A 101,066-nucleotide genomic window follows, 5' to 3' on the forward strand; every position below is an offset into this window, starting at 1 on the left:
GGGATAGGGTGAGACTAGCTGGAATCAAAGGAGGGGAGGAAATCAAGGAATATCGAGTTGGTGCAATCTGTAGGAATTGTTAACGGGATGGATGTGGGAGGGGGAAGTGAGAAATGGGGAGGAGTCATGATTAGATATGCCCAGGGTTCTGGGGTGAGTGCGGGAGGGATGGTGAGCTGACTCAGAAGACCAGGATAACTATACCTCGGGGAATCCAGTGATGGTTGCAAAAGGCATCTGGTATTGTCCTTCTACCACTGTCTTAAAAGGGATTCTAAAGGGATTTTCTTTCCCTTGTTCCTCCAGCCCTACACTTGCATTACTGGCCTAAGTGGATACTCACCAGCTGGCCGTGTCCATCATTACAGCCAAGTCTGAGAATTCCTGATTATACTTAGAGTCAGTGGAGCTGCTGACACAAACAGTCATTAGCAGACGACCCTTTTGGAACAAACTATGCTTTAAAATGTAAACTGGAGGGGCATTTTCCTCGTGTTGTCCAGAAAGAACTTTCTGCTGCCTGAGCCTGGATTAATCATGAGAGAGCTTGTCAACATTCCACTGGTACATATTCTTACTTTGGTTGCCTTCAGCGGGACTGAGAAACTTCCAAAAGGTTGGTTTGAGCAATCTTGTCTTCTCTTGCCTTATCATAGTTCTGAGGTGCATGCGTGTGTTCCGATCATGGCTGATTCATATTATGGCATGCTTGGGTTTTACTTGGTGAAGTAGGGGTGCAGTATATGGAGAGGGAGAAAACTGTATAAATAAGCAATTGATTGATGGTCTCCATTCTACTGCTATCCCTCCCCTGCTTAAGTTCTGCAATAAAAAGTTCAGCCATTCAGTGCATGTGGAGCCCTCACTTATAGGGGAAACATTAGCAGGTAGACTGCAAGTTATCGAGGTCAGTTTGTTTATGTGTATGTCAAACTTCAGGGTGGTCTAAATGGATGATGAAAACCTTTTCACATCAGGTTTGCCAGGAATATAATCAACCGCACTCCCAGACATCCAGAGTGTTTGCTTCTGAACAAAAATCATTTCCATTTTCAGTTTCAGCTTTGCAAAACTCTTAATCAATATTTTAGTTCCTCCCACATTGGAATTAGAGAAAGACGCACACAAGTGCCTGTAAGATAAAAGCCTGAAGAACAATGGGTTCTCAATAACTTAGAGGCTGGAGCCATGATTTGGTTTGGCAAGAGACTGTGAAAGGTTTTTTTCAGAGCCTTTGGAATGTACCGGAAATAACACCACCTCAGGGGAAAGGAAAGCAACTTAAGAAACTGACAAGCACCTGTTGCAGTAGCAAGAATGTCCACAGTTTCTGGCCAGCGTGTTATGAAACTGAGACTAGGGTATTTCAAATCAGGAAGAAAGATAGGAAAATAGGTGACTTGTGAAGTGACTGGGGGCTTCATTGAAATCTTTTTACAAAGACACGAGAAAGCAGATTGAATGATATTACAGAATTTTCAAATTAAATGTATTACAGTAGAGTAAACAAAGGTTCTGTGATTTATGACACACTCAAATGAATTATTTTCCCTTCATATTACTTTACCAAAGAACTGAACAGGTTTGTATTGTATAGATAAGTGAAGGTAATATATTGTATGTAGATGGGAAACATAGCTTAGACTTTGTGGTTCATTAGAATCTCTGGAAGCACAAGGTCAAAATTCACATGCTAACAAGATACAGCTTTCTTCACAAACAGTCGGATTTCATAGACTTATGTTGTTTTGTTGCTTTCTTTTTCTATTTTACGTGAGTAGAACGGTATCTTCAAATGTATTTAAATGTCTAATTGTCAACTAATACTTTAAGGTAGCTCCAGATAAAAGAGAATCTAGATCTTTCCAAATAGCTAATAATAGCCAGAAAGACTGAACATTGGCTTCAGATTATTTTAATACTTCCTGATCATACAACGGATGTCCGGAAAGGCAGCACCTGGATGTTTGGACTTATGGATTGTTATAAATTTATTTGTGCTATTCTAAACCATGAAGTTACATAAAAATGACATGGTTAAATGCTAAAATTTACTGAAATCCAGTCTTACAAGGAGCAGGACAATTGATTTTCTGGTTCAAATTAGAATCTCGTGCACGAAGAAAAACCAAACCCAACCTCCTAATTTATATTCTAGAAAGAGAAGATTTGTAGCTTCCAAACTTTACAGGTGAAGCACACTATGTTTATTTTGAAAACTTCAAAAACGGTGGCATAAATGTAACAAAGCCAAAACCCCGACTTCTAAATAAAATAGCCAGATTGTTACCCCAACCTTGTTTATTTGTTCATAATTTATTTACTGCTTTAATTAGACTGTAAAATCAAAAAATTAAAACAATATTTTTGCCTAGCCTACTCAAAGAGAGTATTTGAGTATTATTGTAAAATCTAAATTAATATGGGTTTAACACCAGCCTTAGCCAAAACACCAGGCCTGGAAGAGCAAACATTCATTAACTACACTTACCAGTTCTGAGAATAAACATTATCATGAAAACACAATCCTTAAAATTTTAAATGTTGAAGTACATGGAATATATTGGTACAAAAAAACACATTAATATGCGATTATTTTAATACTACTGAAAGTAATGAAATTGTTCTACACAAAATATCTCTAGTTGTTTTCTCTATTCTTGGCAGAAGGCAATAATGGGAAGAGGCTTTTTAGATGGTATACCTTTTTCCTAAGTCCTTTATCGTGAATGAATCAAGGCGTCTGCAGCATAATATATCACAAAATAAACTGACACAATTAAAATACTGCAAGAGTATTCCGTGGGTTCTTTTCCAACCATCGGCATGGGATTTCCTCAATAAAATTAATAACCAACTTTGTAGAATTAATAGTTTATTGTTATAGTTTTAATTTAATTGATATTCCTAATATTCAAAGACAAAGGGAAAAGTCACTATCTTTCTGAATCATTTCAACTAGTAATACTTTCAATCATGAGCTCAGTATCAAACCATAAGGAGGAAAATTTTATAAACTGTCATGTATGAAAATAGTCAACCTTTCATTGAACATTCTCCTTAACCACATTCTTCAATAATATTTAACGCTTTATCAGGGAGTATTAAGTGTATAGTGGGATTTTCTGGAGGAGTATAGGAGTTCATGTAAGCAGCCCTGAATTTGTTAACATGCTACGCACAAAGAACTCCCGTCCAAATTCCAGTTTTAAAATTACCCCATAACTACCATACCTAGAAGTTCTTGAGTCTCAAGTGATTTAACCTGAGGCATATTTTAGTAACTTCTTCTTCTAAATCATATGTCTACAGGGATAGAATTCACAAATTCGACATATGACTAAGTCAGATCAGGCACAGCTGTCATTGAAATCCAGGACACCAAGTCCTGGATGAATGTTTTATACTAACGTATATTGAAAGAGTAACTCATTCCACGTTTGCGGAAACACAGTTGCTTTAAATATTATTGACCTTAAAGAACAGAAAAAGAGCAGAAATGGCAAGATTTCTACCATATTTCGAAAGGTGAAGTAGGCAACTTCTCAGTGAAATAGGACGTGAGATTATTGGGGGAAAGTGACAAGTAAGGGATGACTAAGAGGACCTGAAGGAAATGGTTCCATTCAGGAAGATGAGAGAAGTGGATCCGAGAATGTAGAAGGACCATATGTCCATGCTGAGGACCCGCTGGGGCTGGAGACTGCATGCCCATCATGGTCCTGATCCACTGTTGTTTCACTTTACCCAACAATACTTTATGAACATATGAGCAGTGAAGACAGCTGGTTGGATTAGTTCAAGATTGGTACTTTCCAGGGTCAGTGCAGCTAAAGGACTAGAGAGTAAGGGAGCTGAGATTATATGGCAACATACCATGTCGTCTAGGTCAAATAATGAAGAAAGTGAAACAAGGATATTGCAGGCCTGGAAGAGAATGCTACAATCGAGTTCCTTTTCTAGTCCCCAATGCCTTTCTGTGTGTCTTTAGGGAAAGCATGTAGTCACTGTAAGCCTCAGTTTTCTCCTAAAATGAAGGACCTACCAGTGCTCAACTTATAACGTTATGTACTATGCTAAGGATTGTCAATGATTGGTGGCATGATCACTTCTGGGGAATGAGCATATTTTAGATGAGTCCCTATGAAATCATCTCTTAATCCCAAAGGAATGCCCCCCAGGAGAGGTCATTTCAGAAATTCTAACAGGCTGACCCAGAATTTCTACCTGCCTGTCCCCAGTGTCATTCCCAAAGGCAAGGACCAAGAGTGTGTTCTGTGACAAAGAATTAATGATACGGTATTAATAAGTGAGATAACAATAATTATTGAGATGATCAATGAACCTTACAAGTTCCAAAGACATCATAAGAAAAAATAACTTATGTTTGATTACATCACCAGCAGAATAAATGTGTCAGTTTCTAAGATATGCCAAATGATGAGCAATACTGAACATCCTCTTTCTTTGGGGGATTTGAAAAATTTCCGACACCAAAGTGTTTTGTCATACCGACAAAACAATACTGTATTCATGATGTTAGAAAAGCATGAATATGTTCCAAGTCTGAGCTTTAATTTTACTAGAACAGAAAGGAGCAAATACACCTGACTTCTTTGTTTATTCAGTCATTTGGTTATGTCAGTCAGCAGCTGGTCACTCAGAAGTTGGTATGTCAATGGCCATGTGCTAGAGCCCATAAAAGGGTAATATCATATCCTTCTCAGCAGCTAGTATTCAAGTTAAGTTACTCTTTGGGTACAGAAAAGCATTGTGTTTATTTTCATGTATTTGTTGTTCATGTGGTCCTTGGATTGAGGGAAGAAATAGTGTCCTAGTTTAAACAGGCCCTGGCTGAGATGAAAGCTGGATAGTAGAATGAAAGCAAACAGGAGACGGTCTGCTGAGTCAACAAATATCATTAAATACAACTATGTGATCGTGCCAGTAAAAATCTGAAAGCAGATTTGTTTGGATAATTTTGGAATATGGGCAAAGTGGACTTAACTGACTATACTCTGCCTATAGATATTGATATTGATATTGATGTCAATCATGTTTTTTCCCTTTCTGTGAGTAAGTAGTACCACACTGAAGACATGGTATAGCTTAGAGTTAAAAGATAGGTACTTTCAATCAAATTTAACTTTGAAGTTCAGTTCTATCACTTCCTGCTTTTGTTTTGTTGAGACAAGTTTTTGAACAATTCGTCGCCTTCATTCCTCATCTGCCAGTGGGAATAATAAAAGTATCTGCCTTTTCGTTGGTTGTGATAAATAAATGAGATCATGAATGAAAAGTATAATGCATGGCTGATAGCAGGTTTTTAATCAGTTTTAGATGCTAAAATTATTAAACACAGAATCAAATCTCACATAAAACTGTCATGCCACTGAACATTAAGGGAAGCTGTTCTTAGTAAGAGCTCATGTATTTCTCCATGTCTAAGTTTATCAAGACATTCTAAGATTTACTTCTTTGATCTTAACTGATCTCAACAGAGTTTGTGTTGCCTCGTTGGAAAGATAATATTATGTCTGTTAACTCTGTCACTTCTGCATCTGTATGTTGAATGAGAAGAAACTGATGAATAAAGTTTGGGGTTTTGGGTAAAAATAATTCACAGCCATTAAGAATGATATTGAAAACACAAAATATACAAAAGTGTAAAAGAGAAAATCACCCACACTTCCAGGACTGTTAACATATTGATATATTTTCTTCCATTTTTTTCTACATATCCTAAAAAAAGATATCATAATAAAATTGTTTATGCAATTCTGCTCCCTGCCACTAAAGTATGAGCATATTTTATATCATCAATATCTTCAAACTACCATTTGCAGTGACTGTGTAAATAGTATCCTGTTTAGATAACAGTTGCTAATATATGTTGAACATTTGCCTCTCTGAGGAAAAAAGGCCCTGATATGTTACATTTGTTGACTGCTGTAGTATAAATGCTCCAGTCACAGCCAATACCCAGGTACCAAGAAACACTAAGTTGGGAGGAGATGTATAGTAGCACACCTACAATTTCTACAGACAAGAGATGTAAATAACCACAAGAACATAGATAATAGTAAAATATAGAAAAATAATTAGAAAGTGATAAATGTTGAGTATTATTACTTTGTTTTTAACATAATTTATCTAATCAAATTTATATAATTTAGTTTTTAATAATGGCTCTATTCCATTATCTTGTTAAATTTCTGAAAAATTAACACTTGACTCTTGCAAGCCAGTGCAAGCCAGCTCCAGTAGACCACAGCTAGAAGACAAAGCTGTGTGCCTAACTCTTCTTCCACTTTCATACAATTAGTACAATTTAGTACAATTAATCTATTTTTGTGCAGTGAAATTCATCTATATGCCTTTCCATTTGGGGATTATTTCCTTGGGATAGACTCCTAGAAGTATTATTGGTAATTTGCAGGTAATACAGAAACCGGGAGAACAGCTGAACAGTTCAGGTTTCTGTCTCTAAATTATAGAATCAAATAACACGGAGTGTTCCATATGGACCATGGACAATGTTAAATGCATTATGTATATTCACTTACTTAATCCTCATGGCAAGCCTATGCGGTGGTTTTATTATCTCCGTCTACAGCTGAAGGTACCAAGGTAACTAGTTAAGTGAGTCAGTGGAGCTGAGAAGGAAGTGATAGAGCAGGGATTTGAATTCAGGTCCTGTGCTAGAGCCTCTTACCGTCTAGTTCCTCAACAGGCAATGAAAACATTGGGGAAAATTGTTTTTAAACAGGAATTGTTAAGATTGCTTTCTCTTTTCACTTTGACTTCCCTTCAGTGACACTTCCCTTCAAGCTGATTGGTGTTAGGGAGGCAACAGACATTTTATATTAATAATTTTATATATTTTTTCTTAAAAAGGACACCTAAATTATACAACTTTGGACTTCACAAAACCTGGATCTGCCTCTACCCATATATAATAAATCGAAGTCCAACTCTCCTGAGAGCCTTCTCTTTTGATTCTCAAATGCCTACTTTAGAAGTAGCAACAAAATCCTCTGCACAAAATTTTTCCTTCCTTTTGGCAAATTTCTACTGTGGGGAAATGTCATTCTCATTCAGGTATGTGGTGGCCTCTGCCTACTTACAGAAGAGTTAGTCAACAGTATTGTAGAATGCTCTCGTTTGATTTCTCCTCTCCTTTCAGCCCCTGTCATCACCACTCCTCTTGAGACAGTGGATGCCTTAGTTGAAGAAGTGGCTACTTTCATGTGTGCAGTGGAATCCTATCCTCAGCCTGAAATTTCCTGGACCAGAAATAAAATTCTCATTAAGTAAGTATTCTGCCTTTTTCCAGCAAGAATGCCCAAGGCTGCCTTGTGATTTATCTTTGTCATAAATGTAATCACAGCTCTGGCAGTACTAAAGTTCACCTTCTAGAATATATAAAATGCAAATTTCCTCATTTTATAAATGTAAGATCTGAACTTCAGTGAGGTTAAGAGAATTGCCCAACATAAAGTGATTTAACTGATATGGGGAAGTCAGGATTATTTCATGGATCCCAGATTAGGACCTAGAAGAAGTTTCACAGTAATTAGGAAACACCATGATATCCTAATTCTGGGGATACATGTTCCAGGACACTCTGGGGAGTTAATAGGGAGCAGCCTCATTTCCTATACTTCTAATATCCCAATCAAGTGATGCATGTGGTCTAGGAATCTGACCTCTAGGTGACCATGACTTTTTCTTTTGAAAGTCAGAAAGGACTCTTGATGTATATAGTGAGGTAGCCTCTCAAACAGATAAAATTTCTACTTGGCACATAAAGGTTAGGCTATCCTTTCCCCATTACAATAGCTATCTGATCAAAAATACTCTAAAAATCTGTAACAAAGGGAACCACTGGCTTTCTAGCAGGCCACATAGCTTGCGTTAGGACTAGAGCATTTAACTCCTCCACACACTGGAACTTGAATTCCACATCCATGAACTTGGATGGGGAAAAATTACATCTTTGTTTTCAATAAGCTCCAATTGAAATTTATCATTTCCTTCTATTATATATGTTGTAATGTGGGAAACTACCCTGGGCTGCAGAAGCCTTCAGGTACTCTACCAGGCAAGCTATCCCAGAAGTCCTGGAATAGGAAGGCTCACAGAACAAATTAAGGCGCTTGAAATACAGTTTATTAAATCAATTTAAAATACATAGATAGAGAAAGGAATGCAAACTACCAGAGGGTTTCTATAGGTGTGCTCTCTGTTCGCGATGTTTGTGTTTGGCTGAAGGCTTCCCTAAGCCATGTGGCTGACAGGGTCTTGGTGCTCTGGCCTGCTGTGCTGAGTTCAGGACATTGGACCACCAGAGACCTCCAGGCCCCATGTAATATCAATCGGCGAGAGGTCTCCCAGAGATCTCTGTCTCAATGCTAAGACCCAGATCCACCCAACGGCCAGCAAGCTCCAGTCTGGATACCCCATGCCAAACAACTAGCAAGACAGGAACACAAGCACACCCATTAGCAGGGAGGCTGCCTAAAATCACACTAAGTTAATGACACCCCAAAACACACCATCGGATGCAGCCCTGCCCACCAGAAAGACAAGATCGAGCCCCACCCACCAGAACACAGGCACCAGTCCCCTCCACCAGGAAGCCTACCCAAGCCACTGAACCAACCTTAACGACTGGGGGCAGACACCAAAAACAACGGGAGCTACGAACCTGCAGGCTGTGAAAAGGAAACCCCAAACACAGTAAGTTAAGCAAAATGAGAAGACAGAGAAATATGCAGCAGATGAAGGAGCAAGGTAAAACCCACCAGACCAAACAAATGCAGAGGAAATAGGCAGTCTACATGAAAAAGAATTCAGAGTAATGACACTAAAGATGATCCAAAATCTTGGAAATAGAATGGAGAAAATACAAGAAACGTTTAACAGGGACCTAGAAGAACTAAAGAGCAAACAAACAATGAAGAACAACACAATAAATGAAATTAAAAATTCTCTAGAAGGAATCAGTAGCAGAATAACTGAAGCAGAAGAACGGATAAGTGACCTGGAAGATAAAATAGTGGAAATAACTACTGCAGAGCAAAATAAAGAAAAAAAGAATAAGAAGAACTGAGGACAGTCACAGAGACCTCTGGGACAACATTAAATGCTCCAACATTCAAATGACAGGGTCCCAGAAGAAGAAGAGAAAAAGAAAGGGTCTGAGAAAATATTTGAAGAAACTGTAGTTGAAAACTTCCCTAACATGGGAAAGGAAATAGTCAATCAAGTCCAGGAAGCACAGAGAGTCCCATACAGGATAAATCCAAGGAGAAACATGCCAAGACACATGTTAATCAAACTATCAAAAAGTAAATACAAATAAAAAATATTAAAAGCAGCAAGGGAAAAGCAACAAATAACATAAAGGGAATACACATAACGTTAACAGCTGACCTTTCAGCAGAAACTCTGCAAGCCAGAAGGGAGTGGCAGGACATATTTAAAGTGATGGAAGGGCAAAACGTACAACCAAGATTACTCTAACCATCAAGGATCTCATTCAGATTTGACGGAGAAATTAAAACTTTTACAGACAAGTAAAAGCTAAGAGAATTCAGGACCAGCAAACCAGCTTTACAACACATGCTAAAGGAACTTCTCTAGGCAGGAAACACAAGAGAAGGAAAAGACCTAGAAAAACAAACCCAAAACAGTTAAGAAAATGGTAATAGGAACACATATATTGAAAATTACCTTAAATGTAAACGGATTAAATGCTCCAACCAAAAGACAAAGACTGGCTGAATGGATACAAAAACAAGAGCTGTTATATGCTGTCTACAAGAGACCCACTTCAGACCTAGGGGCACATACAGACTGAAAGTGAGGGGATGGAAAAAGATATTCCATGCAAATGCCAATCAAAAGAAAGCTGGAGTAGCAATTCTCATATCAGACAATATAGACTTTAAAATAAAGACTTTTACAAGAGACAAAGAAGGACACTACAGAATGATCAAGGCATCAATCCAAGGAGAAGATATAACAATTGCAAATATTTATGCACCCAACATAGGAGCACCTCAATACATAAGGCAAATGCTAACAGCCATAAAAGGGGAAATCAACAGTAACAGAATCATAGTAGGGGACTTTAACACCCCACTTTCACCAATGGACAGATCATCCAAAATGAAAATGAATAAGGAAACACAAGCTTTAAATGACACATTAAATAAGATGGACTTAATTGATTTTTATAGGACATTCCATACAAAAACAACAGAATACACTTTCTTCTCAAGTGCTCATGGAACATTCTCCAGGATAGACCATATCTTGGGTCACAAATCAAGCCTTGGTAAATTTAAGAAAATTGAAATCATATCAAGTATCTTTTCTGACGACAATGCTGTGAGACTGGATATCATTCACAGGAAAAAAACTGTAAAAAATACAAACACATGGAGGCTAAAAAATACACTACTAAATAACCAAGAGATCACTGAAGAAATCAAAGAGGAAATAAAAAAATACCTAGAAACAAATGACAATGAAAACACGACGATCCAAAACCTATGGGATGCAGCAAAAGCAGTTCTAAGAGGGAAGTTTATAGCAATACAATCCTCCCTCAAGAAACTAGAAACATCTCAAATAAACAACCTCACCTTACACCTAAAGCAATTAGAGAAAGAAGAACAAAAAAACCCCAAAGTTAGCAGAAGGAAAGAAATCATAAAGATGAGATCAGAAATAAATGAAAAAGAAATGAAGGAACCAATAGCAAAGATCAATAAAACTAAAAGCTGGTTCTTTGAGAAGATAAACAAAATTGATAAACCACTAGCCAGATTCATCAAGAAAAAAAAGGGAGAAGACTCAAATCAACAGAATTAGAAATGAAAAAGGAGAAGTAACAACTGACACTGCAGAAATACAAAGGATCATGAGAGATTACTATAAGCAACTATATGCCAATAAAATGGAAAACCTAAAAGAAATGGACAAATTCTTAGCAAAGCACAACCTTCCAATACTGAACCAGGAAGAAATAGAAAATATAAACAGACCAATCACAAGCACTGAAATTGAAACTGTGATTAAAAATCTTCCAACACACAAAAGCCCAGGACCAGATGGCTTCAGAGGCGAATTCCATCAAACATTTAGAGAAGAGCTAACACCTATCCTTCTCAAACTCTTCCAAAATATAGCAGAGGGAGGAACACTCCCAAACTCATTCTACAAGGCCACCATCACCCTAATACCAAAACAAGACAAAGATGTCACAAAAAAAGAAAACTACAGGCCAATATCACTGATGAACATAGATGCAAAAATCCTCAACAAAATACTAGCAAACAGAATCCAACAGCACATTAAAAGGATCATACACATGATCAAGTGGGGTTTATCCCAGGAATGCAAGGATTCTTCAATATACGCAAATCAATCAATGTGATACACCATATTAACAAACTGAAGGATAAAAACCATATGATCATCTCAATAGATGCAGAAGAAGCTTTTGACAAAACTCAACACCTATTTATGACAAAAAACCCTCCAGAACGTAGGCATAGAGGGAACTTACCTCAACCTAATAAAGGCCATATATGACAAGCCCACAGCCAACATCATTCTCAGTGGTGAAAAACTGAAACCATTTCCTCTAAGATCAGGAACAAGACAAGGTTGCCCTCTCTCACCACTATTATTCAACATAGTTTTGGAAGTTTTAGCCACAGCAATCAGAAGATAAAGAAATAAAAGGAATCCACATCGGAAAAGAAGTAGAGCTGTCACTGTTTACAGATGACATGATACTATACATAGAGAATCCTAAAGATGCTACCAGAAAACTGCTAGAGCTAATCAATGAATTTGGTAAAATAGCAGTATACAAAATTAATGCACAGAAATCTCTTGCATTCTTATACACTAATGATGAAAATATGAAAGAGAAATTAAAGAAACACTCCCATTTACCATTGCAGCAAAAAGAATAAAATACCTAGGAATAAACCTACCTAAGGAGACAAAAGACCTGTATGCAGAAAACTATAAAACACCGATGAAAGAAATTAAAGATGATACAAACAGATGGAGAGATATACCATGTTCTTGGATTGGAGGAATCAGCATTGTGAAAATGACTATGCTACCCAAAGCAATCTACAGATCCAATGCAACCTCTGTCAAACTACCAATGGCATTTTTCACAGAACTAGAACAAAAAATTTCACAATTTGTATGGAGACACAAAAGACCCCGAATAGCCAAAGCAACCTTGAGAACGAAAAATGGAGCTGGGGGAATCAGGCTCCCTGACTTCAGACTATACTACAGAGCTACAGTAATCAAGACAGTATGGTACTGGCACAAAAACAGAAATATAGATCAATGGAACAGGATAGAAAGCCCAGAGATAAACCCACGCACATATGGTCACCTTATCTTTGATAAAGGAGGCAAGCATATACAGTGGAGAAAAGACAGCCTCTTCAATATGTGGTGCTGGGGAAACTGGACAGCTACATGTAAAAGAATGAAATTAGAACACTCCCTAACACCATGCACAAAAATAAACTCAAAATGGATTGAAGACCTAAATGTAAGGCCAGACACTGTAAAACTCTTAGAGGAAAACATAGGAAGAACACTCTTTGACATAAATCACAGCAAGAACATTTTTACCCACCTCCTAGAGAAATGGAAATAAAAACAAAAATAAACAAATGGGACCTAATGAAACTTAAAAGATTTTGCACAGCAAAGGAAACCATAAACAAGATGAAAAGACAACCTTCAGAATGGTAGAAAATATTTGCAAACGAAGCAACTAACAAAGGATTAATCTCCAAAATATACAAGCAGCTCATGCAGTTCAGTATCAATAAAACAAACAACCCAATCCAAAAATGGGCAGAAGACCTAAATAGACATTTCTCCAAAGAAGATATACAGCTTGCCAACAAACACATGAAAGGATGCTCAACATCACTAATCATTAGAGAAATGCAAATGAAAACTACAATGAGGTATCACCTCACACCAGTCAGAATGGCCATCATCAAAAAATCTACAAACAATAAATGCTGGAGAGGGTGTGGAGAAAAGGGAACCTTCTTGCACTGTTGGTGGGAATGTAAATTGATACAGATACTATGGAGAACAGTATGGAGGTTCCTTAAAAAACTAAAAATAGAACTACCATATGACCCAGCAATCCCACTACTGGGCATATACCCTGAGAAAACCACAATTCAAAAAGAGTCATGTACCAATGTTCATTGCAGCACTATTTATAATAGCTAGGACATAGAAGCACCCTAAGTGTCCATCGACAGATGAATGGATAAAGAAGATGTGGCACATATATACAATGGAATATTACTCAGCCATAAAAAGAAATGAAATTGAGTTATTTGTAGTGAGGTGGATGGACCTAGTGTCTGTCATACAGAGTGAAGTAAGTCAGAAAGAGAAAAACAAATACCATGTGCTAACACATATATATGGAATCTAAAAAAAAAAAAGAAAAATGGTTCTGATGAACCTAGGGAAAGGACAGGAATAAAGACACAGATGTAGAGAATGGACTTGAGGACACGGGGAGGGGGGAGGGTAAGCTGGGACGAAGTGAGAGAGTGGCATTGACATATATACACCACCAAATGTAAAATAGGTAGCTAGTGGGAAGCAACTGTATCACACGGGGAGATCAGCTCGCTGCTTTGTGTCCACCTAGAGGGGTGGGATAGGGAGGGTGGGGGGGAGATGCAAGAGGGAGGGGATATGGGGATATATGTATACATATAGCTGATTCACTTTGTTATACAGCAGAAACTAAGAAAACATTGGAAAGCAATTTTACTCCAATAAAGATGTTAAAAAAAATAAAATACATAGATAGAAACAAGGGGAAAGAAATAGAACAAGTTAATATACTTAGGAATCTTGGTTTACTTAATGTTTATATGTCTAGTCACTCTTCCCTGTGCCTCAGATGTCCCCACTGTGGTGTTCTTACAAGAAACAGAGTTGAGGTTGAGCAAGGGCCCACAGGTGGCGGGTTCCTTAAGCCAATTATATATATTTGCCCTGTTGGAGGGATGCAGGGATAAATATACCTGGCCGGAGCTTGCCAATTAGCCTGCTCAACAGCCATGGATTTTAACTGTGTTTCCTGGATACAGCTCATGGGACCATAATGGGGCCATACTGCATATCACCAGTGGGTGGTTGTTTTCAAGGTGACAAACTTGTCAGTCTAGAGGTGGCAGAATTATGAACTTGTCTTTCCATCTCTTCCTACCATAAATAACGCTCTTCTTTGTTCCATCACATTTTTAATTTATTCCATCTATCTTTAGTAGTTTGCAATTTTATTTACTACCTATATTCAACACAATTTATCAATTCTGCCTATATTTCGTAAGTCAGTAGCTTACTTTTTATCTCTACTTACAAGTCATTTTACCAATATCTCATAAGTTATTAGCTTTACAATTTATATGCGTAACATTTTTTATGAGTTTTATCCATCTTATGTCTTTGTCTTCTATAATAAAATTGACTATTCCTAAACAATACAGGAAAACCTCATTTAATATACATCATGAATAACAGTGGTAATAAAGTACCTGTGACACTATTACAGTAGAAGTTATAAATAGTTTTATATTACATTACAACATGATGTAATATATTATTGTTGCTTATATACTGAGATATTATTTATATTCTTCTCTACTTTGAAATTATAATAGTTGTTAGATAGCATTCAGTATTCAAAAGTCAATATTCAAAGACTACTCTCCCCATCATCATCTTTTAACTTGTCCAAGAAGGAAGTTTGTTGCCTACATTGTCAAATAGCTTTGAAAAATATTGCCCTATAATCCTCTCATGTGTTTATCTCCCAATATTATAAGTAGATGAAGAAATGGACAACCAATGAGTTTTTTTCAAATCATGCAAAGAAAATCAACATTATAAGTCTGGTTCAGGAAACCATAAATATTCTAACTTGGCTTATAATACTATGAATAAAATTACTTTTAATAAATTTAAATCTTCCCTTTATTGTATGGCAAAAATATGTTACAAATAAATAAGAAATAAATGGAGCAACAGGTTCAGAGAGTTGTTAGTCAAAGGATATGTGAAATAGGAGGAAATTATGTTTTGAAAATACAACTGAGTGCTTCTTGAGGAATAATGAATAACTTTACACAGGAGATACTTGACAAGCACTACCTCAGCTAGGTGATAAAGGTCAGTATCAATAGTGAGAAATTATATTGATAGTAGTACCCTTGTTATGATGTGATGAAATGGCACTCTACCTTTGTGATCTTCCTCCCAAAAGCTATAAACCCAATTTAATCATGATAAAAGCATATGACATACCTTGAATGTAAATGGATTAAATGCTCCCACCAAAAGACACAGGCTGGCTGAATGGATACAAAAACAAGACCCATATATATGCTGTCTACAAAAGACCCACTTCAGACCTAGAGACACATACAGACTGAAAGTGAGGGGATGGAAAAAGATATTCCATGCAAATGGAAATCAAAAGAAAGCTGGAGTAGCAATTCTCATATCAGACAAAATAGACTTTAAAATAAAGAATATTACAAGAGACAAAGAAGGACGCTATATAATGATCAAGGGATCGATCCAAGAGGAAGGTATAACAATTGTAAATATTTATGCACCCAACATAAGAGCACCTCAATACATAAGGCAAATACTAACAGCCATAAAAGGGGAAATCGACAGCAACACAATCATAGTAGGGGACTTTAACACCCCACTTTCACCAATGGACAGATCATCCAAAATGAAAATAAATAAGGAAACACAAGCTTTAAATGATACATTAAACAAGATGGACTTAATTGATATTTATAGGACATTCCACCTAAAAACAACAGAATACACATTTTTCTCAAGTGCTCATGGAACATTCTCCAGGATAGATCATATCTTGGGTCACAAATCAAGCCTTGGTAAATTTAAGAAAATTGAAATCGTATCAAGTATCTTTTCCGACCACAACGCTATGAGACTAGATATCAATTACAGGAAAAGATCTGTAAAAAATACAAACACATGGAGGCTACACAATACACTACTTAATAACGAAGTGATCACTGAAGAAATCAAAGGGGAAATCAAAAAATACCTAGAAACAAATGACAATGGAGATACGACGACCCAAAACCTATGGGACGCAGCAAAAGCAGTGCTAAGAGGGAAGTTTATAGCAATACAAGCCTACCTCAAGAAACAGGAAACATCTCGAATAAACAACCTAACCTTGCACCTAAAGCAATTAGAGAAAGAAGAACAAAAAAACCCCAAAGCCAGCAGAAGGAAAGAAATCATAAAGATCAGGTCAGAAATAAATGAAAAAGAAATGAAGGAAACAATAGCAAAAATCAATGAAACTAAAAGCTGGTTCTTTGAGAAGATAAACAAAATTGATAAACCATTAGCCAGATTCATCAAGAGAAAAAGGGAGAAGACTCAAATCAATAGAATTAGAAATGAAAAAGGAGAAGTAACCACTGACACTGCAGAAATACGAAAGATCATGAGAGATTACTACAAGCAACTCTATGCCAATAAAATGGACAACCTGGAAGAAATGGACAGATTCTTAGAAATGCACAAACTGCTGAGACTGAACCAGGAAGAAATAGAAAATATGAACAGACCAATCACAAGCACTGAAATTGAAACTGTGATTAAAAACCTTCCAACAAACAAAAGCCCAGGACCAGATGGCTTCACAGGTGAATTCTATCAAACATTTAGAGAAGAGCTAACACCTATCCTTCTCAAACTCTTCCAAAATATTGCAGAGGGAGGAACACTCCCAAACTCATTCTACGAGGCCACCATCACCCTGATACCAAAACCAGACAAAGATGTCACAAAGAAAGAAAACTACAGGCCAATATCACTGATGAACATAGATGCAAAAATCCTCAACAAAATACTAGCAAACAGAATCCAACAGCACATTAAAAGGATCATACACCATGATCAAGTGGGGTTTATCCCAGGAATGCAAGGATTCTTCAATATACGCAAATCAATCAATGTGATACACCATATTAACAAATTGAAGGAGAAAAACCATATGATCATCTCAATAGATGCAGAGAAAGCTTTCGACAAAATTCAACACCCATTTATGATAAAAGCCCTGCAGAAAGTAGGCATAGAGGGAACTTTCCTCAACATAATAAAGGCCATATATGACAAACCCACAGCCAACATTGTCCTCAATGGTGAAAAACTGAAACCATTTCCACTAAGATCAGGAACAAGACAAGGTTGCCCACTCTCACCACTATTATTCAACATAGTTTTGGAAGTGTTAGCCACAGCAATCAGAGAAGACAAAGAAATAAAAGGAATCCAAATCGGAAAAGAAGAAGTAAAGCTGTCACTATTTGCAGATGACATGATACTATACATAGAGAATCCTAAAGATGCTACCAGAAAACTCCTAGAACTAATCAACGAATTTGGTAAAGTAGCAGGATACAAAATTAATGCACAGAAATCTCTTGCATTTCTATACACTAATGACGAAAAATCTGAAAGTGAAATTAAGAAAACACTCCCGTTTACCATTGCAACAAAAAGAATAAAATATCTAGGAATAAACCTACCTAAGGAGACAAAAGATCTGTATGCAGAAAATTATAAGACACTGATGAAAGAAATTAAAGATGATACAAATAGATGGAGAGATATACCATGTTCCTGGATTGGAAGAATCAACATTGTGAAAATGACTCTACTACCCAAAGCAATCTACAGATTCAATGCAATCCCTATCAAACTACCACTGGCATTTTTCACAGAACTAGAACAAAAAATTTCACAATTTGTATGGAAACACAAAAGACCCCGAATAGCCAAAGCAATCTTGAGAACGAAAAATGGAGCTGGGGGAATCAGGCTCCCTGACTTCAGACTATATTACAAAGCTACAGTAATCAAGACAGTTTGGTACTGGCACAAAAACAGAAATATAGATCAATGTAACAGGATAGAAAGCCCAGAGATAAACCCACGCACATATGGTCACCTTATCTTTGATAAAGGAGGCAAGCATATACAGTGGAGAAAAGACAGCCTCTTCAATAAGTGGTGCTGGGAAAATTGGACAGATACATGTAAAAGTATGAAATTAGAACACTCCCTGACACCATGCACAAAAATAAACTCAAAATGGATTAAAGACCTAAGTGTAAGGCCAGACACTATCAAACTCTTAGAGGAAAACATAGGCAGGACACTCTATGACATACATCACAGCAAGATTCTTTTTGACCCAGCTCCCAGAGAAATGGAAATAAGAATGCAAATAAACAAATGGGACCTAATGAAACTTAAAAGCTTTTGCACAGCAAAGGAAACCATAAACAAGACCAAAAGACAACCATCAGAATGGGAGAAAATATTTGCAAATGAAGCAACTGACAAAGGATTAATCTCCAAGATTTACAAGCAGCTCATGCAGCTCAATAACAAAAAAACGAACAACCCAATCCAAAAATGGGCAGAAGACCTAAATAGACATTTCTCCAAAGAAGATATACAGATTGCCAACAGACACATGAAAGAATGCTCAACATCATCAATCACTAGAGAAATGCAAATCAAAACTACAATGAGATATCATCTCACACCAGTCAGAATGGCCTTCATCAAAAAATCTAGAAACAATAAATGCTGGAGAGGGTGTGGAGGAAAGGGGACACTCTTGCACTGTTGGTGGGAATGTAAATTGATACAGCCACTATGGAGAACAGTATGGAGGTTCCTTAAAAAACTACAAATAGAACTACCATACGACCCAGCAATCCCACTACTGGGCATATACCCTGAGAAAACTAGAGTTCAAAAAGAGTCATGTACGAAAATGTTCATTGCAGCTCTATTTACAATAGACAAGACATGGAAGCAACCTAAATGTCCATCGACAGATGAATGGATAAAGAAGATGTGGCACATATATACAATGGAATATTACTCAGCCATAAAAAGAAATGAAATGGAGGTATTTATAATGAGGTGGATGGAGTTGGAGTCTGTCATACAGAGTGAAGTAAGTCAGAAAGAGAAAAACAAATACAGTATGCTAACACATATATACGGAATCTAAGGAAAAAAAAAAAAAGGCCATGAAGAACCTAGTGGCAAGACGGGAATAAAGACACAGACCTACTAGAGAATGGACTTGAGGATATGGGGAGGGGGTGGGGTGAGATGTGACAGGGTGAGAGAGTGTCATGGACATATATACACTACCAAATGTAAAATAGATAGCTAGTGGGAAGCAGCCGCATAGCACAGGGAGATCAGCTCTGTGCTTTGTGACCACCTAGAGGGGTGGGATGGGGAGGGTGGGAGGGAGGGAGATGCAAGAGGGAAGAGATATGGGAACATATTGTATATGTATAACTGATTCACTTGGTTATAAAGCAGAAGCTAACACACCATTGTAAGGCAATTATACTTCAATAAAGATGTTTATAAAAAAAAAAAAAAAGCATATGACAAATTCCAATAGAGGAGCATCCTACAAAATATTTGACCAGTACTCTTCAAAACTGCCAAGTCATCAAAAGCAAGGAAAGTCATAGAAAATGTCAAAGCTAGAAGGAGGCTAAGGAAATGAGACAAATAAATTAAATGTAGTATCCTGGAAGAGATTATGCAACAGAAAAAGACATTAGGTAAAACCAAAACAAATCTGAATAAACTATGACTTTAGTTAATAATGTATCAATGGTGATTCATTACCTGTAACAAATGTACCATACTTATCTAAGATGTGGGAAACTGGATGTAGGGGGTATATGTGAATTCTCTATACTACCTTTCTAATTTTTCTATAAATCTAAAACAGTTCTGAAAAATTTCTCTTTGACATAAATCATAGCAATATGTTTTTGAATTTGTCTCCTAAGGCAAAAGAAATAAAAGCAAAAATAAACAAATAGGACCTAATTAAACTTGAAAGCTTTTGCACAGCAAGGGAAAACACCAACGAAACCAAAAGACAACTTACAGAATGGGAGAAAATATTTGCGAATGATATGACCAGTAAGGGGTTAATCTCCAAAATATATAAACAGCTCATACAACTCAGTATCAAAAAAACACAAACAACCCAATCAAAAAATGGGTAAAAGGCCTGAATAGACATCCTTCCAAAGAAGACATACAGATGACCAACAGGCACATAAAAAGATGCTCAACATCACTAATTATTAGAGGAAAACAACAATAAGATATCACCTTACACCAGTCGGCTATCATCAAAAAGTCTACAAATAACAAATATTGGAGAGGATGTGCAGAAAATGAAACCCTTGTACACTACTGGTGGGAATGTAAGTGGTGTGGCCTCTATGTAAAACAGTACGGAGGCTCCTCAAAAAGCTAAAAATAGAAGTATTATATGATCCAGCAATTCCACTCTGGGGTATATATCCAGAAAAAATGACAACACTAATTTGAAAAGATATATGCATCCCAAATTCATAGCAGTACTATTTACAATAGCCAAGATATGGAAGCAACCCATGTGTCCATAACAGATGAATGGGTAAAGAAGATGTGGTATATATTTAGAATGGAATCTTAGCCATAAAAAAGAATGAAATTCTGCCATTTGCAGCAGCATATATGGACTTAGAGAATATTATGCTTAGTGAAATAAGTCAGATGGGGAACAACAAATACTGTATGATACCACCTACATATGGAATCTAAAAATTAATACAAACAAATGTATATGCAAAACAGAAACAGATTCACATAGAAAACAAACTAGTGGTTACCAAAGGGGAGAGGGATAGGGGAGGGGCAAATTAGGCTTATGGGATTAAGAGATACATACTACTATGTAGAAAATAGATGAGCAACAAGAATATATTGTATAGCACAGGGAATCATAGCCATTATCTTGTAATAACTTTTAAGGGAGTATAATCTGTAAAAATACTGAATCACTATGCTGTGTACACCTGAAACTAATATAATATTGTAAATCAAGTATACTTCAATAAAAAAGAAGAACAATTTATATTTTGAAAGTTATAAATACTTGTGCCCCTCACAATCCAAAAGCAATTTATGTACTTGAATTAAGCAGCAGTGATACAACAGATTATAAATCTTGGAAGTTTATATTTCACAGAGTGGCTGGACTCTTGGTCCACAAGCACATCTGTAAGATATTCCAATATTCATATTTTCCATGAAACCTTATACATAGCAAAAAACAAAAACAAAGCAAAAATTACATGAGAGTGAATATCATGGCTATCCTCAGTTATTTTGTGATTTAATGAACTACCCAATGATTATATTATCCTTAGTCACATTAGACCAAAAATTACTACATCCCTTTTTTCCTCTTTAAGATCAGTGTGTGATGGGAGCCACCCATTGAATTAGAAAAATCAAAAATCCATTCCCTTTACAGTTTTTGTTTTCATGTCGTGTTAGTTTTTTCCATTTCTACTGTAACAAATTACTGCACACTTCGTGGCTTGAAACAACACAAATTTATTGCGCACTTCATGGCTTGAAACAACACAAATTTATTATCTCCCAGTTTCGGAGTTCAGAAGTCTGAAATAGGGCTCTTTGGGCGAAAATCCAGGTGTTGGCGGGGCTGCATGCTTTCTGGAGGCTCCAGAGGAAAGTCTGATTTCTTGCCTTCCCTAGCTTCTCGGAGCTGCCTGTGCTCCTTGGCCCCTTCCTGCATTTTGAAAGCCAGCAGCTGTGTCACCCCATACTCGGCCTCCACCGTCACATCTCATCCTCTGATCCTCCTGCTTTCCTCTTCCATCTTTTAAGGACCCTAATGATTACACTGGGTCCCTCTGGATAATCCAGGATACTCTATTTTAAGATCCTTGACATCTGCAAAATCCCTTTTGCCATGTAAGGTAACATATTCATCACAGGTTCTGGGGATTCAGACATGGATCTTTGCTGGGGGTGGGATGCTTTACTCTGCCTAATATACAGATTTAGCATAAAGAATATTTGGTCATAAAACTCACTTTTAGGTTGACGCTTCCTCTCAGATTTCTTTCTTTTGTCCTAATTCCCTTCTCAACATTCACGTTGCATGTCATTTAGTGAGATAATATATGTAAAACCTGTATTTTTACAGTTTGAACCTTTTTTGCTTCCTTATGTATCCCAAGGAACTAGAACTGTGCCTGGCCCTTGTTAGGCACTCAACAAACATTTGATTAATGAATGAACAAATAGTTAAGTGGTAGTTACTTCTATAAATATTTAACTCTTTCTTTTTTTTCCATTTTTAAAAACTGAGGTATAGTTGATTTACAATGTATTAGTTTCAGGTGTACAGCAAAGAGATTCGGTTCATATATACATACACACACATGCTCTTTTTCAGATTCTTTTCCCTTATAGGTTATTATAAGATATTGAATATATTCCCCTGTGCTATACAGCAGGTCCTTGCTGTTTATCTGTTTTATATACAGTAGTGAGTATCTGTTTATCCCTTTCTGCTAGTTGCACCTATGTGTGTGTGTGTGTGCTTTCATTATCTAGCTGCTACTTCCCAGTAAATATGGGACAGAACTCATATCTTGGGTAATGATATACTTTCCTAAATAAATTTTATGTTTGGTCTCATCAATAGACATCACCTTTTGAAGTTATTTTTGAAGAACTCAGCACTGCTTTGATTATTGGAGCCTACGAAAGATTAGAATATAATGTTAGCTTTCAATTCCCAAATAAGCTTATTCTATTATTCAGAACTCAATCGAATTTCCTCTTACCTTTAGTCTACTTCCTCCATTGGTAAGTCATCTGTTTGATCATTTAATCATAGCCAAAAAAATCACAGATGGGGCCCTAACCTGCCATAATCCTCTGCGACCCACAGGCTCTTTGACACCCGGTACAGTATTCGGGAGAACGGTCAGCTCCTCACCATCCTGAGCGTGGAAGACAGCGATGACGGCATTTACTGCTGCATAGCCAACAATGGCGTGGGAGGAGCTGCCGAGAGTTGTGGAGCTCTGCAAGTGAAGATGAGTGAGTAGGAAAGAGAATCATCCATTGATTTCAAAGCTGACTTGGTACATTTTGAAGCAGGCAGTAAATAGAGCCTCCCGCATACCTGTATGTTCAGGCAGCCAGACAAGTTCAAGTTCAAATCACAACCTTGAGACAGTTCCACACCCCTTATTCCTGCCATCAACCACCATCCTACAGGCAAGCCTCATTGTTCTCTACCATCTCCCATTTTCATGCCTTTATATGTCTCTTTATTTGTGCCACCCTAACATCTTTCACCAGGAACTTCCCTTTAGAATCTTTACCCCATACCTTCAAAACAGTTTCATTACAACCAAACACCCTTTTAATCTAAAACCTCTTTGCAGACACTTCTTCTACCCTTTTGCCTTGTTTCAAACTTGATCTTCTTGAGCGACTTTTCAAACTTGAGTGACTTTTCTGCTGAAAGGGAGGCTATTTCTTCCCCACTTCATGTCAACAAGGCTAGCATGTACTGATGTTTCATTGTGGCTTTTAAGCCATTATATTTTGTATTCCTGTGCAAAACCTTTCCTCTCATGAGGGCTTTTGCCATTTTGACATTCTCTCTAACTCTGTTCATCAAGTCAGCTACTCACTTCTAGGTCCTCTCCCATATTTCTCAAAGATTTTGATTCCAGATTTATTAAATTTCTATCCATTCCTACTCCTGCCATTATCCTAAGGGATTTCAACAGCCATGATTCAGAGCCACTGTTCACTTCATCCTATAGCTCCTTGACCTTCACAAGTCCAGTGATGTTTGCCTTAACTCTGTATCAGTCTACCCAATCTATGACCTCGTCACCCCCAGGAAATGGACTGTATTTCAAATCTTAAACCCCAGTAGGTCACATCCTGAACATGGACATTTCTATTTCCAGCTCTGTCCGATGAGGAAAGTAGTTTCCCACACTCATGATTTGCCTCCAAACAGAAAGCATAAACTCCATCTGTCTCTTTCTCAGCTAAGAACAGAGTCTAGCTCTCTCACACCCTTCCTCCCACTCCATACCGTCACCATCATGGTCATGTTCTCCTGCCCTTAACTCCATTGGGGAGGTCTCTGTTCCATCGACCCCCAATGGGCACTTCATTCAATTCTCTCTTCACTTAGTTCTCTCTCCTACCTAGCGTGGCATCATCACGCAGCCCTTACCAGCATCCTCAAATCTCATGACCCCCTGTGCTATAGCACCTGCTGCCTGCAAACTCTCAACCTTGTAATGAAGTAACCTTTATTTTCTCCTCTCTGACGTCACACTACTGATGGGAAAAATCACAGAAACATGCATATTGGCACCATACAAAGCACGGTGGAATCCAGTTCCACCCGGAATGTTTATTATGAGTTTTTGTTGTTGATTTTATCACTATTTCTTACATCTTTTATCTTTTGGTTTTATTGTTATTGTTTTGCTGGAGGAAGTTGTTTACTGCTTCTTTTCAGTGTGAGCACGTGAGATGTATTTTCTGAATGTTTGTGTGGCTGAAAGTCTTTATTTTGCACTCCAATTTTTTCTCCTCATATTTCCTACATATCTGTCTTGATATTCTACTTTCTAGGAGATTTATTTGGCTTTTCCTTCTATATCATGAATTTGGTCTTCAGTATGACCATTCTGCTATTCTGACCTTATATTCTGTACTTTGATCTTAAAAACCCGTATTTTTAATTTCTAGGTATTATTTTTTCTCTGACTGATTTTTTTCATAGCCAACTGTATGTGTATGATGCAATATTCACTCATCTAAGGATACTATTAATGCATTTTTTAAAAAGCATTTTCTTCTTTCACCTGCTTTATTTCTGTTTTCTTCAGGCTAAGTTTTGATTTTATTTTGATTCTCTTTCTTCATGTTCATGGTTGTTCTCACATGTCTCTTAATCTTTTATGTTTGATCACACTTATAAATGCTGTCTGAGATTAACTATAATAGGTATGTAGTGGGGCTAGTGGGACATCGTGGGAAAGCTGATCTGGGGGTTCTGAGGGTAAATAGGTTGGGATGTACCCACAAGCAGGCTTTCTTTCAGCATGTGGGGCAGTAAGAACACCAAGTAAGGAAGTTGGGATGTTCTCTTTTGCTGAAGAATGAAGGTGTGATTCCAAAGACAGAGTACATTTAAGTACTTCACTACTTTGTGGTACTACTTTTCCTTTGAATACTGCTCATACTTTTCTGGCACTAAATGTTCTTGATTTTGGTTCTATCCTAAATCCTCTTTTTTTCTTCTCTCCTCTTCTTTTCTCCACTCTCTCCTTAGGAAAGCTCACCCATTCAGGTGGGTATACACTGGTGTGGCCATCCCAACTGTTAAAATTTTGGAATGCTTCCACACTGCTTGCTAAAGAGCTGTTTCATGAGACCCTCAAGGTCCCCACTCCCATCGCTACTCCAACTACCCTCAGATCTCCTTGGGGAGTTCCCTCCCCCAGATTCCTTATGGTCCAACAACTAAGGGTTCAGTCTTGGCATAGCAGGACACTTCCAGCATCCCACTTCAACAAGATGACCAGTTCTGATTAGTCAGGGCTCATGGCTCCACCTGAATCATGCTCCCTTAGGGTGGGGAATCCATGACTCCACATCAACACTCAGTTCATTCCTAGTTTTCTTTATATTCAATTGCCTGCAAAGGTTCTCCTGACCTCTCACCAACAGATGACAAAGACATTTCATTGAGAAGACAGGAGTTATTTGCTTTAAGCAAAGGTTTTCTGCCTAAGACATTATCTGTGACAAACTCAGGTTTGCCACAGGGATCAGTTCAGGGGGCCCAATGGAAGGAATGAATAATACTCTCTTTGACTATATCACAGGTGTATCAACTCCTAAGCTAAGCTTTTGCCAATAGCTGTATGACTACTCAACTCACAATTGAGGTGCCTAGTCATTATCTAAATGTAGGTATTCACTGTCATTGATGAGAATGAGCACTGTATGCTTTAGATAGCAGACAAAGTGACAATGTTGATATTTTCCTATAACATGTTTAAAGCCTGTCTTTGCCACACTGCAGGATCATACCACCTCTAAATGGCAATAAATGGCTAGATTAAAAATCAATAGACCATGCAGTCTTTGCAAATATCACTTATAACCACCACCAAACCATGTCCCTCCAACACACACACACACACACACACACACAATTGAAGTAGAAGGGCAAAAATCCTTATTTCCTGCTCTTCTATGTCAAAGTAACAAATTGATTATGGCACATGACCTGAAAGAAATAAAATGCATCTATTTCTCAGTAGTCTCTCCTGCAAAGACAGTCTTCTGTTTTGTATCTGTAACATGAGATTCCTTAGGAAATAAATGTAGTTTTCATTATTTTATGAATGTTCCAAATAGTAAAATAACTGGCATCCTGAACTTGTCAATACTTCTATGCATTAGATTTAATAATGTCTTCCTCTGAAAGCTCAATATTGGAGAATAAAAATTAACTGACATAAACTATTTCTTCTGAAAAAATTAATCTAGGAGTGTTTCACAGAGCAGTATACACAAGTTGGCTTTGCAGAGTAGAGTTACTCTGAATTGTATTACAGAGTTTCTCTGATTACAAATATAGTAACATTTGATTTATTTTCTAGAGGATAAATGTATCTAATTTTTAATCATCAAACTTAATAGTCAAATTAAGATGGAAGCCAAAGGGAACGTAGGTCATAACTCAGAATTATACAAATAAAACTTATATCAAAACTTTACTTTCATATGTTTTCATGTCTGTTGCTATGAATTATGTAATATTGAATTGTTATGGTATCAGTTTATTTTAATCAACTTTTTATTAACTATTTTTAAAGTGAAGAATACTATGATAATTTTAAACTCCTAATATGTTTTATGAACTGGTTTTTCAAATAAGATAAAACAGAGATAACCTAAATTTTCAAAAATGATTTCTGTTTGATAGCCACTAAAAACATGTCTTAGCATTTGGCGAATTCTGTATTATAATAAGCCTAAGAATATTTTTAATGTATATTTATAATTAAACATAAACTGAGAAACTCTAAGTTTAATAAAGCCATATTGCTTTTTAATTTTTAACCTTCATTTCCCTTTAGAACCTAAAATAACTCGCCCTCCCATAAACGTAAAAATAATAGAAGGATTAAAGGCAGTTCTACCATGTACTACAATGGGCAATCCCAAACCATCAGTGTCGTGGATCAAGGGGGACAGTGCTCTCAGGGTAAGTGATTGTTATGTTAAAACATGTATATACAACACATTTTCAAATACAACAATCCTTTGCAAACTCAGTCGCACACTTATAAACTTAGTATAAACTTTTTTCCACGTACAACATTTAACCAAACTTTAATATTTCTGTTCCCATATATGCAAATTGTAAGGCATTCCAGTTGGGGCTGAGTAGGGGAAAAAAGAGATAGGAACAAGTAGCGTTAAGGATGATAAAGGAGGCAAAGCAGAGCAAAGCTATAGTCTTTTTGTTGGTTGGTATTTGAATCATTTATTTTTCAACTTTGAATCTTTGAGACTCAAGAGATTTTAAAAATGGAACTAAGCTCCAAGCTTTAGACCTGACAAATAGTTTCTGGGAGGAGAGAGAGAAATAAGGTTTGGAAGAAAAGGAATGAGAACATTCTGGAGTGAAGTTAGAGCATCAAGACTCAAGACTGGTGAACAAACCACCTTGACAACAACCTCAATCACATAGTCAAACTTGAAATGCATTATTCACATGCTTATTTTGTACTGCTTTGTATCTTATACCTACATTTATTGATAAATTACTATACTGCATCACCATCGTCTCTTTCCATCCTTGTATAAGCTACTAACTGTGAACTCAGTGAGGTCAAAGACATTATGTTTTTCATATTACTGTACTCAGAGTATTCCATGGGGAATACATAGGTGTTGATATATGTCAATTAATTGAAATAAAACATAATATCAATTAGCTTTGTTTTATTTAAAATAAAACAAATAATTTTCATTTTTTTATGGTAATCTATATAATTCTCTGTCTTTTCTTTTGTTATAAATATTTTCTACAATAAAAGCAGGGGTGGCTCTATATATACTACTGAATTTAGAGTCCCCAGAGAGAAGATAGATGTAACATTTTAACGATAAAGACCAATTTTTGTATTATCTGTAGAATTTTCCAACTTTTCAAAGGACATATATTCCCCTAAGGATACCATATAGGCAGTAAGCATGGCTGTTAAAAGCAATGCCTTTAATCAAACAGACCTGGATGTGACTGTTTTAGATATCAGATAAACTCCTAAAATAAGGCTTGTTGATGTAGGACATCCGATAAGCCTTGGGGTCCTCATATAATGAAAGAAAATAAAAATAACTACATCTTATGGCATTGTTATTAAAATTAATTTTGGTAATCTTATACTATCTCATTTATTATTGTATGTTACCCATAATAAATGCCAAATAAATGTTAAAATAATATTTTTGATAAGATTGATAGTGATGACGAGATGAAATATAGCAAATGTGTCCTTGACAGACCCATGGCCATTTTTAATTCATGTCCCTATCCCTGGCAGGAAAACTCCCGCACTGCGGTTCTTGAATCTGGGAGTTTAAGGATTCATAATGTGCAAAAGGAAGATGCAGGAAATTATCGATGTGTGGCAAAAAACAGCCTCGGGACGGCATATTCCAAGTTGGCGAAGCTGGAAGTTGAGGGTAAGGAGCTGCGTTCCTTCCCATTACAGTGCTAGCAGAGGGCCTCACGCTCTACTGTGAAGGCTGTATTTCAGCCTGCAAAACAGAGAGGCAGTAGGTAGTTCATTTCCCTCATTTATTCCAGATATTAGACCGTGAGGTCAACACTCAAAAAATTGAAAAGAGAAAAAAAAAAAGTTCCTTTGTATAACAGGTCATATTCCATCTATAGCACATCAATTAACCAAAACCGACTAAAGTCACTATAATACTAAAACAATAGGATACCATTTTAGAACGTCTTCTTGGCTTGGACAATTCTCCCTTGTTTATAAATTTGAAGATATTCATTTTATCTTTTTTCAGCATAAAAGACGTGTCTTAAAAATGTATCAAAAAGAAAAGAAAAAAAGTAACCTGTTTCCAATTGTATTGCCACAAAGGGTTGAGAAAAATATAATACTGGCTCAAAATGTATAACCCCAAATGGTCCTACTTCTATGAGTTACATTGTCAAAATATTTTCCGTTTTTTAAAGTGTTCCTTTAAAGTCAATTAATCCAACAACTGGTTGTGAAATATCTTCACTGAGAAATCAGAATCCAGATCGAGCTAGGGATTCTATCCATTTGGTCCTCAGCTCCTTCTTGACCTAAAATTATAACATATTTTGCTTAAAAATAGAAACTACCAGCATGCCTATACAAGGTGAGTAAACTGAGTGCAAAACTCGTCCCAGCTCCTCCTGTTACAGGCCTTAGAATTAAACTCTCTGGCTCTCAGTTTTCTTATCTGCAAAGTGGGGTTTGTTGTGAGTATTCAATGAGATAAGTTACTGGTAGTATTTAGCAGAGTGTCTGACCCTTTGTAAAACTCAGCAAATGTTTACTATAAGAATTATCACTTCCTTTTCTGCTTTTCTGTTATCTGATTGATAAAGTGATTATCACACACTGGCACAAATTATAGTTCAGCTGGGGAAGACTTCACAGTTTCCCCATAGCTTACTTTGATGTCACCCTTCTCTTAGGCCAAAATCGACCCTTTCCTACATTTCTTCCTTCTCAATCATACAGTTTTCTATTAGCTCCTTTAAGATTATCTTTATTTCCTAGCTAGACCTTCTTCTCACAGCTTTAATGATCTCATTTCAATTAACTGTTCATGGAAAGGAATGAGGTTGGAGGGAATAGTGGTTGTCAGATGTAAAAAGAATATATTTTTAGCACAGCTGCTAGAATTTAATATGTTTTAAATTATCAGTGCTACTTAAAGCTCAGAATGCAACAACCACCTGATGTAACTTATTGAGTGAAAATTAACTAAACATACAAACACATTCAGTCCCACTTTCAGACACAGTGAATGTCTGCCTAGATCCAGTGTTTCCTTGAACTATATGTGGAAGGATACAGAACCAATGTTATCCATTTGTGTACAATATCATAAATATTTTCCTCTTCAAGGTATGAAATACGAGCCCACTGAATTATAACATCAAATACTGATTGTTTAGGTTACTGTCTTCAAAGATATTGAAACCATTTGCTTTAGCTTTGGCCTAGAGAAAATTATCACAGGTCTCATTAGTTGGAGTTCAATTACACAGTTTGGTCTTGCCTTGCCATTTAGTTTTGTATCATGCCTATCAGTAAAACTGAACACTCTCCTTTCTTCCAAACACTGAAAAGATCATGTTCATTGTGTTAATAATTAATATATGCTAGAGATTTTATTAAAATTGCTAGTACTGAGAGCTCATAATATCATTTAAAGTTACTCTACCGGTAGGTAAGATGCTCATTTTAGCACGCATGTCTATTTCTACTCCATTCTAATCCTTATTAGTCAATATACACGAAAATATGTGACATGCTTAGCACAGCTGCTGGTATATAATATGCATTTAGTAAATGGTATCAACTATAATTATTGCTATTAGAACATAAATTTTGCCGCAAATCTGCTTTGGCTATTGAAGCTCTGAAAAATTGGCTTCCACCTAAAGAAATAGTTGAGGCATGTCCACAAGATATAATGCAAACATGACCTATTTTAAAGGAAGGGCCAATTCAACCAACAACTCAGAGCAGGTGAAAAAGCAACTAAGAAGTCACTGGAAGAATCCCAATGTGCCTTCAAATGCCTGCTGTCTTGGCAATGGTGAGGGCTAAAGATGAAGCTGGCCATGATCAGTTAGGACAGATGAGCATTTGCTATGTATTATATCGGTAACTCTGCAGATTAGTTTGAGCAAATCAGAATAAAAGCCCTGTAAGTGCTATTTGATGTGGGGCTACACTGAGGGCAAATAGGTATGTCAGGGAAAGATACGGTTTGTCTGCCATTGTGAGCTTCTAATGAGGTTAAGCATGCCAGGTTATGGATTTAGTACAGTGTGTTTGCTAAATCTTAGCAGCCATAACAAACATGAAAGAAACACCCTTGGACACAGAAGTAAAGCTAGCTCTCTTTCTAGATTGCCATCCTCAGGCCGCCGGGTCTCTGGAATGGCAATGTAAAGATATTCTACCCTGCCGCCTTGCCTTAAAAGATTCAAACAGTGGCATGCAAAATTACTGATGGAACCATCTAACTCAACCATGACCAAACATGGATGTTTTTCGAAAAGGATGAGCAATGGGATGGCTAACATTTTAAAATCCTAAATGCTTTACATGTATTATTTTATTTTAATTTTCACTAACAGTCACTGAGGAAGGGCCTATAGTTGTACCATTTTAGGAAACCCAGGAACACAGAGGATAACTAATTCACTCAAGGCTGCACAGATAGAGGCACCTAAGAAATGGGGTAACACTGAATACTGTCTGTTCTATTAAAAAACGAGAGAATCATGTGTGACATTGTCAAGAGTAGTGTCAGAATGGGGATGGGGAAGAAGCCAGAATTCTGTGAATGAAGGAGAACAAGAACTGAAAGAAAGAGAGACAGTGTATGTAGACAATTTTTTCCGATAAATTTGGCAGAGAAAAGGGATGAGTCAAAAAAGTTAGCAGTAGTTGGAGGCATCTTTGGCACATAGGAAGTGTGGTTTTGCACGATTTCTCTTTTTAAAAGATTGAAATGTTTACGAAAAAACATGGACAGTGTTAAAATATTAACGAGAAGGAACCCAGAGAGAAGGAAAATTTGAATATACAGGAGAAAGGTGGAATATTCAAGGGACTGTGGTGCTTGGGAAGGCAAAAGAGATGTATTCAGCAATAAACTTTATATAGGGGGTGACCGCATGTCCCAGTTTGCCCAGGACAGTTCTGGTTTACACCTGTTGTCCTGGAATAATTATTAATAGAGTCCTTCTTTTACTTTCAAAAATATCCCAGCTTCAGTGGTCAATTATATGATTACTTAGACAGGAAGAAGAAACTTCCTTCCTTGTAATAGGAAGAAGGAGAAAAGAGGTGTATGCCAGTATAAATGAGTTCATAAGTTGGGCAGATGGAATTTGAGAAAGCTCTGTTCTGATGGGCTCTATTTCCTCTAGGAAGTAGGAAGTAAGGTTATCTTCTGAAAATATGTCTGTAAAGGGGGGCAGAGGGATGAAGAGAGTGGAAAGGTTTTAAAATAGCTGTGGGGAATGGGGGAGATGACTCACAGGGAAACCAGGCTTGCTGGGCAACACTCAGATTTTAGCAGAGAAGAGTACTATAAATACAGAGTGGCATCAATTTGCTTCATTGCAGGTTTTCCCACAGGGTTGCTCAGCAGTACAGGTATAAGTTGGAATAAGTAGAAAGCCAAATCCAAAGGCAAGATATAAGCATTGGAGTTTTGCCAGGAAAGAAAAGAGGGCAAAGGATTTGTGAATATTGTAAGAGAATGCTTGAAATGATGACTCATGGAATCTTTATGTACTAAATACACAAACCTGGGATTAAACACTTAGAACTCCAGCAACACGGCCAACAAGATAATATGAAAATCTTCCTACTACAAACAGCCAGAAATGCCGGGTTAGTTGTATAATTCATAAGGAAAAAAATGTAAATATTCAGAAGTCAGGAATGAATAGAAATTGGAAAAGCAGAGCAGTAAGATCATGAGCTGGTTGGGAATTGTCCTCCACGTAATGAGACAAGTGCCCATTTCTATAATGTAGAAGATTGGTTTTAAGACTCTTAAAGGGAAAAAGTCAAGGTCTTGGGTCCCCGTGAAGTGGAAGTTAGCTCTGATACCCTGTATAAAGCTGAGAACCACTGAAGTGAAAAGATAGGCCAGAAAAATTCTACCCGTTGGCATAGAAAGACAACACAGAGGCTTGTCTTTCTCTTCATAAGAAGAAAAAACAAGTGTTCTTATGAATGAATAGCCAACACTCAGGACTGTATCTCAATTAGATTTGGTTTTGAATTCATGCTACCAGCACAGCCAGTCTGGGAATCCCCAGTTGGAGAAATTAACATAAAAATTAGTCCCAGGTCTTCCAAAAAAGACATAGAGATGGCCAACAGGCACATGAAAAGATGCTCAATATTGCTAATTAATAGAGAAATGCAAATCAAAACCAAAATGAGGTATCACTTCATACTGGTCAGAATGTCTATTATCAGAAAGTCTACAAATAATAAATTAGAGAGGGTGTGGAGAAAAGGGAACCCTCCTACACTGTTGGTGGGAATGTAAATTGATACAGCCACTATGGAAGATAGTATGAAGGTTCCTTAAAAAACTAAAAATAGAGCTACCATATGATCCAGCAATCCCATTCCTGGGCATATATCCAGAAAAATGAAAACTCTAATTCAAAAAGACGCATGCACCCCAATGCAGCACTATTTACAATAGCCAAGACATGGAAACAACCCAAGTGCCCATAAACAAATGACTGGCTTAAGAAGATGTGGTATATATAAAACGGAACATTACCTGGCTATAAAAAAAGTGAAATATTGTCATTTGCAGCAACATGCATGGGCCTAGATGATATTGTACTTAGTGAAGTAAATCATTCAGAGAAAGACAAATATGTGGAAAGACATGTGGAATCTAAAAAATAATACAAATCAGTCTACATACACAACAGAAACAGATTCACAGACACAGAAAACAAACTTATGGTTACCAAAAAGGAGAGGGAGAGAGGGAGGGACAAATTAGGAATATGGGATTAACAGATACAAAAAAATACATAAAATAGATAAGCAACAAAGATTCACTGTATAGCACAGGGAATTATATTCAATATCTTGTAATAACCTGTAATGAAATATAATCTGAAAAAAAACTGAATCACTTTGCTGTACACCTGAAACTAATACAATATTGTAAATAAACCATACTTTAAAAGAAAAAAATTTTAAATTAGTCCCTGGTCAAAAATTTAACAACAAAAAAGCTGAAAAAAGAAACACCTTACACAGGTTACATAGGGTTTTCATAGGTAAAGCCACACTGAGGATGAGTTCACAATACAAAATTATTGCATCCACAGGAAACAACCTGCCTTGAGTGAGAATTAGCTGACACAATATACAAAGTGATTTAAACCCCAGGAAATTCGATTAACAACACAATATAATAGATAACTCTAAAATAAATATGTTTAAACTAAAGACACAAAAGGAGGAACAACAAAAAAGTAAAATACATTAGGAAGAAGAAAGGCAGTTCCGATAAAGAATTAGATATAATTTTAACAAATGAAAAATATAATGGTTAAAATTAAAATTCAGTTGTTGAATAATGGTATATTAGAGATAAAGAGATAATTCACACATTAGAAGTCAGCTCTTCAGAATTAAGAATTCAGTGCAGAGAGATGGGAAAGATGAAATTGAATTTAAGAAATAATTAAGGATAAAAAAAGAAATAATTAAGGATGTAAATTATAGAAAGAGAGAATAGAGAAATGTAAAAGAAGCTGTACTCAAAAGCATGATGCCTGAGAACTTGCCAAAATTGATGAAAACTTAAATCTTCAAGTATGAGATGTACACCAAGTCCCAATAGTAAAAATAAAGAGCAGATATAGAAATACTTGCACACCCAGACACAGTATAATGAACCAAATACATAACGAACCAAACACAAAAAGGTGATGTTAATTATTAAAGAAAAGACAGATTACTTACAAGGAACATCAATTAGAATAACAACAATAGACAGGGTGTGGGAAACCAGCACTTGCAATTATTCTTATAATTTGGTGTAGCCTAGTGGATATGTTTTTGGTTTTTTGTTTTTAATAACCATCAAACTTTAAAATGTGCATAGATTTGTCTCAATAATTTAACTTCTAAAAATTTATCTAAGGGAATTATTTACAGAAGTATATACTCAAGATTATCACAAAGTTGTTTATAATAGTAAATTTTTAAAAATAATTTAAATTTGCATCAATAGGAGACTGACATAATATGTGATGAAATTCTGTGTGACCATTAAAAAGGATGAGATTGATCTATATGTATTAATTTCTAAGACTTTCCACCATATATGTGACTTGGGTCTGTTTCCTGTCTGAATCTCATTTTCCTCATCTCTAAAATAGGGGTAAAAATAGGACCTACCTCTTAGGTTTTTGCAATGATTACATGAGTTAATACTGGCACACAGTAAGCACGATATAATTATTTGCTGTTTTTATTAGTAATTTAATTAATACTTATATAGTGCTTACCATGTGCAAGGCACTATCCTATTTCTTTAGAAATATTAACCCATTAGAAATATTAATGTGTTCATAAGTGAAAAAGTAAGTTAAAGAACAGTATGTTATATATTATACACTGGAGTATAAATGCCAAATTGTTAATAGTCATCATCTCTGCATATAGAATTACATGTGGGGGTTGGTAACCTTCCATCATATACTTTATATAGCTTTATACTTTCTGAACTTTTATAAAGAGACCTTTATAATGAGGAGCAATTAATGCTTGTATTTATGCTTTGGAAAAAATGACTCCTTCCAAATATTATACTATTTTAATCAAGTGACATCAACCTTTCTGTTCATTGGTTTCACATATTATTTTTGTAGTTCTGTTGCTCCATTCTGCTCTAGAACAAACTCAGGGATGGGAAAAGTTTTGTCAAAGGCAATCGATCCCTATGTTGATTAGATATTCACAACTCTTGCCTATTGGCTGAAGAACGTTCAGGGTGGGATCATGATAAACAGAACACGGGAGCTGCCATTTCCTTAGGGAGGGAATTAACCCATAAAGACAGTAAGTTGAGGAAGTAAGGGAGCCACTTAGATGGAGTGGGAAGTGAAAAGGTTCAGAGAGTGGCAGCTACTGGTGAATTCTCTTCTCGTTTGACTCTTCTTTCTTGATTATGGGCAGAAACCTGGAATTTATGATTCTGTAGTGGCTTGGAGGATCCAAACTAAAATTCCATATGGGTTCTGATTTCTCAGTGACTATTTTCTACACTTGGTTAGGTGTTATTGACTCATAAAGTAACATAACAGTAAGTTCACATAGAAAAGTGAAGCACTTCTGGGTGAGAACTATATAGCTATACTGATTTGCCATTGGCAGGGAAATCTCCGGTTTCCCAAATTCCATAGTCACCTGGAATGCAGAAAAGAGCTGTCAATCTCACAACTGTGGAGGCTCTCCCTCTGGAAATGTTAACCCCTGTCTCAGGTACCTCTGTGACAGTGGGCTTTAGGATAGGCCTCATGGCAGGATAAATGAGGGCCAGATAAATCTGTATGTCATCTTTCATAGAAAATTTCATTTTCTAAATGTTCATTTTTAAATATTTTACCATATTTGGAGTGAATCTCAGTCACTGGTTTTTTACAACAAGCATTGGCTAATTTTTTGTTTCTTTATTATGCATTTTAATATATCTGAAATTGAGATTTGTCTTACCCAGCTTAAAGGCAATCATACCTTGTTTGTGGCTTCTGCCCCCTAGCTACGATGGTTCCTTAGCTGTCTCCAGATATGAGAATGAATATACAATTATAAAATAAAGATAAATCAATCATATTGGCTCAGAAAGATTTCCTTATATTTAACTAGAAATGTTCCTTCTGTTTGAGATCATTTCTTTTAATTAGTTCCTCACAGAGGTAAAAACATCATTTTCAGCAGCATAATTCTATGTAGTCTCCCCTCCCCCCGCTGGCCCTGAACAATGATACTTGCTGCATTAGTTTTGTTTGGTTGAAAAGAGACAAAGTGACTTCTCAGGGACCTATGGAAGGAATTCTCTTCTAAGTCAAGGGACAGCGTTGTCTCTTTCTCCAATCTACTTCACGTTCTACCTTAGGCATGGGCGCATCCAAAGAATGATCCCTACTGTTTCTCCTATGTGTCTTTAACTGAAACAGTTTTCTCCTGAGTACTCCAAAGTACTCAGTACTCCAGAGTACTCAGTGGCAGGGCGATACCACCATGGAGTGTGATGATCTGAGTGGTAGAGCTGAAGTTTCCAAGGAGAGGCTGCCATCAGGAGAGGCTTTGAATGACCTCTGAAGTACCAGATTCTTATTTTACTTTTCCAATTTTGATGAGAGGGATATTCTCCCTTAAAAAATGTTTCATAAACACTACACCACAGAAATTAAACACTTCTAATACGATAATGTAATTATTCTTTTTATAGCCAGAAAGAACATTGTTCTGAGTTTTTTAATCATTGGAAAGGATCCATTAAAAAAAACTACAAATATCTAATTTTCTTATATTTCCCTTATATTCTTACATATTTCCCTTATGCTTCCCTTATATCCTTTGCCTTAGTTATTAATGAAATGATTTATTTATTTGGAGCTGAGGGTGGATCTTATACATTCTGTGAATATCACATTCAGAGGAATCCTGCTTTGTGTATAGAAACTGGTTGAGTGTAGAATCCTTGAGACCCAAATTAAAATAGATGGATGTTGGAATGGATTGGGCTCCCTGCTAATTGCATTTTCTATTATTGCCTTGTTTCCTCTTGGAGCTTTAAGCCATTAAGGAAAAGATTAGGCAGAAGAGAGGCTAGAACCAAGGGTTCTCAGTCAGCGATCACCAGTGGGAAGAGGTGGCTTGGCATCAGTATAAAGCTGCAAATGAGAGCCCTAGAAGCAGACCAAGAAGAGAACAGAACCCTTCTACATACAGGGTTATAGTAGGCTCCTCTAATGTTTAAACAACTCCTTATTTGCAGGGGGCCTCAAAAATAGACCCATGCCTCCACACTTGCGAGAGGCATTTTGGGGAGTGAGGAGGAGTGAAGGTGAGCCATTTGGCAAACTTAATCGGCTCCAGAGCAAGAGTTTCCCAACACTGAACAGGGCACTTTATTGCTGTCAGTCCCTTTCTCTGCAATCTGAAAAGCTTCACCATGAATCCTTAGGGATGACCTGGTTTATTGGAGGCTTTTGTTGCTGTTGTTGAAGATTTTTGGCAAACATATGCAGTATATAAGATAAGTAGAATTCTAAAAGACCAAAACAAATACACACATAGGATGTCCCAGAGGCAAACGGCAAGAGATCTCACTCTAAGAGATCAGGACTGTTTTAAAAAATGTTAGACTTCTGGCTGTCTTCTTTCCTAGAGATCAGACTTCCTTACTGCATCTAGAAATGTTTACATACATTTGATTTGCTTTTTCCTTTGTTTATGCTGCAGCTCTTAATATGACAAATGCCACAGAGAGAGGTATTTAAACCCCCAACGTGTGCTGTGCTCTCAGTGATTGCAGACTTAATAAAATTTGCAGTGGCCCTGTTCCCGGCATCAATTCTACCTGTTTGATGCCACTAACAGCTTTGATTTGCTGTCATGAGTACACTGTGTATTTAAAAACCAAAGAAAAGAAACAGGCATAAACCTTTGATAACCCAGGGGGCTATCATGGGGAAAATTAAATCTGCATGATTCATAGGGTGCATGCTCTAAAAGAAGGGTTTGACCCATTGATTTCAACTTTAGGGGAGATTATGCTGCATTCTCATCTAGAAAGTTCTGTAGTGCTTTTGAGAAACAATGGTAAAGTGGTCCTTTAGTTGAAGAGTTGTCAGTAAAGTTCTCTAAGGACAAAAAAAAAGTTATATAATGATTATGCACTGAACATATAATACTTCAAGGTGAAGAACAGTTAGGCCCTCTTTAATCGCTTTTAAGAAAAGAAAATGTGCTTCAAAGATTTGTCTTCAATTATTTAAGATAATCAAATTGATATAATGTTGACATTATATCGTTTGAAATGAAAAGTTATTGGGACCTAAAATATGCACCCTCTAATTGGAGTAAGCTTTTATTTTCATTGTTTAGGTAGTAAAATGAGATGTACAAGTTCAAACATACATTCACCAAAAAAAGGAAAAATTCTTTCTCTTTAATGCATTAATTCATCCAACAAAGATTCCTTGAGCAATACACCAGGTGCTATATGAGACAGAGAAGACCATGTCATCACTGGGCTTAATTTCAAAATGCAGCTATTTTGAATCATGCAAAGGTATCACAGAAAGCTATCAGAACTCTATGGCAATATGGAATTCAAATAGTACATTCACCTGTTTCCTTCAGAGATCAAATATGTGACTTTCAAATTTTAATTAGTATATTTATTTCTACCAATGATAAACTATACAAGGCATAATTTTTGGAAGGAACTTAATGTACTGGCTAATAACATGGCCTCTAGATTTTTGAGAAAACTGCCTGGGCTCCAGAGACTAGAGTCAACTGCTTAAGTTCAAACCATGGCTCCACCACTTACTACTTATGTTAACTTCAGGTGGGTTACTTCGTTTCTTAGTGCCTCAGTTTCCCTACCTGTAAAATAAGGTGAATAATACTTCCTATCTCATAAGTTGTAAAAGGATAAACCTCAATACCATGTTTAAAGCTCTTAGAAGAGTGCTTGGAACAGAGAAATCACTCAAATAATAGTTATCAATGTTAGTTCTAGGACTAAAGTAACTTCAGTACAACGACAGCCATGACTTAAGCAACTGGAAAGACGTGTACAGCTCTTTACTCCACGTGTCATCTTTATCCTTTAGGTAGAAGCAATAAAGTTCAATGCAAAAACTAAATTTTTATTTAGAATAGAGTTGATGTTTTATTAACTTTGGTTCTATCAGAAGAGTAACCATCGACTTTAAAATCTGAAATGAGCCCTAGACGTTATAGCTCAATCCCTTAGTCTTCAGATAAGGAAACTTGAGACCAGGAAAATGATTACTTTGCCTAAGTTATCCAAGAGCTTGGATGTCTTAACCCCTAGACCAGGACATCTTTCATTACCCCATTCTTGAGTCTTTTCTTTTTCTATGTTTATGTTACATAGATCAGTACTCTGCCACTTACTAGTTACGTGAGGTTGGATAATTTACTTAATCTCTGCAAGTCTATTTCCCCTTTGTGAAATGGGGGCAATATGACTTGGAACATAGAGTTCTTAAAAGGGGCTGAGATAGCATATATACAGTGTCTACATGGTAGCTCTTTGATAAATACTGGCTGTTGTTGGTATTGTTGTCTGTTTTTTACATTGTTACGAAGCTCGATGACTTCTATCCAGAGAATATTGCTGGTTAGGCTTCTCAAATTTCATAAATAGAATGTCAGCATTGCCAACTGCTCCTCTTGCTTCCAAAGAACATAAATCTACCCTCAATCAGCAATGCTTCGTCCCTGCATTCTTGGTACCTGTTAGAGATTATAACTTTGGTTTGGCCCCATTGTGACAAGTGATATAAGGATGCTTATCTAAGGAGCTGTATGAAGATGTGCCTTTACCGGCAAACTAGAAATGGGCTGTTTAGAATCAAACTGTCCCCCCAAAAAAGTATAAAAACAGGAAAGTCGAGGCAACCTTAGTGCATACCCCAAGCTTACGTCATATTTTATTCACTACAGAAATAGCTGTTTGCCAAAAATCTTGTTGAAAATATTGATCATTCCATCACTCACCGCTCTGCAAAACATCTTAAGTGAGAAATTGCTTTAAAAATTTAGTGCCTGGGAAGAAAACAATGGTCTCTCTTGAGACCATTTTGCTCTCCTTCCTGTAGTGAGAACTGCGTACTTTATTTTCTTTTACTTAATTTTTTGCCCGAGCTTGCATGTATCTCAGAATTCAGTTTGAAGCTTAGTCATAGTATCCGTTACTCTAAACCAACAAGAGGTCTCCTTTTCTTAAAACGAATGTGTTGTTATTTCATTTAATTTACTGTCACATCATGGATTATACTCACTTCAAAATTCTCTATGAAAAGAGATGGAAATAACAAAGCTGATAGACTAATGGAACTCTTCCTCCAAGGTAGTGGTTTCCAAGCATCAGTGCCCAACAGATCTTATTTAAAGGCATAGCTCTAGGTTGCATTCCCCAGGGATTCAGATCTGATGCATCTCTGTTAAGGCCTTTTAACAATCTCCCAAATGATCCTTACATAGGTAGTCTATGAACTACACTTTGAGAAACATTGATTTAAGGATTTCTACCTGGAATATCTTTATTCCAGATGAAGCTTAAAAATTTAAGAAGAAACTTAGCTTATTCACCATTAGTATTAGGATAGCTTCAAATTTATTCATTTGTTGAGTGCCTACTATATTCCAAGTAGTGAAGTAAGTCCAAGGTTACAGAGATATATAAGACATGGTTCATTTCTTGAAAAGTTTTCAAATTTAGTGAGGAAGGTGAACATGCAAACAAGTAATTACAGTAATTAAAGTTCAATATATTTGCAATGATAGAAGTTTGGGCAGGATACATGCACAGGACAGGGGAGACAGTGAAAGGTCAGAGAAAGCTTCAGAGAGGTGAGATCCCACAGGGCTTTGATGGATGAATGGCAGCTCATGGTACAGATCATATCTCAGTGAGGGAGGGGAAAAGGCAGATTTATCATGCTAGCACAGGCACACTGACCCCTAACCAGGGAGTCAAAGATGGACTAAAGAGTTTGGGATAGTATCTATTGGAGGTGCTATGAAGACCAGAAGGAGCTGCAATTTGACTCACAAGCTATTTGAGTTTACAGTCTATGCTATCTTTCTTGGGCATAATTTTAAAATGGGTGTATATCTACCATCTCATCAGCATGGGACCCTACAGTTTGGAGGCCTATCTATGGTCCTATTGGAACATCCAGAATCCCATCTCAAAGGCTACAGAAATGTTCCCGAGCCAAGCCACTTTAGACAACCAGGATATTACAGTGTCACTTAAGATTAAGGTTGTGACTCCTGTTTCTTTTCCCAGCTAGAATTTCTGTTCAGCTAAAAAATAAATAAATAATTTGAAAATGCTGGTTCTTATTAAACTTCAGCTTCTTTGACTACTGTCAGAGCTCAGGTATCTTCCTTTTCATGCGATTAGGTCAAAATGTCATTTAAAAGTAAACGAAGATTTTGATAAATATACTGTAGTTATATACAGTGTTAACATTGGAGGAAACTGAGTGAAGAGTACCTGGGAACTTTTGTACGCTTCCTTTACAGCTCTTCTGTAAATCTAAAATGATTCCCAAATAAAAACCTTTTGAAAGCGTAAACTAATAACGACTTCCGTCCTCATCATCAAGCTGTTTAGCATCTCCTCCCATTAAAACCAGAAGATAATTTTTTTAAGAATGAAAAAAGTGAATCAGAACCGAAATTCAACTTTTGACTTACGGTTAAACTTGTAATGTATTTTCAGAACCATTTTAACAAAAATATTCCTAATAGTTGCTGTAGCTACATCGAGGACTGAAGTCAAAACAAGTTAACTTTGTGTGGCTCTTGTCTGATTTCCTTGGTAAACATGTCTTACTCACAGTCATTATTCACCATCCATATTTACAAGCTAGGAAAATGTTATTATCTCAAAGGCCACAGAAATGTTCCCAGCCCAAGCCACTTTAGAGAATTGAGATGTCACAGAGGCAGGCCAGCCTGACTTGGAGGAGAGAGTCACAGTTTGTGAGGGTACCATGTATGTTTTTCTAAAGTAACTTGCGCTCCCATCCCTTCAGAGATGGGGCCACAGTGGATAAACCTCTTTATGCATTGCTCTGCTTCAAAGGGGACAGAAATGTAAACAGTGGCGGCACACCAGGATCGGGTTTCTTTGCTTTAGCCACCAAGAAGTCAGGAGAGGAAAACCAGGTATTTACTTAGGTTTATCATCACTATTGTCAGGTTTTCTTTTAATGACTGGAAAACAAAAGAAGAATCTGTTCAGAAACAAAGTACCACAGAGCCTCACTGTGATTTCTTTTCAACCACTCCTGAGCCATTTTGTTTAAGTATAAAATTAAAAATTAAAATGACCTTTTTTGTTCTTTGTGGTGGTTGTCTGCTAACAGGAATCTCTGACTCAATAATTCTTAAAATACAATGCTATATGAGACACATGTAGCCTATTTAAGAATGGAGTCAAATCATCTAATATTGATTAGCACCTATGTTTTAATAATAGGGCCTGAAGAATGGATTTCTCTTTCTAGAGTGATTCTTCTCGGATAATTGAGGAATGGATTTAAGCACAGGCTTTTAACACCTACAGAAAGGCTATTCAACATGATCAATATCTGGGATGCAGCCAGCTAAGGCAGACTGAAATTTAAAAACAAGATAAAATAAAATAACCTTCTACCTCTGAAGTCAGTTGGAAGAACAGCTTTCATCAGTCAGGGCGATACCATAGAGATAGAAATAGCAAGCAAGCAAGCAAGAAAGAGCTAGAAGACATGGCTTCAAAATTAGCCTTCAGTACCTTCTAGCTGTGTCTTAGTTGCTGTATTAACTGGTTTGTACAAATCATTTCACTTCATCTTCTTCATAATTCTATGAGCTGGGAGTCGATACCTACATTTTCTGCGTGAAGAGGCTGAAGTTCACAGAAGTTGAGCAATACCACAGATCAAACAGCTAATAAGCAGTAGAGTGAGGACTCAAACCCAGATCCACTTGCCTGGTTTGTTTTAAGGGTATTATATATAACTGTAAGGAAACAATTCTAGTAATATGATTTTGATTTCCCAATTTCCGAGTATGTCCTTAGAAAAAGCCCTAGAATGGTTTTCTTAGAGTACCAGAGATTTCCTTAAGATATTGCCTAAGAAGAAAATTATAAATGATGCCATCCTACAAAGAGCAAAGAATGTGCTATTTCAGCCTCCATTGAGACTTCAACTCTAGATAGCCAAATTCCTATTATCTTCTTGGCTTTCCTCACTTTTACAGTCAAAAGAATGGAAACCATCTCACAGGTCTGCCTGTTCTCTCCTCTGGTTTCATTTCTTTCTTTCTACAAGATCTACATGACCTGTATTATTTTACTAAATATATTCCTTTTATTTCTGCCAGCCAGAGAACCTTGATGGCTTTCCCTCCTTCCATATAACAATACATTTCCCCTCCAAACTTCTTCTCCCATCAACTAATATGGTGAACTGAGTAGGAAAAACTTAATTGACCTTAGAATCAAATCATATTTACTCACTCTCACACACACACACACATATTCAAATTGGGGAGATAGACCTTAATAAAAGCAAATATAGAAATGAGTATTGGGTATTCAGGACTTTCAGTGGAACAAATGACCTGTTTTATTATATGAATGCAAATAAAAACTTATGCAAATTTAGATTCATAGAGGTAGAATATTTAGAAAGAGTCTTGCTATTCCTTGAATTTGTGAGACTCTAGGTATATGTTAGTTTTAGTTCCTGGTACCACAAGATAAGAGGATAAATTACGAAAAGAGGGAAAGATAAGAGGTGGTTCAAAAGTGAGCAGTCAGGATGGTAAACTGGGGCTAGCAAGCTTGGAAAAATGAAAATATTTGATGGATTTTTTTTTTTTCATTTTTGTCCAGTGGCTAGAAGTAGGAACTAGGTCTTGGCGGGGGGGTGATTATAAGGAGACTGATTTTAGTTTGATTTAGAATATATGTGTATATATTTTAAAAACATAGTTGTTTAAAATGGGTTGATATGATAATGCTGAGTTCCTCATAAACCAAAGTATTCAAGAAAATGATGGATATCCTCTTTAACTTGGATGTTGATTTTATCTCAGATTATTCCAATATGAGAAGTCTCAGATTCTCTGTTCTAAATGTCCTACTGAACAATCCCAAGAAAGCAGAGATGGAAAATGAATCACTATCCAACTCTTTTTTAAAGAATTTCCTTCTTCTACAAGAGACTGTGCTGGACTTTAGGGGAAAAAAGATGGCAAAAGCAAAGTATGCTATGCTATTCCCTCCTCTACCCCCTACTCCCCACCCCCCAAAGATTACAAATCACATTGGAAGACAAGACTGATGCAGTACACATAAGGCAATTAAACGAAAATTTAACAATTAAGTGGGAATAAAGACCATGAAACAGAATATGTAAAAATTGATAAGAGGTAAAGCAATCAGTTTAGAAGACAAGAGGGATCGTGGTAGGCTAGGCAAGCAGGATACACGGAAAAACTAGGACTACAGTTTGGCCTTGAAATAACAATGTCATACACTGAATGCGTGTACTCAACCTTAAATAGTTTGCAGGTATTCTTGCATATTTGTCTCTAATTTAAAGTAACCTCAATTGTATGTGCATGTGTGTGAATGTGAATGTGTATATTAACACATAAGCATATGTAAATATGTATATATAAAGATGCATATTTGCATTTGTGTGTAGAAAAAAATTTTGAGAGTCTATATATGAAAGTATAATTTCTGGTGGAACTTCCAGACCTCCTCCTAGGAAAATGGCAAATCTTAGACATTCTTTCATCTTCCGAGTTGGTTCTACATATCTGCAGTGGAGGAAATGGGTGCATTAGTTCAAAACTGCTTCCAATTCCAAACAAATCAAGTAAAATGAACAATAATAACAATAGTAACAACACGGTGAAAGATGGCAAAGGAAAATCAGCATTGCCCTCAGAGTCTACTTTAAAATACAGCCCAGTAAAAGATCACTGGTGTAAAATTAAAAGGAGACTGAGGATTTACCTGTACTTGCTCTAGAATCCTAGTGAGAGTAGTGTAAGAGATGAGTAAATAAAGTTCTCAAAACTTACTAAGACCCTTCAACTTTAGTGGAACAAAATTTTGGAGGTATAGCAGCCAGGTAATAAAGACACTTAATATTCCCAGAGAAGTCCCTTGCCCATCTCAGGCACTCATAAATAGTTATTTGGCTGGTGAAAAAAAAAAAAAAAGGTTTTTTTCTAAGCTTAGAAATAAGCACAATTGTGCTGACGAACTAGAAAGACATGCCCAGCCCAAAGGCATTCAAATATAATTTTTCAGGTCCAATCTGGTCCAACTATGGACCTTTATTTATTTCTTCTGATTAAGGTCTGTGTGGCAAACAGGGAATCTCTGCAGTTTTCAAGTGTCCAGATGACCAGTTTTTAGCATGGGAAAAAACTCATTTTTAGCCAACATGACCTTGATACTTAAAAAAATAAAATGAGAATGTGCCACGGACTTGATTGGTGGAGGTAGGGAAAGGTCAGAGTAAAATCTAACTGGGAAATTATATGTTCACTTAAATTTAAGAGTATTGGGTATTAAGTACCAAAATGAGGCCTTCTCACTGTGATGCTAGGTTAGAACAGAAGATTTGGTGTCTGAAAGTTGGAGTGGCATTTCTGGCTCTGCATCTGCAGCAAATCTGTGAGCCTCAGATTCCTTGTCTGGAAAATGGGCTGAATAATATCAATCATGTACAATCACAGAGATATGGTGAGGGTTAAGTGAGATAATGTACAATGTGTGTGAAAGTCTCCATAATCTGTAAAGAATTATACCAATGTATTCTTATCATTAAAAGTAGTTAACAAGAGCATTGCCATTTTATACTAAAAACAAATATTGTACTTGGCTTATCACTAATTCAAAGAAAGGTCTATTCTAACTATACCCCAATAAAATTAAAATATTTTTTAAAAAACAAAGAAAGGTCTAAATTGACATGAAAAAATAAATCTTCATGATAGAAAAATAGAGCTTCATGTGGGCTCTACATCTGATATGGTTGTATTAAACATTTTGGAACAATTAATTTGGTGGTTGTCTCTTTTCTAGGATTTTTAAAATTCTAAAAATTCTCAATTCCGTATACCCAATTTAGATATTTTTATATTTTTCTTTGTAGCTTGCTTTACTGGTTTTTTTCCTGAAAGAGAATGACTTGCTCCTCTCTGCTCTCTGAGCAGCCTCTGGGAATTGATACAGAGGAGAGAATCTCTGTTGGTTGTAGGCTCTGTTCTGCAGACACCCCCTAATCCTCTGTTTACCACAACATGAGTCTATTACCATAGAAATGATAGCTGAGATCCCAGATTCAACATCACTGACTTCACAGCAGGGCCTCGTAAGCGGAGAAGCCCCGCTGACAAGGAGAAGCACAATCACTACTACTATTATCAGAAGAGTAGACAGTCTGTGGCCTTGAAAGAAAGGGTAATTGTCAACATCGCAATAAAAATGCATGAATGAGCTGTGTTGTTGGGATATGCTGTAGCTCATTTTCTGTGTAACACTGCCTGACTAAAAGTAATGATTTGAAATTTTATGTCATTTAGTAGTTTGCTTTTAAAAGGTCAGCAGTTTCACTTGATTGCATTTGTCTCTCATTGAGATACGAAACAAGCAGATTCTAATTCATCTTTACAGTGCTGTTTCTGTGCTCAAAGATTTCCCTTTTCATGATGCGTTGTTTTTCTTTGTGTTTGTTTGTTTGTCTTGTTTCTATTAATAGAAGAGAGTGAACCTGAGCAAGATACTAAAGGTATTTTTTTTGCTTTCTGCACTGCTTCTTTTTAAATGTATGGTTCGATTCCATTGTTTATTTCTCTGACCTTGTAAACAACTCTGAGTGCCATGATTTTGTAAGGAAATAACCAACGATGTACGGGGAATATTAATTCAGCATTTAACAGTGTTATTAGATGGGCTGCCTTATTACATAATACAGTTATTGAGCATTTACTTTTATTAAGAAAAGTTTGAATCAACAGAAATGTTTAAACTTTGTACCCCAAACTCTGAAAATGCAAACAAAATGAAATGACGTAAATCAGCATGAGAATATAAATCTCACATAGATTGGAATAGAAAGATCCTCTGACCAAAAGCCTTGGGGGGACAGGAGGTGAGGGTGTCGCAATCTTTGGAGACTTGTAAAAATGTCAAGGTGCCAGCCTAGGTTTTTACTGTCATTACTTGAAGTGGACAAGGATTATGCAACTGCTCCAAACCAAACCAAATCAATCAAACTGTTCTAATCTAACTTTTGTATATTTTGGATGAAATTCACAAGTTCTCATATAATACAGTTTGGCTCTAGGAATAAACCCTAGGGTGGTATTCTTTGAAACAGCACCTCCTTATCTTAGTATTTCAAATAAGGTATCCGAGATGTCTTCCTATTTCTAAATATCAGGCTGCTTATAACTAAATTTAGATAAAATTATTTCACCTGCTCCTGTGTGGTTTTGGGGGGGTTTGTTTATTTGTTTTTTAGTTTTTGTTTTTGCTTGTTTTCAATTTACTCCTGTCAGTGCTGGTTTGAATCAAGTAGCCTCAAAGACCTCTTTAAGAGAAGCTAGAAAATTAGAAAGAAGGAAAAGAACGAAAGAAAAAATTCATGCAAACTTCTTGTGTCCTTTGAAATAATTGCTCAGAAATAGAATTTATAAGGGACTTCAGTATTCTTCTGGTCCTACTCGCTTACCAAGAAAAGAGAGGCAATTCATCTCAAGCCAAACTGCTTATTAATTTCAGGATTTAACTTGGGTCCCCCACCTGTTAGGCTTTCCATTACCCCACCAGGGAAATTTCAGAGTGTATAATGGCCCTACTTCCTTATTACAAATTCAGATTACCCCTTAAAATGACAACCAATAATAAACTTTTATATCTGAAAGTGCTTTGAAAAATGGAACGAGAAAGATGGGGCGGTGGGGGGGGGGGAAGGAGGGAGGGAAGGAAGGAAAAGAAAAGAAACAGAGAGAGAAAGGAAATGGGAATACAATACGGTTATATTATACAGAACTTTGGAATCACTGGCTGCTTAAGTCCAATTTTGGATACAGGATTCTCAACCTGCAGTTAGTATTGTAAACTTACCCCAGAGAAAGTAAAGCCCAAAACTCAGGACTAGATACCATGAGAGAAAACCCAGGGATAAATAGATTGCCCGTGTCTATTTTACATGTTGCAGATGAACAATAACGTGCTTGCCCGTAGGAAAGCAAGTCAGAAACAGCTCACAGTGAATTGGAGAATGATGGATAAAACTATTTGTAGAAAGAAGAGTTGGATAATTTTTTTCTTTAAAAATCCACATCAAAACAATTGTAAACATTTTCCAAATTACTCAGTAATGTCATGCCCCTTCTATTAAACAGCTTGTTTATGCAACAAAAACACTTTTATATTGTCTTTCATGCAAATAAAAGGTAAAATAGGGATATTCAAGGGACATTTATTTGAAATTAAACCTATCACATTACTTTTAAAATGGATGACTTAGAACGAATTTTCAGTTTGTGGCTACTGCTAAAACAATGGGAGTTTATTATTGAACTATGATTAAGTTTATTATTACAGGTATACTGTTATCCATGGGGCAGTCTGGCATTTATTTTTAATGGCAACTGGCTTTATTGTTTTTAATGTTTGATAAATGTGGTGAAATTTCCTTCTCCATCCCTTCACCTTTTATGCTTGGAACTGGTAACAAATACTGATGGGTATAAAAATATTAGCTTTATTGCTGATAAAGCTGGATTGAAAAATAAAGCTTCCTCTCCCTTCATCCAAGAATTAGAGTCAAGTGATCTACTGATTCCTCCCCACACCTCCACCTTTCACCTGGAGTCGTAGGATGGAGAAGTCCTGACCTGGAGAACGTACCTACTGCATATTACCCCATACCCTTCTTGTTTGCTGGGTAGCTGGCAGAAAGATGGCCCAGAGAGGATTGAGATACTCATCATATATACAAGCACTTTTCCCCAATCTCACCAATCAGAGGAGTCACTCATTCACTCATTCAACAAATATCTATTGAGTGCCTACCATGTACCATGCAGGGCTCTGGATCGATTGATCAATGAACCGACCAATGATCTGTCTATCTATCAATCAGCTTGTGTTAATGAACAAAGCAAGCTTTGCCCTTCTGATGCTTACATTCCAGGAGAAGAGACAGCCAAACAACAAACAAACAAATCAATACTTATGACATGGTGTGAGGGGGATGTGTCGAGAAAGCATTATGAGAAGACATCTGAGTCAAAACCCAAAAGACATTTGCAACCTTCTTTGAGGGAGGGAAACTGGCAGGAAAGGTGTAAGCTATCTTTCAATACTGAAAAAAGAGTCAAGTTTCTATTTTATCTTTTGGCAAGAATGTGGGAGGGCAGGAGAGACCAGCTTCCCTTTATTTCCTGGCCTTTTTTTTTTTTCTCTTAACCCATCAGACTTTACAATGAAACCCATGATCAGCCAAGGGTATATCTGCCCCCTTGGAGCAGGAGACCAGCAGGTTGTCAGCACGACCCTACATTCATGAAGCCACCTGCAATGCCAATGGTGCTCCTTTCTGTACCCTCCTGTGCCCCACTGGACCTCCCAGAAGGTTCTGATATGGGACAGAGCAGCACATTAATTAAATTAACTCCAAGGCTACGTTGACCTCTAGAACAATGATGGACTCTGTTTTAGTTACCATCGCACATAATTCTTAACTGTGTTGTGCAATATGGATCATCAGAGGTTTTGCAATGAGCCCAAATGATATTCCAAATAATGTAACGCCAGCCAAAAGAAGAGAAAAAGCCATAAATTACAAAATAAATAAATAAATAAACAAACCCTCCCTTATTATTAAATTCCAGGAAGAATTTAAAGTCCCCAAATGAAAATTCTTGCCTTTGTAAAGTAAAGCAGAAAAAAACAATCTAGATTTCATAGTTTTCCAGTTTCTTATGCTTCTCATCTTCAGCCAGAAGGCTCTCATTCAGGTTTAAGGGCACACTGACTATTGTCATCTTCAGCAGCTGCTGTCTACACTTTTCCAGCATTCATGGAATTGAATTAAACCCACTCTCAATCTTTCAAGGATCCTGCTTTTTTTCCCAGATTCTCGAAGGCAGTGGGACCCATAAAATGATCATTGCAGTAGACTCAAATTCAAAAAATTCTGGACACACAAGTATAGCCCCAACTCCTACAAGAGTTATTTCAGCCAAATGATGAATGTGGACTCAATTATGTTGTGCAATCTAGGTCTCCATTATTGTTGCCAGAAAACATCAGAAGGAAAAGAATCCCTGGGTGTACCCTCGCTCGGATGCCAGTCACTCTGTGTTAGTTGTCAAGGGTCCACAACCTGTGAACTTAGACTAAGTTGGGAGAAATCTCCTATCAGGTGTTCAGATGGGGTACCATGTTTGTCGCTCTGGAAGAAATGTACACTGCCTCCTAGCTGGCTTGTCTTCTTGAGAAATTTAGACTTTCCAATGGGGACAGCCTCTGTCTTCTAGTCTTGATTGACACTTCCTTCGGACCCATCCAGCATTTTGCAACTTTTTAATTTTCCATTTCACCTTGGAGCCTTGTTTTTCTGGAACGCCAACAGAGGTGCAGCCTTCACCCCTATTTTAAGAAGGCAGTTTTAGCTCTCACCGCCAGGCTCTCAGGACTGACTCCATAATTTGTGGACCAGGTGCAAATGCCAGTGAGGGCCCCTAGTTCAAAAACCACTTATAATTTCAAGGCACAGGCAGCAGAAAAATAAACGAAGCATGGGGCCCTCTAAGCATGGTGCCCTGGGGGACTACACAGGTCACTCGCTCTTGGAGCTGACCCTGCTGACCACCATAATGACTGCTATTCCTCTTGCTATGGAATTTTTCAGGTTATAACTATTGCCTGCTAGGGAAAATTTTCCCTGAGTCCCACATTTTGTTTCAATTTGGAATCATCCCCCACAGAGCTCTGATCTAAAACGGTTGTGGTTATTTCTGAACTCTTAGGACTGACATCTCTGATAAATGTTTTTCCTCAGAACCTTACCCTTCTTCAGGTTTTAGGTTTTCTAGTACCTTATGCTATTTCAATGGCAAAAGAGGTATGTGTCCCATTGCATGTTTCTCTGGAGCTGTAGAGTAGGCTCTACTGCAATTTTTAAACTTTTTAATGTTAAAACTTTTCAATCTTACAAAAAAGTAGGTACAGTAATATATTAATAGTAAACTCCCATGTTCCCATCACCCAACAGCAACAATGATCAATAGTCTACCATTTTTGTTTTACCTAACCCAGTACCATTTTATTGCTGCTGGTTTATTTTAAAGCAAATCCCAGACATGAATTCAATCAGTCCATGTGTACTTTAAGGCTTTTTAACGCAGTCACATTACCATTTTCATTACCCCATCCATCCCCAGTTAGCACTAATTTCTTAATACCATTTACTACCAGGACAGTGCAATTTTTATTTGATTGTCTCAAAAAACTTCTTTTTACATCTGATTTGTTGCATAAGAATCCAAATGAGAATTCACACATTACATTTAGGGCTATGCCTCTTAAGTCTTTCTCAATCTATAATAGTTCCCTCTTTTTCTTTTTTCCCCCCAATGTTATTTATTTGGTGAGGAAACAAAATAACTTGCCCTGTTCAATTGTCTATATTTGGGATATGATTGAATTGTATCCTTATAATGTTGTTTAACATGTTCCTCAATCCTCTATTCTTTTGTATATTGGTAATTAGACCCCAGGACTTACTTCAAATCAGTCTCAATTTTGTGTTTATTTGGGGCAGGGGGGAAAATTCAGCTTCCTTTTAAACATTAAATCCACTTTTTTTTTTTTTTCACACTTTTGCCTTGAAGTTGGCACCTTCCTTCCTTTTTCTTTCTCCTGGCTTTAGGGTCCAACATGTGTATTTCTAGCATGCTCTTCTAGATTCCACCTCTTAGAGTCCTCAATATCAAAAAATAGAAAGGTGAGCTTAGTGATGTTGAGCATTCTTTCATGTGTTTGTTGGCAATCTGTATATCTTTAGAGAAATGTATATTTAGGTCAGAAATGCAAATGAAAACCACAGTGAGGTATCACCTCACACTAGTCAGGATGGCCATCATCAAAAAATCTACAAACAATAAATGCTGGAGAGAGTGTGGAGAAAAGGGAACCCTCTTGCACTGTTGGTGGGAATGTAAATTAATACAGCCACTATGGAGAACAGTATGGAGGTTCCTTAAAAAACTAAAAATAGAACTACCATATGACCCAGCAATCCCACTACTGGGCATATACCCTGAGAAAACCATAATTCAAAAAGACACATGCACCCCAATGTTCATTGCAGCACTATTTACAATAGCCAGGACATGGAAGCACCCTAAGTGTCCATCGACAGATGAATGGATAAAGAAGATGTGGCACATATATACAATGGAATATTACTCAGCCATAAAAGGAAACGAAATTGAGCTATTTGTAGTGAGGTGGATGGACCTAGAGTCTGTCATACAGAGTGAAGTAAGTCAGGAAGAGAAAAACTAATACCGTATGCTAACACATATATAAGGAATCCAAAAAAAAAATGATTCTGATGAACCTAGGGGCAGGACAGGAATAAAGACACAGATGTAGAAAACGGACTTGAGGACAGGGGGAGGGGAAAGGGTAAGCTGGGACGAAGTGAGAGAGTAGCATCGACATATATACACCACCAAATGTAAAATAGATAGCTAGTGGGAAGCAGCCGCATAGCACAGGGAGATCAGCTTGGTGCTCTGTGACCACCTAGAGGGGTGGGATAGGGAGGGTGGGAGGGAGACGCAAGAGGGAGGGGATATGGGGATATATGTATACGTATAGCTGATTCACTTTGTTATACAGCAGAAACTAACACAACAGTGTAAAGCAATTATACTCCAATAAAGATGTTTAAAAAAAAGAAGATGATCAATAGATCGTGGGCGTTCGATTCTTGTGGTTAAGGACAAAATTTATATTTTCCTCAAATTTATAATGTTCTAAAACATGATCAGAAAATACAAGGTCCAATTGCCATCTCTCTCTAAAAAAAAAAGAAAGGTGAGTTCATCTGAACCTGCAAATCTGGAATTAGAACTTGCAAAAAGCAAACAACTGTCAAACAAATCATATCCTCCTATATCTCCTTGAATTATGTAACCCTTTTAAAAAGGTATTCAGAAATCAGACTAACTTCTAATACAGCTGAATTTGATCTAGCCTTGGTCTGTACATCTCCTGTCTAATATATACTATCTCTTCTGTACTTTCCTTTCGAATACAGACTCCACAAATTTCACAGTTTTAGAAGAACTAAGCATCAAAGCCTGGTGTTAACTGGAATTTCATAGTCTAATATTATGTTCTGTGTTTAAGTCCCAGAAAACAAAAGGCAAGAGCAAAAAAAAAAAAAAAATCATGTTTGCAGTGAATGGGCAATTAAAAGGATTCCATAATGGTCTAAAGAACACTGGATTGAAGTCAGAGGACTTGAACTCAGGTTTCTCACCCATCAGTTTTATTACTTTGGGGAAGAAACTTAAATTACCTGGGATTTGGTTTCTACATCTATTTAATAAGAGGAGAAATCTAGTTGATCTCTGAAGTCTCTTCCAAGATTAGTGATTCTGTGATTCTAAGTACCCTTCAATTTTTTGTACATTCTAAACCTCATCTCCACTCTTCAATTAAAGGTAAAATTTCTTTTCACACCAGAAGAACTTCCTCTTATCTAGTTAGTGGGGATTCAGCCTCAGAAAAGAATATAAATTACCCATTCTCCTGCCCACTTTTGTCTAAAATATTCCTTTTCTTTTTGACCCTGTATGTGCATCTCATTCTCTGAAAAGTTGGACAGATTTTGTCTGTCCTCCCACTATGATACAGTTGAAGATGTAAAGCATTAATTAATTAGTTCATTAATTCAATTAAATATTATTACTTTGGTAGGCACTCTCCTAGGTACTGAACAAAACAGGCAAGGGTTTTGGTTGCTGAGGACTCACGGTCTGCTGCGGGGAGACAGACAATAGACAAAAAAATAAATAACTTCAGATAGGGGTAAGGTCTATAAAGACAATGAAACAGGATGATGAAAAAGCGAATGGGGGGAAGGTTAGACTTTACGTTGGGTGGTCAAGGAGGCCCTTTCTGAGAAAGTGTCACTTAAACAGAGACTTAGATGATACAAGGAAACCACCACATGAAGATCTATGGGATGAGTGCTCTAGGCTGAAGGATGGCATGGGCATCTCTTAAGTTGGGAACAAGCTTGGTGTATTCTGGAGCGGTGAGAAGCATAGGGTCATAGCATAAATGGCTTAGAAGCCAGGGCATAGCATTTGATATTATCCTTAAGACAGAGGGAACATGGAGGATCCTTCACAGGAGAACATGATCTGATTTGCATTTCTTAAAGACCACTCCAGCTTGACTATTCCCTGTAGGAGAGTCACTCACCACTTCTGTTTTCCTAACAGTTTTTGCCAGAATCCTGCGGCCTCCTGAATCCCACAATGTCACCTTTGGCTCCTTTGTGACCCTGCGCTGTATAGCAACAGGCATCCCTGTCCCCACCATCACCTGGATTGAAAATGGAAACGCTGTGAGTGCCAACTACATGGAAACTTGCCTGGGGAAGACGCACTGGTGGTGAATTTCAGGGCAGACCACTTATTTGTAGAGTTACCTTGACCTCTGTCGTTGGTCCCACCTGCATCTCCATTTTTCAAAGCCTTCCAATATTTTCATCCTAGAAGTCACTGCCTTAGAGACTGAACTCCATAGGTTTACTTCTTTCCTTGTATCATGGGGATAGTAGAAAGTCAAATTCATTCTTTATGCTTTTGTGTAAAAGGAAAGTGGTATTAATTCCTTCCCACACAAAACTCATCAGTTTAAGAATTAGTTCACTGTTGGAGCCTACTTTGATGAAAAGTAATCCAGAATTAGAACCCATGTCTGTTAGTGCAACAGAATTTTCTTTTCATTTCTAATACTGGTAATAATAACTAATATATAGTATGTGGTTGCTATGACCAGGCCCTGTTCTAAGCACTTTACATAAAAACATTCATTTATTCATTCTACAAATATTATTGAGCATCTCCTGGGCATCAGGCATTATTTTAGACATTGTGGATACAGGCATAACCAAAACAGGTAAAGTTTCCTGCTCTCAAGTTGCTTACATTGTGATGGGGAAAAACAAACAATAAAATAAGCAGATGGGAGAATCTATAGTCTATGTGCATAGTGTCAAATGCCATGGAGAAAAATAAAGCAGGAAAATGAGAAAATACAATCTCAGGGGAAAGATTCCATTTTCAATAAAGTGGTCAGAGAAGCCTTATTAAGATGGAGATACTTGAGCAAAGATCTGAAAGAGCTGAAGGAGGAGGCTATGTAGATAATGGGGGGTGATAACCAAGCAAAGTCACTGAGATAAAGGTGCACCTGGTATGTCAGAGGAACAGTCAGTAGGTCAGTGTGGCTAGAGGTGAGTGAGCAAAGAGGAAAGAGGTAAGGGGTGTGCATAGGGGTTGTAGGTCCTATAGGCTTATATAGGTCAATTGATACAATTTGGCTTTATTTGAGTGAGACGGGATGCCATTGTAGGTCTGTTTCTGTCGTCTGTTTTCCTGCTGACTCTTTCATTGTGTTTTGTTTCCTTGTATGCCTAGTTATCTTTGACTACCTGCTGTTCATTGTTTTGAGAAAAAAAAAATGTCAGAGATTAATTTGAGGTCTAGATAAAGGTTCTTTTCTCCAGAGAATTTTTGTTTGTTTCTGCTAGGGACCAGGGGCTACTACTAACCTTAGACTGCCTTAAACTTGTTATAGTAAAGTAACTTGTAGTCTTGTTCTTCTTTAGCTCTCGAATTAAATTTTAGGTGCCATTTAAAATTCACATCTTATTTGGCAGTATGTTTTGTGGCTTTTCCACGAAGCTGTAGGAGTTGTCTTAAGCCTCTCAAAGTAGTGTAAAGAGATGCCCTAAGAAAACTGGGGAACTGACAATATGACTTTATTAATTTGTCCTAAACTCTGTGAAAACAGTTAATACAGAAAATGGAAAGACATAGGCTTTTAAAAAATTCAGTGTTTTCAAAAGGCTCCTATGGGGGCTTCCCTGGTGGTGCAGTGGTTGAGAATCCGCCTGCCAATGCAGGGGACACGGGTTCGAGCCCTGGTCTGGGAAGATCCCACATGCCGCGGAGCAACTGGGCCCGTGAGCCACAACTACTGAGCCTGCGCGTCTGGAGCCTGTGCTCAGCAACAAGAGAGGCCGCGATAGTGAGAGGCCCGCACACCGCGATGAAGAGTGGCCCCTGCTCGCCGCAACTAGAGAAAGCCCTCACACAGAAACTAAGACCCAACGCGGCCAAAAATAAATTAAAAAAAAAAAAACCTAAGACATTAAAAAAAAAAAAAAGGCTCCTATGAGTTTAGAACTGGAACATATATGATTATTCTCTGTTGGAGTTGAGGAGTAATAAAAAAAGCCAATGGTTAGAGTTAGTTTTGGTCTTATTGAGACTCCAACTTCATCTTTCAAGATGTGATTCACAAAAAAACAGAAAGCAAACTGGATTCTTCGCCAGAGATTCTAAAACAGGAATGACATAAACGAATGGTAACTTTCTTCCAGGAAGAAAGCAAAAGGCCATCTGCAGTTCTCATGGTCAGAGAGAGTGTTACTCTTACAGCCAAGTCTTGTTCTTGGTGCTACAATCCAAGTCCAAATAGAAATCGAGATGACTGCCCCGTGCTGATGCAAATCACAGGAACTGGAGGCAACTGCAGGCGTTTAATGTTGGACGAGTAGCCAACCAGAAAAGTCTATTGAGGAGAACAGGGAAGGGCCAAAGCCCTGGTATCATTCTGGGTGGGCGGGATTAAGACAAATGCAGAGTTGGGAGCTATTTGACACAGAATAAAACAGAATTTCACCTGTGGCTTTTCACTAATTATAAGCCAGTGAACTAACTTCATAACACACTACCAAGTACAATGAGTACTTTAAAAGATGTGAATGCTCCTTTTCTCCTCCTCCATGAACATGCCAATAAACTAAAACCCTGAATGATTACAGCCAAAGAACAAGAGAAAAGCAAGCAACTTACCCCAAAGCCATCAAGAACTCTTCTGCTTTTATCCTATGGAAGTATCATTCATTTTTCATGAAAATTTGTAGTCTTAGATGAACTCAGAGTGAGCAGTAATATCACTTTTGTTTTACAACTTTGGAAATAATAGTTTGGTGTGGCTACAGCAGAGTTGACTTTTCTAAAAGAAAATATCCTTATATTTTGATAACCAGATTTATTTAAAGTTATACCCATCTCTCTATTTATTATTTTGGCATTCAAATAAAAAATGTAGAAAATTTGCACATCTCTCTTGCTTTGTCCAATCAATATAGTTCCTAAAATATGTTAAAAGTTGAATCATTTTAACTTATTAGAAGAATTTTATAAAATAAATAGCCAAATCATCTGTGTTGAAGATTGCGGTTTTTGAATTTCCTTAAAGGGAGGCTCACCTATATATCATACGTATTTTTAAAAATTTATATGTTTATTTATTTTTGGCTGCATTGGGTCTTTGTTGCTGCGCGCGGGCTTTCTCTAGTTGCGGCGAGCAGGGGCTACTCTTCGTTGTGGTGCCCGGGCTGCTCATTGCGGTGGCTTCTCTTGTTGCGGAGCACGGGCTCTAGGTGCGCGGGCTCCAGTAGTTGTGGCACGAGGGCTCAGTAGTTGTGGCTCATGGGCTCTAGAGCGCAGGATCAGTAGTTGTGGTGCACGGGCTTAGTTGCTCCACGGCACGTGGGATCTTCCCAGACCAGGGCTCGAACCCATGTCCCCTGCATTGGCAGGCAGACTCCCAACCACGGCACCACCAGGGATGTCCCTATACATATTTTTAAGAGGCAGTTTTTTGGTTTAAAGGACACGAGCTTTGGAAACATCTTCTCTCACTAACTTGGTAAACCAAGATAATTACATATATCAAGTGGAATATATTAAGTTGAATATTTCAGCAGCCAGATCGAAAGAGGTCAATATTCATAGCTATGTTGATCAAAAACAGCATGGGAAATTTTCTCAATTGTTCCTTTTTCTATGATACATAGACAGACACTATTACAACTCCCTAAACATGGACCATATTGGGCCACATCCTAAAGGTCCCTGAGACAATCCTAGCCAGCTGGGACTATTTGCAAGACAAGGTCATAGAAGCCAGAATACCATTCAGAGGTTTCTCTATGTTGAGGTCAAATCATGATGAAGTTGTGGGATTATCCATAACTCGGGATAGATTCTCTCCAAACAGCATTATTAATATATTAACGATATGTAAAATATATTCCACCTATATTGCCTCGCTCAGAAGGCGTTTACTTACGATAAATCAGGTGTGAACTAATATGCCTATTTAATAGAGTTCCTGTTCGATGGCCTCATTTGAGGTCACTGTCCCAACACCACACATAGAGCAGAGAGCTGTTTATCCAGCTCTTTCAGGTCAGTATGCCTGGGTGACTTGGAGAAATACCATATTTACTCTAATACCAGATAGAGTCACCTCAATTAAGTCCTCAGCTTCGCCTCAGCATACCTTGGTCAAAGCGCCCAGGAATAATCTGAACTCATCATTTTGAGCTTTTAAACCTGAAGAGCAAAACGATCAAAATGCGGGGCAAAGGGCTGTTTTGAATTTTAGGTCATCAAAAATACTAAACTGTTGGTCAGGCTGCCCCATGAAGAAAGAAAAACAAATTAAAACGATGACTAACAAGGCCTGCTGTGCGTGAGTCACAAACTGGATCAAGCCAGGCCTCTGGAAACAGGAGGAAAAGCTCATAGGAATCACATAATAATCAGGCAATGAGCCTCAGAACTTGCTGGTCTACTCGCTGAACTATGTCAGCACCTGGATGACGTCCAGGAGAAGAGAGGTCAGGCGGTTTAAAACTCACTTCTCTTTCCTCCCAAGAATGTTTTCAGTGACCTTGAGGAGTGACTTTCTTAGGTGTGAACATGAAAATCGTGGGAGTTTAGGCAGCATTTGGGGGATTACTCGTTTCTGAGTTGTCTCCCAGGCACTGATGGTACAGACCTGCTTCTTGAAAGAGGGAACGAACTTTGCAAAGGAGGAAGGTAATTGTTCTACAGATTTCACATATATAAACTGGAAAGGGATTATATTTATAAACAAAATATCCTGAGAGCATAAGGCATACTGACTGACAGAGGTTTGAGGTCTTTAGCTTTTTTCTCATTGTTGCTTTGTATTAAAATTCAGGGAGAGTCCAAAATTGTATTTCACCAAAAAGCACCTACTATATAACACAGGGAACTCTAATCAATATTCTGTAAGAATCTATATGGGAAAAGAATCTGAAAAAGAATGAATATATGTATAACTGAATCACTTTGCTTTACACCTGAAACTAACAGAACATTGTAAATCAACTATACTCCAATAAATTTTTTTTAAATTATATTTCAAATTGTTCAATCCTTTCCATCTAACTTGGACACTCAAATCCATAAGAACTTGCACCTCTGATAAATATGATAATGATGAATTCGGTTTGAATTCCCAACTGCATGTATGTCTCTTAAAGATACTTTTCTCTCTGCCTTGTCAATTTCTCATAGAGTCCAGGCTGCTTATCTGGGGAAAGTGCCACAATACTTGATCTGACCTGGGATGTTTCCCCAGTTAAGGTAAATTGATGCTCACATAAACCAGGTTTTCTCATAAGGAGACTAATAGCGCAGGTAAAGAATAAAAAGACGAAGAAGCTAATTGAACAAACTTTCACTGCCTAGTTGCTACAGAGAGTGCTGGGTTCTGGGGCCAGCCAGCCACCTAGCAGCAGAAGGATGGAAAGTTGGTCTCACCTCAGGGCTTCCCTCCCCCTTGCTGGTCTAACTATGAAATCTTCCCTCATGTGAAACAGTAAAATAACTGGCTCCAAGTTCTTCATTCTCTACTAGACAGAAAGATCTCTTTCAAGGCCACCATGGTACTCATCCCTACTCCTCCAAGATAAGGTCAAGGTAAACCATCAGCTAATTCCTTGATTGTCATTCCATTCACACTTCCCTCAAACCAGCATTTTCCCCTCATATAAGCAATGATAATTAAACAATAATTATTGAAAAGATAGTAGAGTGCTTAAGAAAACAGTGAAGAAAGAATCACCAGTTTAAGAAATGCCACCACTTTAACAATGACATTTAAGTCAGATATTTGTTTTGTTCACGGTTGATTTGAGGTTGTTATTACTGTTCTTGTTTTCTAATAACTCTATTCTGTTTTCTAGGACTAGGGAAGGCACTAAAGCATAATGATTAAAAGCACAGACTTTGGGGTCAGACAAACTAGGGTGTAAATTGGATCTCTGCAATGCAATAGAATGTGCTAGGCAGCTCTCTTTCTCACAGAGTTGAATGCTGGCAGCTAATAAGCATTTACATAAATTAACCTGTCAATTATGTGCTAATATGGCATTGATAGCCTGGCTCTTTGAGGACATTTGACTTTCTGATTTAAGTAACGAGGCAGAAACAGAATTGGCTTTACAACCATTTTTTCCTCATAACCATTCACCATTTGATGTGCATTTATGGGGAACTGAACAGGAATTATGAAAATAAGCCCGAAACTCTATAACCTCTCATAATTGACTCTATCTTCAAGACAGAGAGACATATCTTGGAGGATCCACACAGTATATCCTTTCCTACCTTGCATTAGTCATCTATTGTTGTATCACAGACATCCCAAAGCCTAATGGCTTAAAACAATAACCATGTATTAATGCTCACAAGTCTGTGGGTCAACCAGATGGTTTTGCTGATTTGGGCTAGGATTGCCTGCTCTTGCTGATCTAGCTCCTGTGATTGGCAGGTTGATTGGTCTGGGAGCTGGGAGCTGATTGGTCTAGAATGGCCTTACTCATATATCTGTGTGATATTATTGGCTCCTAGCTGGATCAGTGAGGATAAATGGGCTATATGTGCCTCATCCTCCAGCAGGCTAGCTTTGGCTTGTTCCCAGGAGGTCTAAGAGCAACAAGAAAGCAAGCCACAATGTGCGAGAACTTTGCAAGTCTCTGTGTGTTTCTAAAACATGTCACAAGCCAATCAAGATTCAAATCATGGAGAAAGATGCCATCCCTTGAGGGAAGAGCAACAAAGTCACATTGCAAGGTCATGGGCATATGGAGAGAAAAGTTGTTGGCAATTTTTGCAGTCTACCACATGCCTTTTTTTTTTTTTTAAAGAATGGACCACAAGATCCCTCTCGTTCACATTTTTATTTATTTATTTATTTATGGCTGTGTTGGGTCTTCGCCTCTGTGCAAGGGCTTTCTCTAGTTGAGGCAAGCAGGGGCCACTCTTCATCGTGGTGCGCGGGCCTCTCATTGTCGCGGCCTCTCCTGTTGCAGAGCACAGGCTCCAGACGCGCAGGCTCAGTAATTGTGGCTCATGGGCCCAGTTGCTCTGCGGCATGTGGGATCCTCCCAGACCAGGGCTCGAACCCATGTCCCCTGCACTGGCAGGCAGACTCTCAACCACTGCGTCACCAGGGAAGCCCTACCACATGCCTTTTGATCATAATCCTTATCCTTTTTCTTTCCAGGCAACTGATACAGCATATTAGAAATCCTTGACCTAATTCTATCTTCTTTTTCCCCGACTCCACCAGGTTTCTTCTGGGTCCATTCAAGAAAGTGTGAAAGACCGAGTAATTGACTCAAGACTGCAGCTGTTTATCACCAAGCCAGGACTCTACACATGCATAGCTACTAATAAGCATGGAGAGAAATTCAGTACTGCAAAGGCTGCAGCCACCATCAGTATAGCAGGTAGGATGGATTTTCACAATTGCATTGCCCCAGGAGAGGAGAGAGTTGGCACTATTCCACAATATCTTTCACTGGGGAAAATCTTTTTTTTTTAATCTCTGACTCCAATCCCGTTTGGGATATTTCTTCCTCCATAGGGACACTCCAGAGGTTGACCTAGATAATTGATTTTGGCTGATTTGTTGCTTCAAAAACTAGATTCTCAAATACCTGCCCAAGTGATGGGTAACAGCTTCCAGGAGTTCATTTCTTTTTCTTTCATTTCCTTTTCTTCCTTTTCTTCTTCTTTTATTCTTCCCTTCCTCCCTCCTTCCTTCCTTCCCACCTTTCATCCTTCGTTCCTTTCTTCCTCCCTCCCTCCCTCCCTCGCTCCCTCCCGTTCTTTTTCATTCCTTTCCCTCCCCTCTTTTTTCCCTTCCTCTTCTTTGTTTCTTGGGATTAATCAAACTTTCCAAGGCTCTAAAGAGGAAGTTGGCAGATATTTAACATGGTTGTGCCAGTTTCTGCATGGCTACATTTTGAGGGCATTTTTACTTATGAATATGTGATCTACCTTATGGTCTTTCCCCTTCCTGTTTCATGCAAGTGATAGCAGGACCTACAGGTATTTTCAAGGAAAAGGGCTGACACATGGATTTCTAGGATACTTGTGTTGAGTTATAAAGGTTTATTTTTAAAACTTAAATGTCCCAAAGGCTTCTGAGAACATTTGTGGAATTCCTAGAGATGGAAATAATCCCTGTATCAGGAAATGCCAGGCATGATAATATTCATAGCATGTCTACTGTCCAAGGGTCAGCAGAGAGATGCTTGGCCTCACATGTAAGGCAAGCACTGGTAGAACCTGTGCCCAGGGCCAGCTCCCCAGAGCCTACTATTTCTTATTACAGTGCCACTTCTTAGATCTTCCCTGATGGGGAAATTTCCAGTAATGTTTGTGATTTTTTTAGCATGAGGTGAATAAAGACACAGAGAAATACAAAGGGAGCATTGGACAAGGCTGGCCCTCTGAGGCATGCCCATGAAGGAAAGAGATTTCAAAACCAAGGATCTCTTCTGCCTTCTTTTCCAAGGATATATCTGCCTACAGTATCTTGAGACATCATATCAGTTATTTGAGAATTTCCACTGATAGGAAGTCATTTTCCCAGAGAAGGGTGAGATTCTTAAAAGTAAATTCAACTCAATTTAACAAATAATAATAAAATGATTACTATTCACATAGCACTTTGTTGTTTACGAAGCACTCTTACATGCATTTATTAAATACACTGGGCTCAGTCCATTGCGTTAGGTAAAGGATGCAAACTTAATTAACGAATGGGATCATTAACAATGGAGTCCCAGTTTTCCAGGGACTCTCAATCTAAAAAGGAAGTCCATCGGTCACAGACATTATGGCGCAGACTATGTTCTATGCAGAAGCACAAAGTACAACAGCAAACACAAGAGAGAGTTTAAGGGAATCCTTGGGAAAGAGGTACCATTTGAGTTAGAGATGACAAGGTCGAAATGAGTTCAGAAAATAGCAAGTCATGATGGAGACTGAGAGTGAGGTGGAGGATGGGAAGAAAGGTTTGAAATGTGAGCTCTAGCTGGGTTATGAAGAGCCTGAGTAGGTTGACTGTATTCTTCAATCAATGGGAAGCCATTTAATTTTTTTAGAGAAGGCAAGTGATATGATCAGATATATTCTTTATCAAATCGACAGGTGTCGGGTGTCAAAAGATGAGGAGGCATGGCATGCAGTTAGGAGGCTATTCCAGGAGTCTGGAAAAGTCATGAAGGTCTGAACAACAACAGCAACAATTGGTAAAGAGAGAACAGGGGAGATGTGTGAAACCTATCAGGAGAGAAACAATAAGATCTGAAAGTGTTTGAATGCAGTAGAAGGAGTTCAGATGTGTCTGAGATTTTGAGGAAAGTGTCTAGGACAAATAATAACAGATAAAAGAACATGAGAAGGTTCAAGAGATAATAAAACAATTAAATTTTGATGCTTTTTTAATTACTTGGAATGATTCTCACTATCTTATGTTTTATTTGATATTTGATCAAGACCCAGTGTTAAACACATAAATATATATTTATATAACCTATATCTAAATATTTACAACGTGTGTGTATGTGTGTTTGTGTGTGCAGAGAGAAGGAGAAACATTTACGTATGAATTCTCAAATCCAAGAAAATAGACTGATCTAATCTAGTTTAGATTAGAATCACCTCCACTGGATAGAAAAGAAAAATTAATGTTGCTAATCTGAAGAGAGTCTCATTTCAGGTAATTATTCAGTCATTCAAAGATCAATTCCCTGCCACGTTTCTTCCTCCCCTTTCTCCTTGTATCTCTTCCTTACATGGAAAGAGAGAAGGAGTCTTGGATTTATGGGGTGGTGTCCTCTGGACCCGCCCTGGTATTTGGTAAAGTCTACAGCTAGAGAACTAGTGATCTCATCTCTTGGCTTGGTTGGGACCCAGAGGACCTCCCTGTCTGGCTCAGCCCCACTGAGGCTCTTCCTGTAGCAGCACAACCCTCTACATCTCAGTCAAATCCTTCATCGAGCCCCTCTCTAGAGTCTACTCTGCAACGTCTGCATGTAGGTCACCCTGGCTCTCCTTACAATACCAGATATACTAAAAATCCAAGTCAGCTCCTTCCTTAACCCTCATGCAGCCTGAAGCAACTTCTGGATCACTTTCATGTTACACAAAATCCAAAAAAGATTCACACCTACCAACTCAGTTCTGCTGTCTACCCAACCATGTCATGCTACCATTTTTACACTAATATGGCCATCCTATGTCAGGGTAAGAGGTCCCTAAAAGGTTCTCTGCTTTTAGAGTCCCAGATAAGAAGTAGGAAAAACTCCCTCTGCTTTGGCTTTTTCCTTAATTTATCAATATACCTCCCTTCTAGGATTTTGGTCCAGAGAAAGGAATCTATAAAATGTGTATCTGAATTCTTAATTCCCCTACCTTCCACCTTTCTGAAACATACCAAGCTGAAGGGACTGGTCAGGGACTCCCCCTTTAGTGTGGTAACCTTCAGAGCCCACCCATCATAAGTACAAAGACAGGTGTGAAGGCAGTGCTATGATCAATAAAAAGAAGAACCTGATAAAATGGGTTTATCTCCCCCCCTCCACAAAGACAGATCCATCACATGACATGATCTCCAAGATGCTGAAAGGACTATAGAGCATAATTACCACCATAGTGTAAACGGCAACATCACCCCTTTCATCCCAGTCCTAGTCCAAATGAGAACCTGATCCAACACCGTTAATAAACAGAATATACCAACAGAGGAAGCTGTAATCCTAAAGAAAATGATGGTATCTTCTGGTGGTAAAAAGAGCCTTAAAGTGTGGACAGGCGGCATAGAAGGGCAATGTCCCAGAATGCAGGGAGAAGTCATTAATGTTGAGAATAGACCAGAGTGAGAATGAAGGCAAGTAGCAATGGCAACCTGGGGGAAAATAGCAGGAGAATTTGCATGGGGAAAGGGATGGTGGGAGCAATGCGTGAGTTGGCACATAGCAGCAGAGAGGGCTGGAAACTTGCCGCAGCAGAGGTGAATGCAGATAGGGAGCAGTGACCCCAGTAGGCGCAATGGTCATGTAGACTGAAACCAGTAATGACTTGACTTTAGCCAATGGGCCTGTAGGTACTGTATTTGAATAATAAATGTGAATCCATCTGTACATAGAAAATAAAGTTACTAAAATGAGTAGAGGGACTCCCTCACATAGCTAATTCATAAAAAGCTGCAAGGCCCTTTTGTTCATCCCCTGATCTGTTTTTCCTGTTGGATCCCATTTACTATGAGACTTGAAGCTCCCCTACTTTTCCTAAAATTTCCTCAGGCAGATTTAATGAGGGTGTCTCATGAGTGCATTGAAATAAGACCTCTGAACCCCATCAGACACCTGCCATTTTCCTTCCTCTCCTTAACCTGTTCTTTTCAGTCAGAGCTGCTAGATGCCTCATAAAAGTCTCCCTGCCATCACTGAGGAAACTGTTGTACTTCCCAACTCTGGGGTGCTCCCTGAACCAATATTTCAGGGAAGTGAGGCCACTCTGGTGAAAAAGGGATTCATGGAACCACTTTAATTCAGAATCATTTCAAAGCACAGTCTTATGCTTTCTAGACCTCTCAGAGCTTGGTTGTGACATTCGCTCTCTCCACTTCTGCTTTTGGCATCTCTCTCCATTGGCCTCTGATGGGGCTGGCCAGAGGTCCAGAGCCTGGTGCCTCCCCTGGACATTTTGGCAATGCTTCCTTACCCCAAATTCTCCTTTCTCTCATTTCAGCCATCCCCATCCTCCCCTAGTGTTCTGTAGTCAACAGTCCCCTTTGTCACATTCTCTGTGTTTCACTTTGAAGATTTCACTCCATCTGTTTATTTACTCATCCCAGCAGGAAAACTGGAAATAGAAAAATCTGGTCTAGTGCTTAGGATCATGTGTAATGATATTTCTAGTGTTTGAAAGACAACAACAAAAAAAATAAAGATCAGCCTTCATTTTCCCAAAACTCTTCCATGTGTATGCCCAGATTCATATGTATTATTTGAGAAATGTGATATACTTCTTTCTGACTCATTTACATTTGCTGTTAGTCATCAAAAGGAGCCAGAAAAACTTTTGGAACCTCTCCCTATGAACCAGGAAGTTCCATTTCCCCTCCAGTCACAACCTCAAAAGGCTCAAGTTGCAATTTAAACTCAGCAGGATGCTGGGTTATTGGCAAGATGCCTTCTCTTTGTCATCAGCCCTGTGACAGAGACCAGCAAGACACCTCATGATCTCTGTAATGAGCATAGTCCTGGAAGAGCCAAAGGCCATCAAAATAGACACAGGTATTAAATCTACCAAACATTTAAAGAAGAATTAACACCAATCTTTATTACCCTGATACCAATGCCAGATAAGGGCACTACAAGAAAACTAAAGGCCAATTTCCCTGATGAACATAAATGCAAAAATTCTTAACAAAATTCTAGCAGACCAAATTCAACAGCACATTAAAAGAATCACACACCATGATCAAGTGGGATTTATCTCTGAGATGCAAGGATGGTTCAACATACACAAATCAATTAGTGTCATACACCACATTAATAGAATGAAGGATAAAAATTACACGATCCTCTCAATAGATGCAGAGAAAGCATTTGACAAAATTCAACATACATTCATAATAAAAACTCTCAGCAAATTGGATATAAGGAACATACCTCACAATAAGGGCCACATATGACAAACCCACCGCCAACATCATACTCAATGGCAAAAGGCTAAACACATTTCCTCTAAGATCAGGCACATGACAAGAGTGCCCATTCTCACCATTTCTATTCAACACAGTACTGGAAGTCCTAGCCTAAGCAATCGGGCAATAAAAAGAAGTAAAAGGTATGCAAATTGGAAAGGAAGAAGTAAAATTCTCCTTGTTTGCAGATGATACAATCTTATATATAGAAAATCCTAAAGACTCCACCAAAATCTGTTAGAACTAATCAAAGAATTAAGTTTCACATACAAAATCGACATACAGAAATCAGTTTTTTTTTAATACACTAACAACAAAACATCTGAAAAAGAAGAAAACTATCCTATTTACAATAGCACCAAAAACAACAAAATACTTAGGAATAGGTTTAACCTAGGAAGAGAAAGATCTGTATGCTGAAAATTACAAGACATTGATAAGAGAAATTGAAGACACAGATAAATGGAAGATATTCTGTGTTCATGGATCAGAAGAATTAATATTGTTAAAATGTCCACAGCACCCAAAGCTATCTGTGGATTTCATATACTCCGATTAAAATTCCTATGGCATTTTTCACAGAAAGAACAAACAATTCAAAAATTTGTATGGAATCACAAAAAAGTCCCAATAGCCAAGCAACCCTGAGAAAGAAGAACAAAGCTGGAGGCCTCACGCATCCTGATTTCAAGCTATATTACAAAGCTATAGTAATCAAATAAGTATGGGACTGGCATAAAAACAGATGCCTAGACAAATGGAACTGAATCAAGAGCCCAGAAATAAACCCACACATATATGGTCAGTTAATTTATGACAAGGGAGCCAAGAATATTCAACGGGGAAAAGATAGTCTTTTCCATAAATGGTTTTGGGAAAACTGGATAACCACATGCAAAAGAATGAAACTGGACCTCTATCTTACAACACTCACAAAAATTAACCTGAAATGAATTAAAGACGTAAACACATGACCTGAAACCATAAAACTCCTAGAAGAAAAAATAGACAGTAAGTTCCTTGACATCAGTCTTGGTGATGATTTTTTTGGATATTATACCAAAAGCATAAGCAACAAAAGTAAAAATAAACAAGTGGGACTATGTCAAACTAAAAAGCTTCTGTACAGCAAAGGAAACCATCAACAAAACTAAAAAGCAACTTATAGAATGGGAGAAAATATTTGCTAATTATATATAAGGGGTTAATATCCAAAATATATAAAGAACACATACAACAGCAAAAAACTGAACAATCTAATTTAAAAATGGACAAAGTATATGAATAGACATTTTTCCAAAGAGGACATACAGATGGCAAACAGGTACATGAAAAGGTGTTCAACATCACTATTCATCAGGGAAGTGCAAATCAAAACCACAATGAAATATCATTTCATACCTATTAAGATGGTTATCATCAAAAAAATAAGAGTTAGCAAGTATTGGCAAGAAAGGAACCCTGACCCACTGTTGGTGGAATTGTAAATTGGTTCAGCCACTATAGAAAACAGTATGGAGCTTCTGCAAAAAATTAAAAATAGAACTACCATATGATCCAGCAAACCCACTTCTGGGTATATATCCAAAGGAAATGAAAACAGGAGATCAAAGAGGTATCTGCACTTTCATGTTCATTGCAGCATTATTCACAGTAGCCAAGATATGGAACAACTTAAGTGTCTGTCAACAGAAAAATAGATAAAGAAGATATGGTATATACATATAATAGAATATTATTCAACCACGATAAAGAAAGAGATTTGGTCATTTGTGACAACATGGATGAAACTTGAGGGCATTGTGCTAAGTGAAATAAGTCAGAGAAAGACAAATACTGTATGATATCACTTATATGTGGAATCTGAAAAAGTCTAACTCATAGAAACAGAGTACAGTAGTGGATACCAGGGGCAGTGGGGTGGGGGAAAAGGGGAGACATTGATCAAATGGTACAAACTTCCAGTTATAAGATGAATAAGTTCTGGAAATCTAATGTACATCATTGGTGATTATAGTTAATACTGTATTATATACTTGAAAGGTGCTAAGAGAGTTGCATTATGTAACTGTAGCAAATCAACACCTTGTCCACCTTAAACTTACACAATGTTGAATGTCACTTATATCTTAATAAAGCTGGGAAAAATAGACACAGGGATCCAGTAGAGGAAAATCCGTGTTTGTATTTTCCATTCTCAATGGCATTAATAGGTCCTTCATGAAATACTGAGGTCCAGAGTTCTTTTCTGCTTATTCAGTCTGAGGGTACAGGAATGAGTCTGTGGTCACATCCCTCCTCTAACATAAGCCACTCCTCATTCTACCAACACCCCCACTGTCTGCAATGCCCCTTCTCTGGATTGACCTCAGAGTCTGGGGATTCTGGTCACTAAATTTAAAGCTCAAATGAAAATATGTAGCATAACCAAAGCTGGGCAGTAGGGAGAAATCCGATATGTTAGTATTGGAGTTCCCCACCCTCCCAAAATGGACCATGTATTTTTATTTTTTTAATTTTTATTGAAATATCATTGATTTACACTGTTGTATTAGCTTCTGGTGTATAGCAAAGTGATTCAGTTATATATATTCTTTTTCATATTCTTTTCCATTATAGGTTATTATAAGATATTGAGTATTGTTCCCTGTGCTATACAGTAGGTCCTTGTTGGTCATCTATTTTATATATAGTAGTGTGTATATCTTAATCCCAAACTCCTAAATTATCCCTCCCCCCCCTTTCCCCTTTGGTAACCATAAGTTTGTTTTCTATGTCTGTGAGTCTATTTCTGTTTTGTAAGTAAGTTCATTGGCATCATAGTTTAGATTCCACCTATAAGTGATACATATATTTGTCTTTGTCTGACTTACTTCACTTAGTATGATAATCTCTAGGTCCATCCATGTTGCTGCAAAATGGCATTATTTCATTTTTTTATGGCTGAGTAATATTCCATTGTGTATATATACCACATCTTCTTTATTCATTCATCTCATTTTTATTTTCTATATTTTGAGTTGATGTTTCACATTATTACAGAAAAAATTAGAGCTTTGGACTCTTATTTTGTAATCGATATAGCTGATTGAACGTACTACCGTGTTTCACACGCTCTCTCATGTCTCATAGTCACACTCCCGTGTCCCCCACAATGTTCCCCCCAGTTGTGAGACGTGGGGTGAGGTAGCAGGAGCACACAACTCCCTCTATCACCCAGTGTTTCAGCCACGATAGGTAGAAGTGTTCTTACCAACAAAACAGGCCCCGTCCCTTGGCATTTCATGGTGGCTTCATCTGGTTTCCAATGGATTAAAGGTGTTTGTTTTTGTTTTTAATAAAAAGGAAAGGAATAAATGACTAACAGCCAGTAGCCGCACTAAATTGCTACCAGCTGTTCTGCAGCTAGGCTCAAGAGGTAAGCATTCTTTTTACAATCAGGCAGCTTTTTTATATTAGATTGGCTGTATGTTTTAGAAGAGAGACAACATTTTATTGGCTTTTCCAGATAATGGAAAAGATACTACAAATATTGATGACTGTTGGAAGCTTTTGAAAATTTTTAAAAATCTAGTTTTGAGATAAAAGCACTTGTTTATAATCGGAGGCTCTTGGACCCCTTCCTTGCTCCCCACTCTCCCCGCCCCACAAAAAAGAAAATGTAACTGGAGAAATTTCTGTACGAAACACATGGAAGCCTAGTGAATCATCCTTTGATTCTCTTAATATTCTTGAAAAGACTGAGCACCCTTAAATGACCTTGATTTTTTTTTTCCTCATTTGTCCTTGAAATAGAAGCCTATCTAAGCTTAGTATCTCTTCCCAAGTTCTATGGCTGGATTCTCTTTGGCTCTGGTTGATCTCCATGGTATTGAATCCTCTCTTTCACATCTTAAATTGAGGGCTCTTTCATATACATAACCTTGGCCTTTTCATATTTCAACAGGTTTCCCTGCTCAGCTGCTGTTAGATTCTGCCTTTACCCCTTCCAAATTCTATACCTTTTTCTCTGCAAGAATTTCCTCCTGTTTCTTCCATCTGTTCTCTCCAGAAAATGTGGGGCCCCTTGTTAAAAAATTATTAAGTGTTTCAAGATGGTAACAGCAGAACATTAAATTAAGCATGGGGCCCTTCTGAGTGTGGGACGCTGTGTGACCACGTGAAGCCAGTGGGTCTGTGAGAATCACAGCTCCACCACCCTCTTCCTGTTCAACCTCTCTCCTCTTCCTGTTCAACCTCCACTTCTTGCTTTCTTGATGCAAAGTCCTTGGGTGGCCAACAGAGGGAAATTCTGACCTATGATACTGCCTGGGCTAATGCGGCCACGGTTGACTCAGCTTGAAAAGAAGAATTCAGTTCCTGGAGACATTTAATATTTTCTTACTCTCCTTCTCCAAATCTGCCTGTTAATGCAGTATCTCGCCTCCTAGGAGAAGCAGGGAACTTTTCAGAAACTTAGAGATTAGAAGAATGAAAATTATCTGTTACAAACCTTGAGATGAAAATGTACTAACTTCTGTTTCTTTTCCCCTTTAATTTGATTTCCTGTGGAAACTTCCTTTCGTGTTACTAGAATGGAGGTAAGATATTGTTGTTATACCAATGTTTTGTTTCACTTTGTTTGACATGCCATTTATTGAGTATCTATTATTCGTTGAGTACTGTAATCTTTCAGAAAACTTTCTAATTTCTAATCCTTTTCATACTCTCACAAAATGATGATGAAGATGAAGAGAGGCAACATCTGTTGAATACTTACTATGTATCAGGCACTGTGCTAAGAGCTTTACATGCATTTTAAAAATTTATCCTCAGGACATGAAATAGGTGCTAGTATTATCCCTATTGTACAGAAAAGAAACTAAGAGAGTTACTCTGAACTGGAGAGTACACGTGACTTACACAGTTAGTATATGATAGGCTTGGAAAAGAGACACAGAACTGACTCCCAAAGCCTCCCTCATAGCTTTATCCTGCAGATAAGAAAGCAACACTATGTAATATAACACTGTGAAACTTACAGCATTTTATTTGCATAAAATTGCCTTTCATAAAAACTCTATGATGTGTAAAATTTCATCTAATTTTACAAATGATGAAACTGAGATTTAGAATGGTTAATTACTAATAATAATAGCAGTTAAGTTTTGCAGGGCATTTTTGAGTACCACTGTTCTCATATTAATGTTTCAGCAACTTTATGGGGCAAAAACTATCATCCCTCTTTCTTTATATGAGGAACCTGAGGCACAAGAGTTGTCCAGACCACATAGCTAACTACAAAGCCTCAATCTGAGCTCAGACAGACAGACTCGAGAACACAGATTCATACCTATGATGCTAATCCAGGTAGCACAGCAACTGAGCAGGACCTGCAACTCAAGCCATTGATTCTAATTCCATGGAATGAAATAATTCATTGCATAAGAAAATTTAGTTTGTTCTCAATCTTTTTCCCAATTCATATAGCTTTGATGCATTTGTTTACCTAATAAATAGGTATTGAGAAAGAGTCCTGACCTGAAGGATTCTACAGAGAAGCTGAATATCTACTGAAGGGATATACAACATAAACACGGGAAAAGGTAAATTAAAATGCAGGCCAGCCACAGAAGAGATGCCATCTTTCATTCATACACCTCTTTCATTCAGCACACCTGTCTTCTCTGTGCATCTTTAAAACACTCACTCTATTCCTGGCACTATATTGGAAAGTGGTAAAACAAAACAAATTGTACATATTCCCTGCATGCAAGGAATTTACATTTTACTAGGGGACACACACACACACACACACACACACACACATTAGTTACAAGGCAACATAATAATGGAATCATGCACAAACTCCAAGGGCTCAAGAACAGAAATAAATCATTCACATGAAACTAAATGCAAATGAAAAGAATTTTAACTGATTATAGTCAAATAAATGCTAACTAATGAAAATTCCATACCATTTTTCATTTGTGATAACACAAGCACTTTTGGTTTTCTGCAAAGGGCTAGATAGCAAGTATGTGGCTTTGTGGGCCATACGGTCTCTGTTGCAACTGCTCAGCTCTGCTATTGCAGCACAAAAGGAGCCATAGACAATTTGTAAATGGATGAACTTGGCTCTGTTCCAATAAAATTTTACTTCTGGCCACTGAAATTTGAATTTCATATAATTTTCACTTCTTCTTTTGATTTTTTTCAACCATCTAAAAATATAAACACCATCCTTAGCTCACAGGTGGTATAAAAATAGGCAGTAGGCCAAATTTGACTTGTGGGTTCTATTTGCCGACCCCTGTCATAGAGAATGAATCATATACAAAGACACTAGGCATGAAAGGATAAAAAGAATTCCAGTTTGCTTTGGAAGTTTAGAGGGGTGTAGGGCCCTGGCCATCACATTTGTTGGGAAAGTACAATGGGAGCCTGGCAGTTGCTGTATAAGAAAGAAGATGTGTCGCTATCAGAGGAGAGGTCCCGTTCTCACGTGTGCCAGCCCTAGGGAGGGCAGGAAAAGAAGGTGTGGAGTTTCCGCTGGGGGAGTGGGGTTGTCCCAACCAACCATGCCATGGCTGGTCATCTGGATGTGTCCTTGGACAACGTATTGTATTATGTGTTCAAAGGGAAGAGACGTTGCCCTCATAGAAACTGGAAGATCACACTTTAAAACAGTGGACCCCTGAACAATTCAGGGGTTAGGGGCACCAACCAGCATGCCCTATAACTTCAGAGTTGGCTGTCTGTCTATGTGGTTTCTCCATATCCATGTTCTGCATCCTTGGATTCAACCAACTGCGGATGGGATCGTGTAGGACTGTAGTATTTATTGAAAATAAACTGTGCATAAGTGGACCCATACAATTCAAATCCATGTTGTTCAAGGGTCGACTGTATTCTACTGAATGTCGTTCATACATACATTTAATGTATGTATGAACACATTCATACATACATTAAAGCAGAGAGAAAATAAAAGCAAAAGGTGTAGTGAGAATCCTTTAAATATTCCATCTGACCAAGGAGAGCTGTCTGCTATAAAATAAGTTAGAAGGGGGACTTGGGATCAAATATCAGTTGTTGCCTCCAAAAAGAGAAACTGTTCAGAAAGAGAGGTCAGCCAGGTTCAGTCTGTCAGGAGACAAGAGAGGGACCGGCTCCATGTGCAATATTAACTAGAATTTTTGGAGGTAGTCCAGCGGATCATTCCAAAACAACCAGCATTCTGTGAACAGATCCCTGTGACCTCTGCCCCACTGTTCACAGGAGCAACAGGACCAGCTGCCTCTGCTGTTACTCCATCCACAGTCCCAAGATCTGCATGTGGAGAAATACGACTTCAGCTGGACAGAAAGGGCACTCATCACTTGCACAAGACAAAAGACACCAATGGAAATTTTTTGCATTCATCTTGTTCCCCTGGGTTTTGCTGTGACCTCCTTAAGAGAAATTTTTTAAGTGATAGGGTTAGAAGGATGAGGGAAAAAATGGCCCCATTGGCCTCCATATCTTGCCTCTGAAATTTGATCACTGCATAAAATTTGAGGTTTATAAGTCAGCAGAACAGGGGAGGAAATTGTTCCAACTCTGACTGAAACTGTGACTGGGCAGTCTCTTTATGTATGTATTATGTATGTGTGTGTGTGTGTATATATATATAGTAAAAGGGAAATTAAAATACAGGCCACCCGCAGAAGACATGCCCTCTTTCATTCGCACACTGTTCAGCACATGTGTCCTCCCTATGTATTTTTAAACCACTCACTCTATTCCTGTATATGTATATTTGGTCCTATATATCCCTTACCTTGTGGGGCTAATCCAAGCAAAGATATACTACCAAAGCTAAGTCTTTAATGCTCCCAGAACATCACAGAGACATAGAAAATTAATAAGAACCATATACTTTGTATCTGTATGGTTTTTCCCAGCATGCAAAGGGTTTTCACAGGCTAGTTATCGTCAAGCTGGTAGGAAGACAAATCAAAATTAAAACCAAGATCTTCTCATTTCTATTCAAAACGTATTCTGCTTTTTCTTTTTTTTTTTTTCTTTTGCATTATATAGCTAATGTTCAAAAATCAGTGAGGACTCCATACTATTAATTCACATTGAGGTTGTTCTAAAGATTTTTCCAGGGCTTTTTAAAAGAGAAGCAGCAGAAATTCAGAAAAAAAGAATTGGTTCTTAATTGATTATTAATAATCCTTATCTCTGAGGCTATTTTCATTTTTTCTTTTGTGTAAGTTTTCTTAGTTTCCAGTGTTTTCTTTTAAATGTTTTTTGCTTATGTAATTAAAGAAAAAATCATGAATTTTTTAAATTAAAAGTATTCATGGAAAAATAAAGAAGTGTCATTCAATAGTTAACACATGACCGTGCAACATGGATGAATAATTCTCAGCTCAGAGACACTAGGAGAAATATTCAACTTTTACATGATATAGTTTTTTATAAATTTATTTATTTATTATTTATATTTGGCTGTGTTGGGTCTTCGTTGCTGCACGGGCTTTCTCTAGTTGCGGCGAGCGGGGGCTACTCTTCGTTGCGGTGCACGGGCTTCTCATTGCGGTGGCTTCTCTCGTTGCAGAGCATGGGCTCTGGGCACACGGGCTTCAGTAGCTGTGGCAGACGGGCTCAGTAGTTGTGGCTCACGGGTTCTAGAGCACAGGCTCAGTAGTTGTGGTGCACGGGCTTAGTTGCTCCACGGCATGTGGGATCTTCCCGGACCAGGTCTTGAACCCGTGTCCCCTGCACTGGCAGGTGGATTCTTAACCACTGCGCCACCAGGGACGTCCCTATAGTTTTCTTCTAAGTGAAAAGAGTCACACCTGCTCTTATCCATCCTCTCTTTTTATGGAAGGATTATCAATATGTGTGACCATTTTGTAAGCCAGTTTGGGGTATTTCTAATTGTTAGGTATTATTACTCACATCAAGCTGCAGGCTCTTTGGATCAGAGCAATTACTACGTTCAGTCACTTATTAATCATGATGATGAATATATTTTTTAGATGCATTTATTTGCTATGTCCGCTTATATGTAACAAATGTGGAGTCAAATTTTATTTATGATGGAAACAATAAAAATTCTCCCATCCATTCTGGCCTTGAGTGTTTCCAAAGCTTTCCACATCCATGATCACATTTGATCCCCTTCACAGCCCTCTGGAGTAGCTCGAGGTAATATCATTGCTGCTGGTAATGAAGACAATATTCAGATGGAACGTTTCAACCAATGTGCTGGTGCAGTCTTCTATTTCTGTGATGCAGATGTGGAAATGGAAAACAAACAAAAAGGCAGATGGAATGCTAAAAAATAGCATGTGATCAGAAATGTTGTTCACTGCTTCTTTCAGTAAACCACAGAAAGATAACAAAGGCTACTGCGCCCAGTACAGAGGGGAGGTGTGTAATGCTGTCCTGGCAAAAGATGCTCTTGTTTTCTTCAACAACTCCTACGCAGACCCTGAGGAGGCCCAAGAACTACTGGTCCACACTGCCTGGAATGAACTGAAAGCAGTGAGCCCATTCTGCCGGCCGGCTGCTGAAGCTTTACTGTGTAACCACATCTTCCAAGAATGTAACCCTGGGGTGGCACCTAATCCTACACCCATTTGCAGGTAAAATTTACGAAATAAATGGGAAATTCTGTTTGTCTGTCTGCCAACAGGAAAAGTTTTCAAAAGAGGAAGTTGTTATGTGTAAGAGTAAAGGCAAAAGCTGGCTTTTGTCCAAAATATAAGGTAATTAATTGGACAAAATTCCTACCATGTGAATCACTGGTGATACCCTATTATACAAGGGCTCTAAGTTAGAAAATGTCATAAAAGGTATAATATTCTATTACATTTGTTATTGTTCACATTATTATCATATTCATAAACATCCCTGCTTTCTAGGAAGTAAAAAACAAAATCCCAAACTAATATGGACCTCATTAATAAGCCAAGATAGAGAAAATAAAGACTACATATCAAGTATTTCAGCATTATTTGCCAATAAATATGACATCTTGGTGAGCATGTCAGAATATTAAAATACATTCCATCCAATATTCTAATTTAAGTACTGACACTCTTGTGTCATGGGGGGTGGAAGGAGTAAAAACAGTTATAAAACAGATATTTCTTTAAAACCCCCTACTCTTTAAACACTGAAATTTATAAACCGACTTTCAATAGAATTATCTTTGCCTTTATTTACTTCTTGTGTAGAAAAGACAGGAATCAATGTAGCTTTGGAGCTAAATGGAACAAAGTTCAAATACTGTTTTGTACTGCTTTCTAGATGCACTGACATATGACCTCAGCTAAACTTCAGTTTCCTCGTCTGCAATAGAGCTGAGAGGATTAAAGGATAAATTGTACCCAGGGTATATATTAGAAACTGGATGGATACTGTTTGCTTTTCAAGAAAACACATGAAGACTACCAACACAGCACATTTCCAACTGTTTTGATAAAACCAGGAACTATTTAAATATTGAAATAGTTTTAAGGCATTCTATTTAGTATAAAAGGACTACAGAGGTCATTAAAATAGAGTGCTCCATTCTTCAACTTACTGCAGATTTTGAGGGTTTGGAGACATTTTAAGACTAATATAGGGACTTCCCTGGCAGTCCAGTGGTTAACACTTCGCCTTGCAATGCAGGGGGTGAGGGTTCGATCCCTGGTCAGGGAGCTAAGATCCCACATGCCTCACGGCCAAAAAACCAGAACATAAAACACAAGCAACATTGTAACAAATTCAATAAAAACTTTAAAAATGGTCCACATAAAAAAAAATTTTTTTTAATTACTTAAGACTAATATAACTTTTTCTTTCTTCACTTAAGATTATATTTTCATCAGACATGACATCTAAGTATCTTTTGAGGAACAATGAGAATTAAAACTGAATTGTATCTTCATATGCTAGCACAAAATAAATTTATTGAGTAATTTCCCAACATTTATGCCCTAGATCAGTTTACATGCATAGGCCACAGATGTTCTTTCTCAAGATTGAAAATTATTGAAAATAATTTAACTTTTTTGTTTTTTTAGAAAAAAATCCCATGCACTGAGATTTCAAATTTATTAGAATAGCATAGTTAATTAACTCTTAAATCTGTGAGCCATTTGTAGTGTACTTAAATTTTTTTCTTAATTCCACCTGTTATTTAAACAAGTATTTTTTTTAATTAATTAATTAATTTATTTATTTGTGGCTGCATTGGGTCTTTGTTGCTGCGCACAGGCTTTCTCTAGTTGTGGCGAGCGGGGGCTACTCTTCGTTGTGGTGTGCAGGCTTCTCATTGCAGTGGCTTCTCTTGTTGTGGAGCATGGGCTCTAGGCATGAAGGCTTCAGTAGTTGTGGCATGCGGGCTCAGTATTTGTGGCGCACGGGCTTAGTTGCTCCGCAGCAATGTGAGCATTGCTCGACCAGGGCTCAAACCTGTGTCCCCTGCATTGGCAGACAGATTCTTAACCACTGCGCCACCAGGGAAGTCCCTGAGTATTTTTTTTAATCTGAAAATTGTTTCTACTTTTTTAATCCTTGTAAACAAGTTATTCACATTGGGGTTGAAAAATATAGTCTAGAAATTTTCACATTTTTATACTTCATTAAGGTTTTCTTTTTTCTTATGTATAATCAATAATTGTTTAAAAAATTAGACATTTAAAAAGACTTGGGAGTAGATTTCTTTTCATTATTTTCTTTCTTATAAGTAATATAAAAAGAATGGATAATATGACTTCATCATCAGACTTATGTCCTTTTTATTTTAAGAATGTTTTCTTATAGTATATCTCTGAGTATTTTTCTATTTTTTTATGTGCTCTAGTTTCTTGTTGGGAAACATTGTTATTTGTACTTTGAATTTCTTGCTTGCTTCTCCCTCTCAGTTATCTCCTTATTCACTATTTTCATCTTTCTTTCTGCATTCAGTTAGAACTTCTAAAGTTTTCCCCTATTATTTGTTCAATATCTTGCTGTGCCATTTCTTTCTCAATGAAGATTTCACTTGTTTCCATGAAACAAAGTTGTTTTCACTTCTTTGTGGTCTTTATTTTCTTCAGTCACTACCATGTTTAACTTAACCTAGTTTTCACTCTATTTTGCATTTCATCTTGATTTTTTTTTTCCCCCGTGAAAAACTCTTCTGTAGAGGCCATGCTTCAGTGCATGTCAATGAAAACAAAACATTTTTTAAAATTCTCTAACGTGTCTTTCCATGTATAATAAAAAATAATTTTCCCAGGTATTTGCTTTCTCCACATAATGTGGGCTAAAAAGTTCTTTCATATGTCCCGTATTGCTTTTGCACAGTTTAACTGTAACATCTGAATGCAGAAAGATTTGCTTATATGACCCAAGGATGGGACCAGGCATAAGAAGAAGCAAGCCAAGCAATGTTTCTCCAGTTCTTCAGCGTCTCAGAAGCCTGAAAGCCCCATTGTTCCCTCTTCCTTTGCAGACATATTAAGAATCTACATTCCACTGTTGTACTCATGACTCCCATTATATCCCATCACATTAGTATGCACAGCCCTTTCATTCTGCACATGCTCAGTTGGTCCATATTGGCAAGTGGTTGCCTGGGAAAGCAGGAGTGTAGGCATGAGTAGTAAAAAATATATATACATGTATATATAACTACACATACACACGAATGTACACACTCACACAAAATTTCCTCCTCTTTTATACTTCATATATTTAATGAATGACATTACTATTATTATCCTTAATTTCTTTAATTATCTTTAATTTCCTCTTATTATGAATCCCAAATATCTTAATTTGGAACTAACTTGATTTTTCCTATGTAGTCTATCCTATTTCCTATAAGATAAGCTTGAACAAATATTAATCCACAAAATTCTAATTAGTCCAACTAGTCTACCTAATCTTTCTTCAGCCTTTTCACTCAGTACAACATAGAGCTGAACATTGCAGCTTCGTATTCACACAGACCTTACTCTAGCTTTCTCAGATGAAAGCACACACAGCAATGGGATAGGACTCAGCTTCTCCAAGGGTAGGGCTGGGTAAGGACTCCCAAGCCCTCCTATAACCTTTCAGGAAGGTGATTCTATTCTGTTTTAGGGAACAAAGCACACAGAGACACGGACTGTGTTCCTTAGGCCCTGCCCATTAGCCCCGAGATTACAGAAAAACCTCCCAGGTTGGAAACTGCTTGACAATGATCTTTTAAAGCTCTGCGTACCTTGTTTCTGTACCTTTGTAGTTACTTTAATATGAAGTTAAGAGAAAACATATCTGGGATTCCTAATCCATTACCTTTTGAACTTGAAAGTTCTTTTCCCCAGTAGCATTAGTGATGTTTTAAAAATAAAACAAGACAGCATTTCATCACATGGGATAATATACTATATATTTCATAACTTCTCACATTATTTACAATAAAAGGATCTTTACAGAAACACTTTTGCAAGAACAAACAGTGTACTATGATGATGTTTTGAAAATATGGGATTTAGGCTCCGCCACCAATTTGGCTTCAACGTGCTATGATTCATCAAATTTTGTTCTCCCTAAATTATTTTAGAGAATACTGCCTGGCAGTAAAGGAGCTCTTCTGTGCACAAGAATGGCTAGCAGTGGAAGAAGAGACACCCAGGGGACTCCACAGATCTGGGATACATCTGCTTTCCATGCCGGACTGCAACAAACTCCCCAGTATGCACTGGGACCCCATGGCCTGTACCAGACTGCCATATTTAGGTAACAGAGTTCTCTCGAGACTTTGGAGGTTCAGAGAAATTTACTATTTTGAGGAAACTGAGGTGTGAATTTAAATCTCCTAATATTCCTAGGCATTTCCAATTTTTTTTTGAGTTCTGCCTTCCTTCCATACCTAATAACAGAATCCTATTGCTATCCTAATTGCACCGGTTAGCATAAGGATTTATTCCATTTGTTCTAAAAGAAATTAAAGAGCACTTTTCGCTGCTGCTTGAGATCTTACCTTACTTCATAAGCAGATCTTATGAGAGCTCATAACATTTTATGGAATGTGCAGAGAAATGGCCAAGAAACAGTTCATATTTTGTCAGAGGAGTGGAATAAAGGCATAAAGTCCTCTTTCTTAGCCAAGGAAGCAGATTTTTCAGCATGCAAAAATAAGCCATATGTTTGCAAATGCTGATCTCACAAAACAAAGCTGAATGGCTGCATGTTGCTTTAATGAACTTCATTTGTAAGGAACTATGTGGTGAGCCCTAACAGCTGTTTTAATTTCAAAGATGCAATCCTTTCGCATTCGAATGCAAAGAATGTTTTCCCATTGTATATTAAAAAGCTGAAAGAGAACTTGCATTTCTTAGCACTCTCTCACAGAACACAGGAGCTATCTGGATGTTCACTTAAAACAAATTTTTATCCTTTCCCCTTCAGATTATAAAAAAGAAAACCTAACAAGTAAGTAATTTTGTTTGTGCCCTTGAAACGTTATGTGTATGTAACTGGATTCATGCATGCGTATTTACACCCATATTTCATGATGTCCAGAACGGGATGTACGGTCCCTCTCAAAGTCTTTTCACTATACTCACCCAGGGTAGAATATGAAGGAAGATCATTGGAGATCCCAGTTTATAGCTTCTAATTAGGCCATGGAGAGCACCATATTTAGTGAATGATACAAATCCCATCTCCTACCTCAAGGTTACTAAGTTGCTTTATCCCTTCTATGGCTATAAAATAAGCCAATTTAAAATATCACCTTTTGATTTTGCATTCATGATTTTTGTATCATCCAATAGTATAAAGTTTACAGGGTCAAATCAAATGGTTTTAAAAGGGTCATCTCAAAATCTCTAGGAAAGAATTCAAGAAGGTTGCTTGAAAAGGGGTGTCCTAGAAACTAACATGTATCAGATGGTACGTTAAGCCTACCAGAATGCAGAAATCTTCAGAATGAAATTAGAAATTTTTTTCATGTCGACTAACTTCCTTTGATTTTCATGTTCAAGGCTCAAATCATATTCATTTCTTAGGCTAGATATTCCAGGCCTAATTGTTTCTGCACTTGGCTAAATGCCAGGACTTGATTTTACCAGCTTACTTAAAGGACTAAGACTTAAAATATTGAAAGAAAGAATGCTACTGGTCACAACTGAATCACTCAGAGCTAGGAAACAAGAACAGCTTTGGAAAACCCTAAAAATCTATTATTCTGGAAAACTGTCAAATTGTCATTCCCAACTTGAAAGAATGAAAAAGAAATGTTTCAATTCTTTGTCACAGAAGCAACCAAAGTTAACTTTGATTGGACTTTTAACTGATGACTGTGATGTTTGTTATCCTTTGATTGTTCACTCATTCATCCATTCAAGCGTTCATTGAGGGTTTACTGTATGAAAGGTGCTGACCTTCAATCCTAGATTAGACAGAAATAAGACACACAAAAGCATCCAGATTTCTGCCTTCTACACTGATTATAAGGACTTGCGAGCAGCATAGATTAGCTAAATCATTTTATGAAATCTTTGTTATATGTAAGAAAATGAACTCCAGATGTCATAAACTGATCGTTTCATCTGACCATATGGTGAGGAATGTCTAAAAATATGTTCCCTGAGTTAAATACAATTATCAAAGAAATTGGCTTTAGCTCTTCAGGTAGGTCAGTCATTGAACAGAGAAGTCATCCTTATTAGGTAGACTGTCTCATATTCTGTGGGAGTGTGTAAAGCCCTCAAATATTTCTTGGAGAGTCTCTTGAATTCTGAGTAAACTCTAAAGGATATTACCAGTTCACTCTGAAGGGTGATGGAAGATTTTTTTTAATCATTAGTTTATCTTTTGGATATTTCCTTCTTGCTTCCCTTCTCCCTGTCTTTTGATGATTGCTCCTACTTTCATATTAGCATTAAGTTTAGCTCTCCAATTTAAGCCCCCCTCCCCACTCATCTTGGATCGATTTTTTAAATCTTCGAATGACTCAGTTCACAGAAAGTCAGAGCAGCTTTCAAACCATCACAGCGGAGCCTGGGAAGTCTGTTACATCCACCACTGCTGTGATGCTTGATGAGAAATGCTGTCATTGGTCCTGCACGAATGTTTTACTGCTGTGCTAATATTCTTCTAGTTACAGGTGCCTGCTTGAGTCACAGGGGTGACCAAACTTGGTCTCCACAGGCTTCAAAACCACTTGCTTAGCCACTGGTGCTCAGGGCATAATCACTGCTTCCATGCCTAGACTAAGAAGTCATACGTAGGCATCCCTTATAATCTCTGCTTTTACAAGTGTCCTATTTCAAATGGCTTCAGGCATCCACTGCAATGAAAGTTTTCCTTTGACTCTGTGATGTGTTATAATAATATAGTTCCTTCTATGGAATCATTTTTTTTACTATATTGCAGTCAATTTCTAATATTTCATTTAGGATCTTTTAAATCTATGCTCTATAATCTGTACTTTTCTTTTGTGCTAACACTGTCAGGTTGTGATATTACTATTATAATAACTTGCTAAAACAATCTGAAAGATTTTTCTCTTACTGGAATATATTATAAAACTGTGAAAATTGTATCTCTTCCAAGACTGAAAGACTGTAACCATAATTCTATAATGACTTAAATTTCCTGGTTATGGGTAGTTTCAGATTTTCTAATTCTTCAAATTTGGTAATTAATGTGCTCCTACCATTTTCCTTAAGATTTTAAAAATGTAACTCCATAGTTATATATTATTTCATTTTTATTGACCTTTGAGTCTATTGTTAAAATGACTTTATCATTCCTAATTTTGTATGTTTGTGCCTTTCTTTTCATTTTAAAATTAAAATGTCACTGATTAGACTACTTTGTAAATATTCATAAGACAAACTATTGACCTATTTTTAAATTCTATCATTTGTGTTATGTGTATTCTAACTTATTAATTTCTGCTTGCACATGGCTGTTACTATATCACCTGTTTTCCTCTGTTTTCTGTAGATTTTGTTTCTTTTCCAAAGTCTTAAATTAAATATCTAGTTCATTCACTTCATTCATTTTATCTAATGGAAGAAGATAATGCTATGAGTTTATCACTGAACACATCTTTGGCCAAATCTCATCAACACTGTTAGGAAGTTATTTTGTCATCTGTAACTATGGCTACTTTCTACTCTTTGATTGAAAGGTTATTAAAATGTTTCTTTTTTTAATGCCTTATTGGATTTTATTTAATCTATTATTAATTGCATTTTGATCAAAGAATAGATCTGCATAATTTCTTCTTTTGAAATTTACTGAGATTCATCTTTGTGACCTGACAGAAAAGACCGTGTCTGTCAGTATCCCACAAATATTTGAAAATAAGGTTTATTCTGTCTTTTTAGGGTACAAAGTTCATTCTTCACTATTAAGACATTCTTGTTGATTATATTATTAAAATATTCTGTATCTATGTTTTTGGCTTTACTCAGTCAACTAAAAGGATTTAAAATATAATTCATAATGTTGTTTTAATAGATATACAATGGACGTTGCACCCTACAAACAGAGGGACATTAGTATGACATCTTTTGGTTTCCAGCGGTAATACAGATTTTAACTTATTTGTATATTGCACTGACCTTTTTGATAGGAATTTGACAGGAGTTCAATTGTCAGATGAACTAACTTTCTCATTTCTGTCCTACTATTTCCATTTTCCATGTTCTTCCATTTAATTCTGTTTGCAAATCAACAATACATGTGTATAAAACCTCAGCTTTAGACAATCCTGACTTCAATTTCATAAAAATATTTTATTTAATAACTTAACAATGTCCATGATTGTTGTCAGGTCATAAAAACTATGATGAGTGTAAAGACACTAGCCCAGGATTTGCATTTGTCTTGGAAAAAGTATTTCCTTTCTCTGAGTCTCATCTTTAAAATTCTATGATTCTGTTAGCTGGATTTACTTACAACTAGACTTCACTAGATTCTTACAATTGCGCTGTATAGATATATAACCAGGGAGAACCTGATACATTAAAACATAGTCTTAAATTTAGTTTCCTGATTGCCTGAATACAAAAGTTGCTGCTTAAAAGTTTAAGAATGAGTGAAAATCTGTTGTTGACTTACAGCATTCCCACCAATGACGTCCTCAAAGCCGAGTGTGGACATTCCAAATGTGCCTTCCTCCTCCTCGTCCTCCTTCTCTGTCTCACCTACATACTCCATGACTGTAATAATCTCCATCATGTCCAGCTTTGCCATATTCGTGCTTCTTACCATAACCACTCTTTACTGCTGCCGAAGACGAAAACAATGGAAAAATAAGAAAAGGTGAGATTCTAGTTTAAGTGAATCACGTGCAGTATCATTTTTAAAACCTTTACGTATTTGGTATTGAAGCTGGAGACGGGAGGAAGGGTATCTATAACACTGCCACTTCCTTTATGACAGCCATTGCCTTGCTTTAACGGTAAGCAGCCCCACCATGATCTTTAAAAATGTCAATGACTTGTTGCATAGGATCACATGTCCTAAGGTTAGTTTTTCACAGCAGATAGAATCTAAACCACAATTTGGAAGAATATGGCCGTTCCTGCTCCCTATCAGCCCCCTCAGCCCCACTGCCACTACCAGATTGGATAGTGACAAAATTCCTGAAAAAAAAGAATGTACCTTTAGGCTCCAAACCAAATTCTTCGTTGCTCTAAAACGGAAGGATCTTTGGTGAACTTAGTATAATTTGTTTCCTCCTAAACACCATGTCTCTTTAGAACCTAAGTCTGAGTGCAAAGCTCTCACCTGGTCCTCAGCTCGTTATTGATCTTACCTGTCTTACCCGCAGAGAATCAGCGGCTGTAACCCTCACTACTCTTCCTTCTGAGCTCTTGCTAGACAGACTTCATCCCAACCCCATGTACCAGAGGATGCCACTTCTTTTGAATCCCAAATTGCTCAGCCTGGAGTATCCCAGGAATAACATTGAATATGTGAGAGATATCGGAGAGGGAGCATTTGGAAGGGTCTTTCAAGCAAGGTAAAGTTGCCCACATTAAAAAAAAAAAACCTACCAACTGAAATACATTGTGTCTGAAAAGTTACCAGACATTAACTTGATTCTATGTAATATGTATAATAGTTATTATCAAATTAGTTCATTCTTCACATCATTCGCCTTATTTTTATTGAGTACTGTACTTTGAATCTTGATACTTTTCCCCCTCTGCTAGAAAATAGGGTTGTGTATATGGAGAGAATCTTTATAAAGTGTTCCGATGATAAGCAATTAGCAAAGTTTAATCATATTTTCTTTTCAGAAGAGAATTTCGTTGTACATTTTAAATAATCATTTCTCACATTGCTTTTAGTAAATATTTCTAAAATCTCTTCCATTTTCAATTGCTATAGTCTCCACTTCACTTAATGTTTACTTTGAAATAGTGTTTCAGTTTAAGAACTCAAAGCCTGACATGTATGGATGTTAAATAGATGTTCACAGAATGGCAAGACAGAAAAAGGAAAAAAAAATTATGCAAAAATGTCAGCCAACGATGAGCTCAAAAAAACGGGTGTGTATTAGGGCCAGTGCTAGCCCGGTTAATGTCTTTGTGTGAGTTGGAATAAAATACCCTCTCTGCACGGATGTAGCTCCACAGACACACAGCTGGGCCACAGAGTGTGGACTTGGTTTTAATCACCAATTGTTACTTTGGCCTGTTGCTCTTGGGCAGGATACAACCTTACTTCTACTCATAGTGGCCCTGGTATGGAGGTTACATGATTAATGAAAATCTCACACAAATACTTAGTGGGAACCAAAAACTATGCAAGGCACCCTTTTAGGCTCTTTGGGGATATAAAGATGAATAAGTCATGGTCCCTGCCTTCTAGGAATTTATATTCTGGCCAGAGATTAAGGGGTTAGGATGGTAATGATAATCCCATTGGACTTGGGCACTTTTGGTTTTCTGTTATTAATAAATAATGCATTTTTCAAATAGTCTATGTTGAAAATAACCCCAGTGATTTTTATTCATTGGAGTCAAGGAGTTTTAAGTGTGACCTGCCATTGGCATCTTACTTTGGTTCTGTGGCTCTGGGAAAGGCTGCATGAGTGTGGGATGTGTATAAGCCTGGGTAGTTATCATGTGACTATGTGTAATCTTCCTGATCTTTGATTTCTTGCTAAATAAATGTATCTCTCAGGGCTCCAGGCTTACTTCCCTATGAACCTTTCACAATGGTGGCAGTGAAGATGCTCAAAGAAGAAGCCTCAGCAGATATGCAAGCAGACTTTCAGAGGGAGGCAGCCCTCATGGCAGAATTCGATAATCCTAACATTGTGAAACTCTTAGGTATGAAAATATACGTGAAGAAATGTATTGCATCAGAAAACAGAGGCTTGCCAAGTTTTTTCTCCTTCATACTTCACTTACATCTTTTCTTTCATTCCTTGATCAGAGAGATGCCTCTGTTCCTCCCCATAGAATATATTCTGTACTAGGGAGTAGACTATTTCATTACATCACCTAAATTCAAAACACTGAAGTTTTAAAAAACTTCTCAGAGAAATATTTTCTCACTTCATTAATTCTTTTACCAATTTTGTATTTAATTTTTTAATTTTTAATTGAATTTATATAGTACATATAAATATACAGATTGCTAAAGTCCCTGGAATTAAAAACTAACACCAAAATAAACAAGCCAAGATAATAGTATTCTCGTTTTTCTTCCTTTTTGAACAGACTTCTAACTTTTGCCTGAAAAAAAAATAGAGCTAATGATCTATTTTTATGCTGATATGAAATTGTGACCATCTGATCTAATATTTCAAGTTGTCCATTTCCCTCTCAAATACAGCAAGATTTTTAAATTAACAAATGTCTTCCTGGCACTAAATCTAAGCCTCTTTATGTTAACATTTTGTTTCTTTCTGGAATGAACATTGTAAATTTACCTAAATGTTTTACTGCAGTAACCTGAATACTTCATCTAAGAGCTTGGATTGTTTTTGTGCTCCTTTCCAAATTTCATCCAACAGCTTCCTTATCATCCTTCTTCAGAAAGGAAGCAGAAAAACAGAGCAATTGCATTACATACTCAAAGCAAACATCCATTCATAAATTCATTCACCCAACATTTATGGAGTACTTGCTCGCCAGACACACGGTAGGTGTGTGGAATTTAAAGAAAACTTAAGATATAATCTCTAGTTTAAAGGGCTAAAATGTTGGGAAGAAACCTCAGCTAAATGGATGATTATAACAGGCAGGTCGATAGGATGCAGGATTAAGGATAAAGAATGACGGAAGGAAAATCTGATCCTGGAAAGGTCAGGAGCTGAAGCACCCCATGAGGAGTGATAAATCAGTTGAATCTTAAAAGATAAATAGGAGATGTTTACACAAAGAAAGGGGGTCAGAGTTCGACTATGATGCCCTCAACAGAAAACCAAGGCACCACATTTTCTGATCTGGTCATTTGCTTTCGGACAATTTTTTCCAGCGTGTCACTTTGGAAGCGCAACCTCTAACAGGAGGCCTTGTTTTGGTTCTAGGCGTGTGTGCGGTGGGGAAGCCGCTGTGTCTGCTCTTCGAATACATGGCCTACGGGGACCTCAATGAGTTCCTCCGCAGCATGTCCCCTCACCCCGGACGCAGCCTCAGTCCCAGCGACCTGACCCGCGGGGCGCAGGCCTCCAGCCCCGGCCCGCCGCCCCTTTCCTGTGCCGAGCAGCTGTGCATCGCCAGGCAGGTGGCCGCCGGCATGGCCTACCTCTCCGAACGCAAGTTTGTCCACCGAGATTTGGCCACCAGGAACTGCCTTGTGGGTGAAAACATGGTGGTGAAAATCGCCGACTTTGGCCTCTCTAGAAACATCTACTCAGCTGACTACTACAAAGCCAACGAAAACGACGCCATCCCCATCCGTTGGATGCCCCCGGAGTCCATCTTCTACAACCGCTATACCACGGAGTCTGACGTGTGGGCCTACGGGGTGGTCCTGTGGGAGATCTTCTCCTACGGCCTGCAGCCCTACTACGGGATGGCCCACGAGGAGGTCATCTACTACGTGCGAGACGGCAACGTCCTCTCCTGCCCAGAGAACTGCCCCCTGGAACTGTACAATCTGATGCGTCTGTGTTGGAGCGAGCTGCCTGCAGACAGGCCCAGTTTCACCAGCATCCACCGAATCCTGGAACGCATGTGCGAGCGGGCAGAGGGGAGTGTGGGTGTCTGAGGTCGAAGATGGGCAGGTAGAACTCTACAGTCTCCTCTCGGACTCTAGGAGCCAGGGGAGTCCAACACCAGAGGCCCAAGGAGACCCAGATAGGAAATAATAGTAGCAGGCATGGGTACCATGCTGTTTGTTTCTCAAAAAAAAAAAAAAAAAAAAAGACGGGGCAGAACTCCTGGGGTGGGTGGAAAGTGGGTGATGGGAAAGGCAGGGGGGGAAAAATGTCAGATAATTGGAGAGAACTACTCTTCCTCATGGGGAAAGTTTGTATTACATACTGTACAGGAAAGAATGTCATCCTGTTCAGTTCCTGAATTAGCTGGCAGCAGAGTAAGACTGCTGTATTAAATTTTGATACGAAATGCAGTTGAGAGCTCCATTTTTAATAGAGTTCATTCCCGTCCATTAGGAAAGTAGCATATCTTCCTGTAAGAAGTTTAGCTCAAGCACAGAAAACTACAAAGAAGGAAAAACCATTTATCGTCTCCTCACCCAAAGACGGGAGTTGGTTTTTTATTCAATATCTTTCTTGAGTTTAACGCACACTTTTATATTTGTTTGTATTCTGCAGAGTTGCGGCTTACTTTATTGATAGAAGGTTTCCAAGGAATAAAATGATAAATCAGCAAGGCTATATTCTTATTGTGATAAGAAATAAGTTCCCTTTTTCTGTCTTTGTGTTTCTTCTTTAGAAGTTTTTCCTTTGTGTGCACTTGTCATGAATTTAATCTGCTTATTTTATTCCTACATTTTCTTTTCTGAAAAAAATCTTTTGTGGCTAATTAATTTACCTTTTTCTTTGAAAGTTTTTTTGGTACTTTTTCTTTGCTCTTCTCTTTGTTTCTTCCTTTTTTTCAGAACTCAGTTCTTTTTTGGTTATTTAGCTATTTTTTCTTTTTATTTCATCCATACAACAAACACCCTGGCAGAAATAATAACTTTCTAAATAACATTGTGGACTATTACGTATATACCTTTTGCAAAGTATTACCATTTTCTTCTGCACTTGCTTTTGAAGCCACACATTTTAAAGTTGTCATTCATTAATTTTATTGCCACAGTCTATTAAATCTCTTTATAAAGCATAGTTTATAATATGGGATTTTACAAGGTGCTCTTGTGGCTCTGAGTTATTTCAAACCTGATGTTTGTGAATTCTGACATTTTTTTCCTTCTAGAAACCAATTTGATAGGCAGTAGAATTAATGTAGGGCTGCTTATCAACTTTCTGCATGACTATTCCCCTATCTTGTTACATCTTATGATTCTTACAAAGAAAAAAAAAACCTTCTGGAAGTCAGATTCTTGGTGCACAAGATTTCTCAGTGGTGCCCACACAATATAGCTTTATCTGAGGCCAACATGGATGATATGAGTCTCTCCTGATAGAGTATGAACCCAAATTCTCCCAAAAAGCAAATAAACAGGGAAGAGAAAATAGCAGTCTACCCTATATCAGCTTACTTTCATTCAACCTAATTGGTAGTTAGGGCAATGGAGAAATGGTCTGAATTCTTGAAAGTAGATTTTCAACTGCTTCTGGAAGGCTCCACCTAAAATCTCCAAATGCACCTGCATGCAAAAACTTTTTCATCTTTGCTGGAAAACCTGCCATTTTCTTGTTCATAGTCATTCCAGGCAACCAAGACAAAAACACAGACTTGTCCCTCTCCTTCACCCATGAAAACTCTATCAGTTTACTTTCTAAAATTCTCCTGGACACACCACCTCCCCTTCAGTCTGGCTGCCCATTACTCACACTCTATCACTGCCTGTTGTCTCATCTTTCTACCATTTCATGGCAGAGAAGATTCCATGGGCTACGACAATACGTGCTTACTAACAATTCTGATTTACAAATAAGGAAGCCAGAAGTTAGCACTGAGACCTTGAGAGGTGCCTTAGGTTAAAGTCATGATGGTAAGGCCAAAGTTAAGACAGTCATCCAAAGGGCTAGATGAGGAATAAGGTTGCAGCATGAGTCAAGCAGCCAAGCGGCCAGCAAAGCAGAAAACTTGGAGAGGGCCACCATCAAGTCTGGAAGTTTCCCGTAGTTATCCATGGCATGACACATGTGTGTGTCATATATAATCTGCAAACGTCAAAGATGTCTTCAGTTTTCCTCAGCTGACAGAGTTTTATTATAAAAGAAAGACATGGAAGTCCGGCCAATCAGAAAAACTACTCCATAGAGAAGCAGGGTCATGAGAGTTAGAGTTACTTGGAGGACCTGCCATGGGGCTAGTGCTGCTGGGAACGTGTTGTCCCTCAGAACGGTTTCCATTGCCCTGTTCTACTATCTGCCGCTTTGAGCTGCGCTCTGCTTCCCTCCCCATTGCTGGATAACTGCCCTTACTTTCCTGTCTCTTCCGCATGCCTTCCACAGCCTCATAGATTCTCTGTGTGTCTTTAGGCTCTGCTATTTACGATTTCAAAGCAAAAAAGTCAGAGAGACATAGGTAAATACAGTGAGTGAATGAGTACGTGAGCAAGCAAGGAACTGTTATATAGACCATCCAATTTTACTAAATATTTAAAGGAACTGAAAACTAAAATAACAACTAGAAATCCCATTATAGTAACAATAGTAATAAGAGTAATACCATCAGCTAAAAATACTGTAATGAAAATGAAGGATATTTTTCATGGACTCATCAGTAGAATGGACATAGCTGAGAAAAGAATCAGGGAGCTTGAAGATACGTCAGTGGAAATGCCCACAACTGAAACGTAACAAGAAAAAAAAAGAGCCCTGAATATCCAACAACTGTGGGACAATTTCAAAAGGTGTAACATGCACAATTGGAATACCAGAAGGAAAAGAATAAGACTAGAACAAAAGAAATATTTGAAGTAATATTTGCAAAGAATATTTCAAACTTAATAACAAACACAAAACCACAAATGCAGGAAGTTCATGCAGAACAAACAACAAAATTTCTGTACCTAGGCATATCATATTAAACTGAAGAATACTGAAGACAAAGATAAAAATTTGAAAGTAGCCTGAAGGGGGCCAGGAGGGAATGAGACAACGTACAAGTATGAGAATTACATCGAACTTCTCTATAAAGCACACAAGTGAGAGAGTTGTATATTTTTAAATTGAAGTAAATATATTAACTTAAAATATACAATATCCCTGTGAGGTCAGTACTATCATTATGCCCATTTTTTAGGTGAGGAAACAGGCACAGAGAGATTGTGTAACTGGCCTTAAGCACACAGAGCAGCAGAGCCTAGGTTGTGACCAAAAGATGCTGAACTCTCAATCATCATGCTGAGGTGCTTCCGATGATTACAGAGGGAACAACTGAATCACAATGACTCTGTGGAGGTGAGTTATAATTTGCATGTAGTTTCAAAGCATACACCATACCCCTTATACTCCTGATTTCCTATCCCAGTCTTTTCATTGAATAGCAAAAAAGTATATTTTAGCATTGTCAATTTAATCAAAAAATCCAATTGATGGCATGTGTATTTTTTTTTGTTAGCTCTAAATGCATTTTCAAGTTTTGTCAAGATCACTGTCTTATTTCCTTAGTGATCATCCCAAGGTTCTGTATCTCAGGGACATGGGCCCAGTATTTACCAGTACTGTTTTCCTTTTTAAATACAGATTTTTTTTCCCATTCTAAAATCATTGTATAAATTCAAAAAGATCAGGAGAGAGACTCACAGGGTCATTGTTACCAAGTGTCAGGACAGGCACCAGTGAAGCACCCACAAGTGATGTTAAATGGTTGAATATCAAACAAGACAAGAGTTCCAGGGCACCAAAAGAACACATTCCTTGGTATCATGATAGAGCAGAAAAGGAGCACTCCTTCCACTTTGCAGGATATTATAAACCTGTTCTATATCATTAACTATTCTAAAAGTTCAGTTTAATTTCTAAATAATATTCCATTTTATGGCTATACCATAATTTAATTAATTTCTTATTTTTAAAATATTTGAGTTTTTTAAGTGAAACATTTGAGTTTTTTCCAGTTTTCACTATTACAAACAATACTCTATTGGTCATCCTCATTTGCACAAGCCCATAATTATCTCCTATGGAAATTCTGAAAAAGGGAATATCCAAGCCAAATGGCATGAGCAAAATTAAGGCTTTTGTTTGTGTTGTCATATTCTCTAGAAACACTGTTCCCATCTCTGCGTTGTACAATGGATCTCATAGCCCTAAACATTTGCTGTCATACATAGAGAATTAATTCTCTATTTTTTAGAAGGCTTTTTTCTACTTGGTTATAGAAAAAGATGATCTCATTTTGATTTTATTTTTAAATTACTAGTGAGGTTGAATTTTTCTTGCTCCCAGGTCATTTATAGTTCTCATTTGGGGAATTATCTATAACTCAATTTTCTACTGCATAGTTCATTTTCTAATTGATTTGTAAGTCATTTTATTTAGTAAATAGTAAACCTTTGTCATACATTGCACAAAAGAGAAAATACATACATACTTTTATTTTAAAATAGCATTTGCTTTATTATTGCAAAAGCAATATTTGTTTATTTTTTTGAAAAGAAAAAATAATAAGCAACAATATACAAATAATAAAGAAAATGCAAAAACACCAACCAGTGGTAACTAACATTAACTCATGATAAATATTGTTCCAGTCTTTTTCATGTAGGTAGGTAGGTAAATAGGTAGATGAGAGATAGAGCTATATAGAGAGATAGACAGATAGATAATCCTTTAAAATGGAAACAAGATCACACTGTTTTATTGTTTAAAGCTTTGTTTTTATCACTGAGTGTATCAAACATCTTCAATATCAACAAGTATTCATGTGCAACATCACTTTTGATGACTGAATAATATTCTATTATATGAACTTACAATTTACTTAAGTATTATTCCATTGTTGGACATTTGGTTTATTTCTATTTTTTTGTTATAAAATACTGTATTTTGATAATCCTGTTGCTAAATTTTGTGAGCATCTATCTCGAGTGATTTCTTAATGTATAATTCCTAGAAATATCGATAGAATTTCTAGATCAAAGGGTATATATACTTTTAATGCTTTTAATACATTGACAAATTACTTCCTGAATTATTCTGTCAATATATAATCTTCCAGCTAGATGAGAGCCTTTTTCTTTCAACCTCACCAATACTGAGCATGAGCATTTTAGTAATTGCCAACATAACAGTTTAAGTTTTTATTTTGTAGCTTATGCTTACATTTCTTTAAGATAAGGCTGAACACTTTTTCAATGTTTTGAGGACAGTTGATTTACTCTGTGATTTGCCTCCTATTGTTATTTTTCAATTGGGTATATCTCTTTCTTATTGCTTTATAAAAATGCCTTATATATTGAGTTAAAGTTTGTCATACATGTTTCAACCACTTTTATAACGCTAAAAATGTATACTTCTATTTGTCTTTTACTATCAGATTTTATTAATCAGGAAAGAATGTTGAATTTTCAGTCTACTGAGATGATTATGGCTTTTTCCTTAATCTGTCAACATGTAGAAATGTAAGAATTGATTTCCTAATGTTGAAATGTTGTTATGTTCTGAGAATAAATGCTCTTTGGGGGTCACATCAGTCTTTTAATTTACTACCAAATCTGTCTTATTAACATTTATTTGCAACAATATTTATAAATTCATGAAATTAAAAGTTTATCAGGGGCTTCCCTGGTGGCGCAGTGGTTGAGAATCTGCCTGCCAGTGCAGGGGACGCGGGTTCGAGCCCTGGTCTGGGAGGATCCCACATGCTGCGGAGCAGCTGGGCCCGTGAGCCACAATTACTGAGCCTGCGCGTCTGGAGCCTGTGCTCCACAACAAGAGAGGCCGCGATAGTGAGAGGCCCGCGCACCGCGATGAAGAGTGGCCCCCGCTTGCCACAACTAGAGAAAGCCCTCGCGCAGAAACGAAGACCCAACACAGCCATAAATAAATAAATAAATGTTTAAAAAAAAAAAAAAGTTTATCATTTTCTTCTCTGTTAGAGTTTGGTATCAGTATTATGATAGTTTCCAAAACTTAGGAGTTTCTTCCTTTGGATCTTGGTTAGTTTTTTAAAAATAGCTGTTACTTATTAATAAAAGCAATACATAGACATGATCTTTTAAGCACTCCTAAGAAATGTACAAATAAAAAATAAAAAGTCCCCTCTTCCAAATCATCTCTAGTTCCAGCCTAAATACAAACCACTTTACCCATTTCTAGTTTCAGTTCTGCTGGCAATGACCAATGCAATTCTAACAAATATACTTAATCTCTTTCTGAATTGATCAATTAAAAAAGGTGTGTAATATCTCCCTTCATGAAAGATGGGGAGGTTAGAGCACTTTTACTCAAACCCCTCTTGATTTTGAGTTATTTTAGTTAACTTCTTATTATCAATCATGTTATTTATCCTTATAACTTTAAAAAATACACTTAAACATCAGTGTATTAAAAATACACTTAAACATCAGTCTCCCAAGGCAACAGACATGAAAGCAAAAATAAACAAATGGGACCTAATCGAACTTACAAGCTTTTGTACAGCAAAGGAAACCATAAACAAAACAAAAAGACAACCTACAGATGGGGAGAAAATGTGGCTGACAAGGGCTTAATTTCCAAAATATACAAACAGTTCATACAACTCCATAACAAAAAAACCAAACAACCCAATCAAAAAATGGGCAGAAGACCTAAATAGACATTTTTCCAAAGAAGACATACAGATGGCCAACAGGCACATGAAAAGATGTTCAACATCGATAATTATTAGAGAAATGCAAATCAAAACTACAATGAGGTACCACCTCACACTGGTCAGAACGGCAATCATTAAAAAGTCTACAATTAACAAATGTTAGAGAGGGTGTGGAGAAAAGGGAACCCTCCTACACTGTTAGTGGGAATATAAATTGGTACAGCCACTATGGAAAACAGTATGGAGGTTCCTTTAAAAAACTAGAGTTGCCATATGATCTAGCAATCCCACTCCTGGTCGTATATCCTGAGAAAACTATAATTTGGAAAGATACATGCACCCCAATGTTCATTGCAGCACTATTTACAATAGCAAGACATGGAAAAAACCTAAATGTCCATCGACAGATGGGTGGATAAAGAAGATGTGGTATATACGTATATATTTATTTATATATATATATATATATATATATATATATATATATATATATATATATATATATATATATAATGGAATACTATTCAGCCATAAAAAAGAATGAAATCATGTCATCTGTAGCAACATGGATGGACCTAGAGATTATCATACTAAGTGAAGTAAGTCAGACAAAGACAAATACCATATGACATCACCTATATGTTGAATCTAAAATATGACACAAATGAACATATCTACAAAACAGAACCAGACTCATAGACATAGAGAACAGACCTGTTGTTGCCAAGGAGGAGGGAGGTGGGGGAGGGATGGACTGGGAGTTTGGGATTAGCAGATGCAAACTAACATATAGAGAATGGGTAAAAAACAAGGTCCTCCTGTATAGCACAGGGAACTATATTCAATATCCTATGATAAACCATACGAATATGAGAAAGAATGTGTATATATATATATATATATATATATATATATGTAAAACTGAATCACTTTGCCATACAGTAGAAATTAACACAACATTGTAAATCAACTATACTTCAATAAAATAAACATTTAAAAAATACACTTAAACAAAGGCTACCCATTGATTCTGGACTATGTTAGATACAATTAAAGCTCACACACTTCCTTCTATCACTTTTTCCATTCCCCTCTATGTTCTATCACCTGTTTCTATGCTGTACAGCTTTTTCTATACTGTTCAGCTGTTTCTATGCTGTCAGGATCGATAATGTTTGCATTTTTTTTCTGCAACAAATTAAGATTTGAGTGTTGACTCTAGGTTGACTCTAAGCTTGAAAAAAAAAAAGAAACAATGCCTACAACAGTGTGATTATGTAATACTCATGCATTGCCACACCAATAGTGGTATTTAATTATTTTAATTTGATAATCTATTTTAATATCCATTAATTCTTTTTATTTCCTCTATTTTATGGATGAAGTATCATTTAAAATATCACAGAATTTTATGTTCTCTTCTGCTCTTTACATTCTTTTTTTTCTTCCTCTTTCTTCTGCCTCCTTCTCATGCTTTTGTTTTCCACAAATGTCTGGTGATGGTTGATTTAACATACATCATTGCAAATGAAGAGTTGCTTTGATTCGTATAGGTGGCAGGAGTGTAGTTCCTCTGCAATTTTGTTGGAATGTTTATGCAGTACGGCCTCTCTTTAACGGGATGGCTCCCCGTGGGCTCTGCATATGTGCTTTGTGGGGAGGACTTAGGCAGGCTGAGTTAGAAATCCCACAGTTGCCAAAGTGATCAAAAGACTCTACTCTGAGGATATAACGCTTTGGCATATTTCACTCCTGGAGAGAGCTTTTATTCCTTCGCCCCTTCCATCCCCTGCGAGAGTCTAAGCTTCTCCCCCTATTCTCCTCTTCCTCCCTACCTAGATTCAACACACACAACAAGTACCCTTCCCAGGCAAATCTTCCAGTCTATTCAGAGAGCATTTCGTGGGGCTCCAGCTGGTGGGAAAGCCTCTCAGTCCACCTATTCTATATATAAGCCTCACGTTGCTCACCCTGATTGACAGCCCAGAGCCCACCCCTGCCCTCTGCATCTGCTGACTCAGAGCCTGGAGTCTTTATTCATGCGCGATCACTTCCCATCTCCCCTGAGAGCTGGCTCCTGTGTGTTGCAGGCTGTAGTTTACTGTTTCCTGTGTTATTCATGAAAAAGAACATTAGATACCTTCTGCTTTCCAAATATTTGTCAACATGATGGCACTTAGATTGGTTTCGACATGTACATAGATTTATTCCTATTCACATACATTTACTGTCACATCAATGAAATCTTGGGAGGAAAGGAAAGGAAGGGGTTCAGTCAGCCCACCATTTTGATCGAGAAGCCTCTCTGGAATAGTTGGTAGTTTAGGAATTACCTGCTCACTCCTGCTCAATCTTCTTTGTTGACTCTTTCTTTCCTCCCTCCTTCTAGCCTCTTAAGATTGGAACATGCCACAGATCAATCCTTGGGCTTCATCTCTCTTTTATGTATGGTCTCCCTTAGTGATTGCATCCGGCCATCTCAATCATGGCTGTAAATACCAGCTAGATGCCAACATTTTTATCTTTAGCTCAAACCTCTCTCCCCAGTTTCATGCTCGTATTTCTAAGAACCTATTATAGATGAGAGCTTCAAATTCTCCCCCCCCCCCCAGAGCCAGGCTCTCTGCTCTATTTCTATGCTTGATCTACATTCAAAGATGAAAAGTGTTTCACAGCTTGGGATTGCCTCTCATGTCAGGGAGGAGTCTTAGAGCCTCTCCAAAATGAGAGCACATTTGGTGTCCGGGATTATTGGTGTCCACCATTATATACATGTTGCCTAATTGTATCTAGACAGACAGCAGATAAAGCAGTGAAAGACATGGACTCAAGCACTGACTCACATCCCAGCAAATGACTTAATCCCTCTATGCCTCAATTTTCCTCATTTATAAAATAAGAATAATAAGCACACTTGCTGCACTTTTCCTCAAGAGCGCAGATTGTGTCCATTTTAATAGCTGCCAATACCCTCTCCCATTTCTATTACAGCTGGCAGAGATTCACCAGTTTCCTGCATGGAGCTGTTACCCATTCCTGTTTTACAACACTGTTACGCATGTTTCCTTTTAAATATGGTCTACGTGCCACTTTAGGAGAACTGGGGAGGGGAGAACTTGATGCTGTGCTCATTTCACCACTTTAACCAAAATCTTCCTTATTGTGGGGAGGATTTACCCTGTCCTTGTGGATTCAAATCGTCACAGAACATGTATTTCAGGTCACCATTCTTTTACTTGTTTTAGATCTACTTAAGTAGCACAGACACCAAGATATATGCACGTATAGACCTTTACTTGGATCCTGATCACCATGGAAACGACAGCACCACTCACTCAGTGGCTTTTGGGCCTGTGAGTCATCACATCATCATGATGTAGTGGGAAATTACAACAGCAGGGAAGACTCATAGGCGTGAGGGTCTGATTTTTAAAAAAGTCTTTGCCACTCAGCCATAAAAAAAGAGTGAATGCCATTTGCACCAACATGGATGGTCCTAAAGATTATCATATTTAGTGAAGTAAGTCAGACAGAGAAAGACAAATACATGATGTTGCTTATATGTGGAATCTAAAAAAAAAAAAAAAAGATAACAATGAACTTATTTACAAAACAGAAATAGACCCACATAGAAAACAAATTTATGGTTACCAAAGGGGAAAGGTGGGGAGGGATAAATTAGGAGTTTGAGATTAACATATACACACTACTATATATAAAACAGATAGCAAACAAGGACCCACTGTATAGCACAGGAAGCTATACTCAATATTTTGTAACAATCTACAAGAGAAAAGAATCTGAATATGTGTATATATATATATATATATATGTGTGTGTGTGTGTGTGTGTGTGTGTGTAACTGAATCACGTTACTGTACACCTGAAACTAACACAACGTTGTAAATCAACTATACTTCAATAAAAAATAATTTAACAAATAATAAGATTAAAAATTATAAAAAGTTTAAAAAAAATTTTTAAAGTCTTTGCCAGTGCATTTCTTACAAACAAAGATATATGTGTGTCTAGATGTTCACCTTGCCTTCTAAAAGATAATGTCATCTGAGTACAAAGCAAAATAAAAGTGGAAAAATAATTACGACTTCTCAACCTTTACACGTCTTCCTTACTGGATCCCTCCTAATTGAAAACTTCTAAGAGATCCAAAAGGGATACTTATAAGTTTCGTCATCATACCTGTAATTATGCAAGTAGCTGTCATTCCTCTCCTTTCAA

At 37.4% G+C, this 101,066-nt stretch overlaps 1 protein-coding gene across 2 annotated transcripts; it reads left to right on the forward strand.

Annotated features, from left to right (window-relative positions):
* Nucleotides 1-221: 221 nt before the first annotated feature.
* Nucleotides 222-95,708, forward strand: MUSK (muscle associated receptor tyrosine kinase). 2 transcript variants are annotated; one of them, XM_057549277.1, is made up of 15 exons: nucleotides 222-616; nucleotides 7,187-7,313; nucleotides 22,973-23,124; nucleotides 27,216-27,343; nucleotides 28,689-28,830; nucleotides 47,501-47,530; nucleotides 55,281-55,405; nucleotides 62,530-62,689; nucleotides 72,539-72,545; nucleotides 77,322-77,585; nucleotides 81,524-81,699; nucleotides 86,043-86,244; nucleotides 86,756-86,947; nucleotides 88,117-88,265; nucleotides 89,471-95,708. In XM_057549277.1, the coding sequence occupies exons 1-15, from the start codon at nucleotides 538-540 to the stop codon at nucleotides 90,151-90,153; spliced, it is 2,616 nt and encodes an 871-aa protein (XP_057405260.1). In that variant the 5' UTR covers nucleotides 222-537; the 3' UTR covers nucleotides 90,154-95,708. The 2 variants fall into 2 exon arrangements, with proteins under 2 accessions (XP_057405260.1, XP_057405261.1); XM_057549278.1 differs by lacking the exon at nucleotides 47,501-47,530.
* The last annotated feature ends 5,358 nt before the right edge of the window (nucleotides 95,709-101,066 follow it).

The sequence above is a fragment of the Balaenoptera acutorostrata genome, chromosome 6 (assembly GCF_949987535.1).
Source record: "Balaenoptera acutorostrata chromosome 6, mBalAcu1.1, whole genome shotgun sequence".
NCBI lineage: Eukaryota > Metazoa > Chordata > Mammalia > Artiodactyla > Balaenopteridae > Balaenoptera > Balaenoptera acutorostrata.

What these genes read in the sequence shown, in the direction of transcription:
- MUSK (XM_057549277.1), top strand. Translation starts at nt 538, where the DNA reads ATGAGAGAGCTTGTCAACATTCCACTGGTACATATTCTTACTTTGGTT. An exon ending in GGCGAAGCTGGAAGTTGAGG is followed by an intron (nt 28,831 to 47,500) that starts GTAAGGAGCTGC and finishes TTCTATTAATAG; the next exon opens with AAGAGAGTGAACCTGAGCAA. An exon ending in CAATGGAAAAATAAGAAAAG is followed by an intron (nt 86,245 to 86,755) that starts GTGAGATTCTAG and finishes TCTTACCCGCAG; the next exon opens with AGAATCAGCGGCTGTAACCC.